General features: G+C 38.3%; 4 protein-coding genes across 7 annotated transcripts; 1 reads left to right on the top strand and 3 right to left on the bottom strand.

The window, feature by feature from the left end:
* Positions 1-5,859: 5,859 nt before the first annotated feature.
* h3f3a (H3 histone, family 3A) lies at positions 5,860-7,759 on the bottom strand. The gene is made up of 4 exons (XM_055189759.2): positions 7,610-7,759; positions 6,600-6,740; positions 6,354-6,507; positions 5,860-6,237 (listed from the first exon to the last, which is right to left on the bottom strand). The coding sequence occupies exons 2-4, from the start codon at positions 6,725-6,727 to the stop codon at positions 6,109-6,111; spliced, it is 411 nt and encodes a 136-aa protein (XP_055045734.1). The 5' UTR covers positions 6,728-6,740; positions 7,610-7,759; the 3' UTR covers positions 5,860-6,108.
* Positions 7,760-8,529: 770 nt separating this feature from the next.
* unkl (unk like zinc finger) lies at positions 8,530-31,978 on the top strand. Of its 4 annotated transcripts, none has more exons than XM_055189730.2 (16): positions 8,530-8,686; positions 9,544-9,753; positions 13,794-13,970; positions 14,550-14,683; positions 15,376-15,511; positions 18,173-18,290; positions 18,376-18,460; positions 18,551-18,717; positions 19,082-19,270; positions 20,143-20,205; positions 22,568-22,745; positions 23,100-23,192; positions 23,275-23,499; positions 23,611-23,807; positions 26,867-27,124; positions 27,331-31,978. In XM_055189730.2, exons 1-16 carry the CDS (start codon positions 8,622-8,624, stop codon positions 27,484-27,486), a joined length of 2,451 nt encoding a protein of 816 aa, XP_055045705.2. In that variant the 5' UTR covers positions 8,530-8,621; the 3' UTR covers positions 27,487-31,978. The 4 variants fall into 4 exon arrangements, with proteins under 4 accessions (XP_055045705.2, XP_055045723.2, XP_055045730.2 ...); XM_055189748.2 differs by having other exon boundaries at positions 27,215-27,474; XM_055189755.2 differs by lacking the exon at positions 19,082-19,270.
* Positions 31,979-32,108: 130 nt separating this feature from the next.
* On the bottom strand, positions 32,109-49,172 carry LOC129431683 (dynein axonemal assembly factor 8). The gene is given in 31 exon segments (XM_055189675.2): positions 32,109-34,479; positions 36,263-36,362; positions 36,444-36,513; positions 36,601-36,686; positions 36,769-36,983; positions 37,134-37,251; positions 37,329-37,423; positions 37,503-37,698; positions 37,768-37,934; positions 38,021-38,059; positions 38,133-38,183; positions 40,936-41,229; positions 41,310-41,459; positions 41,532-41,663; positions 41,735-41,861; positions 41,981-42,135; positions 42,232-42,311; positions 42,397-42,667; positions 42,742-42,880; positions 43,950-44,063; positions 44,149-44,343; positions 46,306-46,458; positions 46,549-46,655; positions 46,658-46,739; positions 46,833-46,956; positions 47,021-47,281; positions 47,363-47,575; positions 47,653-47,788; positions 47,870-47,894; positions 48,457-48,564; positions 48,774-49,172. Coding segments are annotated over 30 exon segments (4,044 nt in total). The 5' UTR covers positions 48,843-49,172; the 3' UTR covers positions 32,109-34,479; positions 36,263-36,290.
* Positions 49,173-49,900: 728 nt separating this feature from the next.
* On the bottom strand, positions 49,901-54,385 carry igfals (insulin-like growth factor binding protein, acid labile subunit). Its single transcript, XM_055189637.2, has 2 exons — positions 54,232-54,385; positions 49,901-53,067 (listed from the first exon to the last, which is right to left on the bottom strand). Exon 2 carries the CDS (start codon positions 53,060-53,062, stop codon positions 51,209-51,211), a length of 1,854 nt encoding a protein of 617 aa, XP_055045612.2. The 5' UTR covers positions 53,063-53,067; positions 54,232-54,385; the 3' UTR covers positions 49,901-51,208.
* Positions 54,386-121,896: the final 67,511 nt, after the last annotated feature.

Here is a 121,896-nt window from a genome sequence, read left to right as displayed (position 1 = left end):
TACCATCAAAAACATTTGTCAGTAGATTGCTTTGAACAGCGGGAAGTAATTCAACAAATGTCTAATTCATTTACAATCAAAGTATCCGTTGTGGGTGTAGAGACAGTGGTTGACATATTGTGGATCTTCAGTACGACCGGAGGATTATGAGATGTCAGCATGAGAACTAACTTTGAATATCATTTGAACTGTTTTCACATTTAGAAATCACAAATAATTATGCCATTATAATAACAAAAGCATCTCAGTGACAGGAAGTCAATATTGTTCCCCGGAGTGAGCCCTCTCTTGTGCCAAGGGCTAAAAAAATATATAAATAAAATCATTCAAAAACACAGTGCATGCTTTCCCAAGTAAAACAGCCATAAACAAATAAAAGGAAATGAGGGTTGCAAAATAATCCCAACCTTGGTTGTTTGGAAATTTGTTTATGGGGTTGTTCCCATTAAGTTATAGATCGCACAAAAATGTTTCATTAATAAGACAAACTGGGTGAAATATGATGAAATGCATTTGAGTCTAAACTTAATTAAGATTTTACTGGAGTCTGGTTTTTGCACAAGTTACAGTTTTTGTCCATTCTTAAAGGAATATTCAATTTTCTTAAAAGAAAAATCCAGATAATTTACTCACCACCATGTCATTCAAAATGTTGATGTCTTTCTTTGTTCAGTCGAGAAGAAATTATGTTTTTTGAGAATTTTTTTTTAGGATTTTTCTCGTTTTGATGGACTTTAGTAGAGCCCAACATTTAATACTTAACAGTTTTTTTTCAGCGGAGTTTCGAAGGACTGTGAACGATCCCGGGCGATGCATGGGGGTCTTATCTAGCGAAAGGATTGTCATTTTTTACAAGAAAAATAAACAATATGCTCTTTTAAACCACAATTTTTCGTCTAGGTCCGGTCCAGCGCGACCTAACGTAAATGCATAGTGACGTAGGGAGGTCACGTGTTACATATATAAAACGCACATTTGCGGACCATTGTAAACAATAAACTGACACAAAGACATTAATTAGTATCAGTTGACATACAACAACGAACGGTCCTCTTTCAACACACTTGTAACACTGGGGCGGAGTTTCGTGTTCGTCCTCTGTGACCTCTTGACGTCATGACGTATTGCGTGGGGTCATGCTGCCGCATCACGACCGGATCTAGACGAAAAGATGTGGTTTAAAAGTGCATATTTTTATTTTTATTGTCAAAAATGACAATCGTTTTGCTAGATAAGACACTTATGCCTCGTTTGGGATCGTTTAAAGTCCTTTGAAACTCCGTTGAAAAAAACTGTTAAGTGTTGAGTTAAGTATTAAATGTTGGGCTCTATTAAAGGACATTAAAATGAGAAAAATCCTGCAATGTTTTCCTCAAAAAACATAATTTCTTCTCAACTGAAAAAAGAAAGACATCAACATTTTGGATGACATGATGGTGAGTAAATTATCTGGATTTTTCTTTTAAGAAAATTGACTAATCCTTTAAGTGTTGAGTATTAAATGTTGGGCTCTATTAAAGTCCATTAAAATGAGAAAAATCCTGCATTGTTTTCCTCAAAAAACATAATTTCTTCTTGACTGAACAAAGAAAGACATCAACATTTTGGATGACATGGTGGTGAGTAAATTATCTGGATTTTTCTTTTAAGAAAATGGAATATTCCTTTAAGTTGCAGATAATAACCATAATAAAGACCATAATAAAGACATTGTTCAATGTCTTGAGTTGGTGATGGTGCAGACCGATGGGTTTGTATACACCAGAGCATGGGGTGTGGTCAGCAAAATAAATAGGTCTGGTAAAATCAAGAAATGTTTTTCCAGCTGTGACAACCCAGCCTGGGAAAGATATGCAACCACTGTATGAAAAACAATTAATAAATGCATACAGACAATGTCAGACTTGGGTGACTCGTGTGTGATAAACAGACATGTATAGGGCATGGGTAAGGTTGTTTCGAACAGGGACAATGTAATGAGAACAGCCCGAGGATGTTTTTTATAATAGTGACCACCGTAGAAAGATGCAGACGAGTGATGTAATGAAAAATGATGAAATGATCAGCAGAGGTGACGCCATGCAAAACCCAGAACCCCCATAGACGATCCTCAGGGAAAAAAAAGGGGCGAGATGTTCAATTTTATATGCGCCCCAATATGAATAAAAATACAAGGGATGATTAGGAAAGAGAAAGAGCAAGAGGTGAGGGACAGAGACTGTGAGAAGAGTGCATGTGTGCAGCTGGAAACCGGATCGGGGCTCAAGAGTTGAAGGGTCTGACGTCATTGAGATCCAGTGCAGTCATGTGCTCAATTGGTCTTTGAGATTAAACTTTGATGCGGTTTAATGAAACTATTTATCATAACTCCTGCTGTCTCGTGGGTTTTATTGTTTACTGTCTGTGTCCACCGATAAATATACTTTAGTACAACCACTGAAACCTCAAATATAGCCTACTTCATAATAAATATGAGCATACAATAAAGCCAGAAGTACAGACTGTTTTTTTACATGTACATAAACATGTGCACATGGTCGAACGCACAGCCTTGGAAAGTATTGTTTATTTGACTTATGCGTGTACGTAGATGTTTGATGCATGTGCATTGTGACAAAATGCAATGCATCTCCTTGGAAACATACTATGGCTGCGTCTAAGCTTAGGCAGCTGACTTGTTGCCTCTTTTGGCAACTTCAGAGGCATGAAGGCAGCACTGAGTAACGCATTCGGACAGACTTCATAGGAATTCTGTTTGAAATATAGACGGAGCGTGATAACTAATCCCATATTTAAAAACTACAATACTAACTTCTTGCTAGAAATGCAATTAAAAGTGAAAATCTAACCTTATTTACACTCAATTTGTGCTAAAGTCATTTCTTGGCCGCCATTTTATTTTTCGAAGTTGACCAGGCTCGACCAATCACATTCCCTGTGCACGCCTACACATATAATTGTGGGACAGGCTGCATCCAAAAGCTCTAAAATGTTGGCTTCGGAGGCATCATTCCAAAACATAATGGCACGTCCGATAGGGTGACCATACGTGCCATTCTTCCTGGACGCGTCCTGGCCAGGATATTGGGTTTATCTTCTGAAAGTCGTATTTGTCGACCGCATACATCATAGAGAATTATTATTATTATTACAGAAAAGCAACCATTACATTTTGAGGTAAGAATGAAACTACGATCAACAAATACGATTTCCGGAAAACGAAATCCTGGCCAGGACGCGTCCGGGAAGAATGGCACGTATGGTCACCCTATCGGATAGGATTTCGTTTTCCGGAAGTCGTATTTGTTGATCGCATATGCCAATCAATCAGTTAAAAACATAAGACATACAATCATAGTTTCATTCTTACCTTAAAATGTAACCGTTGCATTTCTGTAATAATAATAATAATAATAATCCTCTATGATGTATGCGGTCGACAAATACGACTTTCCGAAGATAAACCCAATATTCTGGCCAGGACGCATCCGGGAAGAATGGCACGTATGGTCACCCTATTGGATAGGATTTCGTTTTCCGGAAGTCGTATTTGTTGATCGCATACCAATCAGTTAAAAACATAAGACATACAATCGTAGTTTCATTCTTACCTTAAAATGTAATGGTTGCTTTTCTGTAATAATAATAATCCTCTATGATGTATGCAGTCGACAAATACGACTTTCGGAAGATAAACCCTATATCCTGGCCAGGATGCGTCTGGGAAGAATGGCACGTATGGTCACCCTAACGTCCAAATCCAATGTTTGGTTTACTTCCTGACTCTGAGATATTTTCATTGTCCCACAATTCGATGCGTGGGCGTGGCGTGCATGGGGATTCGAATCTGATTGGTCGAGCCTGGTTGAGTTCAAAAAATAAAATGTCAGCCAAGAAAGCGGTTGGAGCACAAATTTAGTGTAAATAAAGTTTAATTTTTACTTTATACACCCTTTGATTGCACGTTATTAGTAAAGTAGTGATTAGCACTAAGGTGCTCTCTGTTTATATTTCAAACAGAAATCCATTACGCTGTCTATGAAGTGTGTCCGAAAGCATTTTCTCGGAGCTGCCTTCATCCCTCCGAAGTCTTTGCCTCATGAGGCAGCGAGGCAACAAGTCAGCTTTTGGACGCAGCCGTCATCTTAGGAGACAGGAACGCTAAACCTAAAATTGAATTTGGACATGCCTTGATGCCTTCATGCCCAGAGCTTTTGAACGCAGCCAAAAGTCTCCTGTAAGCACATGCACGACCAACACGTACAATGTTTGCGGGGTTTTAAAAATCTGGCGGTGCGTGCTCTTTTGATGACGAAAATTGCGTCACGTGACTGTGCGCGGTGGTTCGCGTAGGCTACACGTAAAAAATTTAAAAGGGTTGCGTCCGAAAGCTCTTCGGAGGCAGCATTCAAAGACATGATGACATTAAGGCATATTCAAATCTAAAGTTAGGTTTACTTTCTGTCTCCTGACTGAGATACCTTTATTGTCCTGCCTTACAATCCTATGCTTGGTTGAGGCTGGCCAAGTTCGAAAAATAAAATGACGGCCAAGAAAGCAGTTGGAGCACAAATTTAGTGTAAATAAATGCATTTTTTCACTTTTTACACGTTTTGATTGCATTTCTAGCAAGAAATGTGTATTGTAGTTTTTAAATATGGAATCAGTTCAAGACAAAGATTTATATTTTAAAGCAGAATTCCATTACGCTCCTATGAAGTTTGTCCGAATGCGTTTCTCTGAGCTGCCTTCATCCATCCGAAGTCGTTGTCTCATGAGGCAGCAAGGCAACAAGTCAGCTTACTAGGCTTTCAGAAGCAGCCTATAGCCCACTTCAGCCTTAAGAGTTCCTTGTATTTGACCAGATGATGAATAGGGTGGTAAGGAATCTGAATGTATAAAAGAAATACGAAAGACGGCCCGAGACCACAGCATCCAGCACAAAAGGGTCACTGCTTTTTGTCAAGTGTAATTAGGTCGGTGACAGTTAATGCATATGCTTGAGGAATACAAGTGTGAATTAAAGATCTGATCCACAATTACATTTACATATTAAAATTGTCTCGGGAAAGAAACTGATTGCGTACCGTGAACATGACGCCACACAAAACAAAAGTGTTTTAGTTTTGAGGGGAAAATTTGTGAACACCAAATATTATTAAAATGAATAAAACACTGGAAAATGACAGCATGATATTATAGGCCAAACAAGAAAATACAATATTCCTGAAATCTTCAGCTGCAGTTTGACCACTAGGGAGCGCCAGAGAACGAGCACATACATGACAAGATGCCCTAAAGGTAAAGACAATTTTACAGCTTTTATCTTGTTATACAACTAAAGCAATAAAATATTGACTTAACTAAGGATAGTGATGCATATTAGGCAATAAAGCACATTTGAAATTAACATCTCTCCTAGCTTTAATGTGTGAAAACCCTTGTCCAGAATTGCCTAATTTTTAGACGTGGGATTTTTAAACGCCTTTAATGAGAAATTACATTATCTTCATAAAACATTGTTCATCCAAGGCAGACAAACTAACCAATGAAAGAAAATTAGTACATTTCTGCATATTTGCAGAAAAAACACTTCTGCCCTCTGGTGGTGAAAAGAAAATACTACATACAGACATGTGGAGCCCTGTCATTTACCTTGATTTGAATGAACCTGATTTGTTTTTTTTTACGTAATGGTTTTTCAAGTGGCACACTATAATCAATTTTAACAAAATGGCTTAACATGCGTTGTACTCCAATATAGTACTTTCCATAAAGAATTGGTAACATTGACTGCATATGGTAAATCCTATCATACAAAGGCAAAATGTGCTTTTAGAAACAGACAAAACACAAAACTGAGGTAGTGTAATTTATTTACAACTCAATGTAAAAAGATAAGTGATAAATACTTGAAGCATGCAACTAAAGCCGCTTTACAATGAGCTCTAAAATGGTTTCTCTAGATACACTCATTTTAAAAACCTGAGTCTGTAAGGAATGTTTTACAAAAATGACTCCAATGTACAAATCCACTGCGTTTGAGTGTCTCATTAAAAGTTAAAAATAACATTAAAATTAATAAAAAAAGCATGGGAGATTATTAAATTATGCTCTCTCTCCTCTGATTCGCCGTGCCAGCTGGATGTCCTTGGGCATGATCGTGACTCTCTTGGCATGGATGGCACACAAGTTTGTGTCCTCAAACAGACCGACAAGGTAGGCCTCGCTTGCTTCCTGGTTAAACCAAAATAAGCAAGATTAATTAATGATTGAGAGATCAAAATTAAAACAAACAAGAACAAAACAGTTTACTGTAGACAAATTAACACGGGGATACAAATAATAATTACCTGCAGGGCACCGATAGCTGCACTCTGGAAACGCAGGTCAGTTTTGAAGTCCTGTGCAATTTCCCTCACCAAACGCTGAAAGGGCAACTTGCGGATGAGCAACTCTGTTGACTTCTGATAACGACGAATCTCTCTCAGAGCAACAGTTCCAGGTCTTAAATAAATAGAGCAAAAACAAATTAATATGAAGACACTCAACTGTATGTGTGATATTGGCAATGTTACTACAGAGGCAAGCATCCTCACCTGTATCTATGGGGTTTCTTGACACCACCAGTAGAGGGCGCGCTCTTCCTTGCGGCTTTGGTCGCCAGCTGTTTCCTGGGCGCCTTACCGCCAGTGGATTTACGCGCGGTCTGCTTGGTACGAGCCATTGTTTCTCAGTTTCTAGAATTAAATAAAACAAGTCCATTAAAAATGCACACAACTTGTCGTTTGAGAAGATATTTTGAACAGCGGCTCAAAATGGCGGCATCGTCAGAGTCCTGCCTTTCGCTTTGATCACTTCCGCTCCAACCACAGGCGCAACTACCCGCGCATCCTTTTAAATTTAAATGCTTGTGTTTTAATATTTAAAAAAAATAAAGCGGATTAAACAGTTAAAACATAACTTGTCGACTAAAAAAAAAACATCCCAGAAGTGCGGTGCAAGCGATATTGTTGTTACTCTATAACAAGCCTTGCAACATCAACCTCCATCATCAGCAGTAAACGCGTATCAAACACTCCAAAACTGCACATTAGACATTCAAACCCACAGCCCTGACTCTCCAGGGCAGAAACAATTACATAATTCAGAAATAAAAGTGGGAAAACTGTGGAAAGGCAAGGAGAATGTAATTTGATTCCATTATTTCTACCAACCGGCAACTCGAGCTCTTCAAGCTCAAGTGGGAAATAGCCGAGAATAGACCATTGTCCAAAATGGCGGGCAAAAAGATAGAAACCGTACAACGACCAGCCAGAATATGAATATCAAACACTACATACTGCAAAGCACCTCCACAAAACTACAGATATAAAAAGTCTAAAATAGTAAGTAGAGTTAACACAATGAATGGACATCATAAATGAACAATAATCATGGTAACGTTATTTGAGCGCGCAACCGTACGTTGTCTAGCAAATGATCAGTTACCAAGCACAAAATACCGAAACCCCAATTTTTCACGGGTGACACAGTCACTCACTAGATGACCTACTAGATTACTCCACAATGCTGAAATACGTGTTGAAATCATACAAAATTAACAAACCTCGATGAATCAGGAACAACTCCCTCGCGTCGGATCCCGTATTTGAAAATATAAAGGTTGGGCTTCCATTTATATCTGTGTGTTGCTTCCAGTTAGACACACCCACATGTGACGTTATCGTTTCGGATTGGTTAAACCTAACATAGTCCTCCTCCTAGCTGTTTCGCTCCATTTTACATTGTTTACATGTCAGAAGAGATAGAAAGTAGGGTCTGATATTTAATAATATTCTTTTGTATAACAGCTGAAAATTTAACAACAATTTAACAAGTGGAAAAAGTGTAGTTAGTTCATTTGAAATAGATAAATGGGTGCTGCTTTTTTCTCAGATTTGTTTGCGTAACTAGTCGTATAAATCTTAATGAAAAATATTCTCAATCGAAAATTGTATTAATTATTGCATTTATATTGAGTTGCATAAAATTGCCTTTTTATCGAAATGCACCCACATTAACAGTACCTTAGTATTTATAGTAAACTTAATTTATATTCCTAAAAACAAAGTTATAGTGTTAGAAAGATACCATAATATTAGTTTACTACAGTATTTACTCAGTTTATCAATTCATAACTAAAGAATAATATAGTAGAAATTATCAAAGTGCAGTATTACAATATACTACAATTGAATTTAGTATAATTTATTGTAGTAAATATTTAAGTACACTTTTGTATTTATAATTATTTATATATTATAAATATATGTATATTATTATTTATAACAAATAACATTATTATGTGTATTATATTATTATAATGTGTATACATATGATGGATGTTTTAGGAAAAATTAAACGTATTGAATAATTTTGTCAAACAATTTTGTTAGAGTCTAAATAAGCCTTCACTTGTGGCAGCCATAATTTTATTATAGTAGTGCTGCTATGCAGCATGGTCATTGTCCTGTATTTGTTTGTCCCGCCAGTTGCTCATATTGGCCTTGCAGTGGCGCGCGAGAGCATGAGTAGACGAGAGGGTCCCCGCGCACGCGCTATTATTGTTTTGACTGAAAATGCCGTCGGTTTCGAAAACGGCGGCGAGCGCTTCTCCTCAAACCGAGAAACCAACCCACTATACGTAAGTAAAGTAAACATTAAAAGCGCGAAAATACATTTCTGTAGAACGTGGTACATATTCGACATGCGTCTGTCGGATTTGCATTTGTAACGCTTGCTGTTTCTTCTCCCTCCGTGCGTTTTAAAATGGTGCTTTTCCTTTTGTAAATTCTTCCGAATGCACGCGTCTCTCTCAGCTCAATGTTGATCAACCAAACAATCTCGCATTGGCTAAACGTTGCGTTGTATTTTGTATTGACGTTTTTGTTGTGTTTTGTGCATTTTTAAACTTGAGACGGTCTTCTTTGCTTATTTACTCAACGCTTACTTGTCCAAAGGCTTGAAGACACATACATCGCACTGCAACGCAAACGAGTCGAGACGCTCGCTAGATGTAGCTAGCAGGCTGGTTTGTTAGCTGCATCCGCCTCCTTCCTCGGCCCGTGTTTCTCTACTCTACGCTCCTTTCACGCCGTACGCACTAATGGATTGAATGGAACGCACGTCAACATTTTTACGTAACTCTGAACGCTAATCGTGGAATACTTAGCGTAAGCTTGAAGTGTTGTAGTGGGAAGCGTTCATAAATAGCTTACAGCAAATGCTTCGAAATCGAGTTTGCGGCTTTATGAACAGCCATAATGAGTATATTTTCATGTTTTTAAATGATGAAGTGAAACATTTATGTAGCGCAAGTTCTGTTGTCGCATCTGAGAAACTACGCAGTGTAAACAGCCACGACAGCTATAAAGTTTAACTTGCAGCTGCTCGTCATAAAACCCAGCTCGATGTTGTTTTGTTTCCATCAATCACGTTCAGTGTTTGCTGCTTTAAATGTCGAGATAATGTTTTTAACATGACGTCCTCTTTTTATTGTAGATATTTGAAGGAGTTCAGGACTGAACAGTGCCCACTGTTTTTGCAGCACAAATGCACACAGCATAGACCCTTTACTTGTTTCCACTGGCATTTTCTCAATCAGAGAAGACGGAGACCCATACGGAGAAGAGATGGGACTTTTAATTACAGCCCCGATGTATATTGCACCAAGTATGATGAAACAACAGGAATATGTCCCGATGGAGACGAGTGAGTAACTTTTGAATTTAGACAGTAGTTGTCAAGAAGATAATAAAGCTATTGCGTGCAGTACGTTTGTGAGCTGTGCATTACATTGAAAAAATGCTTTATCAATCTGCTGTCTTTTATTCCAGTTGTACGAATCTGAGATTTAAATGTATTGCAATACTAATGTCGGTCGGAAATGCAAATGTTTTGGCTATCAGAACAACCCTAAGCAAGATTTTTGCATGATAGTATTTTTCACTGTGTGCAACACGCCCCCTTAACTGAAACATGAAGTAAATTTCAGCCACTGTAAATTCACTGTTTGCTCTTATGTTAATGTTTGACTCCCTTTTCGGCTTTCTCCTTGTGTAGATTGCCTGATCGATATCTGTTTTTCATTTGCAGTCTTGACTATACGCAGTGTTTTCTCCCGCGTTTATCTCTAAACTCGAGTCACTCCAGTCTTATACTTACTAGTTTCTATTACTTAATGTATCGTAGATTGTAAATAAAGGTCAGCGCAGCGATTGTGGATTTGTGTTTGTTGTTTTCCTTATGCGTTGGGGGAACGGTAGGACACGCCCCCTGTTCTCTGGATTGTGATTGGCTCTCCCGCTGCACGTACTTATTTCTGAATGGCTCACTACAGATATACAGTGTTTGCGAGTCCCTTTTTATTTTGAAAAAAAAATGGTTTACAAAAAGCATTATAATCTTTGACTTTATTAAGTGATTTACTGCGACTTTAGTTATTAATTAAATTATACAAAATTAAAAACATAGTTTGAGTTACTAGTAAGCATTGCTCAGTATAGACATAATATTAATTTTAGCATTTATTAATACATTTTTTAAATCAAAAGTTGTGACTGTTAACATTATTTAATGCACGCTGAACTAACATGAACAATTGTATTTGCATTAACTACCGTTAACCAAGATTAATATAGATACTGTACGGTTCACTGTTAGTTCATGCTTGTGCATTTACTAATGTTAAAAAATACAGCCTTATTGTAAAGTGTTACCTGTTTTATTATTGGCCTTTCGTGGTAAATTATCTTTGTTTTTCCTCATTAACTCGTTTAAATTGTATGTTAAAAGTGTGTCTTTACAGTATTGCAGTTCAAAGGTTCAGATATTTACTGTAGTGTCATCACATTAAAACTCATTAAAGGCACTACTGCTAGGCTTAGTTAGCTATCAACTACACGTTTGGTAGATGCTTTATTTAAAGCGACTTGCAGTGCATTCAAGCTATATGCTTTTAGTGTGTGTGTGTGTTCACTAAAATCAAACCCACAACCATTTGCACTGCTAATGTTGTGCTATACCAGTTGCGCATGTGCACTTTGGTTTTGTTTTGCTTTATTCAGATAATATTTCTGGTCTTGCTGTAAGATTGTTATCAGATTAACTCTATTTATCCTATATATACAAACTGTTTAGTCTACTAATGATATTCCATGCATCTTTATATCATTTAATGTCATTTCTTCATCTGCAGCATTTCATCTTTTTTATTGTTGCATTCAGTATTAAAAATGGTTTCATGTTTCCGCTGTATCTCCCTGCACAATGTATGTCACATAGTTTCAGTCTAGGCATAGATCACACATCCATTCATCCAGTAGCAGCCGTCCTGTGCTGACATCATAGCTGTTGCCATAGTTACTGTTGCTACCTGAAGAAGATGCAGTTGCTATATTTGAGAAGATTATTGGGAATGTAGCATTTTCAGTGCTAGTCTGTGCTCTGCAAGAGTGCTGTTTGTAGTACTGTAACCCAGTTTTTCTTTAAATCCTGTAAAACATCTGTGTTACTGTTTTTCTTAATCTCATCTTGTAGGAGCAATATGCTTTGTGCATGTCATGTTATGGCGTTTTAAGTTTACAACACTTTGAAATTGTCTGTAAAAACGATATTAGTAATGCACTGCCTCGACCAGAGAATGTGCTATTGTTTCATATGCACAGTGCATTATGAAGACCTTAGTTCTCTCTTAAACTTTGTATTTTGTCATGTAGACATATGTTGCAACATATTTTACACCCGGGAAGTATTTCACAAGTATCTGACTGTTTTAAGGTTGTGAAATCATTTACAACATTAACAGTTTTTACGGTAGTGTTTTGTTTTTGAGATGTCTTTATTTAGCTTTTTTTTTAAGTTAAAGCTCAATAAATACTGATTCTTAATATTTAAGTAAGTTTGTATTTTCAAGTGTTTTTTCATTATTATTCTTATTATTATTTTTTTTTTTTTTGCAGTGTGCTTAAAGGATTAGTCAATTTTCTTAAATTTACTCACCACCATGTCATCCAAAATGTTGATGTCTTTCTTTTATGTTTTTGAGGAAAACATTCCAGGACTTTTTTCAATTTAATGGACTTTAATGGACACCAACACTTAACACTTATCTCAACACTTAACAGTTTTTTCAACAGAGTTTCAAAGGACTCTAAACGATCCCAAACGAGGCATAAGGGTCTTATCTAACATATCAATTGTCATTTTTGACAATAAAAATAAAAAATATGCAATTTAAACCACAACTTCTCATCTATCTCCGGTCCTGTGACGCCCCAGCGCGACCTCAAGTAGTTGTGTAGTGATGTAGAAAGGTCACGTGTTACATATATGAAACGCACATTTGCGGACCATTTAAAACAATAAACTGACACAAAGACATTAATTGGTATCATTCGACATACAACAACGTCGGAACGATTCTCTTTCTGCACACTTGTAAACACTGGGGCGTAGTTTCGTATACGTCCTCCGTGACCTCTTGACGTGATGATGTATTTCGTGAGGTCGCACTGGCGCATCATAAGACCGGAGATAGACGAGAAGTTGTGGTTTAAAAGTGCACATTTTTTATTTTTCTTGTCGAAAATGACAATCGTTTGTTAGATAAGACCCCTATGCCTCGTTTGGGATCGTTTGGAGTCCTTTTAAAAAAAACTGTTAAGTGTTGAGTTAAGTGTTAAGTGTTGGTGTCCAATAAAGTCCATTAAAATGAGAAAAATCCTGGAATGTTTTCCTCAAAAAACATAATTTCTTCTCGACTGAACAAAGAAAGACATCAATATTTTGGATGACATGGTGGTGAGTAAATTATCTGGATTTTTTTAAAGAAAATTGAGTAATCCTTTAAGAGCTGCACGGTATTGAAGAAAATTGCAATAACAATTTAAATAATAAAATATTATACAACGTATGTTATACAATACAACGTACATGTTTCTTTTTCTTTGTCTTACCAGTCTCTCTCTGCTATCTACATTGACCTAAAACTCTATGAACAACTTTTTGAATTATTAAAATAATTTGGATTTTGCAAACAATATTCCGGCTATTTCGTTATATCTTACAGGCCTAGTGTGCTTATAGGTAGATTGTGCATCGTCCCGTTAGTTTTGACACAGTTTAGTTCAATTAATGACAAGTAACATAAAACATTTTAGTTTTGCAATTACACAAGTTATATTTCATTAAAACATTGACTTTAAAAATAAAAGCTATATGTAAAAATAAAAAGCTATATGTGTATTTTCCCTATATTTATTTACAAAAATGTCTATATTGTGCTGGGTCCTGAAATGAAAAAGTTTGGTACCCCTGGAAAAGGAAATGCAAAGCGAAATGTTGTTGATACCTGTTGCTACCTGATCTGTGTTTTGATGCACATAGCATCACTATAAACCATTTTGTTATTTATCTATATGTATTTATATAGTATTCACATTGTGGCTGCAAAACAGGAGTAAGCTTGTATCGTAATTATTTTAGTCCAGTAGTTTATATTTTGTAGCTAGACATAACACGGTATAGTAATTATTTTGCAGCAGTATGTCTGGTTCTGTATTTTCTTTCTACCATTTTCTGTGGCTGAAGAAACTGCAGTTAACAATGAGACATGCATGATGTAAAATAAAGCATTCCTCATGAAACCGACCTACATTACAGGGACAGTGATTAACTTGTCTGTGAAAATGTGTAATAAACACAGTAATGTCGTATTTCATTTATTCAGCATGTGTTTTCCTTTTTCACAGTTGCCCTTATTTACACCGGACCACCGGTGACACAGAGCGCAAGTATCATTTACGTTACTACAAGACTGGCACCTGCATCCATGAGACAGACGCTCGTGGGCACTGTGTGAAGAACGGCCTCCACTGCGCCTTCGCTCATGGACCACACGATCTTCGGCCACCAGTTTATGACATTAGGTAAGATCACTTTTATTACTTGTGTGGTTAGCGAAGGGACATTTGTAACATACAGCATGTCTCTGATCTTTTTTTATACACACACTATGGCAGTAGTATGAAAAAGGAGGTCTTTTGGCACTCAAATAGAGAAGGAAATTTGTCTGCCGCTCCCAACCCCCAAGTAACGTAAAAACCATCAGTTAACAACAGTATGCCAATTATTTTCAATTGCAAATACCACAGGTTTTCGGATGATTGCCACCTAGGATATTTGCATACCACTTCTATTTAAAAACAAGCGGCTTGAGTGCTCATATGGGGTGGGTGTTAAAAGTTAACCTACTTTGCAAATACGTACCTATTGTTGTTGTTTGCATTGGTGAGCAGTGTGCACAAAAGAGCTGCAAACGATTCGGGTTTGGTCTGTATGTGGCTCACGAGTGATTAAATGAGAAATATGCCGTCTCAGCAGTTGCCTAGCAACGTATATTTGGAAATAGCTGTTACATCAAGTCCGGTCTTGTTTTATCGCATCTACCGTGCAGAATGGTTGGTGGTTTTTCATGGGTGGGCTTACTTGCATAAATATATTTACAGGGAGATCCAGGCACAGGAAGCTCTGCAGAACGGCCAGTTGGGATCGGGAGAGGGAATTCCTGACCTACAGCCAGGTGTGCTGGCCAGCCAGGCCATGATTGAGAAGACCCTCAATGAGGACCCTCGCTGGCAAGGTGACACTTAACTTACCAAGTAGATAACCAGTTTGTGAGTAAATAAAGGAATTAATAAAAATGAACGAAAGAAAAGTATTAATAAAGTTACACTATGGTTCAGTTTCTCAGACGGGGGTTAAATCTAGTTTCTGACTAAAATGCATGTTTGAGCTGACTTAACTGAAAACAGCTTAAAAATATATCAGTGCCATTGTTTTGTCTCAATACAGACATCAGTAATGTTTTATAAAAAGAAAAGTGTGTAAAAAATTACTTAAAGGGATAGTTTATTTTAATTATTTACTCACTCCCATGTTGTTACAAAACCTGTATAAATTTCTTTATTTTGATGAACATGAAGGAATATTTTTTTGTAAACAAATCGTTCATGAGCCACATTCAGTTCCATAGTATTATTTTTCCTACTATGGAAGTCAATGGGGCTCATGATTGGTTTGATTACAAACATTCCTAAAAATATCTTCCTTCGTGTTCATCAGAACAAAGAAATTTATATAGGTGTGTAACAACATGGGAGTGTGAAAATTATGACAGAATTTTCATTTTTGTGTAAACTCACTTAAAATGTCATTATATAACTAAGGTCAAATCCTTGCTTTATCTAAACCCTGTCCAGGAATCCGCCTCTGTATGTTGGGTGGTAAATGCAGTAATTTGAAGTTTCTCTTACCAAATTATTTTTGTTGCAGACACCAATTTTGTTTTGGCCAATTATAAAACTGAGCAGTGCACTAAGCCTCCACGTCTATGCAGACAGGGCTATGCCTGTCCCCACTATCACAACAGCAGAGATAGGAGAAGAAATCCCAGAAAGTTTAAATACAGGTGAGATGGAAATACTTTAATGGAAAAGCTCATTTTTCCAAATAACAAATCCTGGTCATTTTTCCTCGATCCCTGAAACGGCTCCCCAAATTATTTTCTTCATTTTTAAAGGCACAATATGTAGGATTTTCACCACTAGAGGTCACTATTACACAATAACAAAGGCAAAGACGAATGACTTTTTATGAAGGAGAGTGGAATGTTGACAGATGTTGTTTTCAACTTCCGAAGACTTATTGAATTGGCTAATCATGTACACGGATAAGACAATGAATTGATGTTTTTTACCTGTATGTTTTAACATATTATTTTATGCCATCATAATGAATTGGCTGCAAGGCACTACAGCTGCGAGTTAGCAAACCAGGCACTCGAACCTACCGTATATACCCGAATATAAGACGAGGTTTTTGTTCTAAAAATAGCCTGAAAAATGAGGGGTTGTCTTATATTCGCGACATAGACAAAATCACGGGGGAACGGGAGAAAGCGATTAGATGTGATGATTAGATGCGTTTGATTAAATCAGATTGATCTGTCTATCTTCACAGTACCACACTTACATACATACATGGGCCTACATAATTATTGCATTTTGTGGAAAGGTTATTCATTTTTTTGTCACTCATTCATTCATTTCTGAACTCATTAATTGACAGAGTGAACTTTATTTTTTGACAAATTAATCCAAATATTTAATGAATGGTGTTAAAATGTTTTTCCAATGAATTATCACTAGAAATCAATTAAAATGATTTTCTGTTGAAAACCAGATTTTTTCCACAAAATCTCTTTTTTTCCCCTAAAAATAAGTCTGGAAAATTGGTGGTCGTCTTATATTCAGGGTCGTACGGGTATATATGGTAATATGAAACCAACCTAAGTCACTATACAATGGACGAGCCGTTACGCCAGTTTCACACAGCATGAGGAGAGTGTTTGCCACGTGTGACCATTGTGCTTTCACACCGGCTGCGTATACAGCGCATACTGTGCAGTTTAATAACAGTATAACAATCTCAAGGTCACATTACTTTATTTTACATTCATTCATGAGCAAAACCTCTTCAATACGCTTTTTGAAGGTCAGCGTAATTTATATAACTGTGATTTGTTTAATAAACATTGTTTTCATGCTGCTCTGGTCCGTGTCATGACAGATAGACACAATACGCAATTATAGACATAAAAATCCCATGGCACATTATTAAATCTGTTTCTCTGAAGTTTACAATAAATGAAAAGATTTCCCTCAGTGATTGACAGCATGATGCAATCGATCGTGTTTCCCTTCAACAGTATAAGCATAAGATTTATATTTATAGATGTATGTTCCTCTAAAGATTATTAAGATAGATGAGGATTCGTTTAGTGCTGGGCAGAGGGTGAATGAAAGCGCAGTCCTCTGGCAACAGTGTGTTTTTAATATTTCATTGCTTTCTGTTAAATTGCTCTTGACTGTTTAAAACACACTTGGCATCACATTCATGATTTTATGGTAAAATGACACTTTTTCACATCAATCCACAAGCATTTAAACCATAAACAAAGCGCCGTCACTTTAATTGAGCATGAGCAGCTCAGCAAAAATAGAGCTGACACTAACCCCGGATTTACACTGCACGAGTCTGCGGCGCGTTACGGCTCCGAAGAGGCAACCGGAACTGATTGCGGTCATTCTAGTCAATGCTTGTGTTTACATCAGATGCGCTGCGGCATGTTTCAAGAGCGTCCCAGAAGCTGCTCTACGCGCCGCTTCGCTAAAGATAGGTGCCTAGTCTATTTTTGACGTGCGCCACGTTGAAGCCGCACCGTAAATATAAAATAAAAGTCAAAAATCCTGTCAATTTCAAAATAAACACCTCGTGCAGACTCCCGTATTTCACATCATCTTGCTCACAGGCACTGTATGTGAAATAAACATAATTGAGGATGTGTTTTAGATAAATATACTTTAAATATAGACGAACTAAATACTTTAATATTTGTCCATCCTAACTGAATTTTTATGTTTATTCACTTTTTTTACTACAGAACAACAAAATAGGACAATTCAAAAAACTAAACAATATACAGAATGAATCCTAACAAAACATTAACATTTAGCCAACTTATCCATGAAAATCAAGAAAAACGTCTGACAGGAAAATCACGTGACGTTCTACTGCTGCTCTTCTGATCCGCTTCTTGTGTGAGTTGGCACCGCGTAGAAGATGAAACAAAGCCACTTCGGAGCCGTAACGCACCGCAGACTCGTGCGGTGTAAATCCGTGGTCAGTGCTGCAATCGCTTCAGCGCCACTCCTGCTGCGCATGCACGCGTGCAGTGTGCATGCTCTAATTTGTTAACATGGGCGCTGAAAAAAAACATGCGCTGCTCACGCTTGCGGTGTGAAACTGACGTTATTTAAAACTGGAATTTTTCTGGATTTAAAAATCCTTGGGAAATTTTGGGCAAATTAAATTAAATATATCACACTACGCAAAACTGTACTAGATTTATTACAAAAATCTTACATATTGTGGCTTTAATTTCTACAGAGCAACAGTGATGACCAGGATTCTGTTTTATTTGGATCAGTTTGCTTTTGTAAAAATTTCGGTTCGACCACGCGCTATTTTTGTTTTGGATTTTGCTCATTGCCTGTTTGGTGTGTAACAGGTCGACGCCATGCCCGAGCGTAAAACATGGCGACGAATGGGGTGAACCCTCAAAGTGTGAGAGTGGCGACAGCTGTCAGTACTGCCACTCACGCACAGAACAGCAATTCCACCCAGAGGTAAGACTGCCACACCTGTATGCGGCTAAACGTGTATGGCATCATCAACTTGATATTATTTTCATTCTTTTATCTTCATTTCCAGATTTACAAATCTACTAAATGCAATGATATGAGGCAAACCGGATACTGTCCAAGGGGGCCATTCTGTGCTTTTGCACATGTGGAAAGTAAGCACGATTGATAGGAAAACTTTGTTTAGTCCATACGTAAAGTGTAAATATTTATGTTGATTTGTGCCCGTATGTTCGTGTCGGCAGGAATTCCTTCCACAGAAGAGACCATGAACACGTTGCTCACAGCGATGCAGTCGGGGTCTCAGTCCAAGCTGGGCTCTCAGCAATACCCAGAATGTCCAATCAGCGAGTGGAGCAGCAACACCAACACTTTCACCAGCAGCGCTAGTAACAACGGCCAGACAGGAAACGTATGTGCACCTGCTTTATATCCGTCTCACGATGGGTTCACCTGTTTGGGGATTGTTTCGTTGCATGGCTGTAGTGATTTAACTTCTTTAGAACGCATCGTTGTTTTGAGAGCTGCTGCTTCTCATTTTATTTCAGCAGTGTTTCGTTCTGTTTATGTTGGTTTGCTTTGCATTCGTTTCCGCATATTGCAGTCTGTGTTGGAAGGGGGAATACCTAAAATTTAGGTCTATTTCAACTCAAATGCTATCTCACCAAAATGAGACCTCCCTATTCTTGTGACGCCTACTAAATCGACCCCATCAAAAACACCGCGAGACTATTTGGCTGCGGATCATTAAGACCATCTGTGCTTTTCTCCTTCAGGTCTCTTGCTCTAATAGTCCGACTGTAACGCCAAGCTCAGGGAGCAACAGTTCGTTGTCCCCAATCGGACCCATCGGCAGGCCAAAATGCTTTACTAATGGTAGCTTATGTTCAGAGTCCACCACGTCCAGTGTTTCCTCTCCGACGTCTAACTATCCCAAAGCTCCGGGTTTTGAACGGGAGGATCAGGTACACACGACCGTTTTCTCTAGCCCTTTTTTGAGGGGAATTCCTGCTCAGAGTTGCAGGCATGACACACATACTGCAAACTACTTTCTGTTTCTATTTGATTTCGTGTCCTTTGGGTCATTTCATTTCCTGTTATTGGTTTTCTGTTCTGTTTTTTCAATGCTTTGTTGCCAACTTAAAATCATTACTCTTTAGGTGTCAGTGAAAGCGATCTATTCGTGAAAGTCACGGTGTGGTTAAAACTTTCTACACGGATATTATAGCATCACATTTCGAAATGCAAACCACATGCAACTTGTATGTCAGCATATTATGTTGGATACATTTTGTGTGGTAGCATATGCACCAGGAGTTGCGCATGTATCCAATACAAGTGATAGAATAATAATTGTAAAGATGTAGTGAGCGGAGACCGACACTTAAAGGTCACATAAGCAATGTTTTGTAAAAGTGTGGTTATATGCACCCTCATGTTGTTACAAACCTTTCTTTCAAAAACAAAAAATTGGCAGAATGTTAACTCAGTCATCATCATAATCATTATTCACTGTCATTATATTATGTGTTTAGATTAGTTTAGTGGTAGTGCTGATAAAAAAATGCATACAATGTAATGCACTAAAAGTCACTTTGGATGAAAGCATACATTTAAAAATTAAACTTTAACTGAGGTTGTGTTACATTCTGTAATGCAAAAAAAAAAAAAAATCACACGGGTCTGGAACAGCATGATGGTGTGTAAATGATTACAGCTATCCCTGTAACCCCGAAGGGTTTTGTTTCTCTCCTGAGCAGGTAGCAGTTTTCCAAATAATAGCACTCCTGGTTGCCTTAACAACTTGCACATGATATGGTGTATTATCTAATTTCAGGCAAAGAACCAGAAGAGCCAGTCTATGGAAAATAATCAAAAGTTAATGGACCAAGACAAACAGGTAAAGCAGCCCAGTCTTCACAATTACACATTACAACTGCACACATATGGATTGTAGGTGCCATAACATGTTTAGAGGAATGAAGAAAGTTTCCATCTGTATTTTATAGAAATTGTTGTTCGCTTCTATTCCAAGAAATCATTGAACATTAACCTTAAAGAAAAACACCTTACCTCAACTTAGACAAATTAATGCATACCCATATTTATTCAATGCGTGCACTTAATCTTTGTACAGCACGTCGTGAATGTGTTAGCATTTAGCCTAGACCCATTCATTCCTTAGGATCCAAACAGGGCTGAATTTAGAAGCCACCAATACTTCCATGTTTTCCCTATTTAAAGACTGTTACATGAGTAGATACCAGAGTTGGGGACTCGAGTTTGAGACTCGGACTCGAGTGCGACTTAAGTCGCACACACAGTGACTTCAGACTCGACTTGAGACTCGACCCTCAAAGACTTCAGACTCGACTCGGACTCGAGCCGCGCGACTCGTGAACAATGTTTATTTTTAGGAAACGTCTGATGAGCTCGCTGTCATAGCTCCCTCCGTTACCTACAACCTGCCCACGACGTAAACACGTGACGTATCTGCTCCGCGCGCGCGGCCGCAAACATATATGTCGACTGTACCTGCAGGCAGTCGCTGCTGTGGCATTCATCTGACGCTTTGGGTAGTGCTGTGACGGATCCGCGGTTCGGCTCGCATGCGATTTGCGGATTAATATGCAATTTAAATAGGGTAAGTTTGTCATTAACGTGTTTCTAAGGCTTGCAATTGTTTAAATGGTTAAACAATTTAACCGCAAAAAGGCGCTCAAGTGAGCAGATTTCTGTACGCACATGCGGTTAAGTGTATCCGGTCCAGCTCCAGTCAGGTCCAAAGTTGCGCTACTTTGTGTCATAGTGTAGTGTAGTCCATTAACATACATTTGCTGAATAGAGCAATGAAAAACAACGTAACGTTTTTATGTGAAGCGACTGCTGCATCTTCTTCCTGAATTCGCCCTCTGCCTGTGTTTGAGCACGCGTTTAAGTGCCCTCGGTAGTTTACATACAGAGAGAAGTGTTTCAAAAGTTAAGCCAACATAAAATCTTTCTTTTCTTGACAAGGCACATACACGCGAAATGATCTCACAGTATTCTTTTTCTAATACATTTTTTTTGTTTATGTCTTAAGAAACCAGTCAGAAACCAGTCTGGGCTTATTTGTTCTTAATAAAGAGACAGTAACCTCAATTAACCTACTTAAGTCTGTGTCATTTCTGTTAATCAAACAACCCAAGACGAACAGAAAATCACTTCTATTGCTCAAAAATGATAATAATAATATTTAATTTTTACAATAAAGACAGTGTTATTATCCATTTAATTTAATTTCTGTACCTAATGCTAATTTTAGACCTTACTTAATGTGCAACTTTGTTTTTTTATAAATGTTTATAATTTCTTTATTTGTTATTAGAGTTTTATTTGTTACGAGACTTGAGACTTGACTTGGACTCGAGCCCAGAGACTTCAGACTTGACTTGGACTCGAGGTCAAAGACTTCAGACTTGACTCGTAACCTCTATCAAATTGTTGATGCGCCAATTCGTCGGAGGCAGACCAGACGGATTTGGACGAGACCTGGGAGAACAAGGAAGAAGGTTGTTCGCAGGCGCGTGGTGTAGTTGTGTGTCAGTGCTTCACATTGCCACCTAGCCGCCTAAAGTGCATACTACATCGAATATCACCATATGCACGCAGTTCCCCCCCAAAATTCTTGTATAAATTCGGAAATAAAAAGTGACAATGCAACGCCACTTTTGCGTTTTCTCTTCAGATCGTTTCTGTGTAAACGTAGCCTTAGTTTGTAGCACTTCGACCTCGGCGCACGGTAACATCATCACTGTAGTAACAACAGTAACAACTCCTGACTACTCCCCCCTCGCGTCAATATTACTGCGCCCGAGTTTGAAGTGCTGCAAACTTTTGTGTTGTCACGTTTGTGGAAGTGTTTGGTGGCTTCTAAATTCATCTCTGTTTGGATCCTAAGGAATGAATGGGGCTAGGCTAAATGCTAACGCATTCACGACATGCTGTACAAAGATTAAGTGCACGCATTGAAAAAAGATAGGGCTGTATTAATTTGTCTAAGTTGAGGTAAGAACATCTTAAAATATTGAAAAAACGGTGGTGTTCTCTTTTAAGCCATAAATACCATCATCTACACATAATGTTATTGTAATGAAATCATCATTTGTTTTCGTTTTTGCAAAGACATGCATTGCTGTTAATAGACCTGTAAATGGTTTGAGGCTATATTAAGATGCAGTGTAACATTTTACAAAGTCTCGTCCGACCGCTTACTTTCTCAGCCTCACGGCGGAGTGTTCTCAGTTGTGAACCCGCTAGCATCCAGCATAACATCGAGCATCACGTCTAGCTTGGCTTCCAGCATCGGATCTGACAGTTCATCACCCACCACTTTATCGACCATGAATGCAAAAGCCACACCTTTTTATCCAGGCAGCAATACCGTAGAGTCAGTCATAGGTCAGTGCCACTGTCCCCCTCACCACCACTTGCTTTTGTTTCTTAACTCAATTTAAGTGACGTAAAACCGAATGAGCTCAGATCAGGCAGGGCAGATAAATGCAGAGTGTTTAGTGGCGTTAAAGCTGTTTTCTGTTATTGCATTAGCTATAAGTCAGCGAGTCCACTTATTAAATTCACTGAAAGCAGCAACATTGGACAATGAATGAGATGCATGATGAGTGCTTTGAAGTTTGATTTTTGTCAAATGCTGGTTAGATATGGCCTGCAGGTGGTTTTGTATTGTGTTTAGCCATATAAAGATCTTTGCATAGCTTGATTTTTGCACAGATATGCTACTTTTCTTGCTTGTAGGATCTGCACTTGACTTAAATTTTAGTGACATCAATGTTGCCTCCCTTGACAAAGAGTTAGAGGACCAGGACAACAATGGCCTTGGTTTAACAAGTCAGATATTGTCTATGCTGTTGTTGTCCGGCTTGTTTTAGACGTGGCGCAAAGTTGATGTTAAACTGTTTTTCTTCCTTAGGTCAGAGGTTATTAGGAGGGTCCGCTCCTGTCAATATTCCTGGTTCTCTGGCTCGTTCTTCCTCTCTGCATTCATCCTCCTCGCTTTCCGCCTCCCCGCTCGGATCAATGTCCCAATCGCTGTCCCAGTCTCTCCTTACTGGAATGCAGAGCCAGCCACAGGTGCCGCCTGTTAAAACCGAGCACGGCCTTTTAGGAACACCTACGTCTACACAGAACTCCTTAGGTAAAAGTATTTTAGTTATTGATCTTAATATTTATCATATTGAAAGTCAAAAGATGTATTATCAATGCATAGATGTATTAAGTGAGTAGATGGAATCATGTTTGGCCACAGGTCTGAATGGCGGAGCGGGGAGTATATGGGACTTTATGAGTGGCAGCTTCTCTCCCAGTCCGTCTCCAGTGTTTAGCAGCCTTACTTCCAGCACGGTCAGCTCCAGCAGCGCAGACATCGGCCGGCTCCTCCGAGAACTGGATGAGGCCAAACGCAAGATAAAGCAATGGGAGGATGCCTGGCACCAAGTCAAACAGGTCAGGGACATTTCATTTACATTTTCAATGAAAAAAGCCCTATTCGGACGGGATTAGTTTTACAGGGGTAGATGGTGTAATGTAATTTTACCACAGGACGTCTGTAATATTTATGGTCAATTCGGACGGGATTAGAAATCTCAGTAAAACTTTCAGAAGTGGGAGGGGTAACTAATTTGCGCAGCCCGTCACCTCTCGTCTTCACGTGCGCGTTACCTTGCTTCCTGATATCAGATGTGCAAACAATGTGACACAGACGAGGAAAACGTGAAACACTGTTTAATTTCCATTTGGGGAGAACGTCAGTTTCAGAAACAGAGACTTTTTTTTTAAGTTTGTGTCATGTTATTCAGGAACTGACTTGCCACAGACTTGTTTTTCCACCTAGAACTCAAGCAAATGCATCTTTAAGCGCTTTTATATTCAAAAGAAACCCGCAAATTAAAAGGAAATGACGCGATTTACGTGTATATTTACAGCTGGTCTATTCGGGTGATTCTCACGAAAACTTGGTTTTAAAAATGTCAAGCATGAAAATGTAAAATTTGCTTAAATTAACTTTTTTTCCCACCAGACATTGAAAAACAAAGTCTGGAGTAAAAGGGAACATTATTTTAAAAACTTTTACTTATCATTTAACACTTTTTGTAACATAATTTAAAAAATTAGTCCTAAAAAATCTCATTACCGCAACAGTCAGAAAACATCAACACTGACATATTTTCAAAATGACATGACAAACTTGAAAGAACATAATTTGGAGATTCTGCACATGCATTTAAAATCACAGTATTATGCTTCTATTAATTAAATTAACATTTAATAAGCATCTGTTGCGGTAATGATAATAAAAATGTCGTGTAAGCATTCTGACAAGACAATATTTCAAATTAACTGTAAAAAAATTATTTTACCTGGTAGCCATCTTGAAGTAACTGGTCCATGTGCTTGGTCACTCAAAATCAAACTTTATTAAAATTCTGTATGTGTGCTTAAACTGTTCTCAAAAAGTGTTGCGGAGGATGAGAACATCAGGCATGGACACATAATTTTCCTAATTTTTCTTCATTATTATTATACATGAATATTCAGTAAATATTTTTTCTGTCATCTAAAGTAGTCTAGCAAAACATCCATTTATTTTTTTTCTTAATATTTTTGTGTTAATTTGATTAAATTACAACATAACGCATGTTCAAACACAGCCGGACACATTGCGGTAATGAGAATTTCAGCAGAAAATGAGATAAAATTTACAATTATAAATTCGTATGTTGAAATCACACATTGTGCAAGGTAGAACACAGTATTGTGTTAATTCTGATGCTTTTTAATGTTACTATATTAGACATTTTAAAGCTAAATTCATTAGTGCTGTGGTGTTTCAATGGTTTCGTGAGAATCACCCATTCGCACTGGATTAGTATTACCTGAGGTAATTTCTCCGGACCTTTTTACAGAAGGTAAAAGTCGCCGTAATCTTTACTGACATTGTCTGTAATGATTACTGACATGGAGCATTCGGACAGGACTAAAATCACTAGCTCTGATAAAAATTGCTTTACCCCACCTCCCTATGTAAAACGAATCCCGTCCGAATAGTACTAAAGACTCCAGCCAAATTTTAAAATTACCCCATGATGTACTCACCCTCAAGCAATCTGAGATACACGTGTCCATCATCTTTCAGACGAGCACATTTGGAGTTATTTTAGTAAATGTCTTTGCTTTTCAAAACAAATAATGGTAAATAACAGGAATCTGAAAACAAATTCTCACTTTAACTCTTTCACCGCCAGCGTTTTAAAAAAAGTTGCCAGCCAGCGCCAGCGTTTTTCATGATTTTCACAAAAGTTTAATGCCTTCCAGAAAATGTTCTTCTTCAAATATATATACATACAGTATACCAAATGAAAGAACAGACCTGCTTTCAAAAAAAAAAAAACATTACATCCTACCTTGAGTAGTTCTTTTGTAATCAGCTTTTGAATATGGGTAGGTTTCTGCAAAAACACCACATTTTGAGCAAAAAGCAGAGATAATTTCATTTTTGTGACGGACTTTTCATAGAGATCCCATTCAGAGTGATCTTTAAAACAGACACGGACATGCAGCAGCTTGCCATAGGGCAATACTTTTGGTTTTAAAAAGTTGCGGAAGGGATAGCCACCTAGTGGATAATAGCGGTATTGCGGAAAGACGGAAATACTCGTCATTGGCGGGGAAGCGTTTTCTCTTGATTGACGAGATATCTCGTCAATGGCGGGGAAAGAGTTAAAGGCCCAAAAAGTGCATCCATCCTTTACAGAAGTAATCCACACGATTGGCTCGAATGGGTTTAAAGGTGTTTTGTGGGTAATCAATGCGATTTGTGTTAGAAAAATATCCATATTTTAAACTTAATATAAACTAAAATAAATAGCTTCTGGTAATGAAGGCATATTTGACCCATGCGATTCACAAGAGTTACTGCGTTACATACCTATGGCAACTAACACTCACTATGCTTAAATTCTCTCATGAATCGCATTTAAGGTTTAAAATATGGATATTTGTCTTGCACAGTCGCATTGATTACCCACAAAAGACCTTTATTAACCCCTTGATGAATGGACTTTTTTGGGCTTCAAAGTCAAAAGTTGTTTCCTGATCCCTATTTTCTCCCATTATAAGCTTGAAAAAGCAGGATATTTCCTGGGATGGCTCCAAGTGTGTTTGTCTGGGGGTTGATGGACATGTGTGTCTTGAATTGCTTGAGGGTGATTAAATCATGGGGTAATAAAAATAAATGGCTGGAGTATTGTATTGCAGTACAAGTAACGCAGTACACTGGATTAAGGTTATCTCTTATGAAGTTGCTTACAGTGTAAAATATTGAAGAAAAAAACATAGACTGACGCTGTGCTGATTTGCATGTTATCGCCTTTATTATCTCACAGCTATTGTCCTTCAGCCGTTCAGCTCCAAACAAAATGCAAGGAATGACAGGAATAGGGTGTGAAACCAATTAAGATAATCATGAACTCATTAGCACGCACTTGTGATCGCTCCTTTATCAGGCCTGCGAAGCGTGGCAGAAAGACGCTCACGAAGCGAAGGAACAAGCTAAATCGGCGGAGGCGGAGCGGCAGCTGGCGGAGCAGAAGCGCGAGGACACCGAGCGAAAGCTGAAGGAACTGCAGGGAGACTTTGACGCTTTGTGTCGCTCCCCCAACACACCCCTCCTGCGCAGCTACGGCGAGCTGGACCAGCTCCCCCTGCAAAAGCTCCGCTCCATCCAGAGCCGGCTGCGCTCCGACCTAGACCTCATAGATGGGGTAAGAAGGAGCAGGTCCCAACACGCATACGCCACCATGTCACATTTACACACGCTCTAATTAAAGCGTCGCACTCTTCTCGTCACATAGACATAACGGGCGAAGAGTAACACCCACACCAGTCAGTCATGCATGAAGCACTGCATTGAATGCTCCTGACTTCTGTAAGGTGTGACTGACGTTAACTCTTCTTTTTCTCAACACAGGTAATATATCAGCTTCAGTCAAAGAAATGTATAGTTTGCCAAAAGCATGATCGTTCCATTGTCCTGCAGCCTTGCCAACATTATGTACTTTGTCAGAAGTGCGCGTCTGGTAAAACAGAATGTCCATACTGTAAGACAAAAATATTGAAGTGGTGATGTACAGCTATTCGAGGTACTAGTTAACGATTTAGCCCTTTGAAGAACTACTAATACATATATTACGCTTACAATTTCTAATTAGCATTTTGTTTGTGATTAAATCGAATAGTTTTATTAGAATCTAATAAGTGGTGTTTGACTGATACAAATCGAGTACTTTAATGCAATACCTGTTTTGTAAGCTATAGATTATACATTTTCATAAAGCATTAAACAGTCCCCCCCCCCCCTTGGTTATTATTAGCGCTCGCGGCATTCGTAGTTTGATTTCCATTATTCGACTGTTAAAAATAATTCGGTCAGACATCAAACATCATATCGCTATTAGTAGCTTCGTGAAGAAGATTCATTTCTTGTAAAAGCACTTTGTTGACTCGGAAAATTGTCTTGAGGGTATTTTAGAAATTTTGCTTTGAGCTGCTTTGTAGTATTTTTCGTTTTATTTTCTTAGAATTATATATTTTTGTTCCCAAATACGCTAAAAAGTATGAAGCTTTTGTGTGTACTGTGAAACATAATAGAATATTTCATTTTTCTTACTGTTAAATCATGGTATAGTGTATATATCTTGCTAGTTTTCATACGAAAAGTATAGTACTAAATAGTATAGTTATTAATTTCATTCAATTTTTCAATCAAATAAGTGCAAACTTTAAAATGCATTTTAGGCATAACCAGCAGCTGTAATATCACTAAGGCACATACTGTATGCGAAGGCATTTAGTGAATCGATTTCTCCGTCTTATAGTGACTATACATTACGTAGATGTTAGATGAGCACATGTGTCCTGAGCGACGCGGTAATTTTTTTGTTTTTCGGACAGACCCGATTCCTGGCCACTCTTTTTTAAGTGCCTTGCCTTAAACATATTCATCTGTGAAGAGTTTAGGATTGTAGTACCAAACCCATAGTTAGTTAACGCTCGCGCAAACGATGTATTTAACGATGTAAGTGTTTCCGAGAGACTTCATCCAGGTCGGTGCCTGAGCCCTGATGTTCAAGTCTCATTCCTTGTTTCTTCATCGACGATGGTGCTTTTTGGGTGCAGCTTCATTATTAGTGTCGAATCGTAAATGTGTAGGGATATTCAAAACGGGAAATACATGACTGGCTTAGTACATTTCTGTTCATGATGATTAAAATCGTAGTGCGTAGTGTTTACAAACAAAAGTCATCTGTTTATTTCGTATCCAAATTCGACGGTGTAATGTGCTAGGTAGTCTAATTGAAATGACCTGCTACTGTGTTATCTGAACTTTTTATTTTTATTTTCTTGTTCCTTTCATATTTACAACAATGAGTTTGTGCGGAAAATTGTCAGGTACACAAAGGTGTGAGTTGTTCTACGTTTGTAATTGAGATCAATTTATTTCAAAAGGGATGGTTATTGAGGTCTAATTGTCCAGATCCTCATATTTTAGTTTAGCTTAAGAGGAACAGACAATGTATATATTTTTTCTTTAGTTCGTATCTAAATCCACAAGGTCCGTATGTAGCTCGTGTTTTCGGCATTTATCAAAAAAAAAGTCACTGCATGTGTCGGTATGTTCATTTTGTTAACCAGCTAAAGCTCTTGATCTCACTGCCAAATGTATTTGTCGGTCAGGCGCGTCACATTCGATAGCTCTAAAGTATTTCAAAATATTTTTGTACAGTGCTTCAAACGCATTGACTACGTGATTATCTTTTCTAGTCCGATCAGCGAAGGCGTGCTATTTTTAGTAAGACGGGTTGTAACGGATCAAAGTAGCTCTGAATTTCGCGATTTTCTCGAAAGTGTTCGTCGTGGGCTTTGCAGATGTCACTCGTTTGGACCATAACGTAGGATTTCATTTTAGGTAGAAAATCAATGTTTGAGATTTGACATTTGCTAGTGTGGTCAAGTCAAATGTGGACTTTACACAGATGAACCAAAGTGGTATTGTAGTTTATATTTGTTTTTTCGAGTTCAAATGAAGTGGTGTACAATTACAACGTCAGTTTTCAATGTTTAATTTGACAGGACAACTATGCCAACTGCTTTTGCTGACAATATTAATGGACTGAATGCCCATTTTTGTAGTTTCTACCAAAGACCTTTACTGTTGATCTTTTTTCTCTATTTTTAATTTTATACCTGCGATTTCATTATTATTATTTTTTTTTTTGGTATAGAAATGACCAAATCATAGTACTTTATTTACGTAATGTGTGCATTTAAAGTCCTAATCATAATTGTTTTATACGAGATCCATTTTTTTCAATTCCTGAAAATGATCCTATAGTATTGATTGAATTGGCTGTAATCTACAGTTGAGGAATGTCACAGTAATGAATGAATGAATGAATATTTGTGTTAATATTCTTAAGTGGCCATATGAATTAGTGCTTATTTGAAGTATATATCATTTCTTTTATATAATAATAGTACTTATTTGTTTTGAAACATTAGTGGTTGTGCACTACTTGTATGCTGTCAGGAATTTAAATGAGTATACTTGGCCCGTAAGGTGCTTGCTTTAGTTTCCATTTGACTGGTGTGTTTTGTTTTGTTTTTCAGTCTGTTTAGTTGTGATTCTTTAGAATTTGGATATGAAATGAGAAATCTAACTTATTATTTTTATTTTTAACATTTGAAGTCTGTTATTGTATTGTCAAATGTTGTCCACCATGGCTTTGTAGACCATAATTGAATGTGATGTAAAACGAGTCCCTTGCTAGTTGAAATGGCTGAGACAGACAGTGGGTCACATTATGAAAGTTTAAAGATTTCTTCGCCTTAAATCACACTTTTTTTGCCTAGGGAAGTTTGCATGTGATAAATTAGTTTACACTAATTGTATGAGTACAAAAACATTAAAGACACTTAGTTACGCTGCTTTGTAATACTATCAATATTGTTCGTTTTCTGTTGATGAAGTACAAATTTGTGCCTTTAATAAGACAACATATTGAAAGTCGTTTCGTTGAACAAATGCTTATATAATGAGCCGAATTTTAGTGCCTTGGGATGTTTTAACCTGTATTTCTCAAAGCACCAATCCTGTTACAGATTTCTGTAGGCGTTACCACACTGTATTAATTAGAAATAACACCTAATTCCCTAAATGACTTATTAAAGTGATTATTCAGATTTTGAGGAAAATATGTTGACAATAACTAGCATTTACATGGTACATCTGTGAGTTGTGATCAACAGTTAAGATGTTATGCAATTGTATTCTCCACCATGAATGTGTTTTAAAAGCAGCAGTTCATCTGAAAAGTTTGTGAAGCATGACAAAAAGAGATTTTTGTATTGAAGATATTCCTAAATGTTGATTTTCACGTACATAATCCAGCCTTTTAATTTTATACATTTGTATGTTTACTACATAAAATCCATACAGTTTTCTCTCTGTCTGTATCAGCCATTTTTTTATACATACGAACTGTAATGTTTAACTCAAATGACCATTTAGCATTAATGTAATTTGTTGATGTGTAAATTGTATTGAAAATTTACCACAATGCTCTGCAGTGAAAATAATCTTATTTTCTTTCTATTCTTGTGGATTTTCTTTTTTGTTTTTCGTTTTAATTTTATTGTCTGTCAGTATAGCGTGATTATTGAACCTAAGGATTTATGCAATCTTGTATATACATATTACATATGTTAAAACTGGTTAAATTTAACAAACTAGCCAGGGAAAATACCTATTACAAATTTTTAAGAGTATAACACAAGAAAAAAGTAGAGGATTTTGTAACCACTGTTCCCTATAATTAATGTTACGGTTAATCGAACATTAAATCCCTGAATATTGAATGTACCATTCAAATTAGTTATAAAATGGGTCACTGGATAACAAAGAGAACAGTTAACCTATAATAATATGTAGCACTAGTTTTGTGAATTGCGATTACAAAAAATACATTTATAAGTTAACACAATTGCAGTTTTCAAGTTTGTGTATTTATTAGTGTAAAAATTTGATGGAAATATACGAGATGTATTTTTCTCAGGGTTTTACAGGAGAACTGTAGAATAGAGAGAGATGTCCAATTTTCAAAGAAAAAACTGCAAACTTGCTGAAAAAACGCGAAATAAGGAAAACATTTATATTATGAGGAAGAAACATATCCCTTATTTTGGTACAGTATGCATCAGTATATAGAACAGCTTATATTCTAATTAGTGTTGAAATACTATACAATTTGCTGTTATTATCATACTTTGTGTATGTGTTGTCAACACGAGACCTTAAACATTTACTGGGAGTTACGTGTTTAAGTTATGGAGGCTTCTTTATGATATAGTTGTATGTTTCGATGACATGTAAGGCCGGAGAGGTTTCTCTTTACTAGAATTACTTAAGATGGTATTATTTATAATGCATAATCTTTTTCTCGTAGTGTATCGTTTAAAATTGTTAACACTTGTCTACACTACAGCAGTTATGCAATGGTTTACAGAATTCATGGAATTATTTTTATCATCTTGGGAATTAAATAATTTTTGATCTTTAATCTGGCTCAAGTGTTTTTCCTTCCCTCTAGTGTGTGTTTCTCATCGCTACTTAATGTAATGAGAAAAAACTAGGAGCTCAGTTGCAAAAGCTGCTAAACGCCACCTCTATTAAAAATGAGATACTGAGTGTGTTTAAATGCAGAGTCTTACTGTGGGTTCACACCAGACGCGTTTGAGGTGTCAAATAGTTGGACGCTTGAACATTTTGAGTGTACACGCTTCATTCGCGCGTAAAAGCAGCATGTGAGATTCTAGCGACTCCGCTCGCTTCCGGTAATCACGTCAGTACTAAAGCAAGCTCCTGATTGGTTAATGCGGAACGTTTTTCCGCCAAAGCTCAGCTTTTTCAACTCACGCGTTTTCTGCGCCAACACTCAATTCACGCCATTTGCGTGAACGAGGTGGAAACACGTCTACCGCGCTAAAAACCTAATTCGTGCCACAAACCTAATTCGTGCCACGAGACCTCCAGATGTGCGTCAACGCGTCTTTACCTTGACTTAACATTGAAATTACACGCGCTTGACGCCTCTGCCGCGGCTGATGTGAATGCAGCGTGAAGATGCATTCAGATTAGTAGCGACTAGCGGTAGCAAAGCGACGCAATCTCATTCATTTCAATGGAAGATCGGCGACACGAGCGACAATGACCATTGGTGACCGGATGGGCCGTGTCCAGTCGTGGTACTAAGTTGAGAAATGTTTAACTTTATGCAAATAATGAGCGACTTTCTGGAGCTACTACCAATGAGAGCTAAGCAGTGGAGTTCACGTCATCATCTCTTATCAGTTACTAGAATGGACGTTACTCATTTGTTTATGACAACCAGATTTAGAAATGCCCCCTAATGACCTCGTTGAAAGAGACGTTTCAGTCACTTATTATGTGAATGTTCCTTTACTGTATGAGTGCGTCAAAAAAACGCTCTGGCTGCCCTGCCAACGATGCTATAGAAAAATATTAGTGGACGCTCTGAGAATTGAATGCATTTTCTGGAATCCTCTCAAGCGGATGACTGCAATTTTTTTCACACTTCCGATTGGTTGTTGCCGAACCGCGACATAGCTCATTACCATAAAGTTGACCTGATTTCAACTCTCCTTGAACACTCATGCCGTCCAAGACGTGCCGCTGAGTTTGCCGCCGACTCGCAGTAAAAAAAAAGACTTTCGGACAATTTAATGCTGTCACCGGCGGTGTTGTGATAGTACATTCACACAGAGCGTAAGCGTTTCCGCTTCCCATTCACTTTTAATGGGTGACGTCATGCGTTGCTGAACTGAGGCTGGCACGGAACTAGGTTATTTGCATAAGGTGATCTTATTGGCTGATGCCTGCATTGGCGATTAAAAAGTTGCGAAATTTTCAACTTCTATCACAAGCAACGCCAGTGACGTGATGCCGATGGATCCACAATCAAGTTCGGCAATGCATGATTTCACCCATCCAAAATAAATGAGAATCTCTGAATGTACCTCGAACGCACAATTACACTGTTTATGCTTAATAAACTGATAACTGTGTGGGGTCATGGAAACATGTAAAACGGTTTTCTTTTATCGGGGAAAGCCCATTAACGGTGTAAGCAAAAATCGATCGGCACAGGTAGTTTTTTGCTCATTAGCCAGATTTTGCAATGCATGTAAACACCTTAAAGGCGGAGTCCACGATGTTTGAAAAACGTGTTGGAAAAGGAGACGGGCCGACTACCAAAACACACTTATAGCCAATAAAATCAAATCAAATGCCGGGTTACGTATGTGTGGGGCGGGTCTATCAACAGAAGGTCCAGATTCTATTGGGGTAGGGGCGTGTTTGTTTAGGTGATTTCAAATATCAACATTGGCTTTCAAACATCATGGACTCCGCCTTTAACCTGCTTTTTTTGCAGTTTTGTTTATGTGCGCATGTCTCCGCATGTGAAAGATAAAAGTCACGCGTGTAAGTAAGTGCAAAGTAACGCATAAAAGTCTGCGCTTAACTCAAGCAGTTGGCAGAGAAACTACAAAAATGAAGGCTCATGTTACATGTACATGAGAAGAGATACAGCAGTATAGCTTAAGACAGATTTCTTGTTTTTGAATGACTTAACGTACTATAGGCGGTTACATCATTGCTTTCGAGAAACCTGAAAAATCTCCAAATGTAATCCCATGTAAACGCAGATTTCTGCATAGCAGGTCTATTGATTTGGATGTAAACGCATAAAAACAGGTTTCTATAATAAGCTGATTTTTGATAGTTATCTACAGAGGTAAAATAAAATAATGTGCACATTGGGGTAAAAGCTTATAGCTCTTTAATTTATAAGGTATTAGATGCCTATTTGCTTTTAATTCAACTGGAAACCTTCTCACAATAGATTCATATAACTTTTGAACAGTGTCCCAAGAAACGTTGTACCATTCATCTTTTGTATCATCTTCCAGTTCTTTCTTACAATGGTTGGAGTAGTGAACCTGCTTCTCAATCTTCTCATCATTGTAGAGACGGTTGCTCCTAAAACGCCAAACAGTTAAAGTTACAGAGGAAATCTGACAAGTTACCAATGTCACCAATTTCTTGTTCTAACCACCGCTGAACACAACTTGTTCTTGCACAATTTGTTCACACCTTGTTTTGGCATGTAACACCAGCGGTTTTATTTTTTTTTTTAATAGTTTTTTATGTTAGGTTGCAAAATTAGATTTATCTCTCATTTCTTACTGCATACATTCCAAAAACTCATTGCTTTGTATCTTTCAAGTGTGTTGTCCTTATTTCACACCCCTTTATCTCACTCTCTGGCGGTTGTCAGTAAATATTTATTGTCAGTAAATTATATTTGTTATACCTAATAAATAAATAAAAAATATAAATAATAAATTAATATAATATAAATTAAACACTAACTAACATAATATAATTTGTAAATTATGTGACCATTACAAAGCACGACAATAAATCAGAAAAGTCATGCAAAATGCACCGATATGTTTTATGTAACAATAAAATAAGATGTTTGTTTTCAGATGAAGGTCCAATAACAAATAATAATAAATATAGCTATGTGAAGTTAAACATGCAAATGTGCTACTAAATTATGTACATATTTGTAAAATCTCAGGGTACTTCAAGGACATAATTTAGGCAAAATGTTTAAAATCCCCTGCACTAGCAATGGGTGTTTATATTATTTTGTCCACCCCATATAATGAAGTAGTTTTCTGCCATTTTTGACCACATAAAAATGTTATAAAAAGACTAGAGATGCACCAATATGCAAATTTTCCACCAATTTTCCACCAATACTAATAGCCAATTTTTCAATAGTTCAGTGGTTATATTAACTTGCATTAACTAAATTCTGAAGGTTAGATTTTCTGAATGTTATTCATTCATATAATGAACATTACTATTAAACTAGTGATGTTTTTTTACGTTTTCTATACACAGAGCTCAAATTCATTGCATTTTCTGTACTCTTTTTCATTGACCGGATGTATCGGCCATAACTATCGTCTGTTTGAAAAATGGTGAGTGATAGTGAGAAAAATGGCTTTTACCGATACCAATTATTGGCCGATATATCGGTGCATCTCTAATAAAGACAGTATTTACCGCTATTTTTCTTTAAAGGTTTAGTCCATTTTCTTAAAAAAAATCAAGATAATTTATTCACTACCATGTCATCCAAAATGTTGATGTCTTTCTTTGTTCAGTCGAGAAGAAATTTTGTTTTTTGAGGAAAACATTGCATGATTTTCACACTGCCGAAGTTGTGGTTTAAAAGTGCATATTTTTTTATTTTTCTTGCCAAAAATGACAATCGTTTCACTAGATAAGACCCATATGCCTCGTTTGGGATCGTTTAGAGTCCTTTGAAACTGCAATTTTAAACTGCATTAAAACTGTTAAGTGTTGGGTTCCATTAAAGTCCATTAAAATGAGAAAAATCCTGGAATGTTTTCCTCAAAAAACACAATTTCTTCTCGACTGAACAAAGAAAGACATCAACGTTGGTGGTGGTGAGTAAATTATGTTTTTTTTTATATAAAGAAAATGGACTAATCCTTTATCACAGGAGTGGGGAACCCTGGGTCCTGGAGGGCCACTGTCCTGCAAAGTTTAGCTCCAACCCTAATCAAACAAATCTAAATGCCATTCCTGCAGCCTTTGATTAGATTTTTCAGGTGTGTTTGATTAGGGTGGGATCTAAACTTTGCAGGACAGTGGCCCTCAAGGACCAGAAATGCCCACCCCTGCTTTAACAGAATAGATAGTCACACTGATCTATATTTACCATGATGTATCTGTGATGGGATAACTGGTTACTTCGGTACTATGCTGTGATGACTGTCACAACTGAGAACATCAAACAGGTAACAAAGTAATTTTTCGGCCTGTAGACACAAAACGGGGTTAAAGCAATCAAATGAAAAATAGTTCAAAAGATCCTTACTGTGCAGGTTAATGTTTCTTACCCCACGTTCAGAGTTCGGATAAAGAAGTTTCATCCTAACGCTTTCAAAGTCAGGTCTTTCCAGACAAACACTACAATGGAATGAAATGAAGCATGGTCAGATTATGTAAAAAGCCACATTAATGTTAACCTTTTGTTTGTTTAAGCCTTGTTTGTACCTCTCAAGAATAACATCGAAGCAGGTGACAACATTGTCTCCTTGTAATGCAATGATAAGGCAGGGACCCTCAGATAAACGCGATTCCTAGACGGATTTCATTTTTTATAAAAATGTGTTAAATGTTTCATTACATTTGTCTTAAATTAAAAATTAAGAGTTCACTGACATGGCATGCTCCACCAGCAGAGGACCCCAAAAGCTCAAATATATGGCTTCTTTGCTTCTTGTCTAGTGTGCAAAGCCTTCCGGCCACCAGGTGGCAGTCTGCCCAAAGCATCCTATGGAGTAACTCTGAGTAAAGGGGAGGCTGATTCTGCCCCAGGAGGTCGAAAGGCATCAACAAGCAGGTGGTCTGGCAGAGAGCACTGCAGACTAAACGCCCTGCTGGCACCAAAACACAAATAAATAACAGTTCCCGTCCCAGTTCAAAGGTCGGTCGCGGCTGGTAAAACATCAATAACTGTGGGTTTATGTTTGTTTTGTTGGCACCGTTTTGAGAAGATACGGTAGGATAAAGATATGTTGTCTTGCCTTGACAGAATCCTGATGCGATCAAAGACTGTGAAAATTGATCCTTTACAGCAGATCTAAGAGTGTGTGACTGTTCACGTTCAAAACTAGCCCGAGGATCTGATCGCAGACATTGTATCTGAAATAAGAGACGGGAGATGCGATTAAAAGTCTAACAATACACTTTTATAAGAGAGGAGAAACGGGTTAAGTTACCTGCTCGAGTCTCATAACCGAACTTTCCGGGTTGCACACACCCTCTGGAAATACCAGTTTGATGTCCTTGATTGCCTTTTTATATGAGCGTGATCCTGTGTTAGTACATAAAAATAGTGTCAATAAGCTTTAACCGGAGATTTAACTTTGTACCCTGATGTTTATTATTGTTACCGTAGATGCCGTTATGTATTCGGTTGGAGCCGTAGCGGGCTCTCCATAGATTCTGATCTATAATACGAGCTTCAGCTGGATCCTCGGGACCAGTCAGCTCCAGTAGCCCCATTACTGCATTCACTTTCATTAAACACAGAGCCAGCGATGGGCCAGACATCAAGTACTTCAACTCCAGCTTCCTTTCAGTGTGATCCTACAAATACACAATATGAGATTTACTTGAATGTTTTCCAGATCTAGAATTTCTAGAAAAAAGAAAAACCTGTTCTGGTGGATCTATCAGTGCATTCGCCATGTCCAAGTTCAGCTGAAGCACACGTAGGCCCACTACGACAAAGCCGTCGTGTTTGATCATGCTCAGGATTTGACCAAAGCAACGTCTCCAAACTCCAGGTTTAAACAGAGCCAACGTTAAAAGAGGCTCTGGGCCTGTAGAGTAAAGAGAGGGGAAGTTAAGAGAAGAAACCTTGAAGGACAGCTTTGGGAAGGACACGTTCTGAGGAGACGTCACTTACCAACAGTCATGTAAGTGTAAAGCGACTGACTTCTGAGATCTGAAAGGTGTCAGAGATTGACAGTCAATTATCAGAGTGAAATATGTAGGCAAACAGATGCTTCTGTACATACCAAGAGTGTGAACGGGTGGTAGGAATTTCAATGATGGACGACTGCTGTGATCTAAGACAAATGGGATTTAAGTTATGCAAACATCTGAAAAGATCATCCCTTTGGTTCTTAACTTGTTTTGCATCAGGGCCTAAAGTTTTCATTGCACGTAAAGTGATGATCCAACACAGCACTAAAATTGTTTTTCATTGTAAATGAAACTAAATTGTCTGTAAAAAACATTAAATTATAATTTATAAGGATAAAATGGAAAGTGCATAGCCCAGGGGTGGGCATTCCTGGTCCTGGTTTGATTAGGGTTGGAGCTAAACTTTGCAGGTAAGTGGCCCTCCAGGATCAGGAATGCCCACCCCTGGCATAGCCCAATAATATGCCCAATTATTATTTTATTGTATTTAAAGGTGCAGTGTGTAAATATATTTTAATTTAGTGGTGAGGTTGCGAATTGCAAACAACGGCTTAGTCCACTGCTCACCCCTCGCTTTTGAAACACATAGAGAAGCAACTGTAGCCGCCACCGGACAAACATGTCACTTAGTAAAAAAAATTGTCCGTTAAGGGCTTCTGTCGAAAAATGGCGACTTCCATGTAAAGGGACCCTTGGTGTATGTAGATAAAAAAGGTCTCGTTCTAAAGTAATAAACACATAACGGTTCATTATGAAAGGTCTTTAAACACCCCTGATAATATAGTTTTGTATATTATTTTGCATTTCTGTCAAGAGATCCTTCTAAAAATTACAGACTGCATCTTTAAAATAAAAAATATATTTTATTACATTTTGTTTTCAAATGTCTTCCAAGAATCGTGCATGTCATTCAATTTTATTCAACGATTATCAATATATTATTTCACAGCACTCAAAAATGCTTGATTCTGATTGGGCAGTCGCGACATTCCAAGGTATGTTATTCCGATAAAGCAACCACCTGAATCTAATAAAACACAGCTGCAACTCATTTTGACAGGTACAGTTTTATATTACACAACAATTTAATATTAATATGTCTTTTAATAACATATATGACATTATATTTACAAATGATTAAAGAGCACCTATTTCATCGCTAAAAAACGTTATTTTGTGTATTTGGTATAATACAATGTGTTTGCGTGGTTTCCACATACTGTACATTTTTGTAGCTTTTTGTATCTAATATTTAAGTGTAACGAATATTTAAAGGTACAAAATTGGTCCTCGGAGTATAATATTGTACCCCAGAAGGTCATAAAGTACAAAAATGAGCCTTTAAGGGTACAACCTCAATGACAGAAAAGATACAGTTTTAAACTTTTTTTCTGACCGTGTAGTGTGAGTCTGAGTATTATAAATGAAATACGGATGCACTTCATTTGGCATGTTGTCATTTTCATATGACCTACCAGCATCAGTTGTGTTGTCGTCATCTCCATTCACAAATCCTCTCCCATGGCCTCATGGGATGGTTAAGTGTCTATTGAATGCACACTTCAGCATCCAGCCGGAAGAAGTAGGTTATAACGTTTAACCTACTCCTTTATTAGTACTTTGAATTCGGACACACATCTTTTGTCACATACTCTTTCCCGCCTACTTCATAGTAGGAAGAAAGTATGCCATTTCGGATGCAGCCATGGATATTTATAGGTTCATTTAAAGGTGCATTGTGTAACTTTTAGAAGGATCTCTTGACAGAAATGCAATATAATTTAGTGACGTATAAAGACCTTACACAATTAAAGGATTAGTCAATTTTCTTAAAAAACCCCAGATAATTTACTCACCACCATGTCATCCAAAATGTTGATGTCTTTGTCTAGTCGAGAAGAAATTATGTATATTGAGGAAAACATTCCAGGATTTTTCTCATTTTAATGGACCCCAACACAAGAACTCAAAATTATCCCAAACGAGGCATAAGGGTCTTATCTAGCGAAATGATTGTCATTTTTGGCAAGAAAAAAATGCACTTTTTAACTACAACTTTTCTTCTTCCTCCGGTCCTGTGACGCGCCATCACGACCTTACGTAATACGTCATCACGTCAAGAGGTCACAATGACGTATGCGAAACTACGCCCCAGTGTTTACAAGTGTGAAAAAAGAGGACCGTTCCGATGTTGTTGTATGTCGAATTATACAAATTAATGTCTTTGTGTCAGTTTATTGTTTAAAATGGTCCGCAAATGTGCGTTTCATATATGTAACGCATGACCTTTCCATGGTATTACGCAATTACGTGAGGTCGCGCTGGCGCGTCACAGGACCAGAGGTAGACGAGAAGTTGTGGTTTAAAAGTGTATATTTTTTATTTTTCTTGTCAAAAATGACAATTGTTTTGCTAGATAAGACCCTTATGCCTCGTTTGGGATCATTTAGAGTCCTTTGAAACTGCAATTTTAAACTGTTACGTGTCCATTAAAATGAGAAAAATCCTGGAATGTTTCTTCTCGACTGAACAAAGAAAGACATCAACATTTTTGATGACATGGTGGTGAGTAAATTATCTGGATTTTTTTACCTTAGAATGAGCCGTTTTTATCTACATGCACTGCAGGTCCTCTTACATAGAAATCACCGTCACGTTTCTACAGTAGCGCTAAGTGGATAAACTGCTCTACAGAGTGCATTTGTCACTACGTTGTCTCAGAAGATGACATGTTTATCCTGTGGCAGCTACCGAAGTATGCGCTTCGAAAGCGAGGGGTGAGCAGTGGACTAAACAGATGCCGTTAAAATCTACACAGTGGACCTTTAACATAACGGATGGTTTCATCCATATTTTATCCAACCATGGATTGAAACAACATGGTTGAATCCTCACCTGGAACCAATTCTGTCTCCGAGAAAAAGAGACAGATCTGTCTAAAAGCCGTCTCGGGAGTGGGAGACATCAGTATACTCAGGTCTCCTGGATAATTTGGGGGCAAGAGTCTGCGTAAGGTGATGAATGCCCTTATCCTCCTCAGAGCAATGACCAGGGCAGGGGTGGACATCAACCTCAGCACACTACTCTGCCATTCTCTGACCCCGATCTCAAACGGACTCAATTCTTGTGCCTGCTGCTGAGAAAGACTGGGCAGCCACTTCAATGCCAACAACTCGAAACCTTCTTTTCCTGTGCGAGAGAAATGTAGAGTTGCTTGCCAGATTCCAAACATTATTTTATAGAAATAAAACAATCTATGTGTACTGTACCTGTTTTATGAAGCAAGTCAATCTCTTTCTCTAATATGTTTTGGCCCATCAATGTCAGAAACACGACCTGCTCTGTGTCTGGATAAGACAGATAATTGTGTTTGGACAGGACCACGTGGCTAAAATCTGGTGCCGTCCACATGTGCCCACCTGTGGGACATCATTTAAAGTCAAACCTGTCTTGGAAGTATTGACAAATTCTATAAAAACAAACTGAGGTACCCAACACATTGAAGATTTTTTTCGAGTAGGGCACCGTGTGAAAGCAAAGATGTGGAGCCACAATAACATCATCCATAAGTCTTGCATGGATCGATCCAATAAACCCTTGAGCAGCAAGTTCGTTCATCAAACCTCCATAAACAAAAAACAGTGAACTTTTGGGTTTAAGACTGATATGATGTGTACTATCCACAGTGTTGTACCTGCAGGCAGTCCAGAAGAGTGCCGAACTGCACTTTCTCTCCTCATCAGCATCACCAGGCATTGAGAGGACAGCTCAACCTGTTCTCCATCCAGAAACACTGTGGGAGCGTGACAGAACACTGCAACCTAATGCAGATAGATGGAGTTTCCAGACAAACGCAATCAGCGTCAATGTCACGGTTGCGTCCCACTCTCACTTTCGATACATCTCGGTATTATACTCGCTCGCTGTTGGGTTTATTCACCTGCTTTGCTGTGAGACCTATAGACCGAGCTTGTTTGCTGGAGATCTGCACCTTTTGAAGTCCCAACAGACTGAAGCCTCTCTTGGCACATGTAGCTAGTACATAGCTGTAACAGTGTGGTCCAACTACTGGAGATGCGAGGAGAAAAATATCCGCTGTAAACAAAAGGGGTGGAAAGTTATTTGTGTACCATCTACACTACAGGCCCATAAAGGATCTGCTATTTATTTATTTGTTTTGTTCTCAGCCACCTTTCATAGTAGTACATAAAGTTGCCGGAGAAGACATCAGAACATGTGAACGTGTGTCTCTGTTACCAGCATCCTGAATCCTGTAAGCAGTCAGCAGTTAATTCAGACCCACGTGTCATTTAAAGCATTTATTTCACAATGCATAAAAGCACTAACTGATCAGACCCTGCCAGGTTATTGTTTGCTATCCTACCACCAAACCACAGACAGAGGCCCAGATGCACAAGACTGAGTAGTTGAGGTGAGTAGAGCAGAGGCTGGTCTCGACTCTGACAGTACAAGGCGTTGATGGATGCCGGGTCTGTCCTCCTTGCCAGCTTGGGGTCTGCTGGCCCTGCGATCTCCCGCCACTGTGATTTAGCGTGAGGCCCGCGAAGACTCAGTGCAAGGACTGGCATATGAGAGCGATCTCCTTCATGCATATTTAACATTCCGACTGTAACACAGCATCTGTATTACGCACGCAATTCGTATACAGGTTGAATAATTGTGGTGTGTGGTGATATTTACCTGCAAAGTTTGTCAGTAGCTTTCGAGTCGGGTAAAGGAAACGGAGACCACATATGTCTAGGCCTGAACTGTACATAAGTGTGTGATGCATTGCTAGTGGGTTAAGATTCAATGCCCGGTATATCAGAGCAACTGCAGTCTGAAAGCAAAAGATGTTGTGTGATAAAATAAGAACTATGAATGTGTTTGCATAATCCACAGTTTGGACATAAATGGGTAACACTTTATAATAAGGGTCCATGAATCATAATGAACAAATACCTGAATTATTCCTGAATTATTTCTTACTTAAATATGAAGTAATGCATGTACTTAACATAATCTAATAAAGAGTCATCATTAACTACATCATGACTCATGACTCAACACACAAATTAATTGTTATTAATACAATAAAGTGCACCTATTTCATTGCTAAAAACAACGCACGGATTTGAAAAGCGCTGTGTCCCTGATTTGCCAGCTAATCTGTACGTTGTGATTGGCCTGAATACCTCTGACGTCAGCTGGAAGTGTGACGCTCCTTAATGTTTGAAAGATTCGTTCACAATGCAATGCTAACAGGCGCTAACTTACAGGCTGTGAGACAAAGCGGGAGGAATTATGATAATGTCGGTCATCTCTACATCACCAATCCCAGAAAGTAAACTGTTGCCTACAATCCGTGTGTTTGTTGTAGTCCAAGAAAATAAATTTACGTTGGAGACGATAACTTGCGTCATCGTTTACTTTGGGGTTTGTACCTTTTGCATATCGTTAACGCATACTAATACACACCAAAGGAAATGTAAAAACGTGAATCGGACAATAGGTGCTCTTTAACTAACATCTAAAAACATGTAATGTGACTGACAGTCATGGATTACCACAGTTTCAGCCTTCAATAAGTAGTAAGATGTTATTCTCTCAGACTGTATTCATAGGAATCAGATCTATTTTAACTAAAAGCACTTACTGTCTGTTGGTAAGGGAATGAGGAGCTGTAGCTCATTTGCATTTAAAGGTACAGACACAAAAAAGGGTGACTTGCTTCCACCCACATATGGGCATTTTAGACATGCTGTAATAAATGATCTGTGGGTATTTTAAGCTGAAACTTCACAGACACATTCTCGGCACGTACACTTGAGACTTATAATACATCTTGTAAAAACCGACGTAATAGGTGCCCTTTAAGAGAAAGATATAACAGAAAAAAACTCTTTCACCTCAGTATGAGACTCTTGGGAACGTGTGGCTTCTGCTCTTTGACATTTTTGGTCTTCTATCTCCACAGTTTGCCAAAAGAATCCTGGAGTCATACCAAAGGCCTTTTCAACAGCCTGAAACAAAGTATATTAATGTTAAAACATTTTTATGTCATTGTTTTAGTCGCAGCAAACAGAAAGGATTTATATTAGAATAGACCTCTCGATTTGGATTGACAGAGATGAAACAGTCCAGGTGCGATGAAGGCAAGAGGACCTGCACAGGGTAAGCCTGTTTCTCTAGCACACGATTGAGCTCAGGTACCCAGAATGCAACAGTATTCAATGACGTCTGAGACAAGAACTTGCAGACTCGTCTGTGAAATAAACTCTGTTTCTTTTCCACATCCCTTCCCTAAGAAAGAAAATTAGATTACATATCCTAATGTACTGCATATAGTGTTAGTCTATTGTTTAAACCATGTCTAATAGCCATCCAAACATGTCAAGGCTAAAACAAGGCAAAATTTGGGCTGTCAGTGAAAATTTTCATTCAATTCAATTCAATTTTATTTATATAGCTCTTTTCACAAGTGTTAATTGTTGCAAAGCAGCTTTACATGAGAAGATGTAGAGGAGAACACAGAAAATCAATAGATAATATAAGAAGTAGAATATAGCGGCTAAGGTTAAACCGTACAAGGGAGCGTATTAATAATGTAACGTATACAGTAAAATGCTAAGTTAAGCCAAAGGTAGCCAAAGGTAGTTAGGTAGAGCCCTAAAAGACTAAGGGCTCTACCTAACACCCGGCGCAATGCAGCGCAACGCAAATGTCTTTTGCAAGTTTACACCCTGCGCAATTATAATTTTCACGTTTAGCGCCATGTTGTTTAAATAACAAATGCATTTGCGCCCCCTTTTGCGACCATGGGCGTTCTGATCTGAAAACGAGGTGTGTTCAGGCGCATTGTTGGCGGCTTGGCGCGTTGCTATTTTGAGGCAACTAAAATAGACTACGCCATTGACCAACAAAAACCTGCTCTAAAGTCTAAAGTCAATATGTTTTTTGTTATTTAAAGAGAGATTAGTAATATGGGCCTATAAACGGGACGACAACGTGGGTTTGCTCATCACATACATGAATGCGCACAAGCCGGACAAAAACGCTTTTAAATATGAAAGATTAAAGGATTGAATGTAAAAGATTATTATTGACATAAATGAGGACCGATTATGAGACGTTAGAAGGCGTAAAGAGCTGCATCACCTGTAGCCTGGTAAGTAAATAAATGCTTTGCTTTAAACAAATGCATCTGTTTTTAAATGTTTGTTTTTTTAAATGCTAACGCATGTATTTATTGTATATGATGACTCTGTACCTGTGGATATGGTGAGATGAGAAACATTTTTAAGTAATGCTTAAAAAAACTGACGCTGTCCAAGTGCTGAAACGTGTGGAGAGCCGTTTGTAAATTCTTTATCTCCTGTTTGTTACAAATAAAGTATTTTTAGAGTACAAACCTTTTCTTACATACTTGTAAATAATGTGTTGATGATATTTTGGTAGCCATACATTTAAAGCAATTAAAAGCCTGCTTTTTTACTTCCATGACAAAAAGAAAACGGGTTTTAAAGGTTTTAATAAAAAATAACAATTTCAATACAAGTGAAAAACAACACAATTATTTAACATTAATGTTAAACTGGGGATCTTCTTCCTCCGCTTAGTTTTTCAGTTTACAAAGTCCGTCATGTAAATAGGGATTAGACATAATGCCAGCGCAACTGGCTTTTAAAGGGGATGAGAGCTGAGACTCTCATTGGTTTATTGCACGTTACGCCCAAAATACTCCCATTACTCATTAAAAAAATAGGACCAACCCTTTTCGACCATGCGCTCGGTGCACAAGCCATTTTTTTCCGTCGTTAAATTAACAAAAGTGGATTCGGACACGCCCATTTAGATGTTGCGCTGTGTGCTTTAGACAATATGCTTAGATCATTAAAATAGGGCCCTGAGTCTAAGCATATCCTAAAAATAAATGAAACTAAACAGCTTGTAATCACTGTTGACTTTGTTTACATGATGGAATATCATACATCTTGCAAGTTATTTTGGCAAAAACGACATTTATTGCAAAAAATGATTTTGGCTAGAAATGTTATAGCCGACTTTATCAGGTCTATAGTTAATCTGGGTGGTGAAATTATGCCTATTGCTTGCTGGGTATTAGTGCCATTTTTAAATTAGTCGAAAATATTCAGCAACAAATAAACCTGGGGTCAGTTATGTATCCAGCTTTGAGAATACGTTCTGCAGCTGTCGATTATCCACAGGCCTAGATATGAGAAAAGCAAACTGTATTTGCCCTACCCTCAATCTTTTACGGACAGGTCCACCATCCTCCCGCGATACAGCACAGATATATAAGGCCAGGCCATCATTTATATAAAACTGCTGCAGCCCGGCCACCCAGAAAGGGGCATCAATCATCATACTTTTCCCATTACAGGTGTTGGGTTCAGTCTATCACAGAACAAACAAATGATAACAGTAACGCAATAGAGCACAAATATTTTGTCACTTCTGATATATTTCTATAAAAACAAGACACACCAAAGACAAGAACCAAGCTACGAGTGTGTTATAAACATGTGAATTTAGTGAGACTGCATCCACAGTCTGTGCTTTCTTCTGTGCTTTTCCAGTCACAACCCCAGGATAGACAAAGACACAGTGAGCAACAAACACTCTCTTATCTTTAGATCTGGAGGTAATGTGTTCACCGAAGGAAGGTAGGATGCTTCCTAACGAAGAGAAATTGAGAAATTAGCACTCAATATATAAACATAATGGGACTCCATAGATTTTACTTTCCAGATGAATAGCGAGAAACTCACAGGGTCATAAAGAATATCACTTTTCTCATTTGCAGAACTTTGTGGTTTAAATTCTTGCAAGAACTTCAGATCCTTCTGCCATCTGGCTTCATCATTGTGTTGTTCTCTTTGTGTTTGGCCACTGCTAACACAATTTGTTATTACATATATGCAAAGTCCTGTCAATGACAAACAAAGAGATTTTGTACCTTTGTTTGTTTTCAGCCTGAACATCTGTTGGTGTGTGAGAGGATGCATTGTTCTGCGTTTCATGGCATATGCTGGCCTGATGAATACAAGCAGTCTAAACGCATTTTATTTCTGAATTACTGAGGTTCTCTTTCTTTACCCCTGAACTGTTTTTCTGAGGCTTAGCAAAATTTAGATTTTTCTTGCTCCCAGATAACCTTGACAAACTTAGCTTGGACTGTCTGATTTCTTGGAGTAAGAAACTCTTGCCAGTGAGTTCACTATACAACAAAAACAAACATGCATATTATCTTCATATTTTTCAGACGTGGGGAAAATAAAAGAGTTAACACATACTGTACCTCTCCATTTCATCTTCTCTTGCATTTGTTTGACTTATCATTTTGGTGGATCTTATTTGCTTTTCCAGACATCCGGGATCTATAAGAACGTTACTATGACTCAACGGTGCTCGCTTTGTTTGAAATTGGTCGTTGCGCAAATCTATATATATAGTTGGAGTGTCTTTGAGTTGTAATTGTGTTGAAGTCCATTTGAAATCCGTTATCTGTTCCCTATGCATTTAACAAATGCATTTAAGTTAGGTGAAATATAATTCGTCAAATTGCAGTTTTATGTTCGTAGTAAGTACCTGAGCAATAGTCGTTCTGTATTGTGTGTTATTATAGATGAAATATCCGTCTTTCTCTCCATTTCATCTGCCTGCCTCTCACAAAAAGCAACAAGCTGGTCCATTACAGTATTTTCACGCTCTTTTTTTACATTGTCTGTAATAAAATTGACATTTTAGGATTCATTTGACATGTATGTGCATTTTATGTTAATAAAATAGGTTTTTTGTTTCCTACCTTTGAGGTCCCAGTTAATGAGAGGCTGTTAAGAGAAAAGTAATATCTTTATGTACCAGCACTGGTTTTGTTAGGTGAAAAAGTATAAACTCACAATCATAAAACAGGACATGACTGGGTCTTTTCCTCAAACAAATTATTTCTGTTGGTTTTATGTGGCACTTGTTTAGTCGGTGATCCTTCTGATTTAGGATCTGTAGGAAGCTGAATATTACAGTCACCTTTATGGTCATATTTAGATAAGTAAATTAATTACTATCTTACATATTTAAGTAAGATCCTCTATGTCAGTGGTCTGCAACATGGTTCCCCCAGACACGAGGTTGTTCCGACACCAGTTGCCCGCCAAAGCACATTCTATTAGTAGCCACAATTTTCATATTTTTTAATACATATTTTTTGTATTGTTTTTTATATTATATTGTGTTTTTTATGTTTGGCTTATTTTATGCATGTTAACATAAACAATGATAAAACATATCAACAAGTAAAATAAAACAAAAGAAACAAGTAAAAGAAAAAAGTTTTCAATAGACTATATCAAAAAGTAGCCTTTCTCTCGCAAACACGTACGCGCGCGCACACACCTTGATTTTATGCTCCATGACTGAAACACACTGCAGATCTAGCCCAGTGTCTTCTGGCAAAACAAGGACTTGTGGTTGTTTAAGGACAGATATCTCCTCTTGAGCTGACTGCAGTGTAAAATGTAAAGAGTAGGCCTATAAACAATATTTCAGTTTCTCCAAATATCATGTAGTATTGCCAAGATGTAGCTTTATAGAGTCTTTGCACTTTGACATGGCTTGGTCAAAAATAATAACTACAATTAAAACTATTACAATAAAATAAGGTTATGAAGTGAAATCAGACACAGTATATTATTTACATCGTTTTAACTTACTGAAGATAAGTCCCAGTCAAGAGATGGTATCTTGGGTATAATGTCGTCTAGATTTAAATTCCTGTGCATTATCAAATGTACTCGCAGGTTTAAGCTCCTTTTCTTCCCAAAAGATGAGGTAAACGTTTATGTTAGACTCTGATCTGTTGCCCAAAAGCCAAGGAGTGAAACTTTGGTTGTCATAGCGACCGCACGCCCTCTGTACAGAACGCTACACGTGCTCTGAGAAGACGCGCCTATTTCATCTGCAAATCCAGGGCGCGATTAAAAGTGGTCACTACCTGCATTATTTTAATTCACAAATATAAAAAATATATATAATTAAGACATTAAAATCGTCTCTTGTGTCGATAATTTAAATGTAATTCAGATCATTTAAATTATTCTTCAAGTGATGCTTGATAAAAAGGAACAATTATGTAAAGTAAAAATTGGTTTTACAAACCACAAAATTACAAATATCTGTTTGAAAAATGTATCTCTAGGTCACACTGCCTCGGATGGACACGCCAGAATCACCATAAATCATCATAAATTAGAAATCACTACACGCATGCGCACTGCGAGTTCATGCAGGCGCTTTTGCTCCCGCGATTTTGACACAGTTGGAAATTAAAAAAAACAGATTAAGTCAGTTTTTACAAACGTTTTGGTTTTAAAGACAGCAGAGATGAAGCGTTTTCAGATAATTAAGCAGAGTATTAGGAGATAGAGTACTCTCAACATTTTTATAAATCTCTATAGAGATTTCTGCAAACCCTGGATGCAGTAGTTCCTGCACTTAACCCCAGTTTCCCAAACACTATAGCTGCTGGTAAGTTGATGCAATCCTGAATTATATTTTATGCATGGTATAAAAGAACCATTGATAAAGTCAAACCAAAGGTCTTCTTTGGACTCGATCAATATTATGTAAAGAACCATATTTGGCTGTGGGTTGGATTCTGTTTATTTAGAGATAGTTAATCAAACAAAGATTGTTTTATTTTTTTAAAGGGAGGTTACTATAGGATTTTGAAACAATACATGATAGTTTTTTTTATACTTTTATTGTTGTGTATATGTATTTCAACTTTACTGAAGACCATAGCCTATTTATGAAACAAAATGTGAGAAAAAGAAATATGAAGAAAACAAACTTCATTCTTGAATGTAATTTCTAAAGTACAAGGAGTGGGAAGAATACATTGCATCTGCTAGCCTTTTTAAAATTGCACACACTTATTTCTTACTCATTAAAGTGTTTTACACAAGACAAAATAGCACTTTCGACTAATATATTTAAAGTGATGCACACTCACATAAGATTAGTCAAATCCGTGCCTTTAAAAACATCTTTATTTTACATTTAATGCAATCTCCAATGTGGCACCTTCACCGTCTAACAGCTTTGCAAGCTTTTCTTTAATATTTGTCAACAAAATGCATTCACCTGAAAATATCAACACAATCACCTTTGGTTATTTTCCCTTGCAGTCAAGACAGCCTATCATGTGTCCCTATTAAGGTCTGTTTGCCAAAGAAGGCAGCGCTGGAGATAAATAAAAGCTAAGAGATATGGGTTAGAACAGTGTTTCCCAATGCTTTTCCTGGAGGGACATCAACAGTACATATTTTGGATGCACCCCTAATCAAACACACCTTATTCAACTTGTCAGCTTGTTATTAAAGTACTTATAAAACCTCAAATGTGTGCGTCATATAGAAATTACAAAGGCATAGTGTTTCTGTGCCCCCAGGAACAAGATTTCTTGGTTGGGATTATGTTATTAATTGTACATAAGTAGTAATTTGCAGTGTTTAGTCAGATTAATTAAGAGGATATGTTTACACGACAATGATTATACTAAAAACGGAAATAGTTTCCCTTTGCGTTTTTGAAAAATGTTGTGCATTACCACCTTGTCAAAACACTCCATGTTCATATCGATCAACAAAAACTACTAAAATTGCTGTATTATGCATGCCAGGCCAGTAGTTGCCAATGTTACTTTGTAAACAAACACTATGATCCTGTGCACATACACATTCATCTACAGAGCACTTAATACTAACAAGCACGAAGGCAAAAGCATCAAGCAGTTTTGTTTGAATAGTGTGGGATTGATACAGATGGCCCTGGACTGTAACGCAGCAAAATTTGGTCAACTGTTGGTCTTGAATAGCACAAACACAGTATTTTTATTATGGTTATAAAGTACTCGTGCATGCCTGTATGCTGAACATGTCATATGCATGCGCATTATGTCACTGTTTTCAATTTTTTAAGTTTACATGAAAACAGTACCTGTCTTGCTTTCAAAAACTTCTGTTTTTAAAAGTTTGCATTTTCAGGACCCATAAACGTCAATGTCACATAAACAAACAGCCAAAATGCATAAAAAAAATCATGTTTTTGTTTGAAAACATTGTCGTGTAAACATGGATCTTTAAATTTAACAGTACTGAAAGTGTTCACTGGCAATGTTTCGCAAGTCAAGTCCAGATACACTGGATGGGCTGGTGCACGTGATGTTATTGTATATTGTGATAAGTGTATGGGGCTCCTCACCATCCCCAAGCATTTCAACCTGTAGTGGAACCACATGTGGTTTCTGTAGAATGAAATCCCTCAAGGGTTTAGCACTACAGTCACATTTCCAGTTGTTTCCTGAGAGCCAAAGTTGGTCCAAGCTTTCGGGTATAGAACTTGGGAGATTGATGAGTGCATTGTCTTTGAGGTTCAAGTAGCGCAGACGCGGCAGCATGTGTATGGTTGCATTGAGTATGATCTCTAGCTTGTTTCCAGAGAGATCCAGCCAAGACAGGTGTTGCAGAGGAAGCAAGGCCTCAGCAGGAAGATGCTGAATTAAGTTGCCTGACAGCAGCAGATAATCTAGGTTCTTCAGGCCGTAAAATGTGTGAGATGTAATGGATGGTAACTGGTTGTATCTAAGATCAAGCTGTTGTAGCCCTTGTAGTTCGACAAAACTTTGTCGCTCCACCACAGAGATGTTGTTGTGTTGTAGGAAAAGGCGACGCAGGCCTGTTAGACCAATAAAACTTTGGGCTGTGACTTTTGTCAGACAACTTCTGTCAAGGTGAATACTGTGGAGCTTTGAGAGGCCCTTAAAAACTTGATCCGGTAAACTTTGTAGACAACTACCAGTAAGTTTTATCACAGCAAGATGATTAAGGCCCATAAATGTGCCCATGCGTGCCTCTTGTAGCCGGTTATACTCTAAGTTAAGAACCTCTAAGTGACCAAGCCCTTCAAAAACTCTCACTCCCAAAGATCGTATCTGATTGTGACATAGACAGAGTTCCTCGAGGTACTGCAGATCACGGAAAGTCCCGAGTCGCAGGCTGCTGATTGAGTTATTTGATAGGCGAAGCACATGTAGGCTATGGAGGCCAAGAAAAGTTTCGTCATGAAGAGCAGATAGCCGATTTCTGCTGAGATCCAACCATCTCAACGATTTCATTCCTATGAATGCCCTTGGTGCCACGGTCACTATCTGGTTTTGGGCCAGATAAAGCTTCTGCAGCTTTGGCAGTTTCAAAAACACATTTGCTTTTATAACCTTCAGATAATTTCCGGTTAGGTCCAATTCCTTGAGATCAGTCAGTCCCTGAAAAAGCTGAGGTTGTAGATAGGCCAGTCGATTCCAAGCAAGAACTAACTCTCGTAATCCGTGTAGGTCGTGGAAACCCGTCTCCGGCAGTACAGAAAGTGAGTTCCATCCTAAATTCAACAACCACATTTGGGAGAGCCCGGCAAATAGCTTTTCATCTATTCGAGTCAGCTGATTATTGTTGAGGCTGAGCGATGCAAGGTTTGGTGTGCCCTGAAAGGTGATGCCAGGTAATGAACGAATATTGTTTCTTTCGAGGTGCATGTGAGCAAGGGAATGCAAGCCTTTAAATGCATGAGCATCAAGGGTTACCAGCAGGCCACTCTGTAGGTTCAAGAACTCCAGATTGGCCAGTTTTTCGAAAGCACCTGTTGGTATAGTAGTAAATAGGTTTCCATCTAGCCATAGTGAGCGTGTAGACTCAGGGAGGTCGGGGGGAACCTGCGTGAAGTTGCGTGTACTGCAGTAGACGTTGAGCTCTAGGCTGTAGTCATCTTGGTGGCAGGTACATCGCTTTGAGCACGGCTCACTCTTTGGACTAGCAGGTTCCTCTGAGGGCTTTGGCTCCACCAAAAGCCTTGACTCTTCTGAAGGGTTTGATTCCTGTTTGTTGGGGTCTGCCAGCACCACTGATGTTCCCAGCGTGTACAAAAATAGCAGTGCAAAGGGACTCATCCCCACTAAGAGATAACAAAGAAAATTTGGAAAGTTGACATATTGGCATTAAACATTGGACTGGTACATATTGCCTACCAGCCATACTGTCAAATTTCAAATTTAATACATATGACCCTATTTGTAAAATCCAGGTCAAAGTCTCAGTCTAATGATGAGATTAGGAGCATCAAAGTTTGATTTCAAAAATTGATTTCCCTTTAATTTTAATCTTTGGCATGACCTTACTCAGTCAATATATTAAACATTTACATTTAGTCATTTAGCAGACGCTTTTGTCCAAAGTGACTTACAAATGAGATAAACAGAAGCCATTAGAACAACACAAGAACAGCATTACATAAGTGCACTTTCTAGTCTCATAAAGTCTAACACAGTATACATAGCCAAGGTTTTCACAGGCGAGTCACATATATGCAGGGTGAGGGGGACACAAACTCAGGGTTAATGGTAACACGGCTACTTTACATATTTTTACAGGGGTGAGCAATCTGTGCTTTTGATAATTTTCTCTTACTGTCAGAAGATGATCTTCCGTGAATTTATGAACGTTTTGATGTGTTTTCATTAAGATATTGTGTGTTTTGGAGGCATGGAAGTATAGTTCTTTATCTTCGTTTTTTTTCCGATTTCTAAGTTGGGTGTGTAAGTCACCAAATCCAACCTTATATTATTTTAATCACTGTCTTGTTACCTAAAACATAACACCATTTTAAACATTTCAGCAACTCTTAGCAACTGATAGCTGGGATTGAAAATTTTTTTTACACAGTGCGGTTAGTTAACACAGCATTACAATTAAGCCTCAGATAAGGAAATGAAAACAATGTAAATACTATTAATCAAAATGATAACTGTTAATGCAATATTAGGGGAAATATGATCACAATTATGGTTTGTTTTAATTGTGCAGCTTTAAAAAAAATCTATTTATATGCATTGATGCTTAATACAAGGATAGTTAGATGAAGGATCATGGATAAAGCCAAAGCCAAAAAGCATTACTTTGTGCCCCGCTCTCCCCTATACATTTCATAAACGCATTGAACATCTCATAACAGAAAATAATCATTCACTAATCATCATTAAAATAAACATCATAAAAATATTGTAGATTTTACTTTTTGTGTTTAGATATAAAAAATCCCCAATGAAAAATTTGGCTCTACCGTTTTTTGTGACAGCAGTCCAGCAGGTAATCACTAAACAAGTGGCATGTGTGTTTGACAGGTCTAAACTACCTCTGCCCCTATATATCACCTAGAAAAAACAGAGTTAACCTCTTCATTTCTGCAGTTGTTTCAGCAAGAGAATTTAACAATAATCCTAACCAAAAAAGTAAAATAATTATTAACTAAATGTTTTTTTTGATCAACGATAGATTGTCTAGCTTCTATATTAACTTTAATTTGTTATGCATATTAGTTAGTATAATTATTTATACACTGAAATTGATTGTTTTGGTAATTAAGCTCTATTTATTTTTTCTCTGGTCATTTTTTGCTGAAAGGCATGAGAGACATTATATTTTATATGCTAGTGGAGCCATTAGAAACATTTTGAATATATTAATCACTATATTTTATTCAGCAGTTTATACAGTAATTTCTTAATCATATCACATATTCTTTTTGAATTTTCTGTATAAAAGTACAACAAACTCTTCACAAAATACTTCTGTGAATAGTGTTTCAAAGTTCATGTATATCTGGCGAGCCATCAGTAACATTTCACAGACGGTACTTACTCCAGTTTGGGTTATCTGTTGGATGATGTCCAAATCTAAAACATGATTCAGCTTAAGAACAAAGCCCAAGTGAAAGCCGCATTGTCTGATTTTAAACTTTAGTTTATCTTATGAAAAGCAGGATATTGATAAAAGATTAACAACAGAAAGTATTTTGACTAGAAAAACAAAACCGTTTATTTAAAGTATTAGCATTTAGTGGCATTCAAATTTTTTTTGGAAGTGACATCTACTGTAAAGGTAAACAGTAATGGGACCCTGCTCTGGCAAACATTGCATACAGAAATCAATAGAGACATCTCATTCACAAACTGTACTGTAATTTTTTTTTGCTAACTGGTTAGGGTTATTGACCTGAGATATGCTTAACCAGATATAATTTAAAAGCTTTGTCAAGACCATTGTCACACATATTTTTTGAAGCACTGTATGCGTAACTGTATAGAAACATAAACATAAATATTAAAAAATCTTGGTTTGAATTTTTTTTTGCAGTTTATTGTAAAAACTTCATAAAGATCAAAGTTATTGATATGGTAATTCATCGACATGGTACAAGCAAAAATAATTAAGTACACATTACTGTTATGTCACCAGTAGAGGGAAGTACAACCTTTTGCTCTCAGGACTTTAAAGAAATAATTAACTTTTAAAAGTCCCCCAAAAATTCTTTAATTTAGTTTTAATTCTGGTTGTCTGTATGTTTACAGTTACAAAATTAATTTACTCTTTAGGAGATCTAAAGAGATGTAAATGTCACATCTGGTACTTGTCTGGGTGTTGACTGTTGTGACTGATCATTCCTCATACATTTGCTTCTTTTTTATCTCATCTCTTTGTTTTGTGGTTCTTTTGTATGTAAAAAGAAGTATGGTATGTGTAAAGAATGAACATTAAACATTTACAAGTCTTTGTCTTTACAGAGTAAAACTAAAATAACAGCATCAAGCAAAGCATTCTGGGAAACAAAATCTGAAGCAAAACACAGAAAAAGGTTGATGATGATTTCTAGTTCCCAGAATGCTTTGCATGATGCTGTTATTGTATAGTTTTATTCTGTAAAAATGAAGACTTAACCTGATAAGGAACACTGCACTGTGCCGAACACGGCACACCCCCTCCCTTGCACGTGAGGCTGCATAAATGTCATTGTAACGTTGAAGCATCAAATCTTCAAAATATACGGTCATGCGGCACATCGTTTGAAACCTTAGACTTTCAGGATTCCATTAAGCGCACACACAAAGCATAATATGATTTATAGCAGTCATAAAACTGTAATCTAGTTGTTAGTTACCTGAACCGACGGCGCTGATTTAGGATATTTACTTACCTTCAAAATCTTCCCTTTATCCACTTCGGTAAAATTGTCCAAAACAAATTGTTCATAAATCCCCAAAAGTCCAAGAAAATGGAATATCCAAGCCTTTTAATCCAAAACAATTTGTTCATCTCACAATCTTGACGTTTCTGACAGAATTACGACATAAATAGTGTATACAATTAGTTCACTAACGGACATTCGTTCGAATCTCACTTTTCATTCACGATTTATAATGAATATATTCGGATCTCATGTTTATTGTGCAATGTCTGAGGAACAAATACGCCCCCTTGTGGAATTTCAGCCATTCCATAAGAGGCTACATGTTTAAAATTTATTTAACTTTGAACAAACTCTTGCCCGTAAATAATATAAATTTAAATCTACAGTTACCGGCAACCAGCTGCAAGTAACACTGTAATTTCTACTGATTTTTTTTTACAGTGTATACTATTATCTATATCAGGGGTGGGCATTCCTGGTCCTCGAGGGGCCACTGTCCGGCAAAAATTAGCTCCAACCCTAATCAAACACACCTGAAAATCCCAATCACAGTCTTCAGTATAACTTGGAAATGACATTCAATTGTGTTTGATTTGGGTTGGAGCTTAACTTTGCTCAGTGGCCCTCCAGGACCAGGAATGCCCACCCCTGATCTATATGTTCCTTCCCTATAAAAATACTTAGATATTTGTGAAGAATATGCAAAGGAATAGCTCACTCACTACTGGAGGGTAATCTGCCATACTGTGGCTTTTAATGATTGCTTCTCCCCAGACAAACATTCTTAATTGGCTCATTCTCCAACAGTCAATGAGACACAAAGGTTTGGAGCGTTGTCAGTTGGCTTTGGTTCACCATGAGCGCAAAAGGTGTCAGTCTGAATGACAGTGCCAACTGCTTGAACACACCCTGCCTGTTAGACAGTGGTGGCGCTCGGTGATGTTAGCGCACTTCACAAACAGCCTCTTGCGTCAACTGAGCTAACTAGTGGTAGAAGTTGTTTTGTCTTTGCTCAGAGAGATAAGCAGGCCTAAAGGCCATGATGTCACATTGAGTTGGAGAAAGAAACACCTGTGATTTTGATGGTTGTCTTCCTTTCTTTTCCCCATCTGCGTGAAGAAGTCCACGTATTTTACAGAGACGCACTGTTCTGGTGGATTTTTTATGGCTGCTACATTTTCTGTTCCCTCTTCTCAATGCAGACGTTGAATATAAATAAGCAATAATGTATGTAAGGGCTGTAGTGTATCGCGGAATAGTGCCTTATTCACATTACAAGCGACACGCAGAGACGTAGCAACACGATCTCATTTTTTTTAACCAGCAGCCAAATCACCCTGTAGCCCAAGACTGGTTGCCCATTAAAGCCAATTAGGGTTGAGCCTGGTCAGTAGTTGGATGGGAGACCTCCTGGGAAAACTAGGTTGCTGCTGGTAGAGGTGTTAGTGAGACCACCACGGGTGCTCACCCTGTGTGGGTCCTTACACCCCAGTATTGTGATGGGGACACTATACTGTCAAAAAGCACCGTCCTTCATATGAGATGTTAAACCAAGGTCCTTACTCTCTGGTCGTTAAAAATCCCATGATGTCTTTCGAAAAAGAGTACGGGTGTGGCCCAGCACCCTGGCCAAACTTGCCCATTGGCCTACTAATCATTCCCTTACTGATTGTCTATATCAGTCTGTCTCCTCTCCACTAATAAGTTGGTGTGTGGTGGGCATTCTAGCGCAATATGGCTGCTGTCGCATCATCCGGGTGGATGCTGCACATTGGTGGTGTTTGAGAAGATTCCCCCTTTCATATGTAAAGCGCTTTGAGTGCTGCAGAGAAGTGATATATAAATTATTTATTAATTATTATATTGCTGCTGTCATCCTTGGGACGCTGTCCCTGAACTTTTTTGACAGCGATCAGCTGTAAAATGTTTTGGTCCTGCTCGAATTTTGTTGACTTTGAGTAAAATAATGAAAAGTTTTTCATAAAATCCCCTGGGGTCAATCTGTTAGCATGACAGAAGCTTGATGCTGTCAGGTGAGAACAAGCAACAGCCGGCATTTTTCCTTTCTCCTAAGTGCCCGAGTGGCTTAACGTTTCTTCCCGGCCACAGAAAGCCACCACAGGTTTATCAATGCCATCAAAATAATTATTTTGTTTGTTGATCACAAAGGACAAAGTAGATGAAGAGGAAAACAAGGATTCTGAGTGTATTTATTGCATTCTGCAGAGACGGAGGACTGCCGTTTGTAGCGGTTTGAAAAAAAGTTTGGGGTGTCATGTGCGGCTCGTCATGTCAAAATATGTGTTTGGGGCGTCATAGGTACATATGCGCATTGTGTGTCATGTCAAATGATGTGTTCGGGGCATCATATGAACCATTGTGCATAACGTGTCATGTCAAAATATGTGCCTGCTGCATAGGCGTTAAAAGGGTTCATGATAAAAGAGACAATCACGTCTCGCAAGACACGTACTTAAAGGAACACCAAAGAGTTGTTTTACCTTAAAATAACGTTTCCAAAAAAGTTTCAGTGGTTCATCCACTCAAAACAGGGTGAATGGCACTTTCACAATCGCTTTGCAGCCCTCAATCGGCCAAAACCGCACTAAAGAAGTTTCCAACCGCCGGGTCGCGTTCCTGTAGTTCAAGTGAAAACTACAAAAACTTGCTTTACGGCAGACCTACAATCCAATCAGAGCCAGCTATGCTGCAGTATTTACAACAGTGGTAATGAACAATTACGCTTCTAACCTGTAGGGGGAGCAAAGAGCAATAAGTATTTAGTGTTGCTTTAACACTAAACTCTGATTAAACATGAGATTAAGCGAATATCTAGCAAACGCGAGCGTCTCTTTTATTATAAACCCACGAAGTGTCTGTAGCAGGCACTTATTTTGACATGACACACGGAACACATATTTTGACATGACAATCCACACACATGACAATGTTTTGACGAGTTTTGCATTCTCAGAAAAGAAGTCATGTGCCTTTTGTATTTACCCCTGTGTAAAGAGATAACTGAAATAGGTTAAAACGAAGTGCAAGCTTTCCCATCTCAGGATATTCCATAAATGTTCAAATTCAAGGACATCCATCTTAGCGATACAAAGACATTTGCTTTTAGAGTCATGATGATGACTGGGAATACTTTCGAAAATGTACAGGGGTGTAGTGGGATTACGTACTGTTACAGAATTTTGCTAACTGCTTGATAAAAAGCGCAAAGTCAGAAATATAAAACAATTTAGTGTATTGCATAGTGAAAGCTATTGACAGTCCTCTGGGTTTTCGAGTGTCTGGTAGATTATATGTAATGCAACTCGAGTGAAGTTGACAGCTCTGTTTTTAGAATATGATATACAATAACATTATAGACAATGTCTATTCATTCAGAACAAGATTTGAAGACAAAATGAGTTTTTGTTATCACAACACTGTAAGAAGTCTAAATAAAATTAGGGCCTTCAAAAGAATAATATAGTAGGTATTACAACCAGTAAATTGTAAGATTACACCATGTTCCCTACATTGGGCATTTAAGTACCCTTTAATATATCAAAACTGTAGTTTGCCAAACAAGTATTACCAAAGATATTGAATATATCAAGATTGAGCACTCCTATTACTATAAATAGTGGGCAATGCAACGCCCAATATGGCCGCACTGGCGACTGAAGTCCCGCCTTGTCATTTTGATGGTGATTTTAGTGGACGTATGAAGTCAATTTCCTTCATCTTCACACAGATGTTGTAGCATAATAGCTGCAGGTGTAGTTCATCACTTGAGCTATATATAGGCTATGTAGGTAGATTCAATAAATGTGCCAATGCAAACATGCTCTATGTTATGCAGTTAACTTCAATCCAGTCTGTCAAAACAGAAAATAGACTAGCATAAATTATTAAATGTTTGATTGTCGTACATAAAATGAAATATTTTCCTGTATCCCACCTTTAACAAGATTTAATTGTAGATTTAAACATGCTGAGAAACAAATTGAAACAGTGGTTTGTTTCTCATCACATAAAAACAGATTATTTGTTGCCATGAAGTCATACTTGCCTAATCATACAATCAAATCATTCCCTTCATTGAATAGTATTTAGAAATAAGCATTGTACTTGTTCTGATCTGTATCCACCTCTAATATACGTGGATGAGGGCAGCAGCATAATTATTTCAATCTGTGCTATTTACTTTACTGTGCTATTTACCATGCTTTAAATGTGTTAAAACGCAGGCAGCTCTTTCTTTATATTGTAAGGCATCACATGATCTCCCGGCAATAAGGTTCATGCCCATTTGAAATCGTTGTGGTAATAAGAGTGTGATTTATTCTGCAGTGTGAATAGCGAATCATTTTGCCCTCGCTCCCCAGCACATACAGGCCTAATAGTCATTGGGTTTAGGCTGAACAATGCACGGGTGATGATTTGTAATATCACGTCTTATTTTAGGTGCACACAATGGGAAAGTGTCATTACAGAACGAGCTGCATCGACTTTGCAAGCCTTTCTTTGGCTCACCTTTGTCATGGTTTAGTCTTTTCCCACCAGCATTGACTGTAAATGAGTATTACACAGTAGGTATGCCTTTGTGAACGTTCACAAATGAAAAACCATCCCAGGTAATTCATCTGCTGATGGTAGATATCCATGAGACAGATGAGAGATCGGCAGTGAAATGCTTTTAATTAAGGTGTACTGATTTAAATGTTCATTAGTGCACAGTGAACCAGATTGGATCTGCCAGTTTCATAACTGGGTATTTCTTTGCCTTGTGCTTAACTGCGTTAACTGGAGTTTTTTTATGTAAAGTGTTGAACACCTTTCAGAATCATTGTCTTGGAATCTTCATGAATTCATTACATAAGATTTAACAGAGCATGTCATTAAAAGAAACAGAGTTTTTTTCGTATATATAAATTAAGGATTCTGGTTAAAGAGGAAACACGACACATCGAAAAATTAAAAAATTTTTACATTTAATTTTATCTTTTATCTTGGGCTTTGGTGGATTACAAAATGCAATGATGATCATATTAATTTTTATTTCACTTATATTTATTGCTAACTCAAAGTACTAACTCATGGCAAATAAAACCAACACTGGTGTAGTGGGAGTTGAAGACAGACAGTCCAAACAGTTACACTGAAACTTGGTCAATGAAAAGCGGAAACCATTTAACAATCCTCCATCCACAAGCAAACTTTGCTATGCTTTTGGTTGTAGCATCAAAATGCTCTACATCTGTATGGATACTGGCGTTAAACCAACAAAGGCTTCCAAGGCAAAACTGGGAAAGCGATCAAACGAACCTTGTTTGCAATGTTCACATAGTAGCAGCAGCTGTGGCCTGCTCTGGTTTCTAAACTTCATCTTTGCACAATTATGATTTTTTTCATATGCTTGTGTGCATCTTAACAGCTTTGTTCATAAAATATGTATAAGTCTCATTTTTATTGCATGAAGTGTACAAAGTCTTTGAGGTAATGTTTGCAAAAATGGAAAGAGAAGCATAATTTACATAATTTTGAGGGAAATAGTCATCCATTTCCTGCAGTAAAACTTTACCTATGGAGCTTTAAACCTGACTGCTTCATTCCAGAGGGAGATTTAGAAAGATGATGTTTTGATGATTCGCGCAGTCCTTTTGACAGTTCTGCTAATAATATACCCCATAATCCTCTGCCTTCTAGAAACTTCTCTGTTCGTATACTTTTGGAAGGGTGCAGTCCATTGAAACTTGCAAACTTTTAAAGGATCTGAATGAGATGAGTATAGAAACAGTGCTAAAATAGCATGCAATCCAAAGGAAAACTGTTTAAAGAACAATCAGTTCAATTGCTCTCAAATCAGGAATGTTTAACGCATTTCATTATCACAATTATCACCTTGTACTTGTTAGACCAATTTGCTCTTATGTTTCTGATTATAGAAGATGACTTTAATCAGAACCCTGCCAAAAAGTGATCCAGTATAGTTGAAATAGTTGATTAGAGGAGCTATTCAAATGTTATACAAAACAAAATGATCAGACTTGATGGTTTGAGTCAAACTATGTATAATATACAGTGGATAAAGAGATTAGGGGAGACTGGGGCTAGGTGTCACATTTTTAGTACATTTCTCCATAGGTTTCATTTTGAAAATCAATTTTACACACCTTAAAGTCATTCTTTAAAAGCTATTAATGTAATCTGTTATTACTCGAGAAGAAAAGTGACACATGCAGACTTTTTTATAACAGGCTTATATAGAAACTGGACATTAACTCTTTCCCCACCATTGACGAGTTATCTCGTCAATTAAGAGAAAACATTTTCATATGAAAAAATGTGTTCCTGATAAATTTTTATGTTAATTTTCAATACCGCGATTATCCACTTGATTTACCCAATTTATGAAGCCAAAACGTTATTTACTAATTTTAAACTTTGTGTATGTTTTGATAATTGTTTTGAATCTGATCTCTAACAAAATTCCTTCACAAAAATGCAATTATTTCAACTTGTTGCTAAAAATTTTATTTTTAAAGAAAAATACCCATCTTTAAAGGCAGGATAGGCAGGAATTATCTAAAAAAACTTTTTTATAAATTTGTTTAAACTGTCTTTTTATACCAATACATAAGTAAAATGCAAGTACTCTGAAAAAGAGAGTACAAAAATCGAGTGTCTGCAGACTGTTCTAAACAGCTCATTTTTCCATTCACTCCAACCCCTCCCTTCTGGGTTTCTTCTAAAGCCACGCCCCCAAAACACATGAACGCGTGACGTCGACCGCTCTGCTGGGAGAAGCAATTGCCTCAGGCGAGCGGAGAGGAAGGAGCGCGGTGCATGTAGTAACATCATGTCACAATCACATGTAATAATACACCTAACTTTATCACTTTGAATATAAACAAATAGGATGGCTTTTAGGACTCACTATTAAGTCAGTGTTTTGCATGGAAGAGTTTCCGTGATGAAAGCATTGTTGACTCTGATGAGGACTACACTCCGGAGACAATACCGCTACCGCATAGTCGACTCGAGGAAAAGCCACGTGATATTTACTCTCGTTTGATTGCTTCGTTTATTCCTTTGTTTGCCTTATTTGCCTTCGCTGACTGGATATGCAGGTACTGTGAGTTCTGAATGCACTTTCTCTGCCATACTTTTGCTCTTCCTAGAGTGCCTTGTGCACGTTCAAATCAATCGGGTGTGCGCATGTGTGGGCAAAGCCTGGTTTGTTTGACTAGTGTGATCGCTCTGTTCCGGGCGCGGATTGGTTAATCGCATGTGACATGTGAGAGGGCTGTCTGTAATCGCGCACCAAACGACTCCCAATAAAAAACACAGACTTATCATTATGGTGGGTTCCAGTGTTAAGAGAGCGCTTTACTTCCGGCTTTTTTCAAAACAAGCGCATCTTAATGATGAAAGCACGCCCCGACTCGGATCGATAAAAAGTACAGTGTGAGTGCGTGCACCTGGGGGAGTAGGGAGGGGTGACAATCGAGCTGGGGCATGGTTTGGTTTGGTTTGGATAATGCGAGTGCGCCCTAAAGGGACACTTTTTTTACTTTCCAGCTCCCCTAGGGTTAAACAAATGAGTTTTACCATTTTGTAATCCATTCAGTCGATCTTCGGGTCTGGCGGTACCACTTTTAGCATAGCTTAGCGTAATTCATTGCTTCGTCTTGTTTGGGTTTAGAAAATAGAATAAAATAAATTGTATTGCCCATTCTCCCAAGATACCTGGGATTAGTGTTATAAGTAACCCATGCACATTGTTTTACCATTTTGGCAGCATAAACACAATAAAATGTATGTATGCTTATGATTTTACAATGCTTTTCTAACCTGCAGTTGTCCGATTTGCAGTCCCAGTGCAGCTGATACTTAACTGCCATTGGCTCATCTGAGTTCAAGGGGTGGGGCTTAGCGATAGGTCAATTGTTTAACTCTAGGGGAGCTGGAAAATAAGACTTTTTTTTTTAAAAGTGCAGTGTCTCTTTAAATGAACTTAGTCCTGTGTTTCGCACTATATTCAAATGCTTGTGACACTTCGGTCACATGAATAATAAAAATTGAGTTGTTTTGCAGAGGGCAGGCTTTGTCGATGCTGTGTGTTCAGAGAAGTTTAAAGAGAAGCAGGTATAAGCCTGAAGCTGAATACCAATATGGGCCACGAAGTCTTGTGGGAGCTCATGGCTATAATATCCTCTTTGATCTCCTTACTTATTAGCATCCTTTTGCTCCTCAAGCCCACCAATATATGTTCCTGCAGCCCCAATGCTTACTTTATTAAAGTTTGCCTATTGTGACGCTCATATTTGCAAATGTGCCTGTAATCCATATGCAGCTTATATTTCTTTATTACAAATCCCTATGCAGTGCTATGTTGTATCCTAGGAAAGACAACCAAAAGCAAGGCATCTGTATGTTGAAACATTGGTTTATATGTGCATCGCCTCAGCCAATGGTGTTAATTTGCTTGAGTGCCCAACTGTTTGAATGGAAACCAAACTTCATCTCTCAGGAAGTGTTAGTATTAAAAAAGTAGGAAAAGTTTGGTAGTTGGAATCAATGTAAATTTAGTTTAAATTTGCAACACATTTAGTCCTGCCTTGCCAGACTCACTGGTGAGTTAAATCCACAAGAGGCATCAGAATAGGGCACAGTGGCAAAGTTTTGTCAGGAAAGAGTGTAGGTAGGATGTTGTTGGCACAGATGGCTTCACCAGTGCTGTGGAGGCATGTGGGATTGTTAGGGATGATCTAATTACGTGGGAGTAATGGGGCGACAGAAATCCTGGCAGGTGCCCCTTCAGCCCCCTGGAGAGAATCTATCTGCCACCATGATGCCATTGGACCTAATACCGCTCTTGTTGGCGGTTTGTCAGATTGTGGAATATTTATGCCCAAAACTTTACAAGGAGAGGACTTTCCTTAAAGAAGCTAGAAGATTTTTTTTTAAAATCATTTACTTATTTTTTTTATAAATCTCCATCCCTATTATTATTATTTGTTCAGACATAATTCATTAACTCTTCAGCAGACACAAAAACTGACAGATTTTTTTAGGTTTTACCAATTAAAGGTGCCGTATAATGTAAAACTGTGAAAGATTTTGATTATTAATGTGTACAAGCATTTCTAACAAAACACACTGGTCTAAAACTGAATCTAGGGATTTGGACTGCAGTGTTTGTTATAAATCCATTGCATGGTTAATCAAAACTAAATAGGAATTTTGTGTTCTTAATCTTTTTACTTCACCTTCATGGCGCTTGTCTTTCCTGCTCCGGGCGGATAGCTTTAATATCCGAATGAAGACGTATGTTGATAGGCGCGTCAACCGCATGTGAAGCTGTATAGATGGACTGACAACTGGAATTAAAGTATCGTGAGATCAGACTGCTTGTTATAATTTCTAATGGCTCTCGCTGCACAATGATGTCACTCGCCAGCTGGTCTGTGAAGCGCTGCATGAAGTTAAGAACAAGGGGGCCCCCTAGTGGTGCGGGGCCCTACGCAGCTCGCGTAGCCTGTGTATAGGGTGGATCGGCTCTGATGCTAGCGTTTAGCTGAAGCTCTACTATTGATCTTACAGTTACGTTTTGCAGGTTCATACTGAAAAAAAAAACAACACTAACCTATAACTCCGAAACGTCCATTAACGATCTGCAAACTGTCAGAATCCTGCCAGATCCTGTTTGTATTTAGATCTAGTTTAGCATGGCAGGGTTCTGACAGTACATATGTTTTATGTGGGAGATGCGTGGTTTTAGTATTGGTTTATTCTGACCACGCATTTCCCGGGTCTCGTCACTTTTTCCCCGATCCCTTACTTGTGATTATTTTCCAGGTGTATGTAATTTACTTTGTCCCTATTTATTGTCCTTGTGTTTGCTGTTCTGTGCACGTTCGTCTTGTCACATATTCTGTTGGTCCTTGTGAGTATTTAGTGTAATCCTAGTCTTGATCTGTTTTATGTTTTGGAAAGTTTATTGTTAGTTTTGTTAAGGTTAGTGTCAGTTTAGTGTTGTGTTTTCCCTGCCTTGTTTTGCCCCCTCGTGGGTTTTGTTTTTCTGTTTTCCCCTGTTTGTTAATAAATCCATTGTCGTCACGTCTGCATTTGGGTTCGTGTCTTGTGTCTCCAAAACCCTGACACAAACAACTGATTATTCCTCAAATTCATTATCTTCGTCCGATACAGGCTCAAACATAACACAAAACACATAAACAGAGCAGAGCTCAATATTATTATTCATGACCCTTTCAAATAAGGTAATAATAGACCATTTCATTGTAAATAGACATGTAAAACCATCTCTGGATAATTTGTCCCCTCATAAACCCACATACCTTCTATGTAGATATAAAAAAGTAACACATTATTTCAATGCATTCTTTGGCACCTTTAAAGTCATGAATATTCCATCAGTGATATTGTTTGAGAGCTGCTGATGTGATAACAGTGAGATCTAAAGCTCGGCGTCTGTTTTTATAGTGTGCCATGCACAGTGTAGTTTATTTGACTCGTACATGTTCACATACTATTCTCCTGTATGTATATGCTTGACCTATGGGTACAAAGTACGCACGGTTAAAAAAATCCAGTGGTGCGCTTACAGTGCTCGCATACTATTCTGATGATTAAATTTGCGCCACACCAACGAGAATTCGTACATATTTTACGAGTTGGCTAATTCGTATTACTTCATATGACCACATTTGTTAGTTTTGGTACAATTTGTCTTGACCCCTGTGACGTTGGGGTTAGGTGCGGGGTTAGGGATTCGGTTTCGGGTTTTTTTTTCAAGAGAATCGTATGATTTTGCACGAGTAACTTCGTATGAATTGATACAAATTAGCCAACTCGTAAAATATGTACAATTTCTCGTGAGATCAGGCTAGCCACACATACTGTATGCAGACCCTCGTGGATGACTATACTTCTTGCTAACTATTGACATGGCCTTCAAACAAGTCTTTGATAGTTGAAAATTTGAAGCGCACAATTCAGCCGAAATTATGTAACTAAGTAAATAATTTACTCAGTGTAAATTCTCACTTTTCTTAGTTCTGAATTGACGAGAAAGGGCTGTGCTAATTATGCTAATGTTGTTACCTTGCCAGGGATTTCATCGAGACACGCAGATAAACAAGATGTCAGTAATCAGCATGTTTTGGAGTGATAATGATTCTGTTGACCCATCAGAGACCCAATTACGAGTGAGCACACACGACTCCCCTTAGTACCATCTTGTTTCGTTTGCTCCATCAGTGCCTGCTGTTTGGTATTCCAGCTTTCAATTAGAAGCTGCACTTGGAGACCAGCAGGGTCTCGCTCAGACCCGTCCATGTCAAGCCTCACTAATCCAGCTGTGCTCAGTCAGCCCTGCCTCCGCTAATTTAATTTAAGGCTTTTCTCATACTCATTTAAGTTGATCATAACAAGAGTCAATCCCATATCAACTTATGTCCACAATGCATTATTACCAATCTGATCCTGAAATTATATGGAATGCATTTAGTGTGTATTAGGACTATCCACAATACTGTATAGACAAAATTATTTACAATATATTCATGAGAACTCTGCTGGCAATCATAGAGTATTTCATTCATTACATTTTGTAAAGACAGTGTAAATGTGCTAGTTTCATGCCTAGTCATGTGTTCCAGTATGAGAACTTAGTTTCTTTGAATCAGTTCAAACTGTTCAATTGATTCAAATCTTCAAATAAACCTTTTGTATGTCTTCACTCAGAAACGTTCTCTATATGCCAAAATGTTGGTAACGCTAAGATACATTTTAATTTATTAGCATTAACTAAGTTTATATTATGTAAGAAATTATTGACGATGGGCCATTGAATTGTTTGAAAATTATGCATGAGGTTGTTGTAATATGTCCACAATGTCGCTGGTGTGCATTAGTTTTGAATAATTCAACCGACCAAAGTGAATTATCACAGTTATACCACAATTAACACACAATTAGACATTAGCTGCGTTTACATGGACAATTGTAATCGGTTTAAATGTTTAATCTGAATAAAAATGCTCAATGTAAACACCTAAATCAGAATAAAAAGAGCCAAGCCGATTAAAAATCGAATCCGTTTGAGAGGGGGGTTTATAAAGTGTGTAATCAGCTCAAAAGGACATGTAAACACTTGATTATATTGATAACTGTAACTGGAACGCTCTGCGCATGTGCAATCTTCTTTTCTTCTTTAAAGGGACATTCCACTTTTTTTGAAATTATGCTCATTTTCCAGCTCCTCTAGAGTTAAACATTTGATTCTTACCGTTTTGGAATCCATTCAGCCGATCTCCGGTCTGGTGCTAGCAGTTTTAGCATAGAAAAGTGGTTGGTTACTTGGTTTACCTTCAATGGCAGGGGACTATTTTTGGGCAGTGCGTAATATCATTGCGCCTCCTGCAGCCATGTTACGGCAGCAAAGTCCTTGATTATTACGCCAAAATAAGAGTATAGTTCCTAGCCATATCTGCTTAGAAAATTACAACTTTTAATTTTCCGTCGGTATTAGTACACAATGTAACTACAGAAGAGTCAAGTTTTAAATAGGAAAAATATTGAAACTCTTTGGTTATTTTTGAGCGTGATGCTAATGGTCTAATCATATTCAATGGATTATGCTAAGACATGCTAAAAGTGCTAGCGCCAGACCCGAAGATCAGCTGAATGGATTCCAAAACGGTAAGAATCAGGGGAGCTGGAAAATCAGTATATTTTCCAAAAAGTGGAATGTCCCTTTAATGACGGTTGACAAACTCACTTTCTCACCCACCGCATTTCCGCCACCTACGGGACTAGACTTTGGAGCATATGCGCATGTTCAGTAACGTAGAATTGGCGTAATGGCGAGTGACGCAAAGAATGCAAGTTTGTGTTGTTAAAGGAAGTCACATGAAGTGACTGTCTTGTCAATCTTAAAATGTTCCTAATCTCCTTCCAAGTGATACGAGACAGCATTGTTTGGTCAGTCCATGATTTATACTCTGATTCAGTGCTTTAAGTGGGCCGGAACGCCCCGGTACTCAGTACCGCCACTTCTAAAAATAGCTCTTGAGCGTACCACCACCTCTACGTCCGCCCAGAACGTGCTTTTAGCGTACCGGAACGCTCATCTGTTTAAAAATCAGAGGTTTAATTTAATCATTTGGCTGCGCTCCGCTTTTCAGAGCGCCCTTAATGTACGCTTCCTAATTCGTTCCACCGAGAGCAGAAACTACATTACCCATACACCCTTGCGTTTACAGTCAGTCAGTGTCAACGTGCTCTGGAGAGGTGTGTGTTTGTTTGTGAAACGCGCAACCATAGCTGCTCGGTTAAAATGAAAATACAATGAACACGTAATATATGCCCTCCTTGTTTTAGACTCTGAGTAGTAAAAGAACGCCGTCAGAATCAGAGGACTCGCTGACATCCCACCAAGCCAGAATGATAGCTGCAGGTCAGACGCAAGCCTTGTAGGTACGTGATAATCTTCGCTGTCGCGGCTTTCAGTTTGGTTCCCCTCGACGCAACTTCGGATTTCCTCAGGCGATGTGCAGAAAACACTCTTGAAATTGTAATATACATTTAGTTTTAATTGCTAAACTAAAAGTAAACGAAATTTCAATGAATTTAAACGACGTGCACAGTAGTTTTACCACCCGCAAAATGGAAAACAATGGGACAAAATAAATGACTTTAATTAGAGTTTCAAATGGCCAGTATTTTGTTATTCTTGACCCCATAGACATGGTCTTGGTGTCATTTTAAAGTTTTTTTTCAAGCTTTTCTATCTGAACCACTAGTTTTAGAATTTAACCATGCTGAAAATTTTACTCACATATCTACCTTTTGCACATTTTATTTATGTTCAAAAACTCTTTCTACAGTAGCTCTTTCTAATGGTATTTTTTTCAAAATCCTTTTGCACATTTTATTTATGTTCAGTAGCTATTTCTAGCTCAAGCAAATCCACAAATTTATAAAAGGATTAAATATTTTTTACAAGGTCGTCTGTTGACTGCTAAATATAAAACCCCTTCAATATAGGAGTCGAGTCAGCAAAAAAAAAAAAAAAAATAGAGTACCGGCACCTCTTTTGGGCCACTTAAAGCACTGCTCTGATTTATTAATTATAACCTGAAATAGATGCATATCGATTTTAGGAGGATGATTTGTATGCATATCTTGAAACAGTGCGAAACTATATATTTGTGCAATGTGCGCATGTCAAATGATCGAATCTGATTTGAAGCTTGTGCCATATAAACACGCACATCAATCCGATAACATAATTAAGTGTTCATGTAAACGCTAGGATAGGTTTTATCAATCAGAATGATTGTGGTGATGAAGGTGTCCATGTAAGTGTAGCTATTGTCTAGGTGTTTTATTGTAAGACTTTGACAGGTTTTTATCCTTATAGTGCTCTTGTGAGCACAACTTATTTCTTACACATCTCATATAAAAGCTCTTTGCTAAATCCAAAATATAATTTTACAGCTTGAGGGAAAAAGAGAGGCTGGAACTTAATTAAACAATGTTTACTGTTGTTAACAAAAGAAATAGTATATTGAAAAGTGCTACCAAAATGTTTTGAGTGAAATGTACAGTATACTGTAAGACATGGGTTTTCAAACTGTGGGCCAGGAAGCACTTGCAGTGTTGCCAACTATTTTTAATGTAAAGAAGCTAAAGCTTGCTTGGAAAGTCCCTAAATGTTGCTAGATTACGTCATTGCGTCATTAGCATAACAGTGACGTAATCACGTCGTATTTGCATTCTGACTACAGTGCAAACAATGACTTTCTTACTTACCGGTAGTATTTTTGTCTTGTTTTCAGTAGAAATTAGGGCTGAGCATAGATTAATCTAGATTAATCTCATACAAAATTTTTTGCATAATATATGAGTTTGTAATGGGTGTAAATATTATGTATATATAAACACACACACATATATATATATATATATATACATTTAAGAAATGTTTTATTATTGTTTTTTATTTATATATATATATAATTTAAAATATATAAAAATATTAATAAATATATATGCACATGTAAATGTTTCTTAAATAAATACATGAATGTGTGTGTATTTATATATACATAATAATTACACACAGCACAAGCACATTATGTTATGCAAAAAATTACTTTTATTTTGTAGGAGATTAATCTAGATTAATCTATGCCCAGCTCTAGTAGAAATATTAAAACATTCTTAAATTAAAATGCGTTTTCTTGATGAGCAAAATGACCTAAGAAAATAAGTCTAGTTTTTATACAAAAAATATACAATTTAAGTGAATTTGTGGTTAAAACAAGCAAAAATATCTGCCAATGAAGTGAGAAAAAAATCTTGAAATGAGTTTTCTTTTTTCTTAAATTCAAGCAAAAAAAATTTCACCCCATTGTCAGATTTTTTTTGCTTGTTTTAACCACAAATTCACTTTATTCAGCTTAGCTGGTGACTGATGTAATCCTGTGGGCAGAGTTTAGTCAAGAACTCTTATTTTGACGTCATTCATTCGGGAAATAGAGGGCTGTAGTCCAAACCGGCCGTTCGCTGTAGGCTTTAAAAGGGGAATTCTGTTAAAGGTCACGTTCTTTCTGGTCCCATTTTTTAAACCCTAGTTAGTGTGTAATGTTGCTATAATAGCATAAATAATACCTGTAAAATGATAAAGCTTAAAGTTCACTGCCAGACAATTTATTTTCTTTAAAGGACAAGTTCGGTATTTTACACTTAAAGCCCTGTTTTCAGATTGTTTATGATGAAATAGAACGGTTTTGACTGAATTTTCGACATATGCGGCTGCTCTGACAATTTTTGCTTGTTTGCGTTTCACCTCACAGCTCTACAATGGGTTTAATGGTGCACTGGAACAATCCTTCCTAAAATGCATTAAACTTTCGTTTACAAAGACGTGAAACTCACAGAGTGGTCAGGGGTGTTCACTGATATGCTCACACAAAAATCGCTGCAAAAGATGCTTTCCAACAGATGTTTTAGCATTCGTTGTTAACTTGTGGACCTATTTTTCCAAACGCCTCACACCCGTATATTCTTCAGCTGAGAGCTTGAATAATAGACACTCCAGCCCAGGTGGTGGCGCTAATCCGCCATTGCCAATTGCAAGAATAGAAACAAAGTTCCCGGCACGGAGTAATACCGTACCTCACAGCACATCTAATACGATAAAACCTGTTGGAATGCGTATTTTGCAGCGATTTTTGTGTGAGCATACCAGTGAACACCCCTGACCACTCGATGAGTTTCACGTCTTTGTAAACGAAAGTTTAATGCCTTTTAGGAAGGACTGTTCCAGTGCACCTATAAACCCATTGTAAAGGTGGGAGGTGAAACACAAACAAGCGAAAATTCTCGGGGCAGCTGCATATGTCGAAATATCAGTCAAAACCGTTCTATTTCATCATAAACAATCTGAAAACAGGGCTTTAAGTGTAAAATACCGAACTTGTCCTTTAACCGAATTCGCCTGTCAAAGCCTACAGCGAAGAGCCGGTTTGGATTACAGCCCTCTACTTCCTGCTTTAATGATGTCACTAGAACAGTTTTTTGACTAAACTCCACCCACAGGAATACGTCAGTCGCCAGCTAAGCTAACGGCAAGCTAAGCTGCTATCGAATCACAACATACTAAACAAACTACACAATCAAAGCTCAATACATATTTCTGAAGGAGAGACTTCATACAACAAGGAAGACATCAGCCTGTTTTTAGGACAGTGAAAACAGTGCTATACAGAGATAAGTAAATTGTGTGAAAAATACTTGTTTTTTACACGTGAAACATGAACACATGTTATATTAGGCACTATACACACAATCAAAGCTTCAAAAACACAGAAAGAACAGGAGCTTAAAGAAAATATATCACAGTGAACTTTGAGCTTTATCATTTTGCAGGTATTATTTATGCTCTAACAGCAACATTACCAGTGTTGGGCGAGTTACTTCCAAAGTGTAATACATTATATATTACAAATTACTGTCATTTGAAAGTAATTAGTTACATTACAATATTACTGTCTCTTAACTGTAATGAGTTACACTACTTTTGCGTTACTTTTGAGTTACTTTCATCAAAAGAACAGAAGTATGACTAGGCATTATAAAATGTTAAAATGTAGTTTGTTGCTGCTTATAAATCTAGAAGTTATGTGTTGGCCCTCGAGCTTTCAATAGGCAAAGTGAAGACTTATGGCAAAATACAGTAACAATTACTGTCATAATCATAAACATAGACAAATGATCTGGTAAAAGTCTGGTAAATTATGGTACACATACCAAACACAATAGAGCCCACTATAATGCAACCTATAGCTTAATAACATGGTAAGACACGCAACCTCTTTTCATTTCTATTCTTTTGATCACTTTTAATTCAGATTCACAGCACAAACCTGGCATGCACTGGGTTGACACAACTTATCAAAAAGTGCTATTGGAGGATTAGGCCTCAAGGAATACAGCTCATTTCAGTCCAATAGGATTACATGTAGGCTAACATATAATTTATAGTAAAACAGACAAACAGAGGAGCACTGCTTTTTGCCAAACAATGAATATAGGCTCCCATACGAAGGCTGGTAAAAACTTTAAACAGTGATGTTTAAATGTACTATTTAGATAACCATGTTTAAGTCTTCACTAATGTTATGTTGTAGTTTAGGTTGCTGTTTGTAATAAAACTGTAGATAGCATAGGAATAGCCTAGCACTGTAATCATAGCAAAGCTTACCTTGTCATTGCTGGTGTGATATGGACTTTACTGGCAACATGTAAAAGTCTCTTTACTTCTGAGGTTCAAGCAGCACAGGAGACCGATATAAACTTTCTGTTGCTTTTACTTAGTGCTCTTATTCGCAAAATTATGCGTGTGCGGCGCTACCGGACCTGATTGCGACCACTTTAGTCAATGCTTATAATACAGCCGCGGACTTCCCAGATTCGGCTCTTTAAGAAACATCTCTATATTTGACGCGCACCGCGTCCAAATCGCATTTCAAATACAAAGTTAAAGAACTTGTTGCATACAGCACGTGGAAATAGACATAGCCTACGCTGCGTCCCAAACCGCCCACCTCCACACTATATAGCAGGCAAAGAGCACAAGAAGTAGTGCTTTTCGCCCACTATATAGTATGGAAGTATGCGGTTTGGGACGCAGCCATTTACACACAGCTTTTTCATGTGTGGATGCTGGTCGCGGGCATTGGTCAAAAATAAAAATTTAAAATAACACGGTCTAATTTTGAAATGCATTGTTGTAACGCGCTCGTTACTAAGACTGTAACGAGTAAAATATTACCAAAATTTTACGAGTAATGCGTTATATTACTGCGTTACAGCAAAAACTAATATATTACTGTAATATATTATATTTTGTAATGCGTTACTCCCAACACTGAACATTACACACTAACTAAAGTTTGAAAAATGGGATCAGGAAGAACGTGACCTTTAAAAAATATTTTGGTGATTCCTGAGTTAGATAACACCTGCCTAAGTGCGTGGGTCACAGAATAAAGAGTTTGGGAGCCCTTGCTGTACGTGGATAAATATTTATTCTAATTGCTTATGATGGCTGTTAAGTTGATAGGACAAAAGACACTCTTTCAGAAAAAATATGCATAGAATATTGTACAATGGCTGAAACATACTGAGATATTATTATCACCAAGCTGTATTGTGTAAATTAGCACCCACGTTGTTTTTTTTAACATTAGAGTGAAAATGTTCAATATAAAACAATATTCTTCTTGTCAACACTTGCGAAATTGTGTCTTGAGATTGGAAATTTATAATACCTATGCTCCGCAGCGGCATCTTACATAATTGAGATCCTTTATAAATGTGGATGTCTTGTGTTTTCTTGGGAGAATTCTGTGAAACTGAATCAGACAATTGAACTGTTTACTGGCACTGCTTAGATGCGCGAGAGTCATCGAGAGGAAATGCACTATTAGTGGTAGACGTATCAGAAATCCTTTACATTGGGCAGCTTCACCATTAATGCGTGGGATAAGACGTGAGAGGTTGACAATAATTAGCGCTTGCTTTCTTCTCAGGCTAATTTTAGATGAATCTCCATAAATTGTCTTTCTCACGTTAACATTCTTGACTAATGTGTGTGTGTGTGTGTGTGTGTGTGTGTGTGTGTGTGTGTTTGTCTTTTAATGACTAAAAAGCTATTTTTACATCATTATTTGCACTTTGTTGATAACTCTTGCTTCCTACAAATATGCCATCCTATTTTATAAAAGGTTTATAAAAGCGCAAGAGCAGCACACAACTATAAAATGAGTTTTGAATGTAATTGAATGTAACCATATTTAAGCTTTAACAAAACACTGACTTAAAAGTAATTTGATATACAGTAGGCTATTTCTAAGAGCTCTGTTTGACTCCAGTTAAATATTTTAGCTGGTAAGTAATGTAATGTAAGTTTCACTGATATGAGCTAAACATATGACCATAACCTACTTAAAAACAGGACACTGTTATATTGATAAATGTACATTATAAGTGATAGAATATGGGGTGCAGCATGTGAAGTAAAATGTTTAAAAAAATGGCTCGGTTTGCCAGCTTTACCTACTAAATATAAATAGGCATTTAAAAACATTTATTTGAAATTGATCACAAACAAAGCTATCTCATGGCAATTTGTATGTATTTTACGAGGTGGCTAATGCGTATTATTTTGTCTGGCTAGATTCGACGTTGGGGTTAGGGGTGGGGTTTCATTGTAGTTTTTTGTATGATAATCGTATGTTGTTGTACGATTAACAAATTCATACGAATTAGCCATCTCGTAAAATATGCAGAAATTCTCTTAAACAGCACCTATTGTCCGATTCACGTTTTTTATTTTCCTTTGATGTGTAAGTGTGTATTAGTACATGTTAACGATATGCAAAAGGTACATACCCCAAAGTAAACAATCGTCTCCAACGTAAAATCTCTTTTCTTGGACTCCAACAAACACATGGATTGTAGGCAACAGTTTACTTCCTGGGATTGGTGATGTAGACTAACATGGTTTCCCCATGCTGCCTTGTGCGCAAATTTATTCACACTGTAAGTCCATCATGGAAACTATGGCCCTTTTTTGCCCCTAAAATAAGGAACCAATCACAGAACGGGGAGGGGCAGCAAGACGATGAAGACGTCTATGCGACACACCTAAGCAGTTTTGTTATTTGTTATAACACAGCAACATACCCGAAGTTACTTTTCAATGCAGCCTTAGATTGTGTTCTAAGTAGTTTTGAATGCAAGTTTATTTAACTTTTGGCGTTAAACAATTTCATATCCAAGAAGGATGTTTGGATATGGCGAACATGATAACCACAACATTTTATAGGACCAATCCGCTAGGCATCGTCGTTGGCGAAGTACAATTAACTTATAAATGGTAAGTGCTAATATCATATTGTGATTATGCTTTTACTGTGGCTGTCACAGTGCAACTAAGGGCGCACTCACACTATCCAGGCCGGGCCGCGCTCGGGCGCGTTTGACCCCCAAAGCCTGGTTTGTTTGACTAGTGTGATCGCTCTGTTCCGCGCCCGGGCGCGTATTGTTTAATCGCGCCGCGGTCGGGTTGCAGAGGTGGGCCGGAGCGTGGTTCACTTGGCGCGGAAGGCTGTGGTGTGAGCGCAATCGTGCCTGAGTGCGATTCAAAAGGTGAAGACGTCACTTGCGCGACCACTCACCTTCATCTGCCTCCGTAAAAACCTTTTCATGCAAGCAGCGGGGTTACGTGAATGTCCGAGCTGCACATGTGACAGATCAACTAAGCAATATGATGACATGTGAGAGGGCTGTCTGTAATCGCGCACCAAATGACTCCGAATGAAAATCACAGACCGGTTGGTTCCAGTGTTAAGAGAGAGCTTTACTTCCTGCTTTTTTCAAAACAATCGCATCTTAATGACGAAAGCGCGCCTGGACTCGGATCGATAAAAAGTACAGTATGAGTGCGTGCACCTGGGGGAGTAGGGAGGGGTGACAATCGCGCTGGGGCATGGTTTGGTTCGGATAGTGTAAGTGCGCCCTAAAAATGTTTTGCTTTTCAATATCAATATACAGCTACCGGTTTAGTTGCATAGCTTTCAGCTGTGTGCACACGAACCGATAAAAGTCATTTATGTTTGAATTGATGTCGCTCTACATATGTCATCGGTATAATTGAAACAATTGACTATGAGCTACATACAGACGCATTTGCTAGACATTCGTAGCGCCCAATAAACGGCTCTGAGCATTCGTAAACCACGGAAAATAATGTTTTTTAACCATAACCCACGCGAACACATTGTATTATACCAAATACACAAAATAACGTTGTTAATACACAAAATAACGTTGTTTTTAGCAATGAAATAGGTGCATTTTAAGATCAGGCTGTCACAACTGTAATGCGGCTTTCACACAGAATGCAGTGTGTGCTGTGAAACCCATTCATTTCAATGGCTTCTGCCGCGCGAGAACGGTTTGTTGTTGTGTCTTGCGGAGCGTTGTGCTCAAAGGTCAAAATAGTTTAAGCGCAAAAAGCAAAATGAACGAAAAGCTTGTACTGTGTGTGTCGGAATTCCCGGAGTTATACAAGTTTAATACAAGTTTATGCTCTTATAGAGACGTCGTAAGAAAAGCTGTGTCATGGAAACACACATCAATTCAAGTTGGCATGTCAGGTGTGTTTTAAGTCAGGTAGCTTGTTGTAGGTAGGCAGCTTAAGTTACATGAAATGGAGACGGGCAACAGCAGCGTCTGTAATCCTCCTCCACTACTTAACCCAAATAAAAATACTGTAGTAATTTATAGTAATCCCGCTGAAAACTCTGCTTACTTTGGTTTGGCCAGCATAGGGCAAATCGCTTGGCTGCACTAAATCCAGCAGCGAGTGCAGCGTACACCGCATCCTATGTGAAAGCCGCATAACTAATTTCTATTTTTTTGTTCATGCTTTGATTCAGTACAGTATTGACCATTTTACACTTACACAAAACAAAAGTGCTTAAAAGGTTCAATGCCATAAAATATATATTTTTTTATTACTAAATCATAAACAAGTTTTGTGTATATCTTACATATTACAGAAGTGAACAGGTAGCATTTGACTCTTTAGAAGAATTCATAGCAGGGAACTACACTAACCTTTTCCACTGGTGGCACTTGCGCTACCAACTTTTTCAGTTACTGGCGCAAAATATGATTTGGTCGCACATATCTTTTTCAAGTTATATTAAGGCGCTCTGGTTAATAATGAACAATAATGAAACTGTATTGCATACAGATATGCTTTTTATTTTACTTGTCATCTTTTAAACCACATGCCGCCTTGTTTTCTTGAACGTTGCAGTCAGTGTTTCCCACAGATCTGAAATTTACTTGGTGGTGGTAACCGGTAAAAAGGGCAATCATTACCCACTGACAAATAATGGTCTACTATACATATGACGAAGAACTAATAATGTGTGACACAACACAATACTTTGATTTATTGAAAATTAATATTAATTTCACATTATATTTCATTAATCTAAACACTCCAAACTTTCTTTGACATTAACAAAGATGACACTGTTTGTCAAAGCACCACGAAAACACTTACTGTTTTTGCACTGATATATGAAGCAATTAGACCCCTTTTATCAAACTCAATATAATACAATACTATGTATAGTATATTAATAGACAGTGCAGGTCTATAGATTATAAATGTGACTGATGTTATGACTGATGTTATAATGGTAATAATTTCTATTAAATAGGCAATTTTACTGCTTATGATCTATCTTTCTATCTCTCTCTTGCAGATTTAAAAAGATTAATCCACTTATTATTTCAATAATATTATTCCACTTATTTTATTTTCAAATCTACTTGCTGTCCCGGTGACAGACTTTACATTGCTTTGCTCGTTTAGTGCAATGGGCTTGACATTAGCACTGCTTTTTTGCTACAATCTGTGCAAACTTAATATGGATATGGTTTTAGAAAATATATGGTTTATTAATAATAAGATTATTAAAAACATGTGAGAAAGAAAACGCAGCGCGTGGTCGTAACAAGAACCATCGCCATAGAAACCGGAGGCACGCTAAACTGCACTTGAGCTTTAGCGCGGTAGCGCTCATGGCCGTTTTCCGATCGACTCGGGTTATAAACACAACATTAATCAGACTTGGGACCCAAAGTAATTAAACTAGGACCTAACCGGACCCGACAGACCATTTAAAATATAAACCCGGAACCACACGGGTCCCGCGTCCTCAGTGAAGAAAGACCTCTGCTCAAGTTCAGAAACATGGAAGACTCTGCGCTTGCGTCGCGTCGCACCCAATTCATTGAGAAACAGCTGAGCACGCAAACGCACACTGATGGGGAGAGACACGACGTGCTTTCACGCAAAATGAAGCCAACATGTTGATGGCTCAGAGCACGTTATAAAACGTATTCTTAAAATCCACATTTATGTTTTAATAAATGCTCATAATCATAGCATATTGTCTAAAACATTAGGTAGCACATTTGCGACCCATTAAAAATTAGGGTCGCAACGGCAGTTCAAAAGGTCGCACATGCGACCATTTTGGTCGCAGTGTAGCTCCCTGCATAGGCACCTGCTTTACCTTTGGACTCCTGGTAATTAGAATGGGGTAAAGGATGAGCTGAACATCCACCTTATACACTCTCAGATAAAAAGGTAGTACACTTTTGTACCTAAAAGGTGCATATTGGTACCTCAAAGGTACCTTTTATTATGATATTAGGATCTTTCTAAAACCTTCTACAAGGAGGTGGCTGTTTCAATCTGCCTTCCTTTGCACTCATTCTATTAATAAGTCCATATAAAACGCATACACTACAGAAACGTGTAATTCTTCACTGACAGTATGAGTATCTGTTCCCTTTGATCTTAAAAGCCAGCTGTTCAATTTGAGTTTTGTTCTTTTTCATCCAACGGCTTTATTTTCAAAGTGAATAAGATTATTTGGTCTTTCATATTTAATTTGCATGCTGCTTTTTCTCAGTAGTTCTAAATATTCTTATCGCACCTGAAAGCACTTCTGGTCACACGGACCTTTGTTTTAAACTGTCTGCCACCCCAGCTTTCTTCATGGGGCCAGCTGGCTATATTTTGTCTATTGGCAGAATCAGATATGTCAGGCATCATGAGCTCTTTAATAGCTGAGTGCACACAGAACTTCGTGAAAATTTGATATGTCATCATAGACCAAGACTAGCAGTCTAGAGCAGATGTCCACCCTGTATATGAATGCAGCGAGAGATTTAAAACCATAAATAATCATAATGTCAATGTGATTCTTTCACCAAACAGAATTAGACACAACGCTTGTGAATCACGGCAAATCCTGCCTGAGGCAGCGCTATTATAGATCTATTAAAATCTGTCTTGAGTCATGTGTGGCATCTGTGTACAGTGGCAACTCGAGATAAAGTCTATAATTATTGTGACTCATAGTTTGATTTAATTTAGGTTCTTTGTTAAAAAGACAGATTATCAAAAGCAGGTGGGGATTGACTTAACAGAGATGTAATTAAGAGAGAGAGTAAATATTTGTGGATAGTAAATATTTCTCATTGTTGTGCTTCATACACGGTTGCCTTGTACTGTACTTGTCACGTTGAGAAAGATTAGAACGATGTAATGATGTTAAAGGAATATTCCATTTTCTTAAAAGAAAAATCCAGATAATTTACTCACCACCATGTCATTCAAAATGTTGATGTCTTTCTTTGTTCAGTCCAGAAGAAATTATGTTTTTTGAAGAAAACATTGCAGAATTTTTCTAATTTTAATGGACTTTAATAGAACCCAACATTTAATACTTAAAGGAATAGTCTACTCATTTTCAATATTAAAATATGTTATTACCTTAACTAAGAACTGTTGAATCATCCCTCTATCATCTGTGTGTGTGTGCACGTAAGCGCTGGAGCGCGCTGCAACGCTTCGATAGGATTTAGCTTAGCCCCATTCATTCAATGCTGCCATTTAGAGATAAAGTTAGAAGTGACCAAACACATCAACGTTTTTCCTATTTAAGACGAGTAGTTATACGAGCAAGTTTGGTGGTACAAAATAAAACATAGCGCTTTTCTAAGCGGATTTAAAAGAGGAACTATATTTTATGGCGTAATAGCACTTTTGGGAGTACTTCGACTCGCCTGAAAAGTCCGCTCCCCTTCTCACTCTCATAATGGGAGAGGGAGGGTGTTACTGCGCCGAGTCAAAGTACTCCCAAAAGTGCTATTACGCCATAAAATATAGTTACTCTTTTAAATCCGCTTAGAAAAGCGCTACATTTTATTTTGTACCACCAAACTTGCTCGTATAACTACTCGTCTTAAATAGAAAAAACGTTGATGTGTTTGGTCACTTCTAACTTTATCTCTTAATGGCAGCATTGAATGAATGGGGCTAAGCTAAATGCTATGGTAGCGTCGCAGCGCGCTCCAGCGCTTACGTGCACACACACAGATGATAGAGGGATGATTCAACAGTTCTTAGTTAAGGTAATAACATATTTTAATATTGAAAATGAGTAGACTATTCCTTTAACTCAACACTTAACAGTTTTTTTCAACGGAGTTTCAAAGGACTATAAACAATCCCAAACGAGGCATAAGGGTCTTATCTAGCAAAACGATTGTCATTTTTGACAATAAAAATAAAAAATATATACTTTTAATACCACAACTTTTCGTCAAGGTCCGGTCCAGCGCGACCTAACGTAAATGCGTAGTGACGTAGGGAGGTCACGTGTTACATATATAAAACGCACATTTGCGGACCATTTTAAACAATAAACTGCCACAAAAACATTAATTAGTATCAGTTGACATACAACAACGTCGGAACGGTCCTCTTTCAAGACGCTTGTAAACACTGGGGCGGAGTTTCGCGTTCGTCCTCTGTGACCTCTTGACGTCATGACGTATTGCGGTGACGTAGTGGGGTCAGCTGGCGCATCACGACCGGATCTACACGACGAGAATTTGTGCTTTAAAAGTATATATTTGTTATATATTTGTTATTTTTATTGTCAAAAATGACAATTGTTTCGCTAGATAAGACCCTTATGCCTCGTTTGGGATTGTTTATAGTCCTTTGAAACTCCGTTGAAAAAAATGTTAAGTGTTGAGTTAAGTATTAAATGTTGGGTTCTATTAAAGTCCATTAAAATTAGAAAAAGTCTGCAATGTTTTCTTCAAAAAACATAATTTCTTCTCGACTGAACAAAGAAAGACATCAACATTTTAGATGACATGGTGGTGAGTAAATTATCTGGATTTTTCTTTTAAGAAAATGGACTAATCCTTTAATGTAAAATTCAGGTGTTTCCCGAAACCATCTCTCCAATGAACATTTGCAAACTGCATCGCAGGGCACTAAGTTAAAATATGGAGGGATATTGAACCTTTTTGGTCAAGACTATGTTTGTGTTTAACTAAAGAAAGGACATTATATATCCTACAACTGGGATGGCATGACGGCGAGCTAGTTATGAGGGAATTTTCATTTTCTGGTTAACTATTCTTTTAAATGATAATGGTTGACAAAGAGAAAGAGAGAGAGTCTTTTAAGGTGAGCTGTAAGTCATTAATCAATCTGCAGACTTGAAGCTGTCACATGAGCTACGGGGAGCTACAGGACAGATGTCTCTAGAATAAGAGTTCCTATGAATAGCACCAGTGTCCATGTCTGTGGATAATTAAAGGACCAATCACAAGACCCATGCATAAGAGACATCTCATTTCCCCTCCTTCTGAAGTATGCATGATTCAGCATACCTGCTGCTTTGGGTCAACACTTCAAAACTGAAGGCATTGCTATTTTAGTATGTTGATACAAGTAAAGTTACATTCAAGTGTATTGTTGTGCATAATATAAATATAAGTATTTTTTCACAAGTATCTGACCCTGTCTTTGACATCTAGGTTAAAGTCTCATGATGTAATTATTAGATAAGAAGCATCAAAGTTTGATTTCAATCATTGATTTCACGTTGATTGCAGTCTTTGACCTTACTTAATCAATATTAAAGATATCAAGATAATTTTGTCACTAAATGTTCAGCGGACGACATGAAAAATTGTCTATTTACCCGTGCACGGTCTAAAAGGGTTGTTCCTATTTTCGTAATGAGTAATTGGTGTGTTTTGGGCTTAACGTCTTATCTCTCATCCCTTTTAAAAGCCAGTTGGACTTTCCTTATACATGGCGGAGTTTGTAAGAGGAAAAACTGTAAGTAGAGGAAGAAGACCACCAAATTAAGATTGATGTTAAAAAATTGCATTGCGTTTTCTTTATTAAAGCTGTGGTTTCTTTAAAGGTCATTATTTCAATAATAAAGTAATAAGTAAAAAAGTTGTAATTGTAGATTAAGTATGACATGATCACTGTAATCACAAAAAGTATTTATAAGAATAATTTACAAATACGCATTGTCGTCCCATTTATAGGCACATAATACTAACGCGCTCTTTAAATAATAAAATCAATATTGCGCCATTGTCATTAGACTATAGACCAGGTTTTAGTTGGTCAATGGCATAGTCTATTTAAGTAACCTCTATTTAAAGGACGAGTTCGGTATTTTACATTTAAAGCCCTGTTTTCAGATTGTTTATGATGAAATAGATTGGTTTTGACTGAAATTTCGACATATGCGGCTGCCCCGAGAATTTTTGGGTGTTTATTGTTTCACCCGCCACCTCTACAATGTGTGTATAGGTGCACAGGAACAATCCTTCCTAAATGCATTAAACTTTCGTTTACAAAGACATGAAACTCACCGAGTGGTCAGGGGTGTTCACTGATATGCTCACACAAAAATCGCTGCAAAATATGTTTTTCAACAGGTGTTTTAGCATTCGTTGTAAACTTGTGGAACTATTTTTCCAAACGCCTCACACCCGTACATTCTTCCGCTTAGAGCTTGAATAATAGACACTCCAGCCCAGGTGGTGGCGCTAATCGGCCAATGCCAATTGCAAGAATACAAACCAAGTTCCCGGCGCGGATTAATACCGTACCTCATAGCACATCTAATACAAGTCAATGGAGTTGGACAAAACTATGATAAAAGCATCTTTTGCAGCGATTTTTGTGTGACCACTCGGTGACTTTCACGTCTTTGTAAACGAAAGTTTAATGCATTTTAGGAAGGATTGTTCCAGTGCACCTATAGAGCCATTATAGAGGTGGGAGGTGATACAAGAAACACTCAAAAATTCTCAGGCCAGCATCATATGTCCAAATTTCAGTCAAAACCGTTCTATTTCATTATAAACAATCTGAAAACAGGGCTTTAAGTGTAAAATACCGAACTTGTCCTTTAACAAAGCCCCTGAAAACACCTCGTTTTCAAACCAGTACGCCCATGGGCACACAAATGGGTGCAAATGCATTTGCTATTTAAACAACGTGAAGCTGGACGTGAAAATGATAACTGCGTCGGGCTGAAACTAGCAAAAAACAGTCGCATCACGCATTGAGCCGAGTGTATGATAGGGCCCCATGAGTTCACTTAAAGCAAAAATTAGCATGAGACAATATATAGACCTACAGATGCATAAGCTGCTAAACGTCACCTCCATCAAAAATGAGAAAATTATATTAACTGAATGCTCTGGGCACGTTATTATGTTCATCAAATACCTTTGCTTCAAATCCGCTTAATCCTGGCCTCAGTTTCTGACTAATATCCTTTTCATTGCCATTAAGGTGAAATGACTAAACTAGGGATGTCAATTTATGCAATTTCCCATATTCAATTATCGTTTAAGTTAACGATCAATCAATCGAATAATCGTTAACTGTAGTGCAATAAGCCTTTACTGCAGTAGCATATAGCCAATGACATAAAATTATGCGTAAAAACAACAGCTTTCTCACGCGAATTAAAAGATTTTATTTCGTCTAAATAACATGCTAGTGAGAGTCAATGTAGTTGGTGTTTTGATAAAAATCATCAATTTAATCTCATAATGAAATATAATGACTAATAGACACAGTATAACTCCGCCTCATATGGGCACTCCCCAGTCGGATGAAAGTCCGTGCGTCCATGACAAAATAAAAGTTTCATTATCATCAAGTGTTGTTTTTCTAATTGTTTACCTCGTTTTCCAAGTCGTTGATACAGCGTTTGTTGTAATTATTTCCAAGAAGCACACGAAGGGCACTTTTCACGTTGTCACCTCAGCTTAGACCTGCGGCGGGCTTTCAGCAAAGATGCTTATATTATGAAGATTTCAACCTTCCATTACAAACCTGCAACAGTGTTTACCGTGTAGCGCCTCAGCCAGTCAATAATGATAATCAATGATATATGTTGTCCAGAGTGTAACGACAGTCATTTACAGTTTACATTGAAGTTTCTTGTCAGAATTTAATATTACATTTTAATCTGTTTATTAAAAATGGCTTCTGGTCTCCTTCCCTGTGTATAGCAGGGTCGCTATGCTAATCTTGCCGGCTTCTCTGAAGAGGGTCTTTGCTTTCAGTATCCTAACTGTATTTGCATTTTCTGTATCAGATCCTATCAAATCCACTGCTGATGCCATTTCATTGCGTTAGCAGCCAGCCTCGTCTTGCATGATGTTAAAAAGCCCAAGTGTATGTTTGGCATCAAGCATGATTGGCTAGCTTAACTTCTGCGCGCTTGTTTCATTTTTTTTCACCGGCTGTATGTGCTTTGCGCAGGCGCCGCACACACGTGCTTGCTTTTTTGACAACCGTTAAGTTTTATCGATTTAATTCTTAACGACAATTAATCGAAGATCGATTAATTGTTAACATCCCTACACTGAACCTAAACATAAGAGATAAAAAAATGCTCATTTTCAATTTGTAGAGGGTTTTGCATGAACTCCTTAATTCACACAGTTATAAGAGTAAAACACGCACACTGCCTGTTATGTTGTTAAAGTTTATCAATTTGAGAACAGGGAGGAGCGTATAGTACTGTAGTTATATCTACTGTATAAGCCTCAATATTAAGTTAAGCACTGAGGCATAACTCAAAGATTGAAGGTAAAGATGTCTGTAAAGCAGAGACAGTGTTTGTCAGAAGGACTAAGATAAGCAGTTTTTTAATAACCCTAGTGTAGCAATTTTAATAATATGATTCTGCCAAGCATATGAAGAACAAGAATTTTACAGCTTCCCATGTTGCATGGCCCAAACGTTGATAACCTGGACAATTTTAGGCATCATTATATTCTTGTTTATTAAGTGAAAACATTGAACTGTTTTAAACCTCGTTGCTCCACCATTACTATAAGCTTTTTGTGTGGTTGTTTAAAGGTATTTGTACTAATGTACCTTGACTGGTTTGCCATTTATAAGCACAAGTTTGTGATTTCATCATTCTGTTTGTTTTGGCAATAACATCATAATGACACACAGCAACAGAACAGCTTGCTTTTTGGGGGTAAGAGCCTGTGGCAGACAGTGGCATGAGGTGCATGTGCCAACAGGGCGGCAGGTGTCACGATTTAGTGTCAAAGCCAGAACTCCGCCCGCTTCCTTCAGTACCCATCTGTTTGGGTACGAGCTCAGAGAAATGGGACTAAAAACACAGAAGACTAAATGGGTCACAATGCTCACTCGGGAATATGAATTGGGAATAGATAGGAACAATGAGCAGATCTTCTTTCACCTTGAACGCATTATCTAAGTATTACTGTAGCTACTTTCCTGCTGAATGTTGAATAACATTTTTGTTTGTTTTATGTAATAGCTGCACTGTTGACTGACTATTCACAGTTACTTTTCCTTTTAGCTGTGTTTGTTTGAATACTTTTATAAATGCATTACTCAAAACCGTGCACCCTTGTGTTCGCTTTTGACAGATGGATGTAAAATGTTGTCGTTATGTCCGCTGGTATCTTTTTTTTAATATCACGTCACATCTGTAAATGCAGACAGCTGGGTTTTAATGTAGAGTTCCTCTCATTGCGGGCCACGAATTCGAAGAGACTTTTAATTATAGCTAATGTGATTTGTCACTTTTTCAGCTTTCAAAAGGTTTGTGAGAATAATTTAGCATTTGTAATTTCTCTATGGTTTCGGAACTGCATTGCGATCAGGATGTATTGGATTTTATAAACTCACCCGGTGAGTACAAACAAAATCCCAGTTTTTGCAGTACATGTTCTGTGATAACAGGGTTTTATATATCACCTTCCAGTATACAGTAAAGCTAAGTCAACTTATTAGCCACAAATACAGTAAATTGTAGCAGCTGGCAGACAATGGAAGAGCATCTAGTATGTGACTCTGACTAACTCATCAGCGAGACTCTACAGTGAGATTACAAACATATCAGTTTGACATTTGCACATCATTAGGTAGCCGAAATAGTGAGAGAAAGGATAAAAATTTAGTTGTTCAGAGATTTTTAATGAGCACAGGGGTGATTTGACATCGCAAGGCCTGGAGGCTGGACCGTTCATCTTGACAGAAATAAATAGCTGTGTATTGCAGGAACTCTTTTTTTTTGTTTGTTGGAACAGTAATCCTAATTTAATGAGCATACCGAGTCACTACTTCAGATTTGTGACCCATTTGAGTAACAAGCACCATTTACGGGTCCACATCATTCCAGATAACTGAGAATGGCAAATGCTATTGGCTAGAGAAATGAATGCCACACTCTGACATTTTCAATACACTTTTAGCTGCAAATGTCTCAAAAGATCTACCATTTAAATACCTACAAAGGCTAGTCTTGCATAGTTACAGAAATGGTTTGACCTCTCTTAGAACATATGCATTTTATGTACAGCATTATAAAAAAGTGGAATGTGTGTCTCCTTTTGAAGATTTTATAAACTGGAAGTACGTTGACATTATTCCTCCCATTATTTATTACCAATTCATCAACAAGGATTACTAAAGTCCCCTTAGGTAAGTCAAGCCATAGTCCTATCTGCTTGAAGGGGGAAAGACAGATGGCTGTTTCTCAATATGCGTTCTTCAGCGATCTTGCGTCCTTGTGTCCTCGCTCTACGTCATCATCAACAGTCGAAGTTCAATTCCAATTCTCAAGAACGCAAGTACAGAGGACGCATGAAAATACCCGGATGAGTTCTTGATATCGAGGATGCATTGAGTGCAGACTGGCGCGTTGAAATCTGGGGAGGTCACGTGACCAGCAGGAAGATCGCACACATATCAATTCTCACAGGTGCGTTCTGTGTTCTCGCGACCTTCTGAGTTCGTTCTTCCAAGGTCGCCTGGCAAGACCAATCTTCATGAGAACGCAAGTCCGTTCTTTGCGTTCTTGGAATTGAGAAACAGCCAAATATCTCTAAATGCACATGCTAAAATATACTTATTTCCAGCTCCCCTAGAGTTAAACATTTTAATTTTTACCGTTTTGGAATCCATTCAGCTGATCTCTGGGTCTGGCGCTACCACTTTGTAGCATAGCTTAGCATAATTCATTGAATCTGATTAGACCATTAGCATTGCGCTTAAAAAATAACCAAAGAGTTTCTATATTTTTCCTATTTAAAACTTAACTCTTCTGTAGTTACACCGTGTACTAAGACTTACAGAAAATTAAAAGTTGCGATTTTCTAGGCAGATATGGCTAGGAACTATACTCTCATTCTGGCATAATAATCAAGGACTTGCCATAACATGGCTGCAGCAGGCACAATGATATTACGCAGTGCCTGAAAATAGTCCCCTGCTGAAAGTTACTAAGAGGACTATTTTCGGCTGCTGTGTAATATTTTCCTGGGATTGGTGATGTGGATAAGCCCGACATCATCATAATTTCTCCCGCTTCGGATTCACAGCCTGTAAGTTAACTCCTGTCAGCATTGCATTGTGACCGAATCTTTCAAACATGTTAAGGAGCGTCATATTTCTGGCTGTTGTCAGAGGTATTCAGACCAATCACAACATACAGATTAGCTGGCCAATCAGGGACACAGAGCTTTTTAAATCTGTGCATTTCAGGAAGAGAATGAAAACTACAGCTACAAAAATGTATTATATGTGGAAAAGTTTTTTTAAACCATAAATCATGCAAACACATTGTATTATACCAAATGCACAAAAGAACGTTTTTTTAGCAATGAAATAGGTGCTCTTTAACCCATTGGTGGGTCAAATATAAACATTTTCTGGATAAATTTAACCCAGCACCTGGGTTTGTCCTTTTCAAACCAACACTGGATTAAAAATGAAGGGGGAATTTCGCAGACAGGGTTTATCCTAGTCCCAGACTAAAATACATGTTTGATCTGGCTTAACTTAAAAATACCTTGTACTGACATATCCTAATATATATCAGTGCTATTGTTTTGTCTCAAGATGCAAATCAGTAGCCTATTGTTTTTTGTAATGTATGTTTGTAAAAACTGCTTAAATGTCATAATATAACTAAGGCCTTGTCCTGGATTAATCTAAACCCTGTCCCAGAAACCATCCCTAAGAGTTTAGTTTGGCTGGTAGATTGGCTAAGGTGTTTAATGATACAGAAATCTACCTGTCTGAAGTCTGTTTATGCAATAAACCATTAAATTCTGTTTTATAGATATAATAAAGCAAAACTTGTCATGATCCTGTCCTCCAGGTCATAGTTTTTCCAGCTTACTGTGACAGGATCATGGCAGTGCCACCTGTTATGTGTGACAGGCTTGTGCAGAATTCAGAATTGAATTGAGAATGACTCCTAAATTCCAATTCAATTCTTGAATTGAATTGAATTTGAATTTATGTCAAAAACAGGATCTAGAATTACAATTCGAATTTGAATTAAAGGAAGCAGAATTGCAATTCAATAGAAATTCAAAGAAATTCTTATACATATTATACAGGAAGTGAAGTGTTAAAAATGAACCTTTCAGTATATGTCAGATATGATTGCATTACATTCTATAAATATATTTGTTTGTACAGATTACATTAACAGGAAATGTTTTCCCCCAGCAATTAATTTTAAAATCTCTAGTCACATAACAAGTAATTAAGTTTGATTTTTTTGCAATTGTAATTTTATGGAACACGATGTAACATGACTTCATTTCCCAGAATGCTTTAATTTTACCAAGTATTTAAAATGGTTGCCAAACAATTATCCAAAGTAATTTTCCTAACACTGAATGTATGTGAGATTCTTTCTGTTGTGTGACTGTGGAATTTCTTTGAATTGCCATGAATTTAATTCCACTTCCTGTCATTCCAATTCCAATTCAACTTCCTATAGGGCGGAGTCAATTCAAATTCCAATTCATGAATTGAATGGAGGACAATTCTGAAATTCTGAATTGTGCACAAGCCTGATGTGTGAAAGCACATGGCCATTGTTTGTTTTGTGTGCCATGTGGTCTCAAGTCTTGAGTCTTGACTCCGCCCCCTTATCATGCCGACTAAATATCTTTTTATTGTTTCATGCTCCCACCTGTTAGCTGCTTTATTTATTGCCCTTGTGTTTGCTGTCCTGTGCTGCTTCATTTTGTAATTTGTGCTTCGTAAGTTCCTGTATTCTGTCAAGTCTTATCTAGGTCAATTCAAGCCTTTATCAAGTGCATTGTTTCATTTAGTCAAGTCTGCTTAGTGTTTTGTCTGTTAGTTTCAAGTGCTTTTACACGCTCATGGGCTTTGTTTTCCCAGTTTTGTAAAATAAAGTTTTTTGTACCTGTTGTGCGCCTGGGTGACACTCACAACAAAAACTAGTCTCTTAGCGCCCTTCTGAACCTGCTTCAGTCCTCTTGGGGTACATGAATTCCTACTTGGGAATCAATGAACTTCATGCACATGTTCTTGAGTGAGCTAAATCACAGGTTAGCATTTTCTCACTATGGGGTTTTATGTAGTTCCCTGCTCATTACCAATGAATGGGACTTTAATCTGCTCTCAGATGGATACCGCTCTCCAGGGACTCCACATCCACCCACTCTACCATTTTTATCTATGGCTTTGATCAGATCCTAGTAGTGCATGTTCCCCTATGTTTTCACTCTGAAACTCGTTTCTTACTTTGAAAAACTGAAATACAGTATTGTAGTATTTTCTGCACCTTTGGCTTCGAGATATAAATGCATATGTCATCCATATTACTTAAAAGTGCATTCTTAAAAGCTCCACTAAACATTCGCAGAGTTTCTAGACAGCTTACGGCTAAATGTTAGGACTTCTTTTTTTGCTCTTCTTATTCGCAATTCTACTGCAATCCTTGATAGGAAATCCCAGCTGGTTTCATTAGATAAATTATGCTCAGAAAACGGACTGTTTTGGTGTAATAAAGTAATATTTCCTGCGGCTTGAAGTGTATATGTATTGATTTGGAAGGAACATTCTGAAATGGCTCAATTTCCCAATGTCAGACACCTTTGGCATTCTCCTCAGATTATGTCGCTTGCAGAACTGTTGCCTTTGGCCGTAAAAGCGTTTATTATCTTTGGTAAGAATAGCCGAGCATTGGGTTTTTGACCCGCCCTGGAGATGTCCCGCTGGTTCATTGATTGGTAAAGGCAGGGAGCTTGCGTTTGACTGACATCAGTACACTTTAGCGCCCAGCTGTTGGTCTTTTAACTGATCTCTCGAAACTCCTGGATGTACTCAGAAATCTTTGAAAAGAGAGCAATTAAAGAGGAAATGCTTCACATTGGTAGATGGTAGATTGGTATTTTTGCTTGATTTGATTTAAGATTACACAGTGCACCCTTATATTTTCATCAGGGATCAAAAGCCCCCTTGGAACATTTCCTAAATTTGGCTGAAATGCAAAGCAATTTTTTAACAGTATGAAATATCAATGCAGTCTTCTTGTAAACATAGATAAATCTTCTTGGACGGTATCTAAAGTTTCACTTGCAGCAATTAGGATTTATTTTCACGGTTCCCGGCATATTCCACACCTATATTTTCACAGCAACTGTCAGCAGCTTCCCTGCTCTACATTTATGCTGTACCATTTATAACTGCGTCTATTTCCTATTGTTTCTTTGACGTGTTTGCATCCAGTTTTATTAGCAAGCATCCGTTACTCGGTATTGAAGCATCTGGGTCTCTGTCTTCTCTTTCAGAAGTGTCAAACAGACAATGAAAGGTTTTATAAATAGCCATGTAGAAGTCACTGGATTCTTGACTTTTAGTAATTCTTGCTGAGCTGCCGATGGAGCCTCAGCTGGGCTTAATACATGGAACAATACAATATGGATATTTCTTATATTTTGGAGATTCAGGGCATGCATAAAATAATACCAAAGGTGACCTCATGTATCAAATGTATCGTAGCTCATGCACCTCATGTTGTATCGAGGCTCAGTGGGAATAAAATAATTAATAAAATAATACCAAAGGTGACCTCATGTATCAAATGTATCGTAGCTCATGCACCTCATGTTGTATCGAGGCTCAGTGGGAATAAAATAATTAATAAAATAATACCAAAGGTGACCTCATGTATCAAATGTATCGTAGCTCATGCACCTCCTTGTTGTATCGAGACTTAGTGGGTCCGAACCGTGGCATAGTGATTAGCACTAGGGATTTAAAAATTACGTGATTTTGTTTATATACAGTATCTGTAAAAACATCTCTCGTTTCATTTGTCAGGTCATTTTGGGAAAAAAAAGTTTACAGGCCGACAAAACAGGACCTGTATTTGGTGTCATTGTTTGTTAGTGAGTAATTGTCAGATTACTCTTGATGAATGGATTTATACGATGTGCCCAGCTGTAATGATTTAGCATAATATGGATCCATCCCTGTTGTGGGTTATTACATTACTTACATTTGTCATTTTCCATCAGCCTCATGTTGGGTCTCAGCTGTGCCTCGGGGCTGATGGGACAACATTGATTTTTGCCCGCCGTAACCTCATTGGCATGCCATAGGTGTGACAATTAGCCGCCAAGGACCTCTGTCGGGATTGTTTGAAAAGTGTGGCCGTGGATTTTGAACATGGATTAAATATTTATCATGTGCCTGAACATTTCATCAGGCTGAAGATTTGAGAAGCACCTGGGGAGACAGGCACATGGGAGTCAAAAACACGAGGCTTGATTTCTTATCTGTCTGGTCTGCTCTAACATAATATGAATATAAATCAAAAACACAAATCTTTTAACTCATCTATAAAATTTGGTCCCCGTTTGTGGCCTGATAAGATTTTGGGAGATCTCAACAGGTTTGCACAGATAGTGTGCTAAACAAAATGTACTAAATAGTGACACAAGACTGCTTATTTGGGTCACATACAGTGGGGAAAATAAGTATTTGACACATCAGCATTTTTATCAGTAAGGGGACTTCAAAGTGGGCTATTGACACCAGATGTAGCCATCAAGCCAAATGTTGAATTCATACAAAGAAATCAGAACATTTAAGTATACAAGTTGAGTCATAATAAATAAATGAAATGACACAGGGTTGAACACATGAAGAGAACAAGGTGCAAAATGGCATAGAAAGCCAAGAGATCCCCTGAAATACAAAGCACTTACATACAAAGCACTAAAAGCACCGTGAAAATGTTTGTATTTTACCCAATCATGGGTAAACGCATAAACAACGCCACACATTTTGATAGAAATCAAGAGAAACAATAGAAATGTTCTGTCCATTAAGACTTCTCTGACATTTCCTCTCCACATCACATCATTTTAAACAAACCAAAACAGTTCCTCGAATTTACATACTTTTGTTTAAAATGTCACAGCAGTCATTTAACCGAAGTGTTGCAAAGAGATTTATCGAAAAAAGGGCGAGATGTGCAAAGCAATTTTGTAGTACTTAACACAAATGTGTATTATCTGCAAGTCAAAAGGTGGAATCAAGCAAGCATTGTGAAAATCGACTTCATCAGGTCTATCTTTTCTATCTTTTTGTTGACCCTTCGATTGGGCCATTGTAAAGCATCATGCACAGTGCCACACTATCTAATTGTAGCTGGCTGCCATAGACCACGTACGGTCTGGAGGGTCTTACATCACATTACACGGGCGACAGTTTTAGGTCACCTATATTCCTGCTCTTTATTCTGATTTCTACAGATGTAATGAAAGGAAGAGGCCTATTTCAGTTAAGTGACATTTAATGACTATCATTGCATAAAGCATATATAGTTTGGTGTTCTATTTGTCATCGTCTAAAACCTCTTAATACATACAAATACTGTAATATTCAAGCGATTTGTTTCCTTCATACCCTCAATGCAGGCCGACAAAACACTGAACACAGAGCAGCCACACTTATTACATTTGTAGGGTTTGTTTTTTTTCCATTTCACAGTTCTCTACAGGAGATAAGTGTATTATGAAAGATTTCAATGACTTCTGGGGAGCATCCCCTATAGACATTAATATCAATTATTGCGCAATTTATTTCCCTGACCCAAAAACATAAAGTTAAATACTCCCACTGTCCCCCCCTACACACAATATAAAGATGAAAGGAATAAATCAGAGGCCTTTAAGTGCATTTTGGCTCTGAATAAACAGATAAAATGGCAAGGGAAAAGGAAATGATGAAAGTAGTTGCTCTAGCGTGCAGCCCAGGGCTAAATACAGGAGGTCGAGAGACGGGATACATGTGAGGAGAAGTCGAGGTTAATAGCAAAGTAAAACTGTGCCTCAGGATGTGTTGGGTACTTTGTTAATATTGCTTTATTTATGTATCTTCACATTGGCTTTGTATATATTTTCTCGTCTCTTACACAAGTGTGCGACAAAAGGACAGATACAATGTCTTATATTTTAAAATGACCCACGTTTTATTTAGATTTAAGTTTTTATTTTACAATGTTAAATCTCTGTCAGATTGTGTAAAATGCAGCAAATAATGTTGACACTTTTTGTCTCGTTACACATGCTATTAATAACGTACTACTTCTTTATCCTCATAAAAAGTTTAACAAAATAAATACAGTCATTTAACTCATTCCCTGCCAGCCACTTTTTGAAAAGTTGCCCGCCAGCATATTTTGTGATATTATTTTCACAAAAGTTTCACGAAATGCCTTCCAGGAAAAATTCCTTCTAAAAATATATAAACATACAAATATATCAAATGAAAGAACAGACCCTCCACTTTCAAACAAATAAACAATAAATAAACAAACAAACAAACAAAACGGGGAAAAAACGTTTCATCCTATCTATATTTTTTTCTCTGTTAAATACGGGTATTTTTCTTACTTTTTTTTAGCAAAAAGCTGAAATAATTGCATTTTTATAAAAGGAATTTTGTCAGAGATCAGATTCAGAACGATTATCAAAACTAAATCAATAAATAACATTTTGGCTTCAGTTTTTTCATAAATTGGGTAATCGTGGCATTGCAGATTAACATAAAATTTCTTCAGAAACACATTTTTTATGCAAATGTTTTCTATTAATTTACAAGACAACTTGTTGGGGGGGGGGTAATCTACATGGAGCGGGCTGCTTCATGGTGGCTGACATGTTAGGATCACATGACCTGCTTAGTACTGCCAAAGATATTTAATATTAACAAGATGCTTCACTGTTATTGATATGAATAGGGGAGATTGCAATAGTCAGAATGGCCGTCAGAAATCCCGCCTACCAGCAAAACGAGCCAATCGTCAAATAGAATCCTCTGTGCATGTGCAGAATCGACAGGTCTTTGTCAGGTTTGTATGGATCTAACAAGATCTGGAGGCGTTGCAAATATGGTGCTGGAGTGACGCGACTTCCTTAAAAGGACTTTGGTAACTCCCACTTTATCACCCATCTGTTCTCAAACACCTTGGTCCCAGCAACTGGAAACTTTGGCTTTAGCTCGATTTTAGTATAATTAATTTATTTTTATTTAATTTAACCTAGGATTCATTATGGCCTGACCAATTTAAAATGACTGAGTGCATTTTGAAAGCTTATAATTCAATGCCTGCAGTTCTTTCATGTAATTATTTTTTTTGCGTCAGCTGACTTTAACCCACAACTCATGCTTACTCATGCAAGATAGGCCACTGTCAAGCAGATTCTAGATATGGCAGATTTTGACATATCACAAGCTGTTGACAGCTATTTCATTGAAGCAATTAATTTGCTGTTAGTCAACAGAGGTTATACTGTATGTATACATTTTCAAAGCGTAAAAATCATAGTACAGTTATTTTGTGAGTATAAATGTGTAAGCACAACAATTAAATTTAAATTTAACTTACTGTATAAATCTGTGGTAACAATAGGGAATTAGGGAAGCATGCTTTTTCTTTCAATAATGTCATGGTTGAGTCATACTTTCTGTGGTGGACAAAATGCACAAATCAAGTGCTTTAGTTAAAATTACTTCCATGTGTGTTTGTTTGTACTCACCCGACTATACTTACCATTCCAGGAAAACGGAGATAATTATCCTCATTGTCGTCCTCATAGTCATAGTCGTTGTTCTCCTAGTCATAGTCTTCATCCTCCTAGTCATCGTTTTTGTCTTCCTCGTTGTAGTTTTCCTGCCTCATCGTAGTCGTCTTCCTCGTAGTTGTCGTCTTCCTCGTAGTCGTCGTCCTCCTCCTCCTCGTCATCGACGCCTGCAAAGTCATGAAAAGTTTTTCATCTCATCTCTCTTGTAGTGTATGTGTGAAGTTATACCTGTTATCATCTGCAATCCATCTTCAGTACCTGTACGTATCATCTGCTAGCTGATATCATTAACCATTGACTGTTTACCTGCTCATTGTAAATAAACACTTACCTGTTTTATACCTCTGTCTCCATCTGGTTGATGGGTCTGTAACACTCACATTAAGGCCATCCTAGATGTACATGACTTCCTTTCCTTAGCCAAATACATTTGTTATGTTAATTAATTTCCTGGCTCTTCCTCGCTAATTGCTCTAAATATTGACCACATGTTTAAAGGCCATCCATTATCAAAAAAGTCATTCTTCGGTGGGTAATACTTGTCATTTAAACGTTACGAGATATGTTTGTGAGAGAAAACGATTTGTATTTTAGTCTTAGAGATCAATAAGGCACGTTTAAATGTAAACAACACTATGTTGACTATAGACGGTTTCAGCAGTAACAACATAAACAAGCGGCTTTCGTGGTCCTCACGTAAATTCCGGTAAACTCTGTGAAGAATAAATAAAAACAAAGTCCTTTTAAAGTAGTTTATTTATATAGCAAGTAAAATAAACAACACATACAGTTGAACGAAAAGGTATGTGAACCCTTTGGGCTTACTTGGATTTCTTCATAAATTGGTCATAAAATGTGTTCTGATCTTCATCTAAGTCACAACAATAGAGAAACTTAAACAGTCTGCTTAAACTAATACCGCACAAACATTATACGTTTTCATGTTTTTATTGAACACAACATGTAAACATTCATAGTGCAGGGTGGAAAAAGTATGTGAACCTTTGGGTTTAATAACTGGTTGACCCTCCTTTGGCAGCAATAACCTCAACCATATATTGATCTCTAAATAAGCTTAAAATACAGTTTATTTAGGAAGAGACAGAATATTACTTAAAATAACTCTGAGGGTCCTATTTAACGATCTAAGCGCATTGTCTAAAGCGCACGGTCTAAATGGGCGTGTCCGGTGAAATGTTTCTCATTTCACCATATCCACAGGTACAGAGTCATCATATACAATAAATCCGTAGGGTAGCATTTAAAAAAAATAAATAAAGCATTTATTTACTTAGGCTACAGGTGAAGCAGCTCTTTACGCCTTCTAACGTCTCATAATCGGTCCTTATTTATGTCCAAGAGACTCAATAATAATCTTTTACATTCAATCCTTTAATCTTTCATATTTCAAAGTGTTTTTGTGCTGCTGCGCATTCATGTATTTAGACTTTAGAGCAGGTTTTTGTTGATCAATGGCGTAGTCTATTTTAGTTGCCTCAAAGTAGCAACGAGCCAACAATGCGCCTGATCACACCTCATTTTCAGACCAGAACGCCCATGGGCGCATCATTGGGCGAAAATGCATTTACTATTTAAACAACGTGGCGCTAAACGTGAAAATGATCATTGCGCCTGGTTGAAACTAGCCAAAGACACTTGTGTCGCGCATTGCGCTGCATGTGTTCGGTTTAATAAAGGAATATATACATGGCATTAAGGTGAGTAAATTTAATGAGTAATTAGATTTTTTTTGGTGAACTATTCCTTTAACCCTCTATGGGATGACCATATCTAGAATCTGCTTGACAGTGGCCTATCTTGCATGAGTAAGCATGAGTTGTGGGTTAAAGTCAGCTGACGCAAAAAAAGAATTACATGAAAGAACTGCAGGCATTGAATTATAAGCTTTCAAAATGCACTCAGTAATTTTAAATTGGTCAGGCCATAATGAATCCTAGGTTAAATTAAATAAAAATAAATTAATTATACTAAAATCGAGCTAAAGCCAAAGTTTTCATTTGCTGGGACCAAGGTGTTTGAGAACAGATGGGTGATAAGGTGGGAGTTACCAAAGTCCTTTTAAGGAAGTCCCGTTTAATTAACACTGCATGTGTAAATGTTTTCCATATTTTCAGAGTGTCCCCATAAACGGAAAAGCTAAAAAAACATACTAAATGGTAGTTGTTCATAGATTAAAGACTGGCAACAGGTTTTTGTGACATTGGGGTTAGGGATTGGGGTAGGTTAGGGGAATAGAATATAACAGTTTGGACAGTATAAAATGCATTGCGTCTATGTAGATGTAAACCACATACACCAACATGTGTGTGTGCGTGTGTGTTTGCGCGTGCGTGTGTGTTATGCATCATTTTGGCATGATATTGCCTGAACAAGAGTGGTCTAACTGCACAATGTTACCCATAAAACTAATTAATCATATAATTGTGATTAACTGTAATCATTTGTGATTGATGTTTATTAGAGTTAAACTTTCTAATGCATAAATTGCTTGTTACCTTATGTAACTTATCCAATAGAAAACCTTGGTGTTTTAGTAGCCTTATAGCACAATGTTGGCCTGAAGCAACAAACAAATAACACGGTCCAAGTATAAAAATAAAAACAAAAAAGTCTTTAGACATTCAAACATACTTCTTTACATACATTGTAAAAAATACTTTGCTGCCTTGGATTTTTTTGTTGGATCAACTCGGAGTTGCAAGTCATTTCAACTTACTCTTATTTATCTTGATTAGAGATGAGTTGTTATAACTACAGGTGAGTTGTTACAACTTATAAAATTAAGTTGACTTTTCTCAACCATATTTTATAAGTTGTGACAACTCATTTCTGTTGACATAACTTGTAAATCTAAGTTGATTTAACAAAAAAAATTAAGACAGCAAAGTATTTTTACAATGCTGATGCACATATATATATTTTCTGTACAATTATTTCAATTAAAACATGTTAAAAAGTTATATTTATCCTGCCAATTGGTGGTACTGCATCCCAAGTGGCTTTGCTTCCAAAAAGCCAAACAAAAGGTCACCACCACTTCAGTCCCTCATTTTATTGGACAGACATGTCAGGTGATATTATACATGTATTAAATTTAAAGGGGTGGTTTGAGCCTCAAAAGGGTAGTTGGTTGCCTGAGGACAACACTGTGCTGTAAAGGGTTAATATACTTAAATATCAAAAGTAAAAAGTACTGATTGATGAACCACGTTTTACATTTGTACATTTCTTCAATTTACAAGGAATGACATACATGTGTTTTTGAAAGGAAATGTATGGAGTTATAAAAGTACCATACTATGCTTTAGAATGTAGCAAACAAAGAGTTTTCCAACATAAAAATACTCCAATTAAAGATATTTAAAAGTAAAGTTTTTTTTAATTATTTAAATACTTCACTTCTTTCCATGTTTCACACATGACAATCATACTCATGTATTTCCATCCACCCTGTGCACAAACACCACAAAGTTAATCTTGCTCCTGCACAAACACACACTGTATAGCACATGGAATTAGATTGCTACCCTATGCTGGGGGAGGTTAATACGTTTGGCCGTAGCAGAAGCTGGGCTTCAGCCTGTGAAATAGACTTGTTAGTAGCAATGAGGAGGGCAATGGAAGGTAATTCAATCTTTCACTGAGTTTAAAGGAAACCCTACTACATCAGGGATGGCTGCTGCTTCTTCTGGCTAAATGACTTTTTATTCACGCTTGTTTCTACCAGAAGAAATGTTGGGAAATTCAAATGCTGAGCTCCAAAGTCACATTTTTAACCTTCAGATTAGACCACAGCTGGTACATGTTTCCTTTGTCCTTTTATCATGGATGTGCTGATGCGAGTAATAGTTTCAATAAAGGATAAAAGGCTTGTTTATTCAACAATGGCAACCTGTATCCCTGATATATGTGTCATAGAAATGCTTGATTTTTAGATGCACTGTACATCTTGATTTATACATAGCTTTACAGGTGCTTTTCTCCAGTACCGATGGGCACTTGTTTTTCACTACTATACCTCAAAAGAGAGAGATTTAGGTTTTTCTAAATGTATAGTTTTGTTGACAGTGCCTATGTAAATTCCTAATTGATAAAATGAGTTCATGTATAGACGCCAGGCTATTACAGCAGCTGGATCTTGACACTTTGTTTCACATAACACTGACTCGACTGGACAGTTTAAATGTTTGTTGTTATTTTATTACACAGTACTCTCAGGACTATTCATTAAATCATTATGGTCACTGCCATTGTTCTGTTCCCTGCATCCAAAATCCATTACGTTTGTTGTTCTTCCCCTGGTTAATGTTCCTAAACGATGTTTATCTTGTACCGCTGAAACCCACAGCTGTTAATCCTCTTCTGCTCTTGTCCTACAAGCTGTTGACAGCAAAAGAAGTGGCACTGATAAATCGCTTAATCACATGCTTACATGTGGGTGAGAGTTTGTTTAGTGTGATACAGAAATGTCTCTGGTTACAAATGTAGCCATTGTTCCCTAAGAAGGGAATGAGACACTGCTTCTCTGAAACCATGCTATGGGAATGCCATCTGTGTGATTGTGTCTGAATCGTGTATGTGAAATCAACCAAGTGGTCAAGTGACACATCATGGGCAGGTGACGTGGGAACCATGAACCTATAAAGAGAGCAACCGCCAATGCTGGCTTCAGCTACTTTGTGCCAAAGCAATGCATGACAGGGATGCAAGAAGTATGGCAGGGAGAAGGAGTGTCTAGTTCCCTTCTCAGGGAACAATGATTACATTCATAACCTGAGACATTCCCTTAAGAGGGAACACGAGCTGCGTCGCCGAAGCTATGCTATGTTAACGTGCCTGTCTGTGTGTTGCAGCACGCACAGCTAAGCACCTGGGCTCCAGGTATAGAGACAGTATCTAACTTATAGAACCGAATGAACGTGAGCGGAGGGGACCAGCATGCCGCATCACAGACATCCTGAACTGAAGCCTCTAGCCACGAGGCCTTAGAGGCTGCCATACCCCCAGTAAAATGAGCTGTGATGACAATGGGGGAAGGCTGTCCAGAGGTTTCGTAAATGGAATAAAGCCTTAACTGTCCACTTACTAAGTGTCTGCTTGGTCGCCGGGAGACCCTTCTTGGGCTTGCTAAAGCACACAAAAAGTTGCTCAGATCTCCTCCACGGAGAAGATCTGTGAACATAGGCATCCAGTGCTCACACTGGACACACCAAGTTAAACTTTTCCTGATTCCGATTCCTAAATGGGGGAGGACAGAGAGCATGATGGGCCTGGCACATTAGTCAGTACCTTAGGCACATAGCCAGGCCTTGGGTACAAGAAAGCCTTAGCCATCCCCGGCACAAATACTAGGCACGTAGGGAAAACCGCCAGTGCCTGAAGATCAAACACCCTCCTCAGAGAAGTGATTGCCAACAGAACTATTGTTTTAAGTGCCACAATCTTAACTGGAACCGTCTCAAGGGGCTCAAATGGGGCCATGGACAGACCCTTCAGAACAACGGCCAGGTCCCAGGCTGGGACCCTGGTATGGACCACAGGCATCAGCATCCGATTACAACAAAGGAAGCGAACTACCAGCAGGTCTCTCCCGAGCGACTGCTCACCCAAAGGGACATGGTAAGCCAATATGGCTGCCACTTGCACCTTCAGCATAGAAGGAGATAACCTTGCAGTGAACTTTCCTGCAGAAACTCCAAAACTGTACCAATAGGGCATTTAACAGGGTCAATCAGGTGTTCACTGCACCAGGAGGGGAACACTTTCTACTTAAAGGCATAAAGCTTGCTCATGGAGGGAGCTTTGGAATGAAGAATGGTCTCCACAGCCTCAGCTGAGAGACCAGAGTCTCTGAATCTATATAAGTACACAAAATTTGGAAGCCGCTGTGCCCTTAAACACTAACTGCGGCGGGGTTAATAGACTGGCATGTAGAGGACATCGAGAAGAGTTGGGCACTGTGTGCTGAGGTGAAAGCCGGCTCTCCCTGACTGGGAGCTGCCCTCGAAAATACAACACTACGTCCCTCAGGACTTCTTTTTCGCCTTAGCCTTCCAAGCCATGATAACGCCCTCAGGTCTGTTTTCTGTTTGGAAGACTTGTGAGTGTGGCTGCCCGAGCCCCAATTTCTCTGAGGGGGACCACAGGAGGCAACACTGTTTTTGAGATGCTCTTTGGCAGGGATGGGCAACTTTGATAATGCCGAGGGCCAGCATTTTCTCCTTTATACCAATGGGGCCAGAACCACACGCACAATTTACATTATTCTTAATTTCCTTTATTAAGAAATCACAATATACAATTAACCCGTCTTTAAAGATTTTAACTATTAAACTTAGCAATTATGCTAATTCTAAATCATAACTTTATTTTCAGTGGACAAGCATTTTAGATAAAACTTCTTAACTGCATTGCTTTAACATCTGTAACAAGCAAGGCACTATTAAATTAGTATAGAGGAGTTTGTCATCCCGCCCTTAGAGTATAAATAAATAACACATAAATTCAAAACAAAATATATATAAAAAATGTAATAACAATGTATTTTACCTTTCAAATCTGAGAGCAATTCTGGCCCGAGTATGACCCGTCACCCAAACCAGTGGCATTGGTTTTAACCCGACTGGACCCGAATGTAAACTGACGTGTGTGCAGTCTGCAGCCCCGGTGGCCTCGCAACAAATTTGGCGAGCTGCTCTATTTGTTTATGACGTTGACACCAAGGTTACCGCTAAAATTTACATTTAAAAATATCTGACATGTCTGTCTGAACGAAAATTAACCTATCGCCAGCCACACAATGTCGCAAGCGCTCTTGCAAACAGAGGAGAGGTTTGAAAAGGACATTGACACACACATGCGAGAGTTCAGGGCTTCTCGGGTCCGTTCGGCAAAAACACATTCATTTTAAATAACCCGAGACCGGATTATTGTACCCGACCCGTGTCCGAGGCATGCGTGAAACTTTTAGACCCGAACCTGATCGGGTCTTGGGTCGGACCTCGGGTTTTTGGACTCCGTGAAGACCTCTTCTTCACATAAGCCCAAACACGGGACTATGCTTACTGTGAGGATTTGCGGGACCTAGCGCCCCCCTGGTTGGGAGTATTTACGTCCTAATACAAAAATCATCATTTTAAAGTATTTGATTATGTATAATATGGTCCAGCAGTATTAGAATTTACCTCGGGCCGTGTGCGGCCTTCGTGCCGCCAGTTGCCCATCCCTGCTCTATGGGATGTAGAGGGCTGCTCCTGCCCAGCAGCCCTGGAATACGAAGCATCGGTGATGCCGTTCAAACGCCGGCAACAAGCCTCCCTGAATCTCTCAACAACAGTATTAACAGCATCCCAGAAGAGCCAAGAGGGGCAAAACGGGAGTGTCTAAAAGAAAAGCTCTGTCTGAGGATCTAAGCTCCGACAGATTAAGCCATAGATGTTGTTCCATGGCTACGAGAGCTCCCATCAATCTACCTATGGCTCTAGTCGGGGTTTTTTTAATAGCCCTAAGTGACACATCCTCGACTCTACGATGCTCTTTAAAAATATCGGAAGTACTCCCCCGCCCCTTCATCTAAGTCCTTCAGCATTTATGCTTGGTACGCCTAAAGTATGCAGAGTAGCCCCAGCCTGCCCTGCGGATTTAAATGCTTTGCCCACTAGTGTAGATGTTACCCTAACCGATTTAGTGGGGAGCGTAGGTGACTTCAAAGATGATGCCGCAGCAGGAGAGAGATAGCTCGCGAGCGTCTGCTCCACTCAGGGCATTGCTATGGAGCTGAATATGGAGCTTATCATGACCTCAACAGCTCGCTGTGGAGATCCAGAAAGAAAATCATGCTTTGCCGCGAAGGTTGAGGTATTTGTTTTAAGAAACTCTTGCCTAAAATACTCTGGGGACACGCGCTTTGTGTGTCTGCCTGCCAATCTAATACCAAATGATCCACACCGTTAGTAACAACCTCGTATGTCCTCAAATGCGGGGGATGAATGACGAGGCTCCTCAGCATCCACTACGTCCACATAATACAAAATTTCGACCTCCTTAGAGGAAGACAAATGCAGGACCAGTCTCCTGCTCTGGGTGGAAGAAGCTGCAGTGTGGGCCTCCGAGACCAGAGACGAGGCATTAGATCCCGCGGGAGAGGGCTGAGAAAGGGAAAGCCCCTCCGCGAGATCTACTTGTGAGCCCCACGATTGCAGCTTCCGCCCTGCCTGGACAGCAGCAAAGCCGGAACTGTGAGGAACACCCTCCTTAAAGAGTGCCAACCGTGAGCGCAACGTGCGGAGTGGCATCCGTTCACTGTTTGCACAATCAGCACTCCCAAGAGCTGACCGTGCGTGTTGTGCCACAGACCACAGGGTGAGCACCCCCCTTGTAGTTTTCAAATATGTGATTAGTTATCACAAAGGCGCTCTCTGTTTATATTTCAAACACGCTACCAAAAGCCTTTCTCTGAGCTGCCTTCATGCCTCCGAAGTCATTTCCTCATGAGGCAGCGAGGCAACAAGTCACTGCCTTGAGTTTTCGGACGCACCCAGTGTTGTGGACAAATGCGAAACTATGCGTTAGTGCCTGTCGGGCTACGCGCTTGCTTATGGACTTATGGATTACTGTTAACCATCTGCCGCTGGTTGTGTCAGCAAAGACAGCTCCCGTAAGTGTACGGGCCAACCAAAACGACCCAAGAAGAGTTTGGAACAAAATGAGAGAAAGAATGGGGATCAATTTGGTGTTGCATTAAGAGAGCTTCGCGACAACATTTAACTAGACATAGAATCTGATCCAGCTTGTGTTTTACGCGATGGGTGAGTTGTTTTGATTCGTAACCCTTCAAAAAACGTATGCTATTATATTGATCACAGCATTAGTGTGTAGACTGTAATCAGCGTGTCTTCCCGCGGACGATATGCACATCAAGAGGTATTGTACAGCAATATAAATGGTCATTTTAAGACAATTCAAAATAAGATTTGTACTGTCAATAGTGAAAAATCACTGCAGATTGTAAGTTGAAAACTTAATTCTGTGCTGTGTTAACAATCGAATTTGGACTAATACTGTAACATCTATGACTAACAATTTCATTTTGAACATCACATATAAACTTACATAATGAAATAACCGATGTCATCAAACGCAACATTTATAAGACTTGATTACCTTATCCGTCAACGTGATTTCTCATTCGCGTCTGATTGATGGCCAAATCCCATAATTCCACGCTGCTTCAGAGCGTCATTAAACAACGTCATTTGATGTTATTGTGTTTTGGCGCCATCTAGTGGTAAAACTTCTACGTATTCCACCTTTAATGCAAAAAGACATAATGCTTCTAACAATAGGCTAAGACAATAGGATAAGATTTCATAATACAATAAGTTATGATCACATTGAGATGTACACTGTAAGAAGATTTGTTGTTTCAACTTAAAGTATTTGTGCTGCCTTGAAATTTTAAGTATATTTAACTTAAAAATATTAGTTGACTCAACATATTGTTTTGTTTATTAATAAAGTTGAACTCAAAATTTCTAGGCAGCACAAACACTTACTTTTTTTAAGTTGACACAACAAATCTTTTTTATAATGGATATACATTTACTTTTATGCAATTTATCCAAAGCGACTTGCATTACAAGGTATAAATTTTTATCAGTATGTGCACTCCCTGGATTCAAACCCATGACCGTTTGCGCTGTTAACGCAATGCTCTTTCACTGAGCACAGTATGTTTAGTTATTTCGTGCAAACAGAGACCCGGTAACTGAGATGATGTGAATTGACATATGCAGTAATGGAATTGAGATAATGATTTTATTGAGCTCTCATGGCACAAAATAGCCTTTAAAACCAGAGGGAACTGGACCTGTTCAAATATTCATCACCTTGACTTTAATTATTCAGCTCTTTTCTCACAGGAATATGTTACTTTCTTAACATATTAATTTTCCTTTTCAGAATACGGCATGTGCATTACATTTTAACTTAATTTTGGACAATATGCATAATATCAAGTACTTACCTTGTACTTTTTTTTACTTAGATTTAGTATCTTTATTTCTTATAAATGTTTTCACATTTTACAGTAACTTGTAGTAACTGACATGTGGCTATCTGTGCAATTAAAGAGGAAAGATTTTTGATTTAAAATGTAGGAGTAAAGTTTTTCAGGTGAATCTAAGCTGTATTGATGTGAAACACCTCAGCTGATCTTGTTCCAGTTTGTGGACTTGAGGAAAACCAGACAGAAATCATTTGAAGCCCTTCTTGTGTGTAAGAGCTCTCCATGTGGTGTGAAAACAAGCCTTGTTCATGCTTCACGGGGACCTACAAGCTCCTTGGGCTGAGTGAATTGTGATTTCCCACATACAACGATCTCTTATTAAAACTTGACATGCTATTTATTTTTGACAAGAGCAAATGTCAGCCTTGCTCTTACAAATATAAGTGAATCTTGTGCCCTCTCCTGCTTTGAGTTCATTACAAAAAAATCACTGCAGGTACAGTCGAGGTTGCCGTCTCGAGAACCTTCCGCTGTGATTTTTATCTTCTGAGACACGCGCACACACAAAAGCATCTTATACTCGGTAGAAAGGTATGTATTAATTATTAAGTAGTTGTACAGTGTGCAGTAGCTGCATGAGGACTCATCATTGTACATCGTTGTGTGGCTATCTGGAGCATTTTGATCAGCAGGGTTTTGATCTTACAGTACCTCCTGTTAGACAATCAGCCTATCTGTGGGTCTGGCTCTTCTCTCAGAGGCCTGGCTGTCAGGGCGGTAATGAGGGCACTGTGGAGTTGCGGAAGTGATTCCCAGTGCAAATGAATCATTATGGTCTATGCTGCCATGCTTTTTTTACTGTAGCTGTCACATGAGAAACAAAAAAATACTGAGTTTAAGTGCTATTTAAGGTTTTCAGGCACATGTGACTGTGATTATAGACCCTATATTGTATAGAAGGGTCTTTAGTCCTCCTGATTTTCGTCTTATTCCCTTCAAAATGTGTATACTGGAAAACAAAGGCTGCTGGAACATTTCTGTATTTGGATTTATGCATTTGACAAACCAAATCCAACGTGACATACAGTGGTGTAGATTTTTTTATCACTAATCACAAAAAGTTTTTCGAGAAAAAGTCAAAATAAAAAAAATTACAATATATGACGAGAATAAAGTCGTAAAATTTTGAGAATAAAGTCATACAATTTTAAGAATAAAGTCCATATATAACGATAATAAAGTCGTAAAATTTTGAGAATAAAGTCAATATATAAATGTGCTCATTTTCATTAAAGGAAATAAACTTGCCCTTTAGCGTTTTGCGTTCTTATTCTGCGATCTTCTGCTTGCCTGTACACAGAATGTTTTTATTAATAAAATGTTTGCTGAATTTGGCATTTTAATATCACTGTGTAAATGCATTTAGCCACATTCAATGTTTTCTTTCATGGTTTTATAAGGGAATGCCCTTAACGTTAAGCTTTCACATTGTTGCTTTCATGAAAACACGGCTTAAGTGAAACTTAATAGTACACATTGCATTTATATTCTGCTCGTTGCATGCCTGTTTTATTAAGGTATGTACCGAATTTAGCTTGTTTACAATATCTCTCCCATATTGCCTTTTATATGAGGGAGATTTCTTCAAATTGCGTTTCTGAGCACATCTCCCTCATATTGTTTTATTAATAAGGTATGTAATTTGGTATCTGCTTTGCAGATCAGCTTGTTATGTGTTAATGTAACAATATGACATTATTCTTATTATAATGCGACTTTATTCTTGTTATATTCCGACTTTATTCTCGTTATGTTACAACTTTATTCTCGTTATATTATCGACTTTATTCTCAAAATATTATGACTTTGTTCTTGTTATATTACAACTTTATTCTTGTTATTGTGAGGGCAAAAACACAGAGAGACCCCCACCCGATGACCTCGAAACGGAGCGATTCCGGAACCCAAAGTTGACCAGCCGGGCACCCCTCTGGCACTTCCCCCTCCCGTCTGGCCTCCCTCACTCACTGTTCGATTCCCCAGCGCAGAGCACCCACCACCCGCTGCTTAGGGAGGGTGGTTTCGTCTCTAACGGAGCTGGAGACCTCGAACAAGCGAGAGAGGGCATCGGGTTTAGTGTTCTTGGAGCCAGGCCGGTACGAGAAGATGAAGTTAAATCTGTCATAGAAGAGCGCCCAACGAGCCTGACGTGATGTTAACCTCCTGGCTGAAGGGATATACTCTAGATTCTTGTGATCCGTCCAGACTAGGAAGGGTTCCGAGGTCCCCTCCAGCCAGTGACGCCACTCACCCAAAGCCAGTCTGACGGCCAGCAGCTCCCGATTCCCTATGTCGTAGTTTCGCTCTGCTGGGTTAAGCCGGTGTGAGAAAAAAGCGCAAGGGTGCACCTTGCCATCCTTGGATGATCGCTGAGACAGAACAGCACCAACCCCGACATCCAAAGCATCCACCTCAACAATAAATTGAGAGGTAGGATCTGGAATAGAAAGAACAGGAGCATTGATAAACCGGGACTTTAAATTGTCAAAGGCCTCCTGAGCCTCCTTACCCCAGACAAACCTCTCCTTGGTAAAGGTGAGAGCCGTAAGGGGTTGAGCAATCTGACCAAAGTTTTGGATGAATCGCCGGTAAAAATTGGCAAACCCCAAGAAATTAAGTAGTGCCTTACGGGAGTCGGGGACAGGCCACTCGGACACCACTCTGACCTTGGCTGGATCGGGACGAATCTTACCCGCGGCAACCACAAAACCCAGGAACGAAACCGACCTCTTGTGAAACTCGCACTTCTCTGCCTTCACATAAAGCTTGTTCTCTAACAGCCGGCGTAAAACTCGGCGGACATGCTGAGTGTGTTCCTGCATAGAGGGAGAAAAGATGAGAATATCATCTATGTACACAAAGACAAACTTGTTAATCATGTTTCTCAGCACATCATTAACCAGAGTCTGGAAGACAGAGGGAGCGTTCGTGAGCCCGAATGGAAGAACGCAGTACTCAAAGTGTCCAGTAGTGGTGTTAAATGCTGTCTTCCATTCATCGCCCTCTCTTATGCGCAGCAAATGATAGGCGTTGCGCAGATCTAATTTAGTGAAGAGCCGCGCTCCTTAAAGGAAGAGGGTACCTATTCTTAACAGTAATGTCATTCAAGCCCCTATAATCAATACAGAGACGGAGGGAGCCGTCCTTCTTCTTAACAAAGAAAAACCCCGCCCCTGCGGGAGAGGTGGAGGGACGGATGAGACTGGCACGTAGGGCATCATTAATGTAACGGTCCATGGCTTCTCTCTCAGGACCAGACAAAGAAAAGCGTCTACCTTTAGGCGGAGAAGTGCCTGGGAGGAGTTCGATAGAACAATCGTATGGCTGGTGGGGAGGAAGGGAGGTGGCCCGGGCTTTACTGAACACCTGACTGATGTCAGCATACTCCGCCGGGACTCCGGTCAAATCGACCGCCGAAACCTGAGGAAGAGAAGAGACAGCACCCGAAACAGCAGAACCAAGACAAGACACATGACAAGATTGAGACCAAGCTAAAATGATATTGTGTTGCCAATCAACGTGGGGATTGTGTTGTGCCAACCATGCATGCCCTAAAATGATGGGAGAGAGAGAGGCATGAAGGATGTACAACACAATCTCCTCACGATGATTGCCAGAAATAAAAAGACTTACAGGGGGAGTGCAGTGAGTGATCTGTGCCATCTGCTGACCTCTGATGGACCAGACATCTAAAGGGACATCAAGGGGAACTGCCAGAATACCACAAGCGCGAGCCAGATCTTCACTTATAAAATTGCCCTCAGCGCCCAAGTCGAGCAGAACCGTGGTGGGATGTTCGAGGACAGAGAAGGACAGAGTGACAGGGAGTTGAGTGCAGGATGACGTGGAGGATTTCTGTAACGTGACGCCCACCAGGACCCCCTGATTCACAGATGGGCGGCACCTTTTACCGGGCAGAGCTTGGCAAAGTGACCCGGCTTTCTGCAGTATAGACAGAGGGAATTCTGTAGGCGACGCTTTCTCTGCGTTAATCGCATCCTACCCAACTGCATGGGCTCACTCTCAGCAGGCAAAGGGTTACTGGACTGGTTAGACTGGGTCTCCTCACTCAAAAAGACTCGGTGACGGAGAAATGGCGCTGGTCGCGGAACAGCAACCGGGCTTCAACCCTCAGTGAGAGGTCAATGATGCCATCGAGTGAGTGAGGCAGGTTGTGGGTCGCGATCTCATCCTGAATGCGATCAGATAGACCATCAATAAACTGTGCCCGGAGTGCTGCCTCGTTTCAAATGCATGCCACTCCCAAGGTCTTAAAATGGATAGCATAGTCCGTCACTGAGATGAGACGGGCCAAATGAGCTAAAGCGGTATCCTTGCGAATGGAGCGATCGAAGATCTTGACAATTTCCTCCCAGAACTCCTCAAAAGACTGGCAGCACGGATCCTGGGCGTCCCAAACAGCGGTGCCCCACTGGCGCGCTCTCCCTACCAGCAGAGTGATCACAAAAGCGACTCGGGTGCGCTCAGTCGCGTGACAGCGAGGCTGGAGAACAAATACCAGCAAGCACTGGGACAGGAACGCCCGGCAGGATGAAGAATAGCCATCATAAGGTGGAGGGTTATCAGCATGGGGCTCCGTGTCGGAGGAGTGACGAATCCGGTCGAGGCGAGAGGAGAGCTTGTTAATGCGAGCGGACAAATCATCCACCTACTGGGCTGTTGTGGTGAGCTGCGCAGTGTGTTGACCCAGCCAAGCTCCCTGCTGAGCGAGTGCAAAACGAACAGAATCTGCATCTGCGGGATCCATGGTGGCAAGTTCATTCTGTGAGGGCAAAAACACAGAGAGATCCCAGTGCAGATGAACAGAAATGTTTATTGAAATAATAATATGCAAAGAAAAACGAAAATCACACACTGGGCTTAAGAGATACCCACACACGTTCGGGCTCCAGCCACACTTAAACGAACGGTGGGTGAGAGGAAGGAGGGCACACGACACAGCGAGGGAGATCCACAACTCGCCTGGGCACAACGCCACACTCAGCAGGCAGAAGAGGTGATCCTGAGGTGGGCAGAGAGAGAGAGAGCGTTAGTGGTGCTGAGTGCTTACGGAGAGAAGCTGGACAGCTCCCGAGGCGAAGAACCGCCCTGCTGGACAGCGGCAAAGCCGCGATGGGAATCCTCTGCAAGGAGATGGAGATATTAGGCAGTCCTTTAGAGAAGATGTAGCAGAGGATCACTGAAGGAAACAGCGGCGGTAATCCAAATCTTCTGGGTAGCAGAGAGCACAGATAAACAGGGAATAAATGTATATAGTTAGCTGACTAGCAAAACTCACATGACACGACAAGACAAGGCTAGAAACGGGCCAGCACATACAAAGACGAACTTGCAACGAGACACAAAACACGCAGGGATTACATAACAAACCGATTGGCCATCAAAATGAGCTGCAGCTGTGAAATGACGCACGTGAAGGAAATAACACTAATGACATCCATGTGAGAACCGTGCACGTGTGAAGCTGTCAAAACAAAACACAAACACAGGGAAACAAAAGCACAGCAGTCAATAAAACCGAAATCATGACAGTTATATTACGACTTTATTCTTGAAATATTAAAACTTTATTCTAATTACAACTTTATTCTCGAAATATTACGACTTTATTCTTGTTATATTACAACTTTATTCTCATTATATTACAACTTTATTCTCGTTATATTACAACGATATTACGACTTTATTCTTCTTATATTACAATTCTCGTTATATTACAACTTTATTCTCGAAATATTACGACTTTATTCTCGTTATATTACAACTTTATTCTCGTTATATTATGACTTTATTCTCGTTATATTACGACTTTATTCTCGTTATATTACAACTTTATTTTCGAAATATTACAACTTTATTCTCGAAATATTACGACTTTATTCTCGTTATATTACAACTTTATTCTCGAAATTTTAAGATTTTATTCTTATTTTATTATGACTTTATTCTTAAAATATTACCACTTTATTCTCAAAATAATATGACTGTATTCTTGTTATATCACGACTGAATTCCCGTAATTTTACTTTTGACTTAGTAGTTTTACTACTAGTTGATTCTTGCATTATAATGACTTCAGTATTAATTATTTTTATTTGTTTTATTTTAGCTAATCTTCCTTGAAAAATGTTGCTGTATGTGGTCTTGAAAAATGCAAGAACATCAGCATCTTCTGTTCAGCTCTTTAAATATGAATCAAAGAGTGACATGAATGAAGAGCAATACAGAAGCATACAAATGAAAGGTGATCAAAATAAAGACAATCTGAGAGGTAAGAAGCTGGAAGTAGAAAGTAAAAAATGTTTACATTAAAAAAATAGTAGTATTTACTATGTTAAACTGTAGTAATATTTCAGGAAAACCATTACACGTCATTGACCCATGAAAACATAATGGAGGACTCCAAAGTTTAAAATGAGTATTACATGTTGGGATTTTTTGGAGTAATGAAAATATTTAAAGCCCCATGTGGGGAAAATCAGGTTCCTATTGTTGTTTATATGTCTATGTGGTGTTTTTTAATATGCTTTAAGACATGCAATGTGCAAATTCATCATTCAGCACCATGGCTGAGTTTGTTCTTAGACCCACAGTTTAAAATCGCCTTCGTTTCCACCGTCACAAACATGTAACCAATCACATCAACACAGCTGAACGAGTGGATCAGTAGTAGTAGTAGTACTGTAGTTCAGCTGCTTCAACTCTGCTTCTGTGATGCTTACACCAGTTAATATCAGGACTAAGAGATTAGTGCTACAACTGCACAGTTCATGTATGCATTAGGGCTGGGCGATATATATCGGGGGATTCTCATGCGTGTTTCATCAGTAAAGCTGGTTCCTTGATTAGAAGTAAATCGCCATCAACTGATTTCAGATGGAACGGCATTTACTACACAGAGCCGTAGTTCACTTACAATCGGGGCAATTTCGCATTAATAATCAAGGACGTATCGCCTGCGATAATTAATGTGATATGGCCCAGCTTGTCAGTGAACTACAGCTCTGTGTAGTAAATGCCGCTCCATCTGAAATCAGCTGATGGCGATTTACTTCTAATCAAGGAACCGGCTTTACTGATGAAACACGCATGAGAATCCCCCGATATATATCGTCCAGCCCTATTATGCATTGTGTAAAACCGAACTTAGCAGTTATGTGTTTGAAACTGCAGAATGTAGCATCTATTTACACATATATCTATGGTCCGAGGTGGTGCGAAAGAGTGGGGGCGGGGACTATTTCATGTAGATGTGAGTGTTGCATAAGAACCAAAAACATTTCACAAAAGGAAAAGGGCAACGTTTCTTTGCGCACTCCGCCTTAAATAGATTCAAACCTGTGGTCTTGTGGGTCTCGTATTGTTTACCTATCGATTTCATGTCTTGAATCAAAAGTGGTAAATATCACGCAGTCTCTGGTTGAATCTCTAATGGTAGTTTCCAAGTTATCTCTCCAACCGTAAGGTTGCATTGTTACGACTGATCTAAACCGCAATGAGCCCACTGCGAAGGGGAAAGCCCTTGATGGGCTGTCTTTATGAGAGTCCTCAGAGAGAAACATCTTTCAAAAAGCAAGTTTTGCTCCGCATGGATGCAGCCCAACAAACCTCGTTCCCCTGTGGTTGTGGTAAAGATAATTGTGTCGCACACAACTCCAGTCCAGCCTACAAGACAAATCACAGCGTAAATACATTTTATCGACGATAATTAGGTAATAAATCATCCAATTAGTCATTCACCATACCCACAGTTTGTGTTATTTCTCGTTCTCTAGAGAAAAGCAAGGTATTACGGATTGCAATGGGATGGCTTATGCTTCCCAAAGGGAATTACTCTGTACTAAAACACGATGCAGTTCGAATGTAAAGTACTCAATACATCTCAAAGCAAAATAAAGAAATAAAAATCTCATCTCAAACCAAAAGAACAGACAACATTTGTTTAATTCATAAGTACCCTGTAGCAAAGGCTGTTCATCTCTTGCATACTTAAAGTGTACATTCAGCCAAAAATGAAAATTCAGTCTACTCTCAGTAGAAGTTTCTTTCTTGCATGAAATGTCTTAAAGAAAAATATTCAGGGTTCATCATTCCCATACAGTGTACAGTAGGTTAAAAGGGCACTGTAGTGGCTGTCATACTGCTCTTCCTTATTCTTGTTTTTCTCCATCATAATATTTTAGAAATCAGAAAGGTAATTCAGATTTTTTTTCTATATTAACACTATTTTGAAGAGTCTAATCTCTATGATATTCTTTATTACTCTCTTTAATCTATCATTACAATTTGGTCTTATTAATAGACCGGACTCGAGATAAAAGCTTAGAAGTGTAATATAGGACAGGAGGTTTGGTGACTTTGATGCTGTGCGTGTCCCAGTTCTTAGCAACAGATGGGAATGGCGACTACCATTTATAGATCTGCTGCCTGCTGGTTCTGCTACTCAAGGTGATGGACAATCTGACCATGGGGACGCAAAGAGTTCAAATTAGATTTTTCTTAATGTTCATTAGTACAGGTTGTCCTTAATTAGCGCATATACAATTAGATCAATTTGTTTATGTTCATTAAATGAGGACAAACAAGAGGAGACAGGACAGTCAATAACTGAATAAGGGAAATAGTGGAAATAAGTTACAAAGTAACTACAAACTAAGGCCCTGTTTACATTAGAGCATTTTCATTTAACAATTCAGAAAAGATTTCCATCCACACGACTGTAAACACATGAAACATGACCATTCATGCACACAGGGCAAGCTTATTTCTCTAATAATAGCCTATTGCATGTGGATTTTTATAACTAAGCCCAAGACATGATAGTTGGTATAGCGTTTATATTCTGTAGCAGTAGTTGGTGGCACATGGCATTATTTATGATAAGACTGACACGTACGCTCGTTTCCACGCCAGTCTTGGCATTTATTAATATGGACATGGCTATGATGAAATCTCATGTCAAGTTTCACCACATGTACGCAAGTTTCAACTTAGCGTGAAGGTGAGTTCGAGGTTTGTTTTTTAGTTTGTCTAAAGAGAAAGGTAAATGTATTATAAGACTACAAAATCTACCTACATTGTTATATATATATAATATTTATATATTTTTAAAGTTATGGTAGGTTTCATTTGCCACATTTATGAACGTTCAGTAAATTGGCGGCATACAAATGTTTCATGAAGCACACATGAACCCCGTCGTAAGGTGATATTTTTACACGGTTGTTGTGGCAAGTCATTGTAATTTTTTGGTAGCATAATGGTCGTATGATAGATTTTTGCTTCATTACCTTAGCACACTGTGCGACATGGATCGTTTAAACTTAGGTGTGACAAGCATGTAGACTGTATGATGATAACACCTATTGAATTGCTGGAGATACTGGTATGCAGGTCGTAGCATGGTTTGAAAATAGGAAAAAGCAGTTGAGTAACCAATCCGTGAGAATGCCACGGAAAAAGACAGTCCGTAGCAGGGCCACGGAAAAATGCGGAGATCCGTGAGAATGCCACGGAAAATTTAGCACAAAATTCTGTGACTATACAACGGAACGTTGTGAGATCATGTTGATTGTAAGACGCAAGACTGGAAAAATGGCCATCTTTGAACCTCTCTTAATGTTTAACATAGGACCATTATTGAAGAACCATGATCACAAAAATCGCCACGATTGTTTCACGATGGTAATCATTCGTCTGGGATAGCCAAAAATCCAGGTTAGGTCCATCTTAACTACAGCGCAACCCTGGAGTTTTCAAACTGAAAAAGGGTCAGCAGCGATCACAAAAGTCTCTGTTTATAAGTATAAAATATTTAACCGTAGCAAGAGTAATTCCTTTTAACTAAAAGGCATTAATATACTGTACGCTGTGTACACACCAAACACGGAGCCTCTCTCAATATTACTTGAGGGATTTAAAGTGCACCTATTTCATTGCAAAAAAGTAACTTTTTTGTGTATTTGGTATAATACAATGTGTTCGTGTGGTTTATGGATCAAAAAACACATTATTTTCCACATACCGTTCATTTTTGTAGCTCCAGATATACTTCCTCAAAAGCATTGATTTTGTACAAAACTCATTGATCTTTAAAGCACTGTTTACCTGATTGGCCAGCTAATTTATACATTGTGATTGGCCTAAATACCTCAGACGTCAGCCGGAAATGTGACGCTTCTTACCATGTTTGAAAGATTCGCTCACAATGCAAGTTATGAGAATGTCAGTCTTGTCTACATCACCAATCCCAGGAAGTAAACTGTTGCCTACAATCCGTGTGTTTGTTGTAGTCCAAGAAAAGAGATTTACGTTGGAAACAATATCTTGCGTCATCGTTTACTTTGGGGTTTGTACCTTTTGCATATTGTTAACGTACTAAAACACACTTACACATCAAAGGAAATGTTAAATCGTGAATCGGATAATTTGTGATCTTTAACATTAGGTCAGACAAAGTTTTTTACATTTGAAGCGAATAGAGTGTGTTCGCGGCAATTGCACTGGCTTATGTGTATCGCCCATGTGAATTCTCTTTGAATTGACTTTGTATGTAATCTACTCATGCAAATTGTTGAATTCACATTTGGTGTGTACTCCCCATTAGACCAGTTAGAAAGTAAACAAATCACCAGCACGGTGATTTGTTTACCAATTGGGATTTGTTTGCCAATGGGTTGCCAATTGCTTACCCCATTGGCAGATTTTTTTGCTTGTTTTATGCCCAAAATCACTTAAATTTGATATTTTTGGTCTAAAAACTAGACTTATTTTATTGGGTCATTTTGTGCATCAAGAAAAAGCATCTTCATTTAAGAATTTTTAGATATTTTTTACTGAAAACAAGAAAAAAAAACTAAGATTTTTTTTCTTGAAAATCATTTTTTGCAGTGTAAACAGAAGAAATTATAGCATTGTATAGGTTTAATGCTTTTTGTGTATTTATTTTTATTCCATTTTTCTTATTCTTTGTTTTGATGATAATTTCATTGTCAGCAAAAACCCATCACTAAGTTGATCTGTCTGTTTGTTTGTTTTTCTCAAAAACAAGCAACGATTTAATAATATTTACTTGAATTGCTTTATCGTTTCAAAGTAAATCATTCTGCATTCATTGCCTCTAAGATGGGGGAAAAATCTCTTTTCCGTAGAAGATAAAAGTGCTGACAGCATTTATAATTCTTCTGAAGGCCGCGCTCAATATCACACAGAGAAATAGAGGCGTCTGCTGAATGAATATGAGACGCAGTTCAGATACAAGTAATCTTGTCTCTCCAAAGAAAATCCTCAGCGAGACGCAAAAGGCATTTCTTTGTGACTTATTTAACAAAAGGTTTTTTTACTCTCTTTTCAGTAAATTCTCCAATAAATGCCATTTTATTGTCATTGTGAACACTGTTATTGTAGTCGCTGTTTTGTTGACAATTATGATGTTTTTGTTGCTGTTATTGTTTTTTTACTTTGACATTAAGGGACAGACGCTCAGCAGAGCAGTTTGATTAATGCAATGTTCAACCAGCATAGTCATATTTATTAAAGGAAATCAATTTACTGCATGCAGGTTAGAAAGAAAACACAAACAGCAAAAATCAATTGGACCTTCAAGTGCTCCCTTGAGACACGACAGCCTTGCATTTTCGTGCAGATTACTTGCGTGTTTTCTATTTATTTTCCCACAGTCATGGTCATATAAACATTGAGATGCTCATCCGTGCCTTCACTGCTGGCATGTTACGAGCTTTTGAAGAGTTTACTAAAAATTAGATAGGAATTAAATAGTGGTAGATGAGCTAGATGTTTACATGCGCTATGATGTGTAGGCTTTGCTTTCATCATATCACAATTCTTCATTCACCACTGATCATGTTGAATTTGCCATGTTGTTTTTGCATCTCAGCAGCATTACATGCATTGTTTTTCTACCTTTTTGATTATTTTCTTATACATGCATTCAAAACCTGTTCCGGTTAGTCCACGTCATGTTTTGTTTCTGTTCCGATCGTCGTCACCTGGACATTCATTGATTAATTACCTGATTCATCCCACCTGTTTGTCATCTAGTCTGTGTGTATTTATATCTCTGTTTGTGCAATACTCAATGCCGGATCATTGTCGCCGTTCCACGTCTGTTCCTGTTGTTCATGTCAGTGTTCCTGTAGTACTTACCTGCCCGTTGTTGTTTCTCTTGTTTTATTTCCTGTTTGTTAATAAATGTTATTATTCATTGTGAACTTGCACTTGCGTCCTGATTCCTGTAACCCAACGTGACAGAATGATCCGTCCCTTCTAGGACGCAGCGACTTCGCTGAGGAGAGCTTCCCCTGATATTTTTTTGAGGGGGAGTAGTGCTTCAAAGCTCGCAGATCCCGATGTCCCTTGGATCTGACTGAGAGGGATCGCTCGGAACTCCAGGACGGGCTCAAGCTAGCAGTCGCCCCGCGACACAGGAGCCCGCTCCTGCGAGCATCGAATCGTTCGAGTTGGTTCCCCTGTTGGTCGAGTCTGCTGGGTCGGTTCCTGGGATCACCGCCACCATGCTCGATTTGGTTTTTGGGACGGCCGCCATGATCTATGTTTTCCCCGTGATGGTTGTCGCCGTTTACCAGCCCGTCTCCCTGAGATGGTCGGAGTCGGTTCCTGGGTTCATTGGATCCCCGTCGGTTCCGAGGAGGGTTGAAACTCCAGAGTCAATTCCTGAGATGGCCTCTCCGGCTTCGCCCCGGCTTCCTGTCCTGCCGGGTTCGTCCCGGTTTCCTGCCCTGCCAGCTTCATTCCGGCTCCCTGCCCTGCCGGCTTCACCCCAGCTCCGCCCTGGCTTCCGCCCTGGCTTCTGCCGGCTCCGCCGTGGTCTCCAAGCCCTCTATCCCTCCCCCAGACTCACCCTCACAGACTTTTGTTTATGTTTATGTTTGGGTGGTGTCTGGAAGCCACTCTTTGAGGGGGAGTTATGTCACGGTTAGTCCGTGTCATGTTTTGTTTCTGTTCCGATCGTCGCCACCTCGACATTACAAAATTCCTATTTTGGTACATAATATTCCAGTAGGATTTAATGGTCTCACAAACAGAACCCAACACATACCTGTAGGGACCCTCAGAGACGATTTCCATTTCCATTACAACCATATTTTCCATTACGAAGCCATTAAACCCAGTAGAATGTCTGTGATGGTTTCTATTGTTTTTAGCAGGTTACACTGTACACTGACAGAAAAAATTTCAAAAATGGTCCCAAGCTGTCCAAAAGTACACATTTGCACCTAAAGAATTCATGTTTGTACCTCAGAGGTATATGTTAGTACCACAGAGTGCATATTATTACATCAATGGCACATTTTGGTACCAAATATATGCATATTTGTACCTACAGTAAATGGTATTAGTAGTACATATTAAGACCTTTTACCAAGGGTACTGCCCCAGTGACAGCTAAGGCCTATTTTATATAATTTTTTTCTGACAATGCAAGTAATTTTCCTATCTGAGATACACTTTCATTAATAACATAGCTGTCCATCAGCCATGATCAGGATTTTATTCACATCTATTATATTTCTTTATAAATGACAGACCTGTTTGCCTTTTATGGCTTAAAATAGAAGCAAATGTTTAGTAAAAATGTTTATTTGTGTTAAATTTAGTGTAGTGACACTACATTAAGAGCTTTCATCCGTACAAATAACCCTCTCTCCCGTGTTTGATTTTATACTTTTTAGAGCCCTAAAAAATATAAATCAGGCACTAAAACACTTGCTATTTAAAAAAGTTGCTTGGCAGAATATTTATTCAGTCTAAAAATACAGCTACGTTTGAATGTCTGTCTACAGTAAAAGTTGTTTTTGCTGCCAGATGGTGTAGTTGTGGCATCTACCAGCAGGGGCTAACAGGGCCAGGCTTACTCTCCATACCCTGACCCCTGGCTTAAACATCCCAGAGCCTTCTCCCAGTTTAACTTCCCTACATGCCACTTGCAGTTTCTGAGGAGAAAGAGCGAACCAAAGCCCCTCAATGGAACCTGCAGTGAAACTTGGCAGACAGTCAGTAATTGGAAACTTAATCACATAAGGTAACGTCTGATGGTGGGAAATAAGGACCTGCTGGAGGAGGGTGGCGAATGACAGATGCCTCGAGTGCTCCGCACATGTTTTATGCCACGCTCTCATTTGCGTTTCCATTAATATTCAAGCAAGTTTTATCAGAACCGAAGCAATGCTCCAAATAAAACATACTTTGAAGTAGTCAGCATTTCTTGTGGTCCTAAAAAAGCCAAACCTCAATAGTGAATCAGAAAATCTGTTTCTTTCAAAGGAGGAGGACGTTTTTTGTCAATGCACTTTTCTTTCAAGGGCACTTGCAGAACAATAGTGCCAAAATTACCTGACCGACCCATCTGTCAACCAGCCAGCCTGTGCCTGCTGCGTGAGAAATGTGCACATCCTGTCATGAGCAGGGTGACCAAAAAAAGAGGAACATAGCGTACAGGCATACACCAAGAAAAGGAGAGCTGGAGAAAGTTGAGCTGAATTTTTATTTGCTCTTTGAAAGCTTAAGGATAGTGTTGTTTTATAAAAGCCAGGGGCGACAGAGCTCCCCCTCAAAAATTATGTAAGAAAACAATTAGCAAACAAATACTGTGAAATACAGCGAGGTATATGGTGATAGGTGGCCATTATCATATTGACCTGCTTTATTACTTTGGTATTATTACTACAGCATTATCTTATACAGCTGGGAAAATAAGTATTTGACACCATCAGCATTTTTATCAGTAAGGGGATTTCTAAGTGGGCTATTGACACAAAATTTCCACCAGATGTAGCCATCAAACCAAATATTGAATTTATACAAAGAAATCAGAACATTTAAGTATACAAGTTGAGTCATAATAAATAAAATAAAATGACACAGGGAATAAGTATTAAACACACTTTATTTAATACTTTGTAGAAAAGCCTTTGTTGGTGATTACAGCTTCTAGACGCCTCTTGCATGGAGAGACCAGTTGTCTGCATTGCTCAGGAGTGATTCTGGCCCATTCTTCCACACAAATCTTGAAGCTTCCTTGGGCCTCTTTTATGAACTTTGATCTTCAGTTTTCTCCATAGATTTACTATGCGATTTAGGTCAGGTGATTGACTGGGCCATTCAAGCAACTTGATTTTCTTTCTTTGAAAGCACTTAATTGTTTCCTTGGCAATGTGTTTGTC

The sequence above is a fragment of the Misgurnus anguillicaudatus genome, chromosome 19 (assembly GCF_027580225.2).
Source record: "Misgurnus anguillicaudatus chromosome 19, ASM2758022v2, whole genome shotgun sequence".
NCBI classification, from domain to species: domain Eukaryota; kingdom Metazoa; phylum Chordata; class Actinopteri; order Cypriniformes; family Cobitidae; genus Misgurnus; species Misgurnus anguillicaudatus.
This window is presented reverse-complemented; position numbering and strand designations above follow the sequence as displayed.

Coding starts and splice junctions, on each gene's coding strand:
- h3f3a (XM_055189759.2), bottom strand. CDS start 6,727: ATGGCTCGTACCAAGCAGACCGCGCGTAAATCCACTGGCGGTAAGGCG. Junction 6,508..6,599: donor AAGAAACCCCATAGATACAG/GTGAGGATGCTT, acceptor TATTTATTTAAG/ACCTGGAACTGTTGCTCTGA. Junction 6,238..6,353: donor CAGCTATCGGTGCCCTGCAG/GTAATTATTATT, acceptor TGGTTTAACCAG/GAAGCAAGCGAGGCCTACCT.
- unkl (XM_055189730.2), top strand. CDS start 8,622: ATGCCGTCGGTTTCGAAAACGGCGGCGAGCGCTTCTCCTCAAACCGAG. Junction 8,687..9,543: donor GAGAAACCAACCCACTATAC/GTAAGTAAAGTA, acceptor TTTTTATTGTAG/ATATTTGAAGGAGTTCAGGA. Junction 23,193..23,274: donor CAATGGCCTTGGTTTAACAA/GTCAGATATTGT, acceptor TTTCTTCCTTAG/GTCAGAGGTTATTAGGAGGG.
- igfals (XM_055189637.2), bottom strand. CDS start 53,062: ATGAGTCCCTTTGCACTGCTATTTTTGTACACGCTGGGAACATCAGTG.